The 144,179-nt window shown below is 40.0% G+C and overlaps 1 protein-coding gene and 2 long non-coding RNA genes across 6 annotated transcripts; 2 read left to right on the top strand and 1 right to left on the bottom strand.

Moving 5' to 3' along the window:
- The first annotated feature begins 37,744 nt into the window (after positions 1-37,744).
- Positions 37,745-44,199, top strand: LOC123954918. The gene is made up of 3 exons (XR_006821188.1): positions 37,745-38,153; positions 40,565-40,723; positions 44,085-44,199. It is a non-coding gene; the product is annotated as an uncharacterized LOC123954918 (long non-coding RNA).
- Positions 44,200-45,612: 1,413 nt separating this feature from the next.
- Positions 45,613-55,768, bottom strand: LOC123954917. The gene is made up of 3 exons (XR_006821187.1): positions 55,322-55,768; positions 49,521-49,628; positions 45,613-45,740 (listed from the first exon to the last, which is right to left on the bottom strand). It is a non-coding gene; the product is annotated as an uncharacterized LOC123954917 (long non-coding RNA).
- A 198-nt stretch (positions 55,769-55,966) lies between these two features.
- ZWINT (ZW10 interacting kinetochore protein) lies at positions 55,967-125,015 on the top strand. 4 transcript variants are annotated; one of them, XM_046027840.1, is made up of 9 exons: positions 55,967-56,067; positions 56,605-56,695; positions 56,845-56,968; positions 57,104-57,270; positions 57,414-57,470; positions 57,974-58,116; positions 58,198-58,357; positions 58,451-58,568; positions 124,996-125,015. In XM_046027840.1, the coding sequence occupies exons 1-8, from the start codon at positions 56,027-56,029 to the stop codon at positions 58,526-58,528; spliced, it is 861 nt and encodes a 286-aa protein (XP_045883796.1). In that variant the 5' UTR covers positions 55,967-56,026; the 3' UTR covers positions 58,529-58,568; positions 124,996-125,015. The 4 variants fall into 4 exon arrangements, with proteins under 4 accessions (XP_045883796.1, XP_045883797.1, XP_045883794.1 ...); XM_046027841.1 differs by lacking the exon at positions 124,996-125,015 and adding an exon at positions 86,665-86,683; XM_046027838.1 differs by lacking the exon at positions 124,996-125,015 and adding an exon at positions 70,156-74,120.
- Positions 125,016-144,179: the final 19,164 nt, after the last annotated feature.

Here is a 144,179-nt window from a genome sequence, read left to right as displayed (position 1 = left end):
AAGCAGGCTTCCCGCTAAGCAGGAAGCCCAGTGCGGGGGTCCATCCCAGGACCCTAGGACCATGACGTAGCAGAAAGCAGACGCTTAACCAACTGAGCCAAGATTTTTGTTTGATGAGGTAAATATAAAGATTGATGAAATGTATTTTGTGCTGTCAGGAGTTTGTACTCTATGATCCTGGTTTACAGTTTTGTTATCTTTGGGCTGTTCACTAATATTCGAGACAAACAGTAGGGCATGTGCCTTGCCCTCAGTCACAAAATGTAAGTGGACATGTCTTGTGTTAGTTCCCTGTGATGACTGTTCCTTTACTCTTCGCATGGTAACAGATAAGTACCAAACGTGAATGTTTCATCAGCCTGAATGTATGATTAAAAAAAAAAAAAAAAGTGTCAAGCAGAGCCCTCTGACTCGTCAAATGGCTACAAAGTTTGAACAAAAATCAGTTAATATTTGCTGCTTGAAGCCTGGAGTTTCATTGTTGCTGTTATTATGGCATAAAAGAATATACCATATTCTTTTTCTCTTATAATCCTACTTATCTCCAGGATCCTCATCTCTCCTCTGGATGGTTCTATCCATGAGCTTACTTACTGGGTCCAGGATCCCTAGCTTGCAGGCAGCACACCCAGAACCACAGCCATGCTCCCATGAGTGGGGAGAGAAAGAAGGTGCACAGGCGCTGGGGCTCCATGCATTACTGCTCACCTGGGGAAAAGTCTGGCACCAGAGGGGAGACTGAATGTGATAACAAGGCACAAACCAAACATGTAGTCTGGCTCTACAAAAGAAATGGGGAAAGAAGAAGGGATTGGAAAAGTCTTACAACAGTGGGAGAACTCAGGACTCGTAGAGGATGAAGGTCCAGAGAAAGTAGGGAGCCTGGTGCTCTTCTTGGGTGACAGTGGTACCAGCTGACACTCACGGTGTGCCAGAGGGTTAGCTCAGTACACTCTGCACTTAACCTCATTTATCCCCCGGAACAGCCTTACAAGCCCAGTACCATTATTTCTGCCACTTAAAAAAAAAATGAGCTTACTGAAGATCAGAAAAAGTTGAAGATTTGCCTAAAACCGTCATTATTAAGAGAAACTATGATTCAGGTCCTTTTAGGGTGTGTCCAGAGTCAGTACTCCTAACCCCCAGGGCCGTTTTTCCTCAATTAAAATGGCAAGGAAGAAACCCATGCACTCTTTTACTGGAACTGTGGACAGACATCAGTTTGTGCCTTTGCTCAAACCTGAGATCTCCCTTTTCATGTTTCTCTTTCTAATTTAGTTCCTACCAGCTGCTTATACCAATTCTAGCTTTGCGGGCACAGAATGATTCGTAGAGAATTGTTGGCTCACACTGGCTTGGCCTGAACCCCAGAATCTTGACTATCAAAGAGTGAGATGAGAACCATCACATTTCAGGAGCTTTTACAACTCAGAAAATTAGAAAGAAAAAACATTTTAATTGATTAAAGGCTGAACTTACTCTTTTAAGAAGAAGTACGCATATTATACCTCTTTATTCTTAAATAATGTATTTTTTAATTTACTATTTCTGATATCGGTACCTATACTTATTGCCATTAGGCTTAATTTTCCTCAGCTAGCCTAGTGGGAGTAATAGTTTGAATGCTTGCCTGGTGTATGCTGCTTCAAGGAATTATTGCAGAGCCTTATACTTCGTAAATGTAATTGTTTTTAATATTGATCATTATAAAATTGATTTCTGTGGACAATACTCCTTCCCTAATATCCCCCAGTCCCAGCAGCACAAGCACTGGCAACCTAGTCAGTAAAGCATCTAGTCCGTGCAGTATCCCCGGTTTGCGGATCGTTTGTCATAGCCTGCGAGGACTCTGTGGCTTGTCTCTCTCTGTTCACTCTGTGATTCGACAGTAGGGAGACTTCCTTCATTTGGTATAAAGAAAAGAACTGCTGTGTTGACATAAAAAGTTACCAGTTCTGTGCAGTTCCCAAACTTCACCGATAATCTGATTTTTATCCCATGATTTCATAGCCCAAAGTTTTGCTTTGTAATGATGTCAAGCCAATTACATCTTTGCCAATCAAGTGTTCCTGTGGCCTGGAGCAGGGACAGCAAATGGTGTCCATTTACTAAGCCAAGATTAGACATTTGGGAGCAACTACCTAACCCAGGCTAGAAAGAAAATGAGGTTAAAAAAAAAATCTATTATGTCTGTCCTGTTGTAGGAGGGGCAAGACAACTTTAGTACATTACCATTTATCAAAGACATTTGAAATGTGATAATATTAACTTATAAAGTCCATTTGTCTTCACACTTGTTGTATACATTACTTTTTATATTATTTAACAGTATAATAATATACTTTTTATATTATTTATATTTAAATAATATATTTTATATATTATAAATATGATATATTAAATTTATAATATATAAATTAAATTTATATGTATATTATATAATATGATATATTATTTAATATATATTATTATATATTATATATATTATTATATATTATATATATTATTATATATTATTTAATAATATATATTAAATAATATATCATATTATATAAATGATATAATAAATATTATCTCATTTAAAATGATATAATAAATATTATCCATTTAAAATGATATAATATACATGTTCATCTTGTAATGTGCTTTAACATTTGCATTCAACCAAAAAAAGACAAAGAAAAAAAACCTTACTCTTCTAGAAAAATTGAAATCAAGGGAATGTTAGGTCATGTCTGTATCAGTCTGTGGTCATGGTCACTGCTGTTAGCAGAGCTTCAATGACAATCATCATCCTTGTGAAGGAAGTGATACCTGGCTCAGTCAGCTGTGTGAGCCCTACAGACTTCCCTGGTTCTTCCAAGCCCAGAAAAAGAAATGTCCATTCACTGGATGCAAGGAAAATCCTCACCAACAATGAGTGAGAAGAGAGTGCCATCTGCCTTGATCTACCAACATGGGAGTGGTTTTTTCATTTCCTTATTTTCATTCTCCCTGAACACTCTTGTTAGCACAAATGCTAGGTCTTGCTATGGAATTAGGTATTCACATTATATCAATCCATGTATGATAGGCAGTGTAAACCCATGCAAAGCCAATGTGGTCTTTTGTAGGCCCTTGGATGGAAATCGTTAATGCAATTAATATTTAATCAGTTTGAGAAAGGCGTTATAATTTGCTCTGCATGCTTTTTAATTATTGTCTTTTTTTTTCTTTTGGAATAACAAACAACAAAAGCTGATGAATTCTATAATTTCCCAGATGCTGTTTTTCAGTGAACAATGAACAATGAGAAGTACCTGCAGGCTCTCAAATGGTAAATACAAAATGATCTTAGTGAGAAACAAACAACTGAAGACATTCCAAAAGAATATTTTATGAGGTCTATAATTAGGAATAATCTTTTAGCAAAGCAGGAATTAGACATTTCTTTGGGAAATTATTTGCTTTGAAAGTACTCAATTTTTAATTCATGTTTCGTATGTCTTTACCCATCCTTCTGATCAAATGTGGGTTTGACTATTAGTTATATACCTGCGGTTGTCCCATAGCATTTGTAAGTTTCAGTTTTTACTTTAGTCACTAGTAAAGGCTGTCATGACACTCAGAAGAAAGCATGAATATAAAATAATGGGATGGGCAGAGCTGGGTGGTTGACTGCATGGGACTTACATTCATATAGGCCCAGCGTTAGCCCGGACGTCCTCACTAGCTCTGCAGCTGAGTGTGGTACCTGAAGTCTCTAAAAGTCTGTAAACCTTAGGACCTTCCTTTGCAAAGTAGGTTACCTTTAGTACCACCTCACGGAGTAGGGTAGGATGTTTGGAGATAATGCCTGTAAATGACTTAACCTGGTGCCATGTGCATAGAGACCGTCAGTGGATGCTGGCTGTTAACCCTTCAGTTGTAGAAATCAGAACATGAGAGGTGTTGTACTATTTCTCATTAATCTTTTCCTTCTTCCTTTTTTTTAAAATTTTCTAAAATTTTTAATTTTTTTAATTTTCTAAAAATTTCATTTTATTTTTATTATGTTCAGTTAGCCAACATATAGTACCTCATTACTTTTTATTGTATTAAGGGAGGCACGTGTTGTGATGAGCAGCGGGTGTTCTTTGCAACTAATGAATCATTGAACACTACATCTTCCTTCTTTCATCATTCAGCAGCCTTAGGAAGGGTCAGCTCGGTCCCGAGATTGCTTTCTTTCCATTATTCTTACACATTGGTCTTTCAGAGTCCAGTTACTCTTCAGTGGCCTCTCCACCCCTCACCTCTGTGAGCCTGATGTGGTAGTCTGAGCTCTTGGAGGCAGAGTTGTGTGTTGTTTCAGTGGCCTGGGTATCTTTTGTGTTCAAGTAGTAACTGCAGCAGAACTTAGCTATTACTCCCTCTAAGCCTCAATTCATTCTTATGTAGGAAAAAAAAATAAATATGAATAGGTACCATGTAGGGTTTTATACAGTCAGAAAGAGATAATAAAGCTCTTAACACAATACTTGGCATGCAAGATCTGTTTGGTAAATGCTAGCTAATTGTATTCTTCTTGCTAAAGAGCTCCATTTCAGCAAGTTTCTCCTTATCGGTCTTCAAAGTTTGCCTACCTCCCACATACAGTCTTGGGTTTCTAGTTACCCTTTGGAGTACCATTGGTTTTTTTACATTCATTTATAGTGGACATTTCTTCAAAAGCTGTTGCTTAATAAGAATGTTTGAGCATCACTGTATAGTTTGCTTTAACTATGAACAAAAAACTACTTATATTTATTCAAATAGACATTCCTGTCTAATGATCTATGATGTTTTTAAGGGTCAAGTCAAGAATGAATTCTCCCCACTAACAAAAATCTGCAGAGATATGCTGATGGAAAACTAGAAGAGAGTGGGAGAACTCTGCTTAGAACAGATGAAAAGGAAAATCATATTGGCATCCCTTTCCATTTTTCAGTTGCTTCCACCAGTGTCTGAGACTTTCAGAGCACAGGTGTTTCATTGTCTTTGAGTAATTTTACAACTGTGTAAATCATAAATCATAGGAAACTCTAGTAATACAAATTATTCTTGTCCAGAGAAATGTAAATTGTGTGATGAGGAATGTAATTGATTATTGCCCTGTGGGTATTGACCCACTTTTGATCAATTTATAATTCATTTTGGCATTCCTTATTTGACTCCCTACATGTGGTGCTTTGATGTTCCTTTCAATCTGGTGATAAATCATTGGTTCCTGCTCTAATTAATGAATTAAGTAAAATCTTTTACATTCAAAAAAAAAAATTGTGTCTCTGTCAAGCTTTGATTACATGTATGTTAACCAGAATTCACCCACAAGTTTTATCAAGCTTCACGAACATGTATTGGTTACATGTGTTACCAGAAGAACCAACAGGATTGCCCGAAAAATGCCACCCCCCAACTCTGTGTACCTATCAGGATAGATATGTAACAGTTAACCTATGCTAGTCACTCTTGAGTATGCATATTTTATCTCATTTCATTTTCACAATAACCCTATGAGTTAAGTTCCATTATTATCCCCTTTTCGAGAGGAGGCAAACAGGGCGAGTAACTTCCCAAGGTTACATGTTCCGTAAAGAGTAGGACTATGGTGAAAACCCAGGCAAGAGGCTAGTTGTAGTACCCATGCTATATTTCCTCTTAAAATACAACTTTAAGACAATCTGTTGGGGTTTTACACTAGGTACTAATGTTGAGCTCAGTATTTTTAGTCTCATGTTTATTTGTTAAATTAAGTTCTCTAAATGTTGCTGTTACTTGCTTGCTGCTTCTCCCCCCCCCCCTTCTTCCATTTGAGTGTTTAATCCCACCCTTGCTTGGATCTCACGTGAAAAAAAATTTTTTAACTGTGTCAAAGTGAATCCTATTTCAGGAGTTCAAACTTTCTCCTGGAGTGCTTTTTCTAGGTTTTTTATCACTTGAAACCTCAAAAAAGGTCATAAGCAAGCACTTCCCAGAAATTACTCGTACATTAAAGGCCAGAGAGGGTAGTTTGAAGACAGTTTTTTGAGAAGATTTGCACTGTGAAATCTTTAACTACATCTGAGCCAGTGAAGTATGCCAAACCATGAATTTTCTTGAAAAATCTCTCTTTGATTCCATTTATTGGAGAACTACAAAAAAGTGTTAATAGGATTAATAGGATTAATTCAGAATCTTTCTAAATTTTCCTGAAGGCAAGGGAAACATATTAGTAGGACTTTATAATAACACACGAAATGTATACCCGTGTGCTGATGCAGTCATTCAACCAACACTTACTTACATAAGCAAGTAAGGGTTCGAATTTTGGCTTATAACTTATTAGCTCTGTGATCTGGAACAAGCTGCTTGATGGTTTGAGTTCCTATAAAATAAAAATTCACATTGTACCATCTTCAAGGAATACCTTGAGGTCATTTAATGAGGAAATGTGTGGAAAAGCACATGGAAGGTTTGGTATATATAGTAAGTTACTAAATTTTTCTCATCTCTTATCTTTCTTTTATGATCTACCCAAAATTTCACTGCCAGGTGAATAAGACTGTGTCACAAGGCCCATCTGTAAGTGTCACAGTTAATCTATTACTGCATAACAAATAGTCCCCAGACTTGCTACCTTCTATGCAACAGACTTACTATGCACACAGTTTGAGAGTCAGGGATCTGTGAGGAGTTCGGCTGCAAGGTTCTGCTTGGGGCCTGTCCTGTTGTTGCAGTCACGTGCTGAGTGGGGCTGTCATATGGGACGACCTGCTGCCAGACCACTCCTGTAGTTACTGGTGGGACGTTTCAGCTCTTCACCGTGTGTGTCACTATAGGGCTGCTCATGGCATGGCTTCCCCAGGAATGAGTGACCAGATGGGGAGACAGAGGGACAGAGAGAAGAAGATGGAGTATACTTTACCGCCTACTCTTGGAAGTGGTGTGCATCCATCTGCCATGTCCTGTTGGTCACACAGACAGAGTAGGAGGGTACAGAAGCGTGCCTCAGAAATGTGTGGATCCTGGTGAGCTGGGATCACTGCAGGCTCCCATGGGGACTGGCTGTCACGATCAGGTCCCCTACTAACAGAACTTGAAGAAGATCCCTTGTTTTTCTGAGATGGAATTTTTTGTTCTTGTTTTCCATCGTGCTGACAAAGGTCCTTGACACCATTCCCCTGTGTGGAATGGCTCCTGTCTGGTCATGTTTCCCATGACTCTCACCTGTGGGTGGCACAGTCATCCTCAGAAAACCATCCATACCACACAGATTCAGGATTTTGTTTACTAATTTTTTTTCTGCTAAACATCCCTAGCCCCTCTTTGCCAGGGATTGAAACTCTCCCTGTGGTTCAAAGTCCATCCAAATTCTGTCTTCTCCACAAGAATTATCTCATTCTTACAATAGCTGACTTCTCTCTTTGTGAATCCTGATTGACTGCTCTATAAGTTTCTTGTATGGTAATTTTCTAATGCTAATATTCTGATAATTCTGTTTTTCCCTCATCCTCATAAACTGATGAGGTGAGGTCATGAGGCCCACTCATCTTTGAATCCCCTTCGGTGTCTAACACACTGTGTAGTGGATATAATGCACACATCAAATATTTGGTCAGTTGAACTAAGTGAATTAATGCATGCTGGTGTGGAGAATATAGTAAAAGAAGGGCAGCAGCAGGACCTTCTGTGTGACTGAGTTTTTCGACTGTGGTCATTTCCCTTTACTTTTGCCAACAGATGGGCAGGTAGCAGGCTCATTAGGTTAATTTTAAGGATGTGGATTTGGTTATGATATTGAATGGACATCAGCACATTTTGTTGCGAATAACTGTTGAAATGTCATTTAATGGGATGCACTTAAGCAGAGAAATGTTCATTGAAGGCAATGAAGAGCAGATAATAGCATGGAATCTCTACTTTTTATCCTCCACAGCAGTTTTCTAAGTATGGCTATCTACAGGAAAACTTAGTGTATTGAAAAAGTGGGTCACTAGGAACTTATGTGGCTGCTGTTCCCCAAGACCATCTCTCTAACCCACTTCTTATCCAAGTCCCTCCCTGAGATCCTGAGATCAAATTAAGTCATTACAGCATTTGACCCCATGGCCATCCGTCTGTAGAGGCAATATGAGGAAATCTGTCTTGAGGTGCTCAGTCCTGTTGAAGCTGAGCACCCTTGAAAGGTTTTGGGGGGAAGCATTCATGAGTTCTCACATGTTGTTTTCCACAAGACGTCCCCTAGTAGACACCCCCCCACCCATATTACCTGAGTGATTTGTACACATGGTCAGAAGTTGAGCCACGCTCTCATGAAGAGCATCTCTGGATGGTCGTTAGCTGTTTGTGGGCATGAGAGGAGCAATATGTCTGCATGTGGGAGGGTTACAAGGGCTGCGCGTCCTGGCCAAGCCCCACGGCATTTGTGACACTCAGGAGCGCACTGGGGGGCATTTGACTATGTCAGTAGTAAGAATCAAAAGCAAAGAATTGAGTTTTGGTCTGGTAACACATGACAGTACAGAGCTGAGGTCTAGCAGGAAACTGTGCAGCTGGGTCACTTGAGAAAGAGAATCAGACTCCTGTAACTACATTTGCTAAAAGGAAAGACAAAAAAGTTTGGAATCTGGGGCGCCTGGGTGGCTAGGTGGGTTAAGCCGCTGCCTTCGGCTCAGGTCATGATCTCAGGGTGCTGGGATCGAGTCCCGCGTCGGGCTCTCTGCTCAGCGGGGAGCCTGCTTCCCTCTCTCTCTCTGCCTGCCTCTCTGCCTGCTTGTGATCTCTCTCTGTCAAATAAATAAATAAAATCTTAAAAAAATAAAATAAAATATCTCGGCAAATTTAAATTATATTTGCTAAGAACGTAACAGTAAAATGTATTGTTACCAAGTATTAAATATTTCCTCAGAGCTAAAAATTAAGCATATAACAGTCACTTTTCTCAGTTAAAAAGTACCAAAACATGTTTAGAAGAACATAAATGTGCTTGTCATGTGACAGGCACTCCAGATGCCATATTGATTTTTGGTGCTGTATATTTCTGCATAGTTGACGACTCCTAAAACATTATACTAGTGAATTGAGTACAGCCTTTGTACTACACCTCCACTAGGCATTTCCTTGTCGATAAAATAGACAACGGAGTACAATTAGTTCTTTGGCAGAACTCTACGTATATAGTCTATCTTCACTAATCTTGTCTTAACTCCGCATTGCCTAAGTGCATTTCAGCGACAGGTCAATAGACACTATTCATATGAGCCATTTCTTATTCTTTTTCAGGCTGATATATTTCTTTCTGATAGTTTTTCTTTTAGCATTTACTCTTCAATGCTACAGAATTTGAAATTGAATTTAAATCCTGAAATTTAATATCACTTGTTCCTATTAATGTATCTTATGATCACACTTGGAAAATCACTGTTTCCTCTGCTTCTGAATTTAACATGTATATTTTGGACAATTTTGTTGCAGTTTTAGACAAGAAACTTCCAAAGCAGCAAATGTGGGAAGGTGATTTTTGTGCTTTTGTGCTTTTGGGGAGATATATCACCTTCTTTGAACAGGTGAAACACAAAAGACCTGCTTATGTGTAAATAGGGGTCCGTATCAAATAGTATAATGTATAAATGGGGACCATGGACACCTACTTTTTAATTTCTACCTGTTATCCCAGCATGATTATAAAAAGTATTTCCTTTCAGACCAAAATATGTTTGGTTTGGAGGACAAATTACATAGTCATCCTAGATACATCAGTCTGAAAAGAAAGTGACAATCACCATCTATTTAGGTACTATAAAGGAGAAAGTTGTACTGAAACCAAATACTTCAACATCTATTTGTATATGAAATAATTCATATATTAGTTGAATTGTGAATTTAATTAATATTTCATTAAGTCTCTATAAGCCAAGCAGTGTGCCAGGCATTTGCTAATTATTAGTAATACTAGGGAGAAGATGGTGACAGGATGGTTTTACATCTCGCTGAATACCAGGATAAGACAGAGACATCTGGGCACCGGAAATAAAGCAAATGGAAAACAGTCACAATGGAACAGGCCACAGGCTCCAAACACCAACACAGATGGCTACAGAGGTAGCATGCTATCTGCATCTGCTGGAAAGAAGATGCTTCCATGGAAACATCTGGAGATCCTGGGATGCTGAGAACCCCCAGACTTCCTTCAGCCAGCTCTAGAAGGTTCTGCCAACCAGAACACGGAGGTGGGAGTGCTGCTTCTCCAACCGTGAGCGAGCCAAGGAGGTATACAGCCCCACCTGGCTCCTTCCCAATCCAGGGTCTGGGGGTCTGAGAGACTGAGAAGATGCTGGGGGTTAGAATCAGATCCCAGGGGCGCCTGGGTGGCTCAGTGGGTTAAAGCCTCTGCCTTTCGCTCAGGTCATGATCCCAGGGTCCTGGGATCGAGCCCCGCATCGGGCACTCTGCTTGGCAGGGAGCCTGCTTCCTCCTCTCTCTCTCTGCCTGCCTCTCTCCCTACTTGTGATCTCTATCTGTCAAATAAATTAAAAAAATCTAAAAAAAAAAAAAAAAAAAAGAATCAGATCCCACATGTGGGAAAGCGATGATGGAAACAGAAGCTCAGAGAGAAGCAGAGCAGTCACGGAGTCTTGAAGCCAAGAACCTATCTTTTTACTTTATAAGAAAGTAGAGAGGGAGCTCTGTACTCTGTAGGAGAGTTGCTCCATATCACAACTTTCCTTAAACATTCAGAAAAATGAATTGCAAATGAAAATGGCAACATGAAAATTACATACAATATCCGATTATGACAAGAAAAAAGAAAAGAAGACAGAACCATAAGAGGCACATCCAGGGAACACATCCAAACTTCAATTCTTATCTCCAGATGAATCAAAGACACATTACAAATAATGGAAAACATAAGCAGAGTTCATAATACTTTCAGAAAAATAGACAAGAGGGAGCAAAACTAAAATGAAATCAAAGAAAACATTTTTTTAAAGTGATTTGAGAGTAATTGATAAAAATAAAGTTTGGAAAAATACATCCAAATATGGATACTGAGAGTCCCTGAAGAAGAAAAGCAACATAAAACAGAACAAACTAGAACTAAATGAAAGATTTTAAGGTTTGGTTACAAAAATTGACAGTATGTATAGAATGAGCACATCACATGCTTGACAATAGTAACACAGGAAATCACTACTAACTACATACAAACTGCTGGAATGTCCAATAATTATTTTTAGATCACTAGCTGACATAGTTAGCTACAAGGGAAAACATTAAATTATCACTCTTAGTAGTGATGATTTAGGTCAGAAGAAAATGGAATGAATTTTTAAAGGACCCAAGGGAAGGAAACGTAATAAAGCTGTTCTGAGGTCATGTAGTGAATAATTCTGGAAAGAGTATCTGGAGTTTATCACACAAACATGGGCACACGTATGTATGTGCAGATATGGACACACAAAATGCTTGCATGCGCATTACACACAGTAGAAACGGTTAGCAGGATGTTCTGACGATTAACATGAAGTTTGTTTCTTTCTCAAAAAGAAATTGCAATGCCAGTTTTACTCTGTCTGTGATGTGTGGGTCAATTTGAAATAAATTCTACTTTGAAGAACCTACTGGCAAAGTTGGAACAATTTAATCTTCAAAAAGGATAATAATTAAAATTTATTGAAGCCCATCCAATAGGTTTAAATGCATAAACTCATAATAATATTTTTAAAACTAATTTGAGATATTATTAACCAATTATTTCTCCTGAAAACTGTGGATAAAGAGGAAGAGTCAAGAATTTATTTTCTCTTTCCTATGTGAGCTCACTACTGCCGCGTGATCAAAATAGAGGAGTAGAATTTTCTCTTTACATGTGCTAGTAAGTGAGAGTTAGAATATCACCACTTAGCAAACTCAGATGGAATGACCAATCTACGCATTGCATTTCTACATCAGCTAAGCACAAAAAGGAAAACCAGACATAACAGGCCTCCTGATAAAAGAACACAACAATTTGGCCAAAGGGACCAAACCTGTGGGTCCAGCTTCCAATTTGGAGAAGATACAGAAGTTGTTTCTCTGTCAAATTCTACAGGTCAAGTGCTCTGGATTCTTCAACAGATAAAATTGAAGGAGGAAAAATGGTTGAATGTGTCAAATAAAAGAGATTTAAAAACCATAAAAATAAACTTTGAAAAAAAAAGCACAAGGCAGGGACGCCTGAGAGGCTCAGTGGGTTGGGCCTCTGCCTTCGGCTCAGGTCATGATCTCAGGGTCTTTCTGTTCAGCAGGGAGCCTGCTTACCCCCCTCTCTCTGCTGCTATGCCTCCTTGTGATCTCTCTCTCCGTCAAGTAAATAAAATCTTAAAAAAAAAAAAAAAAAGCACAAGGCAGTAGTGGCTGTAACAGGTAGGTAATGGTTATTCTGGGAGGAGGGAAGGAAAGCAGCCTGGTGAGGGGGCTCGGTGGTGCCTGTTGGAACAAGTCTCCACGGCGAAGAGAGTTAAGAGCATTCATCCACACTGTGCAGTACTCATTAAGCTGTCCATTTGTGTTTTGTGATTTTCTGGGTCTCTGTTTTGTGTGGTGTAAGTTTTTAAAAATAAAAATGGGAGTTCTGTTCAACCCTGTGGTGTTATAAATACTTAATGTGCACATTGTTTCTCTCGGTGTCTATAAGCGCCTGGTTGATACTTTGTAATGGACAAATAGAACCCATAACATCAAATTAATAACAATAATCCCTTCTATTGACTGATTATTATATGTAGCTGGTACAGCTGCTCCCCATCTCCCTGAACCTCGGACCCAAACACCCAACCTCACCTGGGATGTCTCTTCAGGCAAAAAGTCATATAACCACAAATCTTCCCTCTTTCATTAGTTTCCCAAGACCCAAGAAGCCCACCTGTGTTCTCTGATGCCTAGAGCTGAATGACTGTAGCTGTGTGTTGCAGGACTGCTCCCCCCTCCCCACCCCTCACCACACCCCCCCGCACTTGTCTGCAGAGTGTCTTTAGTCTAAGAGTTAAAACCACAAGACAAATGGGTGAAATCCCCCTCCTTCAGGCTCATCGCTGCCCCCCAGTCACTGTCTGCTTTGTCTCCTCCTAGAATTGCTGTGTCCTGAACATTTTGCCCGGATTACATATCTGAGTGATGATTATTTCAATAGGGGCTGTGATTAGGAAAAACTGATTTTGTGGTGGCTGAGTGACTAATTTCTGTTTTCAGACATGTGTTTTTGATATCATATAAATTCCAGGTGGGGTCACCTGGGTGGCTCAGTAGTTAAGAGTCTGCCTTTGACTCCGGTTATGATCCCAGAGTGCTGGGATCGAGTCCCACGTTGGGCTCCCTGCTCAGCCAGGAGCCTGCTTCTGCCACTCTCCCTGCTTATGTGCGTGCGCTCGCTCTCTCTCAAATAAATAAATAATATCTTTAAAAAAAAAATTCCAGGTTACACTATACTCTTGTTAAAAGAACAGTGCTAAGAAGAAGCAATACCCTGACTGGCCAAGAATATTTCTGTAAGGAAGGCAGACATTAATAATTTTGACGAAGGGATGATTACATACATGCAGAATCACCCAGAGTGTTTGCTTGCTCAGTCGTTTCAAACAGACCAATCAATAATTACTTGGATTCACTGGGGAAATAGCACTACTAAGAATAATTAAGCAGTTGGAACCAGAAGATGAATTTGCATTATCACTCCCCATACTGCAAATAAGACGACGTTAAAACATGAGTCATACTGTCTTAGAGCACAGAATTTATATATTATAGGTGACAATAAGCTGCTTTTGTACTAATTGTCTCACTTAGCGTTTGCCAAATCTATCACATTTTTGATACAATAAATTACTCTCCATTTGTTTCCTTCATATCCTTCCTTGGTCAAAAAAAAAAAAATACAAATGGAGTGATTTTTTTTTTTTTTTTAATTTGAACCAAAGCATGTCACTTTAGCATTTGGAAACATACTTATTTCTATACTTATTTCTATTTCTTATTTGGAAACATACATATTTCTGTAATTTCTAATAAATTCTGCTTTTTTCTCTACATTAGGTTGACCCTAATCCTAGCATAACAGCATATTCCTATCATGAAAGGTCTAAAAACAAATACTGTGCTTAAAGTTAGATGTATCAGATACTCAAAGGAGGATAGAAGTAATACAAAAAAATAATAAAGTAGCTAAAGTTGTTAGAATTTAGCCTTCAACAAAGTTTCACAAGACATTATAAATTCCATTACTTTTTTCTTTTTCTGAGAACACAGACTATTACTTCCAGCTTCTTTTGTAGTTAAGATTATATCTGGGTTTAGCAAAAGATACATCCAGAAATGTCCTATCTTCTTTCAAACTCAGCCCTTCAAGCATCCCATATATTCTTAAGTTCTTTCTTCACATTTCTCACTGAAATGTGGAGATTTGTGACCCTAAGGAAGGGGCTCATGTCAGATGGGAGAGTCCTTTCAGTCTGGTTATGGAGTGACAGGGTGGTGTGATTTCCCACTCCTCAAACCACCAGCCACGAACTCCAGATCTCGCATGAACAAGACATAAACCTTTTTATGGGCAGCCACAAAGACTTAATGGCTACTTCATTTTCACACCTGAGCCTCATGAATCCTGAGCAGTACAGAAGAAATATGGTGGCAATATGCCAAATCTTGGGGCTCTGCCCTCTGAAGATTAATTTAACCAACTTTGTAGCTTTCAATTATTACATTATATCTTTTTCTTTTGAACCCTTATCTTTAAAAAGATTACAATCAAGGGCTGTTTCATAGCAAAAGCCAACTTTGTGGATTGGATTGTTAATTCTAGTCCATTCATGAATCTGCATTTCCAGGAATAGACAGAATGTCAAAATGCCCATATTTTCAGTTCCTTGTGACTGAGTTCAGTCAAACACGGTACTTCTGGATTTCTGTTCTCTACAAACTTAAAATTTTTAACTGGGTTGCCATCCTGAATAGCATTTTAATAACAAATACACCCAAATTTAGTTGTATAAAGGAGACAAAAAGGCATTTGTTCATAGGTTCTATGGATGCAAAATTTAGAAAGGGCAGAGAGAAAGTACCTTGTTTCTGCCCAAGATTCACTCATCTGCTCCAAAGATTTAGAACTTGGAGGTGATTTAGTATTTAAGACTGAAGTCCTATAAAGTCATATTTTGTTCTTATATCTGGCGTTAGGACTGTAAGACTCAAAGACTGGGACTCCAACCACAGATCCTATGACACATGGCCCCTCCATGTGGGTTGGCCTTCTTACTGTAGGGTGGCCTTGGGTTAGACAGACTTCTTACAGAACAGCTCAGAGTCTCAGGCAAACAAGGGAGAAGATGTATCGAGACTTTATTTTTTGATTGAAGTATAGCTAACTTGCAATATATTTGTTTCAGGTGTACAACATAGGAACTCAACAATTATATAATTAGGAAGTGCTTACCATGATAACTGTAGTTTCTGTCAGCATACAATGTTCTCACACTATTATTGACTGCATTTCCCATGCTTTAGGTCTCATCTCCATGACTTACTTATTTTATAACTGGAAGTGTTGTACCTTTTAATCCCATCACCTACTTCACTCGGTTCTCCAGTCCCCTCCCCACTGGCAACCACCAGTCTATCCTCCATATCTATAATTCTGTTTCTGTTTGTGTATGTGCCTATTTATTCATATAAGTGAAATCAAATGGTATTTGTCTTCTTCAAGATATATCAGTTTTTGTGACCCAGCCATCATTGTCATTCCTGCACGTTCTGTTGGTTACAAGTGAATCATAGCCCACTCAGCATCAAGGAGAGTGGTTTTGGACCCCTATCTCTGAAAACGAGGATATCAAGAAACTTGTGACTATTTATTTCAAAACTGTCATAGTTGGGAGCCCCGTGAGCTTCTTGAATCATGAATCACCTGAAATATATGCAAATGTGTTACATACATGCATTTTCATTTTTGAGTGGGTCAAAAATACTCACCTTTGAAGCTGACAGCAGAATAACAACATGTTGAGCATTATTCTTGTGGCTAGCTGTGCACTTATAACATCAATAAATTGAGAACTATTGCTCCCACCCACTTAGTACATAAAACATCTAAAGTAGTTCTCTGAAAAGACATGCAATAGTATAGTGGTATGAGTGGCTACAAATTAAAATACACATAAATGTAATGCTAAGGGAAAGTTCCTTGGAGAATGTGTTGATCAGAAACCTAGCCAAAGGTGTTAGTATGTAAGCTGTATATAAAATGCCTGGATTAATTTAGCCTTTCTACTTTTATCTGATGCTTCAATGATGTTAACACAGCTCAAAGAATTTTTCTTCAGAAGTCAGCAGCCCATTCTCAACAAAAATGTTTTCACTAGACGAAAATACTGATGCCTATTACATTTCAACAGATGTCTAACATTTTTGAAGATATAGTAGTAGCTCTCTTTTCATGTGATTCTTTTTAGAGCTACAAACGTAGTGATAGATACCATATATATTTTTAACCATGGTTGATTTGCTTTTTAAAAAATACTTTCTGACTAAGACACAGAGTGTCCTTGATAATAGGTCCCTGAAGCATTCCCTGTAGTTATCCTGTTCATAATCTGGCAGTAATTCCCATTTCCTTTTGCTAAGGATACAAAGGGTGGCTGTTCAGACAGAAACAGGACATTGCAAGTTTAACAAAATGGACTGAGTCTGTGAAGCCATCTACCTGCTGCTCACCTCTCTCTTCAAGAAAACCAACTGAGCTAATTTTGAAGTGCAGGGAGATGCCCAAATCTGGGCTTAATAATCAAAAGAAGAAAATAAACAGTAAAGCAGTGGCAGCAGTCATTTTGTGTGCCCATATCACATCTGTAGCCTGAAATACAGAGATGGACTCACCTCTCATTTCTAGGGTTCTTGTTCTTACAGACTCACTGGTTCTGAGCTTCCAGAGGCCATAGGATTGCACAGCTCAACATGGGATGGGGAAAGGATGTGCCAGGAAGAGAGGAGCATGGCTGAAGGCAAAGAAGGGCAGGTTGTCCTGGTCCTGGGAGCAGACACGCAACGAAGAGATTATAGACACAGCCAATAGGTTGGGGTCGTATTGTTAAAGTCCTTGAATGTGGGACAACTGCCTGCCTTGGCTTTTCAACTACACGACAACCATTGTGCAGAGAAAACCAGCCTGGAAGAGAGTTTGTGTCTGAATGAAGAGCGGGAGCCACATGGAGCCAAGTTAGGACACTCACTGGCTGGAGAGCTGGTGCCCTTCGGGGCATCGTGGTCAGAGGCTCGCTTTCCAACTCACCCAAACATTAATGTAGATTTGAATTATTTGAGGAAATAGGTGCAAATAGTGATTTTCCTTTCCATTCAACAAAGGGAAACCACACATACATCTGGTTCTTTGGTAATATCTTCAGAAACATGGTACCTTTATTATGTATGTACGTATGCATTGCATTTCTGTATAGCTACTCATATTGCCAAAGGGAAGGTTTAGAACTCATCTTTCCAAATAATCAGCTCTTCAGCAGCCCGCAGAGATAGACTGCCAGAGTGCAGTCGATTTTGACAAAATCTGAAGGGAAAAGGCAATAAAATGTTAATAGAAAATACAGTAATAAAATAGGAAACAGTACGGATTAAGAGTGAGCAAGACTTAAGACCTCATGTGTTAGAAAGTGAGGCCTGGATTCCTGTGGAAATACAGTGTTCAGTGGGAAAAATGCTTGAGAAAACTGTGAGGAGGCAAGTAAGATTGGAGGTCAGGTTTGCCCTGAGAAATGTGGCTGTGGGGCTAGAATTGAAGCTAATTTGAACCCCATTGTGCCAACTGCTGCTGGCAAGCAGTCTGAAGACCTTGGCTGCTAATTCATTGTCACATATATAAATACGACGCTCATTTCCATGAGGTGGGGTTTTCCCAGGAGATCAAATCAAACTGTGCATAACTTAAGAGTAGCCTACCTACCATGGCATTTTAAGGCTAAAAGGAAGGAAAGAAGAAAATGTTGATGGAAATCTAATGAGCTAGATATAATCACAAAAAGAGTCATTATGCAGAAATTAAATTGATCTGCTGAGTGCCAATTCTAGTGAGCAAGCCTGCAATCAAATTAGAAATGAATGTGAAAATAGACCTTGCATCTTCTCAAAAGACCCATCAGGCTATAAGGGACCTGAACTGATAAAATGATTCTAGACTGGTAAGCTACCAGTAAATAACAATAATGTGGATTTCTAGCAGTATGTGAAATATAGGACTGAACATTTCAACTTGCTTGAATTCGTTTAGTCCACAACAACCCGATCTATCATTAATTACCCTCAATTTATAGAAAATCGGAGGCACATATTACTTGAGAAATGTGCCTGAGGTCTCACAGCTCATGAGTATTTGTGGAAAAATTGGAATCCAGGCAGCATAACTCCTAACTACTCTGTTGCTACAATTTATTAAAAAGGCACAAATTTGGGATAATGACCCCTCAGTAGTTCATCTTGGGAGTGCATTCAAGTGTTTGAATCTAACAATTTTTAAAAATTATCCAAAAATGCATTTCTTGCAAAGTCCCAAAGCAATATAGAAAAAGAGATGCTAACTTTCAAGAGAGCTAAGAGCTATTGTATGACTGCTTTCATTGAGTTACGCCTGGAGTGGAGCCTGACACCATATTTGAACACTTACATGCTCCATCTACTGCATCAGACCCTCATCCTCAGAGCTAATCATCTCAGTCTGGTGCTCAGAGAGATCAGTCTACCTGCTCAAAGTCACACCACCAATTAATGATAGACCCTGTCAGCCTGCTTCCAAAGATCATGTTCTGTCCTCCTGCATGTTATGGCACTCTTGTTAACCCATTCTAGGGTGACTCATGAAAAACACAATTTTCAGTACACTCGTAGAAAATCTGTAACGCTAGGAAGGTAGACATTTGTATCATTTTAGTTAATTGTATTAAACTTTGCCTCAGATTTTGCTTGTGTTAACCCAGCATCGTGCAGTAGACAAGATAATATTCCGGTGCTACATAACATGTTATGTATTGTGTTAACTGTTAGCTATTACATTGTACTTTTTAATTCTTAGACAGCAATATGCTAAATTCCATAATTATCAAACACTTCCTCAAACCAAGGTCCTATTACAAATATATAGGTCTCCTTTTTGCACATTTTTTCACTTAGAGTTACTGAAGAAAATTTAGAGGATTTTTTTTCTCAATTTATTAAAATAACTACTGATATTTCAGTTAGTTAAGTAAATAAGTACAGGGATTTATATTAAGGTATCAAAGATAGAAGTAATAGAATAATCTAGAAAATTCTGAATAACAAGTTTACAAAACTGCTTCTAGGTTTTTATGCAGATTTTTTTTAATTCTTCTTAGAAGGAGGCTCATGTACCAGGGGCGGCTGGGTGGCTCAGCCTGTTCAGTGACTTGGTTTTGGCTCAGGTCACGATCTTAGGGTCCTGAGATCGAGCCCCATGTCTAGCCCCAACATAGGGCTCTGTACTCAGCATAGTGTCTGCTTGAGATTCTTTCCTCTCCCTCTCCCTCCCCCACCACTCCTTCCCCTGTTCTCTCACTCTTTCTCTCTCAAATAAATGAATAAAATCTCTAAAAAAAAGGAAAGAAACTCATGTACATATATAAACAATTTAATACTTAAATGTGGCTTGCCTTCTCAGCCTTTCCTCAACACAAATGTCTGGGGGAAAAATCAATAATTTTTTAAAAGATTTTTTTATTATTTATTTGACAACAGAGATCACAAATAGGCAGAGAGAGAGAGAGGAGAAGCAGGCTCCCGCTGAGCAGAGAGCCCGATGCGGGACTTGATCCCAGGATCCTGGGATCATAACCTGAGCCAAAGGCAGAGGCTTTAACCACTGAGCCACCCAGGCACCCCAAAAATCAATTTTTATATTTCAGATTCAATAAGCGTTCATTTCTACACATGCCCCAGAGCTCTCTGGATCCAATCCAGATTCTGTCTTCCGGTTTGGGAGGATTAGAGAACAGTCTTTGCCAAAACTACAAACTTTTTTGCACCTTAAAACTTCACATTAACAAGGTCAGAGAGTTTTCCTAGAAAATTAATCAGTCACTTAGAATAGAGTGAGATCATAAACCACCCAGTCCTACCAAACTAAGGGACACAGTTGGCAACAAATGACATCTTTGTGTGGTGATGAGAAAGGACGACGAATTTGCTATACCATTTTGAATTCTCTTTGTCTGCCTCCCAAGGCATCTTTAGGGGGACTGAGCCTCTTCCTGCTACGCCCAGCTACACAGATACCTGTGGCTTCTATTCTGTGGTCCATCAGCACATGTAACATGCACTTGTGGTCTGTAGAGGAAAAGCTAGTGTAATTTTTAATCAAATCTCCCCTGTCCACAAAAAACAGAATCAGTGATAAATTCCACTACTTAAGTATATAGTAATACCCTCTACCTGCAAATTAGACACTTAACATCTCTGAGTAGAGATGATGAGAAAAGACAAAAAGGTAAAATAGTAGTCGGCAGGAAACAAAGGGACAATGCCAAAGAACTAGGAAAATGAAGACAGATATGGAATGATCCCAGAGGAGAACAACTGCACAAATGGAAGGAGGGGGTGGGGAGCAAGAATGTAGGAAAATATGTAAATAAGAGAATAGTGAACAAAAAGAAATCAAATGTAATAAAAGTTGAAATTGTGGTAGAGAAATAACTGACATAAATCAGGCAATGTACAAGCATTGTATGAAGAGCAGAGTCCTTAAAATAACTAAAACAATGAAAGAAAAATTAAACAATTAACACAAAGACCTAAGTCAAGAAATACACTTCTGAATTAAAAGAATACTTGAATGTGCATTTTGCAGGAGCACCGCATACCTCAGGAATCAGGAAAAAACGACACAGGTCACCTGGCTGGCTCCATTGGGAGAGTGTGCGACTTTGGATCTCCGGGTCCTGAGTTCAAGTCCCATGTTGGATGTAGAGATTCCTTAAAACAAACAAGGAAATGAACAAAAAACCAGAAGGCCTTAAGCCAGTGAAGTTATTCAAAAGATAAAGAATTCTTTCTGCATCCTTAAAAACACTGGTAATTTACACAGGATCTCAGACTTAAAACAACATTCAATACCTATCAAAGGCTCAAGGAAAGAAACTGAGGCCAACAATTTTATACACACCAAACTCTTTATCACATAGAAAATCAGTGATGTTTTGTTATGTATGAGAACCCAGAGAATATTACTATCACATGTCCTTCTTAAATTACCTGCTGGCAAAGAGTCACCCAACTAGAGGTTTGTTAGTATAGAACTCCCATGCAAGGACCGGGAATGAGCAGTGAGCATGTTTGATGGTAGAACCAAGACCAAAATAAATGTGAGAGTTATGTTAAGGATATAAACTCTTACTGTCGAAAAGATACTTCCACCTATGCTAAAATATCAAGAGGGAAAGTTGGAAGATTATGTAGCAAGGCTGATTTTCTCAACTTTAGTGGCTATGAATCCAAAGATTTCATTGATAACTTGATGAGTCATAAAGCAATACACATTGAGAGATACTCTCTGAAAAACAAGACTATGAAGAGGATCAAGAATTTAAATTATAGTAATACACTGCCCAGGGTCTTCCCAGGCTGAAATCAAGGTATTGGTTGGGGCTGTAATTTTGTCTGAGGCTCAAGGTCCTCCTTCAAGGTGCTGGTAAGAATTTGCTCCTTTGAGGGGCAAATTTTCTCTGAGGGGCTCCATTTTCTCTCTGGTTGACAGCTCCTGATTTCCAGGGACACCCAAAGTCCCTCGGTGTGAGACTTTCAAAGAATTCACCACAGGGAAGCTGAAGTGTCTGCTGGTGTTTCTTGTCCCTTCTAAGTGGTCACCTACCTGGCCACCAGGATATTGTCCCTTTGAATTAACTCAAAGTCAAACTGATCAGAAATCTTAATTACATCTGCAAATTTTTGCCATATAAGGTAAAACTATCCTAAGAATGATATTCTATTGTATTTGCAGAGTCTGCCCATACTAGAGAGAAAGGGAATATATGAACACCTGAGCCATTGGGGGTCATTTTAGAATTCTGTTTAACACAGACACATTTTAATTAAATATAATCAAATTGATTTTGTATATTCTATGCATATATGTACACAAGACATTTTCACCATTATCCAATAACTTTGAAGGCATTTTTTTTATTATACACCCTTCTACACCAGAATGTATAGCCTATTAAAATTTTATAAATGCAGTTATATAAACTGTTTATTAGGCAGATTCGAAAGAGTGATTTCACTTACTGTTTCAGTGCTCCCAGAGTGGGATAACCTATAATTCAAAATATATTTTAAGCAAATTATGTACTTCAATTTTTGAACTTGTTTAATACTGTTGATAATCATGAAAAAGTTTGTCTCAAGTTAATTCAGATTTCTTGCCCATTCACATTCCTATCCCAAGGCCCAACTTATTGGAATGACAAACCACAGTAGACACAGCTTTAACACAAACCACACGTAAATTAAAGCTGTTCGTGAGGTGGGAGAACCATATTAAATTGCTTTTATATATTAAAATTGGAGTATGCCTCTAGAATAATGGTTGCATACAATTATTAATAAGTAATCATTAGCTCTCCTGCCCGTGTGCACGTTTTCCTGAGGTGATTGTTCGGTGATTCGATTCATCTTCTACATTGGTCTTTTCCTTCCCCCAATTATCTTCACAGTTACAGATACATTATGCACTCTTCAATTCTTTCTACTTAATAGTTCTCGACTGAATCATAACTAAAGGAGAAATCGTTTATTACAAATAATGTTACAAGGTCCCTTGGCAATACACTTCGATAAAGCTAAAGGATTTCATCAGAGAGCATATTTAACTAAATGTCAATTTTTCTATTTATCCACATTGTTCAATATCTAATTATTTGTTGAATTGTTTATTGCTTTTTTTCATAATGATTAGTGTCAAAGAATTTAATGCTGACAGGGGACTTCTACATCATTTGAAATAAGCTTCTCCCTAGGGGAAGGTCACCTGCAAAACATTCTTGACCAAACACCATTCTATTTCATTTAATTCCATCAGTGACGGATAAAACAGAACACTCAATGCAGCCATTTCTATCATTGAACTCCTGCAGTTATTCAAAAATGATTTCCCATTTTAGTAGAAATCTTACGCATTGTGTCTGTTTCAACCTTTTGGAAAAAGAGAAATGTATTTATGGTACACCCATAACCTATATATTCCAAAGGAATTCACCCCAAAGAACCATTCTCTCAGGGTTTCTTCTTCTTGGTCCTTTCGACCACCCAGTTAACCCATTTCACACCCTGTCAGGAGGCCCCAGTTTGCTCGTCCCAGCAAGGGTAGAGAAACTATCCTTTTATAGGCTGCCACATTGGTAGCATGAAAGTCAACTCATAAAAGCCATCAGGAGAATGAGCACTATTTCCAAGTAAGGGGCACTTGGGTGTGGTGATTCCAGTCAGATGTGGATTCATGAGCATGTGATTTATTAACACTGTCCTTATATGAGAGACATCCCTGAGGTACTTAAGAAATTACCCACATGAAGTGTCCTGCACAGGTCCTTTTATAGACATGTCAGTACTCTCCTCTTAAATCCCTCCCTTTCTCCCATGTGCAGGGCCTCATGGTCACCTGGGAGTCCTTTTCCTGAGATGCTGTGAGTTCAGAGTATTGGATCATGCATCTGATGGTGTCAGACAGCCTTGTTCTCTGTATTTTGACAGCTTTCTCAATACATTTTGGGTGGAGACTCAATGCATGTTAGTATCTTAAAATAATTAAGCATACTGCATTAATATACATAAGCATATTTTCTACAGTATTTTCACCAAATATAATTTATACATTTAAAAGGTAACCAAATGATTTGCCTCTTTTATTCTAATAAATTACATCTAAACCAGTATCATCCACTTAGATCCCTCACTACTAATTTTGTATTCAAATACTGATTACACCACTATCAGCAAAATGGCCATGGAGAAATTAATTCTATAAAATGTTGATTAAGAATATGGATCAGTGGTGCCTGGGTGGCTCAGTTAGTTGAGCGTCCCACTCTTGATCTCAGCTTAGATCATGATCTCAGTCGTGGAATCAAGCCCCACATCAGGCTCCACGCTCAGCTGAGTCTGCGTCTCTCTTTCATTCTCTCCCTCTGCTCCTCCCCAGCTTAAATAAATAAATCTTAAAAAGAATATCCATCACTTGGGTTAATACGAAGACTAAAGATAGCATGTGTAAAATCACCTAAAATATTACTTTGATTGAGGTGCTTTGCATGTTCTTCTTTGTCAACCAAAGATCCTCATCTTCCTCTTCTTGTTAAAGCAAATTTTCCATATTGAATTTTAAATTTATTTTCATTTTCTTAAATATGAATGTAGTTCTTTGATTTTTGTCTGTTCCAATTCATTTTGTGATTGTCCATCTATTTTAGGCCAATGATGTCACTTTGAGTTCTAATTATATTTAACAAAATGTATCTGTTTCAGTTTTAAGTTACAGATTTGCTCTGCATGCCTTTTCGTTTCTACCCCACTCAGTTGTAAAAGTGTTGACTATCCCAGTGCTACTCCTGTCACTTCCAGTTCTAGCCTGTCCTGGTGCAGAAATGAGGACACAAACTGTCCATCCATATCATCCCCAAACACCATGTTATTGACAGATTTTATTACTAGTCCTTATTCTGCATTGTACTTGCCGATTTAATTGACTGTTTCCTCCAAGTGAGGGGGCATGTCCCTTAAGGTCAAGAGCACAGCTTGTTCACGATCCTGCCCCCTTTGTCTCCGTAGCCCCAATTATCAGCCTAATTCCTATTCCTATTTTCCTCTTTCCAAACTGATGGTGATCCACTTACCAACTCTTTTCTTTTTTTTTCAACCAGAAAGTAGTTTCACATCAAAGGTATTGAAAACTTGCACACCCAGCTGTCTGCTTTGCTCTATTATGATCAATGTACAAAAGGCAGGAAGATATTATCCACCCCCCATTTTGTTGTTGTTGTTTGTTTGTTTGTTTGTTTTTGGTCATTACTGAACTTCCAGGAGTAATCCTGCAGCTAATAACACTGACAACCATGGCTCCTTGCTTGTCTGGGGTTTCTAAGGCCCCTTGGTTACAATCTGTGTTTGTTGGACCATCTAGGGCTGCAGTCAAAATAAAGACAGAATTCACAATTTAGAAATGATCCAGTATAAGAACCACAAGTAAAATTTTAAAAGTATTTTATTGTGGTTTCAGAATAGGTTGAAGAGAAGAGATGAAAAGGAACTAAGTAAGAGGGGGAAGGAATATAAACCCATTCACATGGCCGGTTTGGGCAACTTCATTAGGGAGGAAAATTGGTAAAGTACAGAAACAAATTTGAAAGAGTCGAGGAAAATCTTAAGAAGCTCTGTAGTGTTTAGCAGGAGATAACGAAGATATAAAAACGAAGAGACTGAAAATCATGGACACAGACTGGAGAAAAGAGAACCAATCTCCAGATAGTCCGCTTTGATGAAAGTGAAACAAGAGCTTTAATTAAAGATGTAAGGGAATAAAATGTGCCAAATGGAAGATAATATATTTCAAATCAAGAAATTTACTCCAAAATTAATTCCACATGTATTTATAAATAGATATTAGAACACCTTAAAATAAAAAAAAATAAGAATAATGGTTTTTAGCTTTTTATAAAAACAAGATAAGAATTTTTTTAATGTAGATAAAATCAGATACATAGATCCCTAGACTTAATGTCAGGATCATAAAGAATTTTCAGGCATATTTTGTAATCACCAGATACGCAATACTGAATTCCCTGGTTATTCAAAGAGTGAAGTGCTTTTTCAGATGTTCACTGCCATATGGATTCTACCTTTTGTGAAATTTCTATTCAAGTTTTACCTATTTTTGTGAATTGTCTGCCATTTTGCTACTGATTTGTTTGGTTTTATGTGAAAATGTAATCTAACTCCTTACCATCCATTTAACTCTTATATATGTATTTTAATCTTTTTATGCTGTCTAGTTATTTTCATGACAAGTTTGGTCCATGTAAATTTAGTCAAGCATTAATCAAAGTAAAAGTTCCTATTGTATTCCTTGAAAACATTTAGAATCTTTTTACACCTAATATTCTGTAATTTCATGAATCTGTGAGTATAACTTTTTGTTACAGGCATTTGATGAACACATTCATTCTGAAGAACTTACGTTTTTATAATTCTCTTATATTTTTGTTTTAATTTTTTCTTCTATGTTCTCCATTTTAATGAAACATTTATTAGCATTCTATTGAACTCCCTGAGCTGAACTTTCACTCATATTTCTTCCTTCTCTCTCTCTTTCTCATGATTTTCAATGGAATGTCAAAATTACTTATAACATCTAATTAAATATTTTTTCAGCCATTTAAAAATTTTTCTAGATAATTTCTTTTATGTTTTCTGTTGGTATTTTTTTTTTCCAAAATACTGAATTCTTGCTTTGTGGATTGAACGCTGTATTCAGATGTTTCCATGCATACAATATAGTTTTTCTACCATATTTTTCTACATTTCACGGGGTTAAAAAAAAAGCAGGGGTGGGGGGGCTTCTCACTGAGTGAGTTTCACTGATGATGAGAGATCCCAAACACCAGAAATTAGAAGTTTTTGTATTTCCTACCCACCCAAGCATGCAGAGATCCCAGAGGTCAAATTTATGAATAAACCCTTCCATATCTTTCATGTATTGTTGAGAAGAAAATCACAATATTTGTAGTCACAAATTTCATTCCTATCTACTTAGTGCCTCACTGTTCTGAGCACCAAGAGCCTCCAAGTTTTTGCCACACTGTCTTGCTCTTTCTAGATTATATTTTATTCTTCACATACTCCAGGCTAAACATTTTTCTGGTCTACTCTATTGATTACCATATTCTTCTCTTTGCCCATTAGAAACATTGACATTTTTGCTGCATTGATGTCTTCCCTCCATTCTCTTCTTAACTGAAGACTTGTACTATTCTATGTCTTTACTCTTGTTTAGTGGAATGTTGGTAGAGAAGCGTAGCTATGTAGTCTTCCCTCTGTGCTGGGAACTGCCCAGTACTTTTTGATTGAGGACCTAAGACCTCTTGGGAAAAACTGAGAAAGGAAGAGCCTCTAGTTGCAGCTTCATACAGTCTGGACAATGAAGGTTAGATAAAGTCCCTGAGTTAAATGATGGAATATAGGGTCAGGATGGAGAAGGCTTTGAGAGCAGTGCAGAGTGGTTTTATTATCATAGCTTCTTGACTCATCCTAGTCATCAAACTGCATCTTTTTATAAAGGCAGCTACGTTATGAAATCACTGACTTAATCCTAATCAGCTTTTATAGTTAATGCAGAATGTAACGTAATAGAAAGGAGCTGAGTTTGTGCCTGTTATAGCTCCTGAGTGCTTGTGGAACTATTCCTCTAGCGGAATTTACGCCTGCAGCAGAGCTGGGCAGCGAATGCCCTCTGAGCTCTTGCGGAGCCTCCACGCCCATGTTTGAGTGACGGCGAAAATGAGGATCTAAAGCCATCATATCCCTACTTCACCACCAGAAATAAAGGGCAGGAATAAAGCCTTGCATTTTGTCAACTTGTCACCAAGGCAATAAAAGAAGGCCCCGAGCCTGAAGACGTGTGATAGGGAAGGGACGGATTGGTTTGAGCAGGTGAGGAGACGTGCTTGTAAGAGAAATGTACTCCCTCGATTAGTATGCAGCAGGCTGTGGGACGCAAAAACGGTTGAGATAAAATTAATGGCTTAAAAAATTCTGAGAGCAGAAAAAGCCATTAACCATTATGCTCACAAACAAAGCACGCACCTGCTGCAAGGTGTCTTGTCAGGGCGTGAGGCGGCCAGCGATGTGCCGGGAATAGCATCACGCCAGAAACCATCTTCCCCACTGAGAGAAGTTCTCCTAGGACTTCCCATAAAGAACACACATATGTTTTCTTCAGTGCCTGGGACCAGACTGATATCGTTTCATATCTTCAAGTAGTTAATCTTGGGGTTTATTCAAATTATGGTGCTAGATGAAGCAGTAAGCACTTGGGATCTAAGTTCTTTAAGTTCTAAGTTCTCTTGGGATCTAAGGACCACTGACATCAGGTTCCTGTAATGACACATGAAATACCCACTAACATCACCATTTGCTCTTTGGAAATGTACCTGACGAGATTCCGCCGGGTGAGAAGGACCAGTATGGACCAGGTCACGGAATCAGTTTATATGTTATGAAATGGTCAGCAGAGACACTCATGAAACACTAACAAAAAAGTTTTAACCTGAAAAACTCATTCTTGCCCACGTTCTGGTAATAATTGTTCATCTGTGATTGAATTGCCAAACAAATAGGAGGAACCACACTGAACTTTGAGTACCAGCTAACTCAAATGGATGGATAATAAGATAAAGCACAAAATAAACGTGAGTGGATTACAGTTATCAACCAGCTTTTACCAAATAAAACTGAATAGGGAAGACCCTTAAATAGCATGTACTCAAACTGACACACACACAATGCACCATTACAGGATGCGTTTCAAAAGCCAGAGGTTACTGTATCAAGCAGCGTTTACCTCGCTAGACTGAAACCAAAGGTCGGCAAACCGTGGCCTGCAAGCCAAATCCAGTCAACAGCCAACTTTATAAATAAAATTTTATTGGCTGTTGACATTTCATTTTGTTTCTCTGTTGTGTAAAGGGGTGTCCTTCACTGAAATAGCAGAGTTGGGTAATTTCAACAGAGACACTCTGGCTCACAAAACCTAGAATACTTATTCTCTGGCCCTTTATAGTAAATGTCTATCATCCCGGCACAGTGATTTTGCTGCAAGGCAAATGATGACTGTTTCTTATAGGTTTGGTGTCTGGAGAAAGTTAGTGAGAGCCCATGATTTTCTCTACTTAGACTGTACTAGAAGACTGTAGACTCATAGACTGTACTAGAAGCATAGTTTCCGTGCACATTTTAACAGGCGGAAACTACATGGTGTCCAAAAACAGGATACCATAGCCGTACAAAGGTTTGAAATAATATTGCCGGGATGCCTGGGTTGTGCTCTGACCCTTGGTTTCTCTCAGGTCATGATTTCAGGGTCGTGAGATCGAGCCCATGTTAGGTTCCTGTGCTGAGCATGGAGTCTGCTTGAGATTCTTTCTCTCCCTCCCTCCCTGCCCCTCCCTATCGTTCGTGGGTGCATGCTCTCTCTTAAATAAGTAATAATAATAATAATAATAATAATATTGTCAATTGTGGATGGAAAAAAAAAACCACGGTGGTGTTTTTATCTTACAAATGGGGGATGGTTAGGGAGGATAATTCTGGCAAGTAAATTCCATCACATTTTAGGAAGTCTATCATGTGGAGGAATTGTTTGGTCTCATCTTGGATCATTTAAAAGGTAAACCCAGAGATTGTTAATTTTACAGAAAGGTTTGTTTTGGCTAAAGTCAGAAAGAACATGCAAATGTTTAGAACCATCTGAAAATGAAAGGGGTTGGGTTTGCATGAGAGCCAGGCAGATAGATCAGCTGGCTAGCTACAGTCAGAAAAGTCACAGATGTGACTGTCGCACAAACCTCCTAGGAACAGAGAGGAAACTTGTCAGAATCCCTAATTAGATTGTATTTATATTCTCTGTCTTTAAATTATATATATTGACATGCATTTCGAAGCTATTTAATTGTAAAACATAGCCAAAACAGTGATGTTTCCTTTTTTTGATTAAGTAACTTTAAAATAACATTTCCCTCATTACTTAAAAGATTTAATTCAGATTTCTTTTTTGACTACTCCTAACATTAGCTCATCATCTCAAATTTGGTTCATTTGATGAACAATCTCCTTTGGTGCATAAAACCTGTAAACATGGGACTTTAAAAAAATATGGTATCTACATTCTTTATATATATATATTTTTTCTCTTTCTTTTTTAATTTTTTATTAACATATAATGTATTATTAGCCCCAGGGGTACAGGTCTGTGAATCGTCAGGCTTACACACTTCACAGCATTCACCATAGCACATACCCTCCCCAATGTCCATAACCAAACCACCCTCTCCCAACCCCCCTCCCCTCAGCAACCCTCAGTTAAACATGGGACTTTTAATGAATACTATTTTTTAAGTAGTTCAGAGGAAAAGGCCACTGAATCCACATACATGTATAAATGAAACATCGACTCAATCAGTAACTTCTGGGGATAAACAGCTTGACTGTTTTAACAAAAGAGTATTTTGAATGTATGCAAGAGCCCAGTCCTTGGGCATCTCCAGGTACCTCCAGCTAGGAACAGTATAGTGTCAAATATAACAAAAAGGCTTCTTTGTTGATCTCCCCCACAGGGGGAAGGCCTCCAATGTGTATGGGGGAACGGTCCATTTGTTTTCCTCTTGTTGGTACAGAAGAAGAAATCCTTTCCCTGCCTGTGTCTCCACGGATGGCACTAAACCTTCAAAGCTAACACAGGGGAGCATCAGGTGAGCTGCATGGGTTTGTTAGTTCATAACAAAAATACTGGTTTTAAACATTTCTAATGCATGAACTGGATGCTTCCTGATCAGCGTATTTTTCATCTCAGGCATTTTTTTTTTAATTCTCCTGTGTATTTTTATTTTCATTTTTACTTTGGTGTTTAATGCCTGCAAAATGCTCAGGTTTCATGATTTCTTTCCCAGAAATGTGTCTCCGATGCTGACAATAGCACAAAGACCTTATGTTCTGTGTTGGGAAATACTTTGTGTCTTAAGAATAAAAATTTTCATTAGAGTTAGTCCATGCATCATGGGTATTATCCTTCTTGGCAAGAGGAACAGAAAGCACAGACATTGTGTTGGTCTATGGTTCTCAAAGGAAAAATAAAGCTTTTCAAAATGTTAGTCATTGCCACGGTAGATGTTTCTGTAAGTCATTTTTACAACCTGTTTTGATGGATTATAAGAATCCATGTGGCATTACTTTTTCCTATAGCTTACTGTTAAAATCAAATTCATAATATTGACTGTTATTCACTGAGTACTATGTACCAACATTATGAGCTGGAAAGTAATTTATACTTAACCCTCATAACACTCCTGCAAAGCAGAAATTATTATTCCACATTGTAGATGAAAAACAGGCTCAGAAAAGAGATAAATTACCCACATCACAAAATTAGTAAGTGGTGGAATCAAAATGCAAATGGGATCTGCCTGGTCACCAAGTCAGTGATTTTTCCCTCTGTAACAGGTGGACGCTATAAACCCTCTCCATTTTAAGTGAAATGCACTCAGTTTCACACCTAGCTAGTAAGTGGACATGACTGTCAATGTGACTGTAATTATAGAAAAGCCCCTCCTCCCCGAAAATGTTGAAAACAAGCCAGTGCAGCAGCCCTCTAGGAATAGACTCATGTACAAACAACACAGGTACCTCTCCACCCCCCGCCTGGGCTGAATGCACACGTCCCGTGTACATGTATCGCATTTCTGTAGGTTTTCCTTGATAACATTCAGATCTGCCTCTGATGAATAAGAGTTTCTTATGAAACCTAACCTTAGGGACAGGGTCAGCTTCAGGCAAAACTGTGAGTCGCTAGCTAACAAAAGTAGGTTAATATTTTGACAGAATGCCCTCCTATTAAACAAAATGTCACCATTCTTTACATGGATTAATAAGTTTAATTGTCAGCATTCTGTTATTACCTACCATTTAAATGATCATTTAATAGAAAAGCTGAATGTCTTACCCAAGGTCATCCTGCAGATGATCAGATTTTCTATCTCAGTTGTATGGACTACACGCTATGTGTTAGTCATTAAATGGTCACGTGTGGATGCTCAGTGTCTCCTGGCCCTTCTGTTGCTTGGTGGTATCACCTGTCTCCTTCCTTTGCAAGACGACTCCCCTGGACTCTGCTCCATACCCCAGAACTCCTCATCCTGCTCACTCTCTCCTCCCCATCACACACATCTGCGTGGTAGCTGACATGAAGGAACTCATACCAAGGCGATGACATGCTCAATTTGTAAAATGTTCTAGAGTTAAGTAGCTAGGGTGAGGGGTTCCATTGTCCCTCTATAAACAATGCTGAATTTTACTTTATTGCATAATAAATACAATTTTGACATCTAATTCACCGTCTTCATGGAGTGATATCCCATCATCGTCTGTATTCTCACGTGCATACATTAATGGTTTCTACACCCACCCTTAGTCAGCCGTCTCCTCTGCCCCGCATGCATTAGATTGGGTCTGAAAACTAAATTTTGAAAAGGAGTTCATACATTTTGAATGTTTCTTTATTTTTACCTGAAGGAAATGATGACTAATAACCTGATTGTCTGAAAATAGTCTAGGTATAAAGGAGAACGATCCTTCTGATAAGTTGGTATAAATTGGCACAGGCAGGGTCCGACTCTGTTATAAACAATTACTCATGTTCTCTGATTTCCATAGTTTATTTCCATTCTGTAGCTGTTGATCTTCGGGGATAATTTCAATAGTCCAATCTGTTTAATTCGTCTAATTCTGGAAACGTGAGCTATAGCACAAATCCTTCAATTTAATCCATCAGGTCCTGGGGAACAGATCCTGAACATGCCAGTTTCCTGACTCCAGATCTCCAGAACTTAGAAATTAAAAAACAGTTACCTCTAGGGGAAAACACACGTCTTGACAGCTTCCAGGTTAATGGGGTAGAGAGAGAATATAGGGTCCTGGAGCTGACAGGCCAACATTGCAGCACACTTAGAGACAAAGGGCAGGAACAGGCTACTCTGAGCCCTGTGGAGAGGCTGGAAATGTCTCTTCCTGAGAATGAGTGAGGGAACAGGTGAGATCTACCTGTGGACAGCCCAAGAGGAGACTCACGATTTGTAAGCTCCTCGAGGACAACCCCAGAGTCTCTGGGATGAACGTACCCCCTTTCTACTTGTCTGTTGTTGGAAGGTACCTAGTACCTGTCAGAGGTGAGTTCTTAAATAACAAAACACTGAGGAGACAAGAGGAAGTCCCTCCCTGATCCATATGCTAATTTTAAGGATTTAATTAGGGACTTGTGATGTTATTTTTCTACAAAAGCAACTTTTTCTGTCACAAAACATGATGTTCTAACACAGAATGAGTTTTTGTTTTTTTTTTTCTCCTTCACAAAGGCAGAGGTTCTCATGTGACAATAATCTCTAGAAAGAGGTTCCTGTGAAAACAGTGCATGGCTCTTTCTGGCTGTTTATACAGGCATGAATAGCATTTTGCTTTTTAGCCTTGGAGATGCATCATATATGGTACTCTGATCCTGTTGGTATAGCTTCCTCAAAAATTACTTGAATATAAGCAATCGTGCACTTAACGTCTAAAATATCTAAAGCATCGTATTACTGCTTTGAGAAATATGGGAATTCAACGATGAAATATTGTAGCAGTCATTTATGTTCACAGGAAAATTGGTCAAAGGTTTTGAGGTTTTGACAAGTTTGAGGCAGGAAAGGAAACAGAGGTCATGCTTTGTAATGCAAGTCACCTGTTTCTAAATGATATTTCTTACAAATCGGCTGCCAATCAGCCACAGTCTTAGCAGACCTCTACATGAGCCTTGGGTTTTCTATGTGTTTTGTTGTTGTTCTTTTTAATCAGAGAGACAGAGCGCACAGGCAGGGGGAGCAGAGGCAGAGGGAGAAGCAGACTCCTGGCTGAGCAGGAAGACTGATGTGGGGCTTGATCCCAGGACTCTGAGATCATGACCTGAGCTAAAGGCAGATGCTTAGTGACTGAGCTCCCAGGCATCCCAGGTTTTCTGTTCTTTCAGTGACATACATCAGTGGCATGTGTACCACTCCTTCCCCCATGCTGTTGAACTTGAGCCTCTTTGTGTCTCCTGGAAGATGGGACACAGCCCCCGTGGATGGCAGGATGCCTGTCCTTCAAGCTCTCAAGGCAGTCAGAGCTCCCCTTGAGTTCATACAGCATCTGTTGTAAGGAGGTTAAAACTACCGCAAGAACTCTGTTCCTTTTAGCAGAAGGACAACAGAGATGAATTTGAATGTTTCCTTGAAGAGTGCTGCTTCAGAGAAAGCATGTTTTTGTAGCCACTAATCCCTAGTAAAGGGACTTGGCTCCCAGGGTTGATTTTGCCTTTAGGCAAGTGGCTTTGTTATTTACTTAAATAAGCCCTTATACCCTTCTGTTGGTCTCCATTCTACCCAGGCCCCCTGCTACCTGTAATGGTGCAGGGATAATAGGAACAAGCAAGCACTCCAGTTGTTTTAAGTAAGTGAAGGTAAAAAATGCTTGGCATCCAAACTGGGTCTGGATGATATCCACCAAGTGGCAAGTAGTCATCCTCAGATTACAAATCAGGATAAGGAATAAGAGCCTTGCACCCTCCCCCAAAATTCTCTGTGATTATTTAAAAAGTGGTGAGGAGGAAAAGGGTACTGGCAAGTTCTTGCAATCTCAATGCACATCCTAACTTAATGGCCTTGACAGTGGTAATCATGGCCTTTAGGCTGAAGGATTATCTTCCTTCCCTGGGACTGTGAATGCTGGAGGAAACTGGGATACAAATCCTACAGCTACAGTGGGTTTCCAGTGCTCACTTTGACTTTTTCTTTGAGGATGTTCTTCTTAAATGTGTTATTATTCCAGGGAGAGGTAAGAAGCAAGCTACAGAATTCGGGGAAGCTATGGAGAGTGGTATTGCTAATAAGGATGCTATTTAGGGAGAAGGGCTTATGACCATCCTCAGCATTTATGCATATGATAGATCACATCAAGTGCTTCTGTCTTCTTCCTTTATTACCTAAGAGAAAGCAAGTATAATGGTATTGAAACAAGAAAAAAAAAGTCTTAATTGGATTAATTAGGCCTTCTGAGGATATACAACAGGTCCATTAAATTAAAGGGCAGCCCTGCCAATGTTTTTGTGAAATGGAAACTGTAGAAGAAACAAGGTTTTAAGGGACATTCATGTATCCTTCTGGCATTTCCTGTGACTTTCCTTCCTCCAGCCCCTTCCCTATCCTCAGGTCCTGATGTCACAAACACAAGGTTGGACGACATGGTGGCTGTGAGAATTCTGACAGGGTTGTATCAGAGAGCATGAGTCTGATACCGAGTATGAGAAATCACTTCTTGCTCGCTTCTTACCTTTTCATATTTCAGACTTCCCTGCTTTTCTAGAAGGATTGAGAAGACACAGAAAGCTGCTTCTTTTATGACTATAGGTGGATTTAACAATTCATTAAATACGTATTGGATGTGCAAAACCGCAGAGGATAAAGAAAATTGATATAAGAAGAGTCCTGTCTTCAAGGACTCTAATCTACTCCCAAGAGGAACTCTAAGACACCACAATCAAACAATTATCTTCTCTCTCTCTAGCACAGATTATGATGGTCTCTGCTCCTAAATCCAACATAATAATCGTACATTTAGGATCTGATATAAAAATGCAAAATAAAATTTAGACCTTTATTTGATGTAAGACTTCTCTGGGTAAATGTATTGGTAGCAGACACTGCAGAGAATATAAATGCACCTAATTCCTTTGGAAGGCAGGAAGAACTCATTATTGTCACATATATGCTCATGCCAACCAGTGGATTTATATGGAAATTCTAGAGGAGGTCACAACTAAGTGGAGTAACTTAATAGTCAAGTAATCTAAAAACACAAAACCAGGGGGCGCCTGGGTGGCTCAGTGGGTTAAAGCCTCTGCCTTCGGCTCAGGTCATGATCCCAGGGTCCTGGGATCGAGCCCCGCATCAGGCTCTCTGCTCTGCGGACAGCCTGCTTCCCTCTCTCTCTCTCTGCGCCTCTCTGCCTACTTGTGATCTCTATCTGTTAAATAAATAAATAAAATCTTAAAAAAAAAAACAAAAACACAAAACCAGGAGGACAATACAACAAATTTATACAAATCAAGGATTATTAAAAATAGTGTGTGTGAGCCTAGATTAATATGGAAATTAACATGGACCATTGGGTCTTTTCACAGGAAAAGAGGGATTAAAATAGTCCAAAAAATGAATTATTTACCTTTTGAATATAGTTATATCTATATATATTTTCTAGTTTTATATTTTATTACCCTCCTGTCTCCATTAGACACACAACATGATGCTCATCAAACATAGATTCAAACCATAAAAAATATTGCTTGCTATTTGAAAGAGCACCCAGAGAAACTGGAGAGCTGCTATGGGAAGATTTTCACGGGAGTCCAAGAGGAAATAATAGAATAAATGCACCACTTTCTCATTACTTTCTTCTAAATACTTGCTTCACTTTGGTCAGCACCGACTTTCTCTAATTTCTGCATAAACAAATGCAAACACGTACCCATGAATATTTTAAAAAGTCACATTAAATGTGTGGGTAATTAAGGGTAAGCAGTTGGGTTATTCATGGTTTTTATTTTAAATTGTATTTTGATTCATTCATGTAACTAATAAATTTCCATATGAGAGTGTGGACCAAAAAAAAAGCCATTAGCTGCATTTATTGAGCCCATAAAAATTAACATGTAAATATAGGAAACATAATTGCCAAATTATTTATGGACCTCTTGTTGGCATAAATATTTTTAAGGCTGTGTATTTCCAGGTAAATATGACAGCAGACAAACTGAACAAATCCAATTAGGAGATACAAAACCATGTACCCAACTCCGCATCCCTCAGTAATATCCTGGGACGAGTGCAGGCAACAGCGCCTAGGGCAGATTTGCACTTGCTGGCACTGAGGCAGCTGGATACTGGAATTTAGAACAAGCAAAGACTTAGATATACTCGTATATGATCACAGCTGAGGTTTGTGTAGTTATCACGTCCTGGAATAAAGACTCGAACATCCAGAAGATCAAGAAAAAAGCCAGCACAAGGTATTAGGTTTTAAAAAACATGTATTTTAACATCCTGGGGGTAGAATGACATTCTTGCCCACTGTAGAAGTAGAATCAAAAAGTCAGGGAAAATTAAAAAAAAAAAATAAAAAGAAAGCAAGAAATCATGTGTAAAGTCTTTCCTTCTAATAAAGATGGCCCTGAAAAAAAGAAAAAAAAAAATCAGGGAAAGAGGACATTTTGACTCGTGGATTCCTTTTTGACACGTTCAACGAGGATTATAGGTGCAGTCTGAGCACATGACCTGGAAGTGTGGCCCAAGGGTGAGAGCTGCCTGGGAGGCTGGAGCACGTGACCGGAGAGGATTCCAGGTGAGAAGAGGACTGCTGACAGGTGCATGAGCCCTTGGTTGCAACAGACAGCATCTGTGTCCTGTTTGCTTTTGTTCAGCGCCAGAGGAGAAACCCACAACTTTTCTATTTCGAATCGACCAAGGACAAGATCTTTGAAATGCATTTTGGTTATCTTTCATTCTGTGTCACACCGTGTGTGGCTTGGAAGACTTTTGTCATGGGAAAGAAGGACTAAACGGGTCTCATCTTTAGAGGTATCCAAAGCCAGGGCATGAATCAGAGGTTGAAAGAGCCAAATACTTTAAAAAAAAAATGACCTTTCACCCTAGCTATCACATTTTAGGATGAAAAAAAATCTGTTACTGGTATCATACTAAAGGTATTTTTTAATATTTTTTATACTTTTTATATTTTTTAATATTTTTTATACTTTTATCCATAATTAGGGTGATGACATATATTCTTGTCAAAACTGGGACTCTTTAAAAGTGGGAGGAGGGGAGGAATAGGTGCTTAGCCAGTCTGGTCATCAAGACAGCCCAGGTACAAGCAAGAACCTGCCCGTGGGGACACAGGGGGCCCGACTCGACTCCTCCTCTGTGTTTCAGATTTTGCGGTCCTCATTTCAGTGGCATCTCAACATCTTAATCTGAAATCTATTTGTAACTCTGTAGCTTCTCTCCTTATTATTATCTGTGTTTTTCCCCTCAGGTAAGCATGTGATAGAATCATAATAAGCATTCACGGTGACATTGTCGGTACCATCAACTTCCTCTGTTTGATGAGAAAACAGGTGCATTTTCTATCACACGAAGCTTGTTTGTTTTCATTCGCTGGAAAAAAAAATACGCTGGAATCAGAAGTATGAGAAGTACTTGACTACATATTTTCTTTATTTACAAAGGGCTTCTGGAATTTCTGTAAGAAGATGAAAGCAAATATTTGTATTTCACCTAACTGAAATTCTGTCACCATCCTCCTAGAGGGAAATCTCAAATTGAATGTCCTTTCTTGCTTTTTAAAAGTTAATAATATGAAAATTTTGGTCTCAGCTTCTCCGGAGACAATGAGAAATGACTCATTCAAAAATTTACATTGATCTCTCATCTAACTATATTCCAACTGATAAAATTGATTTCCTTTTCCTCTGTAAATGTATTATTCAGTCAAAAGAGATTTCTTGACATGTTAATAGTGATTTCCTGCTGTCTGCTTGAATAGTACTGTTGAATCAGTTTGTTAATCATAACCGTGCTTATTTGTGTATTTCCTTTTGACGAATACTCTGCTCTGTTTGCCGCAATTTTAAAGAGGAAAAAAAAATGAGCTTTCTCAGCATCTCTACGGTGAGAGGAGAGAAATTACACCCAGAAAAGGAGGCTATAGGCCAGAGCTCAGCCTGTTGGAGCTGTCAGAGGCTAGTAAAATGCATACACGTAAGGGGTATGCATTACCAGGCATGGGGAGAAGCTCCGCAACCACTTCCTAACCCTCACAAAGTCCAGTTGTCAACAGCTCTACACAGAACAACTCTGTGAAACAGGAATTCACATTGGAGTCATTAATACTAGACATATCCATCTCATCAGAATTACCAGTTCTTGGTGGTTAGAAGGATTTTATTAAGGGTATGAATCGAGTGACACTCCCCATAGAAATCGGCTGAGGAAGTAAGTGGGTAAGATCAAACAGAGAGAAATGGGAAAGGCTTGGGAGGAGAGACCCAGGGACGTGGGTGGGGAGTTACACATGGTTCCCTCTGGGAAACAGAAGAAAGAGAAATCTTTGATTTTACGGAGCTGAAAGTGGGAAGGAACAGCTCAGGGGGAGAGCGCCCTAAAACAGCTGCTGTTCCTTGTGCATGAACTGGAAAGGAAACGCATAGAGCCTGGACAACTTGTTAGGGATGAAGAGACAATCTCCATATTCGAGAGAGTATGCCAAACCCCCTCTGGTTCAGGAGAAGTTATTCAGAGGGACAACAAACCTGGAAGTTCCTTTCCCAGAGACTAGTTCACTGACTCCCTCCGGGTGGGGGTGGTCCTTGTTTCCACTTAGCCCAGAACATCCGGCCACCATGTCCTCTGCTCACATCCCCTAAGTGTCTTCACACCCTCCCCCACACCTGTTCTCCACCAACCACATCCGTGTTTCCCATGGCAGGTCAGAATAGATCTGTTTGAAAAAACATGAGCTGGGTGAATGTGGACCCAAGATTGGGTACCAGTCTCTTATTATAGATCCAGTTCTCTTTCCATAGCATGGTCCCATGTTAAGGAAAAAATTATTTAATTTAATAAAGTACCCAGAAGATGACCAGACATGGGGAGAAGCTCTGCACCCACTTCCTAACCCTCACAAACAAAGTCCAGAAGCAGGAGACCACCTCCTCCCTTACTGAATTCCAAGACATTTTGCCCTGTTTTTCTTCACTCTGCTTATTTTTTTATTGTGTTTTTGTTAACATAAGAACCCAATACAATTATGATACATTAGAATGTGACTCACTCTCAAAAAATATAGGACGGACATAGTAGGGATATAATTTCACTAGTGGAAAGTGAATAATTACAATAGAACTTAAGTTTGAAAACTTTTCAGGGAGAGAAACACTCTTCTCATTCTATTTCTTCATTCATTTTGTGATAATTACATTTATTTTGCAGATCTAGATGTATTTTTTCATGAGAAAATAGTAAGCTTCACAAATATAAAATGTGCTATTACATATATTTTTACATTTTCAGTTAATTATATCCTGCATTTAATTTTTTTTTCTATTTAAATAAATTCACTGCATGTAGGAACACACATCCAGTTTCCCTTCCTGCTCCCCTGTGGAGTAATTGAGTGTCTGTGTGTGTGAGTGTGTGTGTTAATAAAAGGAAATAGTGATTAAGTACAAAGAACTTCTTAATTCAAGCTAAAACCCTCGTTCTTGAAACACAACTATTATTTGTCTATACCATTAATAGTAATAGTAATATACTATTACTTTTAATGTCCTTCCGTGATCCATGGTTCTGGACAGAGCAATGAGATAAAAAAGCATTGTAATTATCTATAATAGGAAATGCAATTTCATTTCCAAAGAACAAATACATCATGATACTTAAACATTGTAGGAAGAATACGACTGATCTAATCAATAATTAAATAGTCAAAGGAATGTGACCTTCAAGGCTGTGGCTAGATGATTATGAATGGTTCAGAGTAATGGAATCACATTCTTTTTCAAATTGAAAAAGTGTACGTATTGGTCAGCTCAGGCTAGTGTACTAACATACCACATACTGGGTGGTTTAAACAACAGAAATTCATTTTCTTGCAGGTCAGGAGCCTGGAAATCCAAGATCGAGCTACCAGGGGAAGAGGACCTCGTATCTCCCCGGCGAGCAAAAGAAGCCTGAGCCCAGGTCAGTGTCCCAGGTCTGCGGTGTTGCCAAAAGGGCTGGATTCTGTGTCATCTGCTGTAGACTATGACATACAGGTATGCCCGGGACACCTGGGGGACACGGAGAGCTCAGTGGTTGAGTCAGAGTCTGAAAAACACAGTAAACGTTCTAACTGGGAAATTACATGCACAAGCCCAGAGAAAATGCATTCTCAGAAAAGGTTTGCAAGGCCTCCCAAAATCTCTAGCTGGACTGACTGGTGAAGGTCTTTCCCTGCATGAAGCCACCGCATAAGAATGAGAGAGGGACTGCTTTCAAATGTGCGATCCCAATACAAAATTATAGGGCACATGGAGAGAAAGGAAAACGCCTCCCAATCAGAGGAACCAAAGGCATCTTAATGATATTAGCATAATAGTATTTTAATGATGTGTTTATATATTTCTCCTCTGTTGACAATTTTATTCTCACTTCCACAATTTGTATAGCACTCTTTATATCAGACCATTAGTGAACTGGGGCCAGGAGAGTAAACACAGGTAGCTCAACAGTGACTTCTCACGTAAAAAGTTTAGGTGCTTATGGTGTATCAACAAGTTATCCATTAAATGAAATATCCACAAGCTGGGCACAGGAGCTCCAACAAAGGCACAGCCTGCATTAGCAGTTGAATGGGCATTAGCTCTGACATGTTAGTCCTTGACGTTCAAAGGCATTAGCCAATGCGTGGTTTTTGTCTCTATATGTAAATATATTTGCAAAACCAAAGGATGTGACCAGATGCTCACAGGTGAAAGCTCTCCTGTACCTTTCATTCTTGGCAGCTCAGCCGCTTTGACTCATGCCCCACATATGTCATCAATCTGGAAAATGTGCAGAATCTCTGTGGTTTCACACCAGCTGGGTGGCCTTGTTGCTGTTCCCACCGTGGCACAGCTGTGGCAGCAGATCCGAAGGCTGCCCCCATGGTGACAACAATAAGCTTAGGAGCAGACCCTTTTAAGTAGGGAATCCGTTGTGACTTCCAGAATCACTGTTTGAAAGCCACAACATGCAAGACTGGAAAGAATCACAAATTTTATGCAAAGCCTTTTATTTTATTTTTTAAAAACCCATAAGTTTAAAGAATATAAATTGATAGTCAATGAGTCTTCATTGGTTATTAACACAGGTGAAGCAGGTATTCTTTCCAAAGTGTCATGTTGTCATTAGAATAGTCCATTGACAGCAATGTTTTTTCTTTCTTTTCCTTCCCCTCTTCTTCCTCCTTCTCTTCCTTTTATTTTGGCAACCATTCATTTGTTAATTCATCTATTCACAGGTTTTTGTTTGTTTTTTTGTTTGTTTGTTTGCTTGTTTTTTGCCAGGCACCTAAAATGTTCCCGGATCATTGTGAAATGCTAAGTATGTAAAAATGTAAGTTATAACCACAGCTTTAAAATTAACAGCTAAGGTGCACCTGGCTGGCTCCATCAGTGAATGGTCTGCCTTCAGCTCAGGCTCAGGTCATGATCCTGGGGTCCTGGGATCCAGACCCACACTGGGCTCCCTCCTCAGCTGAAAGTCTGCTTCTTCCTCTCCCTCTGCCCCTCCCCCAGCTTGTGCTTGCTCTCTCTTTGTCTCTCTCAAATAAATAAACAAAATCTTGAAGAAAAAAAAAAAAGAAGAAAGAAATACCCTTCCTGAGACTTAACTTTTAGCTTATGAAGTTATTACTACTTTCCCAGGAACTATGATTCTGAGAGTCAGTGAGTCTGACGTTAGCTACAGCTAAGCTTTGTTGGAAATTTTCAGATCAATACACAACTTGTCATTTGAGGGCGAATCTCCATGTTTAGCATCTAAATTGCGGATCATAAAGCAATTCTTCCCTTGATTAGCTAGTTCCAGATGGATAGATTCTGACTTAGACTCCGTTCGGTTCCCTATTTCAGTCCGTTGTGCCTCTAACAATGCTCAGCATCCTCGCAATTTGGACACGGACCATCAGAACTAAATTGCAAGACCCCCTTGAGAAAGGACGTCTCGCTAGGAGCAAATGCCCATGAAAGCCTTTTGAATCTTTTCTAATCACCGTCTCACCCTCCAGCTTCTTCCTCTTTGTTTTCTGACAGTAATGAACCAGAACACAGTGATGAAAGTATGAAAGCTAAAGGGATTATTTTTAATTCTGAAACTCATTTTTATGGATCGGTTGCAAGTATAATCATGTTTAGATTGTTCCTGTTGCTTTCCCTCTAATTTTCAAGGGAGATAATTTCACTTTCTGTAAATCTTTTTCTTTCAATTTGAGAAGAGTTATCTGTTTCCCTTCGTAGACGAAACTGAGGGCTAAGTTGATTTGGTTTTTATCACTGAACAATTATGGAGACTCATCCAGGAAAGGTTGTGCCCCTAAGGTGCACAGAGTGGCCTGGTGAAGAAAGGGGGACAGACACAATTCAGGGATTCCCCCCACTTCATTCATATCCATCCACTCTACAATACTGCAATGTTGCCACAGAGATTACTAATCCCTTTGAAATTATTTTTGTGTTTATACATGACAATGGGAGAAAAAGTCTAAGTCTTCAGGTAACTTTACATTTCCATTAAGTAAAGTGCATTAAAAACTAAAATAATAGTCCACCCCTTTATATCTCACAGATACACTACGTCCAAAAACAACATGAGTGGGACAGTTATTTTAGTTTCCAGTGAAGTAAAAATTGTTTAAATTCCTGGTGATTGCAATGCAGGCGCTCACTATTTCAGGGTCCCAATGTACTGTGCCTTTTTAAAAGTAGCTATTAAGACTATACTTGCAGGGATCATTTCTATAGTTTGTAAAAAGTAGCTATTTACTGGTATTTTTTTCACTTATTTTGGCAGTTTTAAATATATGGATATCAATATTTTTAAATTAAGGTGTACAAAGATTTTTTTTATGTGTTAAAAATTTCAGTTGAATAAAAGTACATCAAAAACTCCTCTACCAATTAAAATTTTTCAAATTATTGTATTACTTTAATTATATTTCCCTGGATATCTAGTAAGATCCAATTTTTTTTCTTAATTCTATTAATTATTTTTGTTTTCCAAAGAGCCAGTTAGACTCTATTAAGTTATAGGCCTCCCTGAAGGAACAGTCTTAGCATGAGAATTTGGGGAATATGAAAGATATCTGAGGGACCTAAGTAGAATCTCCTTCATGAAGTGTCTGATAAAATATTTTGCCCATTTTTAAATGTTGGGTTTGACTTCCTCTTACTGAGTTATAGGTGTTCTTTTTATGTTCTGGACACAAGAACTTTGTCAGATGTATGTTTTATAAAAAATTTCTCTTCAACTGTTGCTAATTTTCGCAGTTTCTTAATGGCGCTCACAAAGAATATACTCTAAAAAATCCAACTTGGTCTTAGTTTAATTTATCAATGTTTTATTTTGTGATCTGTGCTCTCATATGTCTCACTCCAGAAATATTTTCCTAAGCCAGGGATACAAGGATTTTCCTCAAACGTTCTGCCAGAAAACTTGGTTGACATCCTCATTTATATCTAAGATCCATTTCAAGTTTTTGTGTGTACATGAGGTAAGGGCTGAGGTTCATTGGTTCATGTTAATGTCCAAGCAAGTTGGCACATTTTGTTGAAAAGATTATCTTTCCCCTTTAAATTATTTTGGCACTTCTGTAAAAAATAAATGGATCATATCTATGTGGTCTGATTCTGGATTTTAGATTCCACTTCGTTCATCTATCGGTCTCTTCTGATGCCAATCCTAGAGTCTTGACTACTGCAGTTTTCTATTAATGCTGGTAATGAGTTAGTGTGTACCCACTAGACTTTTTCATGTTCAAAATGGTTTTGGCTATTTCAGGTACTGTAAATTTCCATTTCCATGGTATAATTGAAATCACTGTCTTTAAAGGATTTCCTTAGATTTGGATTGTGTTTGCATGGCAATGTCTAGATGAAGTTGGTGAGGATCCCACATTAACAGCATTGTCTCGTCAAATCCAGGAACATAGGCAACTGCCCGGTTATCGATGTGCTCTGCAGTTACTCCAGCAACACTTGGCAGGAACGCTTCCTGCACTTCCAAAAGTTTTCCCCATTTCTTCCAGGTTATGTACATTATTGGCATAATAGGGTTAACGGTTTTTCACTATCTGTTAGTGTCTTGGACATCTGTAATGATGTTTTCTCTCCACGCCCCTCGATTCCTTTAGTAGAAATTTTAATGGTTTGTAGACTGTTTCTCATAAATGGCTTTGGGTTTATTGACTTTTCTCTATAGATTTCATTGTCAGGATGATCGAGGTAGGGTTGTACATCCGTTACTCCCTGGAGGATCCCGCACGTGTGAAATAGAGCTTGTGGTTGGTGGCGGGGTTCAGATGTCCCAGTTCTGGATCCTTCCCTGCTGTGTGGCCCAGGACTGGCTGCAGGTAGACCGCTGAAACCCGCCTGTCCCACGGGCTCGTCTCCTTTCAGCTTAGGCCTTTCTTCTCGTGGCGATGACTCTCTGCTGGTTGGTGTACACGCGTCTGGGACCATTGCTGCTGGTTGAGGGATTGATGTTCTCATCATTATGTGATGTCCATCTTTGTTCCTAGTAATTTTATTTGCTCTTAGAGCTGTTTCTTCCAGTATTCATATAGGCACTGTTGTGATTTGTATGTGTGTTATTTTTTCCCATTCTTCTACTTTCAATCTATTTTGTTATGTGTGATTTTCTTGTGTACAGAGTATAGTTGGGTCATGAGTTTTTTCTGTATTCTGCTAATCACTGCCTTTCAATTTGTAAATTTAGACATTTTAATATATAAGCTAAGTTTGTATATGCTGAGGCTTAATTTTGTCTTATTAGTTTGTATTTTTCCTTGTGTTTCTTGTTCCTTCCTTTTTTTTCTTCATGTCCATCTTTAGGTTACTTAAAAATCTTTTAGAGTTACATTTTGATTTATTTATGATGATTTCGAGTCTATTGATTTGTACAGTTTCTCTGAGTGGTTGTTATAGGTCTTGCTATGATGTGTATACTTTATTGCAAGCTATTGGTGTCAGTGTTTCACAACTTAGAGTGGGGTGCAGAATGTTTGTTTCTCTTCAGGTCCCTTTCCCTTCCACCCTAAAAATATAATTGTCTTAATTGTAATATTATTAAAATTTAAATATTATTAAATAATATTTAATATCAGTAATATTAATAAAACAATGTTTAATATTATTATATTATATTAAAATATAACTAGCACCACATCAGTTGTAACTTTTGTTCCAGTCAAAATATTTGAAAGAAGCTCTCATGCAGTGAAGAACAGCCTATTATATTAACAATTTTTATATAAATTATAATAAATATATATTATATATAAATATAATAAAATTTATATACATTATAATACATTATTATATTAATAAATTACATTATATTAATAACAGATAGTTGGAAGAAAGGCAGGCAGGTACAGGGGGCCCCGCCCTAAGAGGAACCACCCTTAAAAGGATTTTATACCACCCTGCAAGGAGCCCTCCACCCTCTCCCATGTGACAGAAACCTGACTGGGTGACAGGTACCTGAGGGTTAATCAGATTAAAGCCGCCCACCAACAAGCCCATAAAACACCCTGGACTTAGAAACTCTGGTGGCAACCCTCTGGGGTCCTTTCCCTCTTCAGAGCTTTGTATTGTCACTTTGCTATCACTTTGTTGACCACCCCTCTGTCTGGTCTCCCTCTTCATTCTTCACAGAGGTGTGACCAAGAACCCGGGGCACCGGCGGAGAAAAATTCCTATAACAATACTTCCTCCCTTGTTTCCCCATCCATCATTCTTTCTCCTTTTCTGAAGATCCCTTCTGCCTCTGTCACCATTTCCTCTGAGTTTAGAGAGCTTCCTTTAGGTGTCATTTAAGGGTAGACTTGCTAGCAAATTTTCGTGCTCCTTTGACTGAGAATGTCTTCATTTCCCCCTTATTTCTGATGGACAGTTTCATTACTGGATGTAGAATTTCCAGTTGTTTTTGGTTTGAATCTCTATGTTTATGACTTTTTGCCAAATTTGGGAAGTGTTCATTGTTCCTTCAAATACTTTTTGAGTACCACACTCTCTTCTTCTGTGTTCTGAACTTTTGCTTTTTTAAATCTTTTCTACAGAAACTTGAGACAGTATTTTCTTTGCGTTGGTCAAATTGAATCAATTCTGTTGACCCCCTTCCCATTCAGTGAGTCCGGCCTTTGCATCAGCTCTCTGTTGAGAACAGCGAGTGAGCATTCTCCAAAAACCTCAGTTATTGCAGTTTTCAGCTCTCTAGCTTCCTTCCTGTTCTTTTATAGATCTTTTATTTCTCTGCTGAGGTTTTCTATTTTCATGTGTTTCAAGACATTCTGGAATTGACTTATAAAGCCTTTATAAGAAAGTTGTTTTTAAATATTTCCAATATTGGATTAAACTCCACATCAGAATTTGTTGGTTGTCTTTTCTCATGAAATAGTGGTTGTCCTGCTTGCTGGTATAAGGAGTGATTTTCTGTTCTACATCAGGCACTCGTTTATCTCGGTCGGGACTCGTGTTCTTATCTGACTGCCGTATCCCTCTGTATCCCTCAAAGGCAGCCACCGTGTTATGTTTAGGCTGTGAGTTCTACTTACTTCCCTGAACTTTAATTCCCATCAGAGTTTCGTTTTTGAGCCTTTGCCATGTCATGCTTGTCGGCTTGGTTTTCAGGTACTGCTGGGACCCCTGCTCAAGCCCCCACCAGTGTCATGTGGGGGGTCCCCAGGCAGTCTTCTGGGGTGGAGAGAAGCCACGGATGGTCCTGGTCCCCTCATCCCACCTGGGGGAGGTCAGGGACCCTCAGGCTTTTGGTCCCGGGCCTGGCTCTGGACCAGGGGTGATGTAGCCACGAGTCTCTGTCGCTTGGTCTGGGGCATGAAGCAGGGGCTGCAGACTAGGCCTTCGCTGCGGTGACTGCTCTTGGTGGTTTGGGTCACCAGCAGAGGCCCTGCTGGAGAGAAGCTTGTGAGGTCCCCTCAGTCTCTGCTGGGTGTCTACTGTCCCAGTCCCTCGGTCAGAGAGAGCAGAGGTTTCCTTGCCTTTCTCTCCTTTTCTCCTTCTGTTGTCTACCCCTTCTATCCCTGGTTGCCTCTCCATTCATTACACAGCCCCGGATGTGCGGAGATGGAACAAGGGGTGTTGTTCCTCCTGACCCTGCCCTTCCCAGAACTCCCCAGTCCAACAAAAGATAGTTGAGATAGAAACAATTGAACAAGCTGGTTATTGGAGTGCTGTGACTAAGAGTGATTAAATATCTGTATGTATTGAGGTATGCACCCTCTCGACTGTCTCAGTGTCTGAAACTACCAATGAGTGACGTTTTTAAAGTTTCAGAAACCATGCATATAAGGCATACACATTTTGGAGGTCGGTAGAACAAGACAGGAACAAAATAGCAAAACCACCACAATTCAGCTTTAAATACCTTGGGAACCAGGGAGAAAGGGAGATGCTAATGCCACGAGGGGACACAGGCCTTTCACAAAGTTTCACTGCCCAGACCTCTCAGGTCCAACTGCACTCGGTGCAGGTTAAGAGAGAAAGCGGCTTTGGTGTCCCACAGATTAGTTTCAGATGTTGCTTTGCAGTTTACTACTCTGTGGCCTTGGCTAAGTTACTTTGACTAGTTATGCTTCCCTGTGCTTCTGTTTCCTTTCTTTTAGTTTGGAAATGATAAAAGTTAGTTCAAAAAAAGAAAATAAAGAAAAATAACTTATTTTTTAAAAAGTTAGTTCAGACAGCATCTGTGTGGCAACTAATGAGAATGTGTTTATTATTTTTAAAACCTAGTAGAGTGCTTTGGGATTAATAAATGTGAATTTCATCCATCAGGCACAAAGTTTCCATAGATGCCAGGTTTGGTCATTTTCTTTTCCAAATCTCAGAATGAGCATCTCTGTTGAGAATTTGCTGTTGCTCTTTTCAGAACACTAAGATGATTGGCTCCTGAAATTTTCAGAGAGGGTGTGTTTTCTTATATTTTTATGAGGGAAAAAAAGTACCAAATGGGTCGGAGCAAATTATCTCACTTTATCAATATATTACCGTGTTCTGTTAATGAAATATTTAATATCTGTGCCTACTTTCTTTTAAATAAGGTGAGTTATTGTGTCAAGTTCTTTTATTTGAATATAATATTCTTTCCAAAAGTCCAACTGACCATCCCTCTGTTTAAGATATTTATCTAGAGAAAGAAGAATTTACTGGCCTGGAATTTGGTCTCACCAGCTCCAGAATATTCTGGAGATACCTGGTAGTGGTTGGTCCAGTGTCCAAGTCTGGTACTTAGTCTAGTACTTGGTCTTCTCTAAAAATTATTGGCAGCCAATCTTTGAAATGCCATATGGTAGTAAAAATAAAGGTAATTAAAAAAAAAGAAAAACACAAAGGCAAATAGAAACCGTACCACATACCTTGAGATATAGAAAAAAATATCCATCAGCCAATGGTCTAAAATGATATAAACATAGAAAAGTATTCCTATGTTGAGAAACTTAGGAAAGAAGAAATGCTTTTGACAGTTTTATCTCAATAATGAATACAATTTAATACATTTTAAACATTTTTTGAAAATGTCCTGGCACAAATCACTATTGCTTTAGCCTCTTAATTAGTAAAAAATCACAGTGGAATTACATGCTAGTAATCTGTGCATGATTGTGACATGGATGGAAAAAAAACAACAGTGATTCTATAGAGAAAAAAGACTAGCATTAAAGTGCTAGGAAAAAATAGAAAGGAATTTAAAATATGACTTTTTCAGTTGATGTTTATGGTGTAAGATACACAAACACATGTATAAAGATGTGTGTGAAGACAGAGAGAGATAGACAAATAGTTAAAATATACTTACCTATTTATATGCGTTATTTTATTCATTGGATTTCCCTTAATCCATTTAGAGGAACTTGTCCCAGGGCGCAGAAGGTCTGGAAATGCAACTTCAAATCCTAAAACAATGCTGGGAGAGGTGTACATACCAAACAGAAGTTTCTGTGCAGTTGGAAATCAGTGCTCAAAACATGATATATTGTCTTTAATGTTTTATAAAGTACTGGAGGAGTCCTTCTGTGGTTGGTTGCAAAGACACATCTTATTGCATTACTTATATTTGCTTAATGCTCTATGAATTTCGGATGAATCTTCCCCACAATCACTTCATGCATCCCGAAACAACAGTTGATGTTCCATTTGAATGCTAGCCTAAGTACTACTTTCAAAACCATTTCACATGTGCTACACAATAAAAGCTTCAAAATGAGTGAGGAAATTTTCTATTTCCAGGGGCGTATGCTTTATTTTTTTTATTTGCCACTTGTTCAGTGATTGAATAGACGTCACCATCTTAATAAGGAAAATATAATTTCCATGTCAGTTATATGCTTAAGGGAATTCACTTCCTCTCTGGTCATACTCTTACTTCTGCAACAGATGAAAATTGGTTGAGGAACACAAAATTTCTATGTATAATTTATGGAGGGATTTAGGTTGGATTAGCTGCAAACAAGTCCTCCTTAAAATTATAAACACATACAGTCTGTGTACTGGGAACTTCTTTACTACAAATGGAATTCTTTTTAACCTCCTGGTTATGTTGAAACTAATGTACATATAAACTTTTGTACCCGAAGTATAGGATATACATGTCTAACATAGTTATAATTTATTTTTGAAACATTGCTTCCATCAGTGGAAATATTCTAAGATTTTTTTACTTATTTGAGAGAGAGAGAGAGAGAATACAGGAGCAGGGAGAGGGGCGGAGGGAGCAGAAGCAGATTCCCCACTAAGCTCTAACCCAGATATGGGGCTCCCAGGGCAGGATCTCGGAACCCTTAGATCATATCTGGAGGAAACCAAGATTCCACACTCACCGACTGAACCACCTCAACTCCCCCATCTGTGGAAATATTCTAAAATTTTCATTGTCTTGCATGACAGATGTTATACATTGCTACCACTCATTGAAATGTTGCTAATGTGATTTAGAAACTAATTTTTAAATTTTAGCTAGTTTACCCTATTAAATTTAGATGTAAGATGAGGTCATTTAATGTATTTGGGAAAAAAATGATTCAAAAGTCAGTATTTCCATGGAAGTTTGTAATAAATAGATAAAAGGGACCCAAACCCTCAAACACAAACAGATTTACAAAATCAATATTCATCTAATCAAATGTGCATTTTTAAGCTTCTGCACAGCAAAGGAAACAGTCAACAAAACAAAAAGACAACCTATGGAATGGGAGAAGATATTTGCAAATGCCAGTACAGACAAAAGGTTGATATCCAGGATCTATAAAGAACTCCTCAAACTTAACACACACAAAACAGATCATCATGTCAAAAAATGGGCAGAAGATCTGAATAGACACTTCTCCAATGAAGACATACAAATGGCTATCAAACACATGAAAAACTGTTCATCATCACTAGCCATCAGGGAAATTCAAATTAAAACCACATCGAGATACCACCTTACACCAGTTAGAATGGCCAAAATTAGCAAGACAGGAAACAAGATGTGTTGGAGAGGATGTGGAGAAAGGGGAACCCTCTTACACTGTTGGTGAGAATGCAAGTTGGTGTAGCCGCTTTGGAGAACGGTGTGGAGATTCCTCAAGAAATTAAAAATAGAGCTTCTCTATGACCCTGCAATTGCACTACTGGGTATTTACCCCAACGATACAGATGTAGTGAAAAGAAGGGCCATCTGTACCCCAATGTTTATAGCAACAATGGCCATGGTCGCCAAACTGTGGAAAGAACCAAGATGCCCTTCAACGGACGAATGGATAAGGAAGATGTGGTCCATATACACGATGGAGTATTATGCCTCTATCAGAAAGGATGAATACCCAGCTTTTGTTGCAACATGGACGGGACTGGAAGAGATTATGCTGAGTGAAATAAGTCAAGCAGAGAGAGTCAATTATCATATGGTTTCACTTATTTGTGGAGCATAACAAATAACATGGAGGACATGGGGAGATGGAAAGGAGAAGGGAGTTGAGGGAAATTGGAAGGGGAGGTGAACCATGAGAGACTATGGACTCTGAAAAACAACCTGAGGGTCTTGAAGGGGCGGGGGGTGGGAGGTTGGGGGAACAAGGTGGTGGGTATTAGTGAGGGCACGTGTTGCATGGAGCACTGGGTGTGGTGCCAAAACAATGAATACTGTTATGCTGAAAAGAAATTAAAAAAAAACAAAAAAAAATATGCATTTTTAGAGAGCATCGTTTATTTGTTTATTTATTTAAAAATTTTATTTATCTGTTTGTCAGAGAGAGAGAGCGTGCACAAGCAGGCAGAGTGGCAGGCAGAGGCAGAGAGAGAAGCAGGCTTCCCACCGAAGCAAGGAGCCCAATGCGGGACTCAATCCGAGGATCCTAGGATCACGACCCAAGCCGAAGGCAGTGGCCCAACCCACTGAGCCACTCAGGCGTCCCTAGAAAGCATCATTTAAAGAAAAAAGAATCATTTATTTTATATATGTAGAATATTTAGGGTGTTAAAAAACAGATTCATCAAGCAGGAAGGACTCTTAGGAATCAGTCAGGAAGATTTTTTTTTTTTTTTAGTCAGGAAGATTCTTTACTGAAAGCAGAGGCATATCTCATTACAAGTATGTACATAATACAAATTAGAGTGGAGTTTATTAAAACTTCATTGAAGAACTGATTTGAGAGTTGGCATGACCACATTCTAATGTATTCTGCCAAAATTCTCCTAAGAACTTTTTGTATAACATACTTGCATTTCTTGGCTTTAATACTTCTATGTAATCTGCTTCATTTAAATTCTGTATAGCCTGGTTTCTGTGTTCTTATTACTCTATCAAACATCTCTCACAGTGGGTACTAATAATCACCCCGTCGCTAACTCCAGTCAATAATTTCCATCCTGTCTTACTTCACTGCTCAGTATCTCTCTCTTTTTGGAAACCTTCTTTTCCCTCGCCTGCAGCATATCACACTTGATTGCAATTTTTTTTAAATCACTGCGGACTTTTCTCTCTTCTTAAAAGCCATCCTTTCTCCATAAATCCATAAAACATCAGAGTTACTCAGCTGTATTGGTTCCAGCCATCTCTCCTTTTTCACTACATACCATCAAAGATGGCTTCAGTTCCCCATACAATTGTAACTAGGAAATATATATTTCCTGTTCTACCCTTCTTCTACATTCTAAACCTACTTATCTATGAATCTTAAAAACGTCCACCTCCTCAGTCAAAACACTGAGAAATTCAACAGGGACAAGTCAAGGATCTTTCCCTGTTATGCCCCAAACAGGATTCTCTTCCAGAAATGGTTATTTCAAGAAATGGCCACATAATTCACCCGGTTGCATAGTCAGAAATCTAAGCTCATGTTTGATACACAGTTTAGCAACCTCAGTATATCCAGATGCACTCAATCGTAACATCTATGGATGATTCCACCCGGATACATCAAGTTATTTCTATTTCCACTGCCACTTCACCAAACAGAATCCTACACTCCAGAAATGTTCTTGTCTCTTCCTAAGACTGCTGGAACACTATCACTTCCCAGTCTTTTTTTCCACCCAGAATTCAGGTTTAATTTTACTATACTGAAATCTTACTTGCCATTTAATGACCAAGAAACCTTCAATAGCTTGTAATTACTATGATAAAACCAGCATCCTTAAAATGGCCTATTAATACCTTGCATAAAACAGTCTCTCTTACAATATGTATATAACAAATTATTAATTGCTTACCATTGGTTATGAGCAAAAACATATCCAACTCATGCCCTCAATGAGTTTACTGATTAGAAAAGGAGAAATATATCATTCAAATAATTGTATAATCAAATGTAAAAATGTGACCACCATCAGTATTAAAAAGTCCACAGTTTTGTGAATCTATGATAAAGAGGCTTGATTTAGGCTTATAGGTAAAGGATTTTGAGCAGAAATCTAAGGACGGTTTAACAGGTAACTTGATTTTTTTTTTTTTTAAATAAAAAAAGACTGCTCCATGAGAGCACATCATCATTTTTAAAACATGTAGAGGAAATTATTTGGATCCTTTACAGACATAAAACACACTTTGTATGCTTCTGTTCATTTGTATTTATTAAGATGCATTTTATGACCCATAATAAGGGCTTGTTGGATCATTTGGTGTACACTGGGGAAGCATGAATATTCTGCTGTTTTGTGTAGTATTCTATCAAATATTGTAAATTGCTTACTGCAATCCCAACTGTAACTATAAATTTATTTCTCCTTTCAAATCAACCAGTTTTTGATTCACATATTTTGATGGTCTCTGATTTGATGTGAATAAACATTTATGAGTATTAAGTTCACATGATGAACTGACCACTTGATCATTATGAGATCACCTTCTTTATTTCTGGTAGTATTTTTTTGCTCTGAATATACACATATATACCAAAATAACCACCCTACCTTCTTTTAATTAGCGTCAGCATGACAAAATTTTCCCCACCCTTTTACTTGATCAATTTGTCTTTATATTTAGTGCATTTCTTTCTTTTTTTTTTTTTTTTAAGATTATTTGTTTTAGAGAGAGAGAGCATGTGGAAGTGGAGAGGGGGCCAGAGTTTGAGAGAGAGAGAAAGAGAGGGAGAATCCTCAAGCAGACCCGGGCCAGTTGCATCCCTCCCAGGACCCCGGGATCATAACCTGAGTGAAAATCAAGAGTCGGATGCCTAACCATCTGCAGCACCCAGGTACCCCTGGTGCTTCTCTTAATGTAGTTGTTTTGCTTTTAGATTCAATCTGATAATCTCTGCCTTTTGTGTACTTAAGGCACCATTTAATGTACCTATTCATATAATTAGGCTTAAAGTCTATCATTTTGGTATTTGTTTCCTATTTCCCTCATCTCGTCTTCCTTCTTCCCTTTTTCTGCTTCGTTTGGATTTGTTACTATTACTCAGATTTTATTTTATCTATTTTATTGGCTTATTAGCTTAACTCTTTACTTCCTAATTTTAGAAGTTGCTTGTACTAGTTTTCTGTTGCTGCATAGGAATCACCACAATTCAGCGTCTTTTTTTTTTTTTTTTTTTAAGATTTTATTTATTCATTTGACAGAGATAACAAGTAGGCAGAGAGGCAAGGGGAAGCAGGTTCCCCGCTAAGCAGAGAGCCGGACTGGGGGCTTCTACTTTTTGGCCCTTGTAAGTAACACTGCTGTGGACACTCGTGTACAAGTTTTCTGCGAACACGCTTTCATTTCTCTTGGATATATACCTACAAGCGGAACTGGGGTCCATATAGTCACCCGGTGTTTAATATTTTGAAGAACTGCTATTTCCCGAGCAGATGCATCATTTTTATATTCCCAACAGCCGCATCAACATTCCGCTCTCTGCACATCCTCACCTTTAATACTTTTCATAACTCTGCTTATTTTTTTGAACATAACTGTTTTCCTTGCCTGTTTGATTCTAACATTTATTTCTGTTCTGATCAGTGATTTTTTTTTTTCCTTCTCATTATGGGTTTTTTTTTTTCCCTCCTTTTTTGCAAACTTGGTGGTTTTTAACTGGATGCCAGACATTGTAAATTGTACGTTGAAGGCTGCTGTTCAGGCATGCCTGTCTGAGCGCTCTACCCAGGGCCCCCAGCTCGTGCAGCTTTCGGCCTTACCGGGAGGAGCCAATCATGGTTCCTGCATCTCAGCGTCTTCCAGTTCCTGACGTCCTTTCCCCGCAGTCCCCCTGGGGCCTACGGTGCCAGGCACTCAGCTAACCCAGCGCAGCGCGCGGAACAGCTTCTCCGCCGCGGTCCGCGCAGACCGGGGCTTGGCCGGCGGGCGGATCCCGGCCGGCGGGCAGAGCCCCGGAGTGGCGAGCAGGCACTGGTGGGGCGGGAAGACGGACCCTCGGACACGTCCGTAAGAAAGCAACGCGTTCCCGCGCTCCTTGCGCCTCCAGGATCCCTGTTCTTTCCTAAGAATGCCAAGCGTCTGGGAAAGCACACCCAGTGTTCTCCCTCTACCGCAACATAATTTTTAAAGTGAACTCAGGGCTTAAAGACTCCCCTAAACCGCGAACTCCGAGATTTATTCACCAGGTCCGCTTCAAGCGGGAAGGGGCCGCGCCCACAGAACACCAGCAGTCTAGTTACGAGCTACGGGCTGCGCGCAAGCGCAGCCGGCCACCAGGGCGCCGGCGCAAACATCCGGCTTCCCAACGGCTCCCTCGTCAGCGCTTACCAATCAGAGTGCACGCTGGTCCCTGGTTCCCGCCCCCTGGCCCCGCAGCCAATCGCTTGCCCAGGCGCGCAGCCGCGGCGAATCCAAAGGGCACTGCGGCCTGGGGTCGGAAGAGCAGAAGCCCACCGGCCGCAGACATGGAGGGGCCGGAAGCTGGGGTGCGAGCCCCAGCGCTAGAGTAAGTTAGGTGACAGCCGGGGGTGGGAGGGGAGGACCCTGCCGCACCACGCTGACCCCCGGTGGTCCCGGCACCCAGCTGTGCGGGTCGCGGCGATTGCGGGAGGAACTTCCCTCTCCCCGCGCGCGCACACCCCGGCATGTCCCCGCGCACCTCCACGTCCCCTCGCGGTTAGCTGCGTCCACGCAGGACGCGTGTGGGAGGGTCACTTAGCTTCTGTGTCCCCTCCGTCCACGCACACTTCCCCAAACCCTGCCCCAGGTTGCTACCTGCCTGGGACTCCCTCTGCGCGTCGGAGCGGGGGCCTCTTGTCTTCCTGTCCCTGTGCTGCCCTGACTCCCCTTGCTCTGCTTAACTTATTCAGGGTGTCTATTTATTGCCTTTATACACACGCCGTTCCTGCTCCCAGACAGCTCTGCAGGCCTACCGGTCAGGCAAGACTCAGCATTGGTAGCGGTCTGTGTATGTGTCTGCACTCCATTTGGCCGGGCCTAGCACCCAAGGAGTCTCCCGTTTCCCTTGTCTTCTTTCCTTCAGGGCCCTAGTCAAACTGGCAGACATCATGGAGCCGATAGGCCGGCAAGAAGAGGCAGAGCTGCCGGCCCAGATCCTGGCGGAGTTTGTGATGGTATGTGCAGGATTGGCAGCCGGGGGCTCTCCTGGGTCCTCTCCGGGGGGTAGTGGGTAGTGCGGATGGTGAACACCCAGGAAGGCAGTCTCAGCCTGCCAGGGCACACAGGTAATGATGTTCCCTGACTTTGCCTGCTCTCCAAACAGGACTCCCGGAAGAAGGACAAGCTGCTCTGCAGCCAGCTTCAGGTAGTAGACTTCCTGCAGAACTTCTTGACTCAGGAGGACGTTGTCCAGGGACTAGACCCCTTGGCTTCTGAAGATACCAGCCGTGAGTAAGCAGGGGGATGGGATGGGAAAGGAAGGAGCTGTCAGTAGGGTCAGCTGATGGGAAAGCAGAGACCCTAGTGTTGTAGGAAAACAGGCTAGTCTCCTTTTCGTTCTTATCTTTGGTGGCTCCTTTCAGGGCAGAAGGCACTTGTAGCCAAGGAGCAGTGGAAAGAGTTGAAGGCCTCCTACCAGGAGCATGTGGAAGCCATCACAGGTGCCCTGACCCAAGCCTTGCCCACGATGGTGGAGGCCCAGAGGAAGCGGGCGCAGCTCCTCGGAGCCCTGGAAGAGCTCCAGGCGAAGGTGAGCCAGGCTGAGGGGAGAGAAGGTCAGGCAGAGAGGAGGGAAAGGGCACACATGCTGAGCTGGGCCTACTGGCCATCTCCCAGAATCCAACCAGAAAAACACTCCTTCTCTCCTTGTTCTTCTCCTTTGTTTCCCTGCAGAAGCAAGTGGCCGCAGAGAGACTGAGAATAGCCCAGAAGCGGTGGCAGATGCAACAGGTGGGTCCACATCCCTAGGAAAATCTCCCTTCTCCACGGCCATGTCATTGCATGAGCTAAATCCTCTGTCTGGAGGACCTCCTTTCCCCTCCTCTCTTGTGAGGCATTATAGCACAGGGACCAGCATCACCACGTCCCGTGTTAGGACTTTGGGCAGTTCCCTCACTTCCTGTGCATCTGCGTCTTGTCTGGAGTGGAGGTGAGGTTAGCACCTACGGTATGGATCTCAGTTGATGAAGTCGTTAGCAGAGCAAGGGCTTACATGGCCGCATGGCACCTAGCAGGCTAGATAACCTATCCTATCTGTGCCCTTTTCTTTCAGAATTCTTCCCACTGGAATAGCTCATTCCTTTTTCTCTAGGGCCCCTGTTTTGCCTAAAGTGGCTAGGGTCCCCCTTTCCTTCTGTGGGTTTGAGCCCCAAGTTGGAGCCTGGAGGGGTTAAGAAAATGGTTGTAAGACCTGCACATCTAAGGAGCCATGTTTGCTTTCTCATTCCTGGTAGGAGAAGCATCTGCAGCATCTGGCAGAAGCCTCTGCAGAGGTGAGACAGCGGCAGAGAGGAGCTCAGCAGGAGCTTGTGCAACTGTCTCAGGAGCTTGGAAGTCTGCAACAGCAGGCGGGGCAGAAGCGGGACACGCTTCACAGGTGAGGCTGGGAGTGTGAGCTACAGACTCAGCCCGGTCCAGTTTCCCTTCTTTACAACTCTCTTTATCCCTCTCCTTCCAGGCACCAGACCTTCCTCCAGCTGCTGTACACTCTGCAGGGGCAGCTGCCTTTTCCCGAGGCAGAGACAGAGCTGCCACAGATGCTGGTTCTTTCTAAGGATAAGCCCCAGAAACAGAACCCTGGGGATACCATAGGGGAAGACAGGAGTATGCCGTCCAAGGTGAATGAGAGATGGGTTGGGAACCGGGGAGGTTCAGAAAGAAGCTGGGAGATAGGCTTCATCCACCATCCATACCCTGTCTCTGTCCCCAAGGCTGATGGCCCACAGCCTGCTGGAGATCCGAGTGCACCTGGGCTTCCTGAGGGACAACAACATGGGAAAGGAACCTAGAGCAGGTCAGACTCTGGACTCTGGTGTCCCTGAACTGCAGGTATGGAAGGAAGGAGGACCTCTGGTCTCTGTCTCTGGGCTCTGTTTTCACAGAGGGGCAGAAGATGGGAAGGAACAAGGATTTATCTATGGCTGAAGCTTATCGCTACATCCTGTACCCAGCTGCCCTGGGCTGACCCCTCTCTGTCTTCCTGAACTCCCTAGTCCCACCTTATTGCAGGCTGGTCTAGGAATTCCTGACCAGTCTGGTTTCTGACCATGACCTAGATGGGGGTGGGCTCTGGATTCTGTTGATTAAGAGCCCTAGAGGTCTGTTAGTTATCTTTTTCCTGTTCCTCTGTTGGTGGGAAGAGCCACACTTGGAGCCAGCAATATGACAGGTGCTGGTACTGGTGGGAATAGAGAGGGCGCAGATGGGAAAGGGGCCCTGGCCTAGAGCCTCATGGGTTGCTCGTCCAAATTCATATGAATCAAACATGCTGAGCTGATTAATTCAGGGAACAGGAGAATGCTTTGTGCAGGTGGTTAGATACAGGAAGATAATTTTAATTGCTGACCCAAATATTGATTGAATCCATGCTTTGTGCCAAGGCCCTTGCTATGAACTGGAGCTTAGCAGTGGGCTTGTCTGACTAGTCCTTGGTTGTGGGGAACATAATGAGCATGAACAAGTAAACAGGTCAATACCTGATTGCAGAGTGTGGTAAACATGGGAAAACAAACTGAAAACAATAGTATGGTAAATTTAGAGCGGTGGAAACAGAGAGACCCTCGTCTGCGGGGGTGTGTGTGTTCTCTGTTTGCCCCTTCTCCTCCAAGTGTCTCTTGCTGGGTGCGGGAACGGTGGGGACATGGCTGCTTGAGAGAGATTACCTCTCTGATTGGGATCGAAGGGCTGCTTGCGAAGCGAGGGAGGGATACCAGTGACAGCTGCCGTGGGAAACCCATTCTCCCATTGAGAACAGGACCCTCCTCTGTGAGCAGGTCCCAAGCATCTCTGAGAAAGAGACAGTGGGGCTTTGTTTGTGGTGAGAGAGTTTGAAGAGATGCTGCTCTCTGCTGTGTCACTGACCAGGGTGCCTCCTAGCAGGTAGAGATTGAGATCCTTGGGCACACTGGTCATTTGCCCTGCCTTTTGGAGGTCCCAAGTGTTCTAATTGTTCTTTTGAATGTGTTGGCCCCATTGTGTATGTATGAAGTGGGACAGATACCAGAGGTCTTTGAAGACTCCATCGCAACAGAGTGAGGGGGGCAATGAGGATTTGAGGATTTTTCTCTAGGGAGTACACAGATACCTGAAGGGGTGCTCTCCATTTGCTTATCCAGCCACTCACACGTGGTCCTGAATGTAGCCTTCTAGCAACCCACATAGCAGTCTAGTCCTTCCTCTGCTTCCCACTGGGTGGGCTCCCCTCTCCTGCATTCTGGATTATTTTTGTAGTCTTGTAGACCCCGAAATTTTTTTTTTTATATTTTATTTATTTATTTGACAGAAATCACAAGTAGGCAGAGAGGCAGGCAGAGAGAGAGGAGGAAGCAGGCTCCCTGCTGAGCAGAGAGCCCAATGTGGGGCTCGATCCCAGGATCCTGGGATCATGACCTGAGCCGAAGGCAGAGGCATTAACCCACTGAGCCACCTAGGCGCCCCTAGACCCCGAAATTTTTACGGTATGTAGGGGAGAGCAGAAATACCCACAGTGAGGAAGGAGGGCCTCCTAGGGGGCGCTTGGGGTATGGGTTGGGCTGGTGTGGACTCTCCATGTCTTTGCACACATGGTGGCTGCCAAAGAGTCAGCAGGGACAGGAGGAGACTCTGTGGAGCCTGCACGTACAGGTCAAGGAATGTTCTGAGATGCTCCATGTCAAGGGACAGGGGAAGAGATTGGGTAGATAACCAGTAATCCCACTTAGACCTCTGAGGAACTTCTGGGAACCAGCTTTCTCTCAGGGAGTAGGAACGAGTCAGTGCACTCATGAGGCCAAAGGGGAGGGGAGGCTCGAGTGTTCTTTTGGCCAGTGTGGTCCGTGGTGTTGGTGCTCTTCACTGACAAGCTCAGGATTGGGATTTGTTTTCAGATAGGATAGCTACTCTGTCCTCACTTAGGTTCCCCTAAACACTGTCCTGTTCACTGTTTTTGCACCAGGCACCCCTGTGCAAGGTGGGAGCCTCCCCCTAGGAAATTGTGGTCTCTGCTGCCTGCTGAGTATTTCCTCTTCCTCTTTTCCATCTGGTGGAGGGACACGGAGTTCATTAAGGCGCAGGGAGGGATGGACACTAGTCAGGACCAGGAGTGTCCTTGATAAACAAAAGGGACGGTAGGCTTAGTCTGGTTATAGAAACACTCTCTCTGATATCCATAAAAACAATGTTTTCCTTTTACACAAAATTTTCTTTTGTGGTGAAATACATTTTGCTTTTTTCCCGAGTTATAATTTCATATTTCCTAGCTACTGTCACATTTTTCTAAGAATTTTCCATTTCTAATTTTTTAAGGTTATTGGTATAAAGTTATGATGATTTTTTTTTACCCTTTTAATGTCTGCAGCCTAATGGATGCAGCCTAATTAGGATGGCCTAATGTTGGACTCCTGATATTTTTGTGCCTTACCTGATTTTCTCTGTGACCTATTTCAGATGTTCATTCAGTTGCAAATATCGAAAGAGTCAGAGATTGGCTTTTGTGATCCACTGTCCTATGTCTGTTCTGACTCATGGATTTGTAGTCCTTTCTTGGCCATTTCCTACCTTCTGTATTTCAGTGAAGAAGATGTACTTTCTTTGTAAACTTCTAATGTGTATCGGTTGATAAGCTTGTGCATTTGATTCTTCATTTTCTCAGATAAACATGTAAGGGTATACATTTTTTTCTGGTTTTCTCTAAGTATTTTCATGGTCATTCAATTCACAGAGTTTTCTGTTTCCCATTATTTGATTCATGAGTTTCTTAGAAGAATAATTTTGAAATTTTCTACTTTATGTGGGAAGATAATCCTTCTAAGTTTATTCGAATTTGGTCAGAAAATGTCATCTATATAATAAAAACTTTGAAATTTGATGAAGAGAGCAGTTACAGCCATGAATGTAGTCTCTTTTTTTTTGTTTGTTTTGTTTTATGTTTCATGTGGATTTGAATAGAATGTTTGTTTTAGAATTGTCGCGTGTGGGGTTTTCTATATATCTTTTAGGTGATGCTTGTTATGTGTTTGGTTAATCTTCTGTATACTTAATTTTTTTTTATTTTATTTTTATTTTTATTTTTTTTTCATTTTATTTATTTTTTCAGTGTAACATTATTCATTCTTTTTGCACAACACCCAGTGCTCCATGAAAAACGTGCCCTCCCCATTACCCACCACCTGTTCCCCCAACCTCCCACCCCTGACCCTTCAAAACCCTCAGGTTGCCCCAACCTCCCACCCCTGAACCTTTAAAACCCTCAGGTTGTTTTTCAGAGTCCATAGTCTCTTATGGTTCGCCTCCCCTCCCCAATGTCCATAGCCCGCTCCCCCTCTCCCAATCCCACCTCCCCCCAGCAACCCCCAGTTTATTTGTGAGATTAAGAGTCATTTATGGTTTGTCTCCCTCCCAATCCCATCTTGTTTCATTTATTCTTCTCCTATCCCCCTAACCCCCCATGTTGCTTCTCCATGTCCTCACATCAGGGAGATCATATGATAGTTGTCTTTCTCTGATTGACTTATTTCACTAAGCATGATACGCTCTAGTTCCATTCACGTCGTCGCAAATGGCATGATTTCATTTCTTTTGATGGCTGCATAGTATTCCATTGTGTATATATACCACATCTTCTTTATCCATTCATCTGTTGATGGACATCTAGGTTCTTTCCATAGTCTGGCTATTGTAGACATTGCTGCTATAAACATTCGGGTACACGTGCCCCTTCGGATCACTATGTTTGTATCTTTAGGGTAAATACCCAGTAGTGCAATTGCTGGGTCATAGGGTAGTTCTATTTTCAACATTTTGAGGAACCTCCATGCTGTTTTCCAGAGTGGTTGCACCAGCTTGCATTCCCACCAACAGTGGAGGAGGGTTCCCCTTTCTCCACATCCTCGCCAGCATCTGTCATTTCCTGACTTGTTAATTTTAGCCATTCTGACTGGTGTGAGGTGATATCTCATTGTGGTTTTGATTTGTATTTCCCTGATGCCGAGTGACGTGGAGCACTTTTTCATGTGTCTGTTGGCCATCTGGATGTCTTCTTTGCAGAAATGTCTGTTCATGTCCTCTGCCCATTTCTTGATTGGATTGTTTGTTCTTTGGGTGTTGAGTTTGCTAAGTTCCTTATAGATTTTGGATACTAGCCCTTTATCTGATATGTCGTTTGCAAATATCTTCTCCCATTCTGTCAGTTGTCTTTTGGTTTTGTGAACTGTTTCCTTTGCTGTGCAAAAGCTTTTGATCTTGATGAAATCCCAATAGTTCATTTTTGCCCTTGCTTCCCTTGCCTTTGCCGTTGTTCCTAGGAAGATGTTGCTACGGCTGAGGTCGAAGAGGTTGCTGCCTGCATTCTCCTCAAGGATTTTGATGGATTCCTTTCTCACATTGAGGTCCTTCATCCATTTGGAGTCTATTTTCGTGTGTGGTGTAAGGAAGTGGTCCAATTTCATTTTTCTGCATGTGGCTGTCCAATTCTCCCAGCACCATTTATTGAAGAGGCTGTCTTTTTTCCATTGGACATTCTTTCCTGCTTTGTCGAAGATTAGTTGACCATAGAGTTGAGGGTCGATTTCTGGGCTCTCTATTCTGTTCCACTGATCTATGTGTCTGTTTTTGTGCCAGTACCATGCTGTCTTGATGATGACAGCTTTGTAATAGAGCTTGAAGTCCGGAATTGTGATGCCACCAACTTTGGCTTTGTTCTTCAATATTCCTTTGGCTATTCGAGGTCTTTTCTGGTTCCATATAAATTTGAGGATTATTTGTTCCATTTCTTTGAAAAAAATGGATGGTATTTTGATAGGGATTGCATTAAATGTGTAGATTGCTTTAGGTAGCATAGACATTTTCACAATATTTATTCTTCCAATCCAGGAGCATGGAACATTTTTCCATTTTTTTGTGTCTTCCTCAATTTCTTTCATGAGTACTTTATAATTTTCTGTGTATAGATTCTTAGTCTCTTTGGTTAGGTTTATTCCTAGGTATCTTATAGTTTTGGGTACAATTGTAAATGGGATTGACTCCTTAATTTCTCTTTCTTTAGTCTTGTTGTTGGTGTACAGAAATGCAACTGATTTCTGTGCATTGATTTTATATCCTGACACTTTACTGAATTCCTGTACAAGTTCTAGCAGTTTTGGAGTGGAGTCTTTTGGGTTTTCCACATATAGTATCATATCATCTGCGAAGAGTGATAGTTTGACTTCTTCTTTACAGATTTGGATGCCTTTAATTTCTTTTTGTTGTCTGATTGCTGAGGCTAGGACTTCTAGTACTATGTTGAATAGCAGTGGTGATAATGGACATCCCTGCCGTGTTCCTGACCTTAACGGAAAAGCTTTCAGTTTTTCTCCATTGAGAATGATATTTGCGGTGGGTTTTTCATAGATGGCTTTGATAATATTGAGGTATGTGCCCTCTATCCCCACACTTTGAAGAGTTTTGATCAGGAAGGGATGCTGTACTTTGTCAAATGCTTTTTCAGCATCTATTGAGAGTATCGTATGGTTCTTGTTCTTTCTTTTATTAATGTGTTCTATCACATTGATTGATTTGCGGATGTTGAACCAACCCTGCAGCCCTGGAATAAATCCCACTTGATCGTGGTGAATAATCCTTTTAATCTACTGTTGAATCCTATTGGCTAGTATTTTGGCGAGAATTTTTGCGTCTGTGTTCATCAAGGATATTGGTCTGTAGTTCTCTTTTTTGGTGGGATCCTTGTCTGGTTTTGGGATCAAGGTGATGCTGGCCTCATAAAATGAGTTTGGAAGTTTTCCTTCCATTTCTATTTTTTGGAACAGTTTCAAGAGAATAGGAATGAGTTCTTCTTTAAATGTTTGGTAGAATTCCCCTGGGAAGCCGTCTGGCCCTGGGCTTTTGTTTGTTTGGAGATTTTGGATGACTGTTTCAATCTCCTTACTGGTTATGGGCCTGTTCAGGTTTTCTATTTCTTCCTGGTTCAGTTGTGGTAGTTTATATGTCTCTAGGAATGCATCCATTTCTTCCAGATTGTCCAATTTGTTGGCGTAGAGTTGCTCATAGTATGTTCTTATAATTGTCTGTATTTCTTTGGTGTTAGTTGTGATCTCTCCTCTTTCATTCATGATTTTATTGATTTGGGTCCTTTCTCTTTTCTTTTTGATGAGTCTGGCCAGGGGTTTATCAATCTTATTGATTCTTTCAAAGAACCAGCTCCTAGTTTCATTGATTTTTTCTATTGTTTTTTTGGTTTCTATTTCATTGATTTCTGCTCTGATCTTTATGATTTCTCTTCTTCTGCTGGGTTTAGGGTTTCTTTCTTGTTCTTTCTCCAGCTCCTTTACATGTAGGGTTAGGTTGTGTACTTGAGACCTTTCTTGTTTCTTGAGAAAGCCTTGTACCGCTATATATTTTCCTCTCAGGACTGCCTTTGCTGTGTCCCACAGATTTTGAACTGTTGTGTTTTCATTATCATTTGTTTCCATGAATTTTTTCAATTCTTCTTTAATTTCCTGGTTAACCCATTCATTCTTTAGAAGGATGCTGTTTAGTCTCCATGTATTTGGGTTCTTTCCAGCTTTCCTCTTGGGATTGAGTTCTAGCTTCAGAGCATTGTGGTCTGAAAATATGCAGGGAATAATCCTAATCTTTTGATACCGGTTGAGACCTGATTTGTGACCCAGGATGTGATCTATTCTGGAGAAGGTTCCATGTGCCCTAGAGAAGAATGTGTATTCTGTTGCTTTGGGATGAAATGTTCTGAATAGATCTGTGATGTCCATCTGGTCCAGTGTGTCATTTAAGGCCTTTATTTCCTTGTTGATCTTTTGCTTGGATGATCTGTCCATTTCAGTGAGGGGAGTGTTAAAGTCCCCTACTATTATTGTATAATTATTGATGTGTTTCTTTGATTTTGTTATTAATTGGTTGATATAGTTGGCTGCTCCCACGTTAGGGGCATAGATCTTTAAAATTGTTAGATCTTCTTGTTGGACAGACCCTTTGAGTGTGATATAGTGTCCTTCCTCATCTCTTATTATAGTCTTTGGCTTAAAATCTAATTGATCTGATATAAGGATTGCCACCCCAGCTTTCTTCTGATGCCCATTAGCATGGTAAATTGTTTTCCACCCCCTCACTTTAAATCTGGAGGTGTCTTCGCGTCTAAAATGAGTTTCTTGTAGGCAACATACTGATGGGTTTTGTTTTTTTATCCATTCTGATACCCTGTGTCTTTTGATTGGGGCATTTAGCCCATTAACATTTAGGGTAACTATTGAGAGATATGAATTTAGTGCCATTATTAGCCTGTAAGGTGACTGTTACTGTATATTGTCTCTGTACCTTTCTGATGTACTACTTTTAGGCTCTCTCTTTGCTTAGAGGACCCCTTTCAATATTTCCTGTAGAGCTGGTTTGGTGCTTGCAAATTCTTTCAGTTTTTGTTTTTCCTGGAAGCTTTTTATCTCTCCTTCTATTTTCAATGATAGCCTAGCTGGATAGAGTATTCTTGGCTGCATGTTTTTCTCGTTGAGTGCTCTGAATATATCATGCCAGCTCTTTCTGGCCTGCCAGGTCTCTGTGGATAAGTCTGCCGCCAATCTAATATTTTTACCATTGTATGTTACAGACTTCTTTTCTCGGGCTGCTTTCAGGATTTTCTCTTTGTCACTAAGACTTGTAAATTTTACTATTAGGTGACGGGGTGTGGACCTATTCTTGTTGACTTTGAGGGGGGTTCTCTGCATCTCCTGGACTTTGATGTTTGTTCCCTTTTCCATATTAGGGAAATTCTCTCCAATGATTCTCTCCAATAGACCTTCTGCTCCCCTCTCTGTTTCTTCTTCTTCTGGAATCCCAATTATTCTAATGTTGTTTCGTCTTATGGTGTCACTTATCTCTCGAATTCTCCCCTCATGGTCCAGTAGCTGTTTGTCCCTCTTTTGCTCGGCTTCCTTATTCTCTGTCATTTGGTCTTCTATATCACTAATTCTTTCTTCTGCCTCATTGATCCTAGCAGTGAGAGCCTCCATTTTTGATTGCACCTCATTAATAGCTTTTTTGATTTCAACTTGGTTAGATTTTAGTTCTTTAATTTCTCCAGAAAGGGCTTTAATATCTCCAGAGAGGGTTTCTCTAATATCTTCCATGCCTTTTTCGAGCCCGGCTAGAATGTTCAGAATCGTCATTCTGAACTCTTGATCTGACATATTACTCATGTCTGTGTTGATTAGGTCCCTAGCCTTCGGTACTGTCTCTTGTTCTTTTGTTTGTGGTGATTTTTTCCGCCTTGTCATTTTGTCCAGATAAGAGGATATGAAGGAGCAAATAAACTACTAAAAGGGTGGCAAAGACCCCGGAAAAATGCGCTGTAACCAAATCAGAAGAGACCCCAAATTGTGGGGTGGAGAAAGGGGATAAAAACAGCTTCTGAAAAAAAAAGAAAAAAAAAAGAAAGAAAAAAATTTAAAAAATAAAACAAATAAAAAATATAAAAAAGAAAGAAAAAATATATATATTTAGATGAACTAGTCAAAAAATGTTAAAAAAGAAAAAGGTAAAAGTTTAAAAAAAATTTAGCAGAAGAAGAAAAAAGAAAAAAGAAAAAAAAATTGAAAAAAGAAAAAAAAATTGAAGTAGCCGCAAGACTAAAGAATCATGGGGAGAAAGCCATGAGTTCCGTGCTTTGCTTTCTCCTCCTCTGGAATTGCTCTGCTGTCTTAGGAATTGAATTTGCTTTCTCCTTGATAGATGAACTTCGTCCTGGCTGGATATTTTGTTGATCTTCTGGGGGAGGGGCCTGTTGCAGTGACTCTCAAGCGTCTTTGCCCGAGGCGGGATTGCACCGCCCTTACCGGTGGCCGGACTAAGTAATCGGCTCGGGTTCGCTTTTGGGAGCTTCTGTTCCCTGAACGCTTTCCGTAGAGTTCCGGAGGACGGGAATGAAAATGGCGGCCTCCCAGTCTCTGGCCCGGAGGAGCCGAGAGCCTGGGGCCCCACTCCTCAGTGTGCCCCCAGAGGACAGCACCCAATCACTCCCGTATCCCCAGCCTCTAGCCGCGCTCCGAGCTCACCCAGCCCGCGACCAGTTCAAGGTAACCCCGAGCTGAGAGTTCAGTCCTCGGCTCTGTCTCTGCAGCCGGCTTCTCCGTTCTAATACCTGCGAGCTCTCCGACACTCCGACACCCCCGATCCTTCTGTGACCCTGCGGGGCCTGGGGCCACGCTGGCCCCGCGTGGGCTTCACCCCGGTTTAGCCCCTGGAGCAATGTCCCTCAGTGGAACAGACTTTTAAAAGTCCTGATTTTGTGCTCCGTTCCTCCGCCGCTTGCCGGGAGCCAGCCCCCCCCCCCCCCTCGGTCTATCTTCCCGTCGTTTTAGATTCACTTCTCCGCCAGTCCTACCTTTCAGAAAGTGGTTGATTTTCTGTTTCTAGAGTTGCTGTTCTTCTTCTCTTCGCTCTCCCGTTGGATTTGTAGGTGTTTGCAATGTTTAGATAAGCTATCGAGCTGATCTCCTGCTACCTGATGTAGTCTCAGGCTGCTACTTCTCCGCCATCTTGACTCCTCCCCCCCTCCCCTTTATGTTTTTAATGCTACAGTTCACTGATTTTATGCTCTGAATTTGTTAACAAATTATAGTAGGTTTTAATACTCTTTTCTTTTAACCTTTATACCTTAGTTAAGTGGCAACAGTGCTAATACAGAGTTACTGTTTTCTAGTTCTATAGCAGAGTGGAGTGTGTTTTTGAGTTGCTGATTAGCATCTTTTCTTTACAGCTTGAAGAACTCCTTTTAGCATTTCTTGCAAGTCAAGCCTCATGGTAGTAACCTTGCTTTAGCTTTTCTCTGGGAAATCCTTCATTTCTCCTTCATATCTGAAGGGTAGTTTTGCCAAACAAATATTTGGCTGGCAGTCTCTATCTTTCAACACTTTGAGTGTCATTCTGCTCTTTCCAGGCCTGCAGAGTTTCTGCTGAGAAATCTGCTGAAAGCCTACTAGGGTTCCTTTTTGCAACATTACTTTCCTTGGCTGCCTGGAAGGTTCTTGATCATTGGTTTTCGACAGTTTCATTATAATGTGAACTAGAAAAGATTTTTTTGCTTCGAGATAATAGACTGTTTTAGTTGTTTTGTGGAATCATACCAATTTCTTCCCAGGTTTGGGAAGTTCCCAGCTATTATTTCTTTTGTCTGCTTCTCCCCCTTTTCTCCTTCTGGTATACCAGTTACTCTTTTATTTGCCTTTTTGACCTTTCTGATTGAAACTGATAGTTCTTGCTGGGTTTCTTCACTATTTTAAAATCTTAGTTTTCCCTCCTCATCAAACTGAACTATTTCTCTATTCCTATCCTCCAAGTCACTTATTCTCTCTCCCATCTGGTCTGCCTGGTTACTCATGGTTCATTCTCCCATCTCATTTATCAAATTCTTCAGTTCTAGAATTTGTTTGGTTCTTCCATATAATTTTAATCTGTGGTAAAGAACTGCTGTGTTCATTAATTTTGTTCTGAGTTCCCTGAATGACCTTTCTGAGTTTTCTTATAGCTTGTTGAATTCTTCATGATAGCTATTTCAAATTATTTATCAGAGTGTGGTATTCTGTGCCTCTGAGTTCGGTTGCTGGAGAATTAGTTTCTTTTTTGTGATATCGTATTTCCTTGATTGTTTGTGGTATTTGAAAACATGCACATCTGCTTTAGCCTTTGAGGTAGCGTTTTGTGTTTACTTTGGATCTTACTGTTCAAGAGACTGGCCATTAGAAGCCTTTCTTTTATATTTTGGAAGGTGGCGCTGTAGCTCGTTCGTGGTTTCTCCTCTAACAACTGGCTCTTGTGGATGCATTTGGTTGGTGGCAGAGTAGGGGTGTTGTGGCCTTGGCAGCTGGGGCTTTGGGGTGTCACTGTGCCTGGAGTGAGATCAAGTGTGGCATATCCAGAGGCCCATGGGCAGTCCTGCTGATGTCCTGAAGCAGACAATAGGAAGCCCATTTGGTATTCTTGACTGCCTCCTTCTCTTTCCTCTCCAACCCCTCAGTCACAACTTCCTCCTCAGAAATCCAGGTGCTGCTGGGGAGAAAGGAGTCCTTCCTGCTGCAGCCTGGACAGCTGCCTCAAATGTCATTCCCCTGACCAGTAACAGGGTGTTGGCCTTAGCCTTGTGGTCTGTGTATCTCTAGAAATTAGTGACTGGGCAGTCACTAGGGGGTCACTTAGAGGAAATACATTGTTAAATGACTCTTCCGCAAAATGTGTTTTCTATTAGACATGTTATAATATTTAATTTTTGTTTGAAAACCTAAGTTATAAAGCTGCTTAATGTTGTGTTTTGTTTTTTTCTAGCTAGGTATCCTGAGTGTCATATTTTAAAAATATATATGCATTTACATATATTCTAAACTGTGAAAACAGGTATTATTCTCTCTTTATAATTTAATTTTCTTTTCTGTTATTTTTTAAGGAGTCATTTATTCGAGTCATGAAGACACCTGGACGCTATGGGAAATCTTTCTCACTTTATTGCAGTACTGACCGCTATCTGTGGTCTGCTGTTTTTTTATGAGTGTTCAGTTTATTTGTAAAGAAGTTGAATGGATATCTTGGCTCATTTTAAATTTTGTATTAGGATTGGAGTTCACATTTAGCGCTGTCACAGAACTCAAGAGATGTTTGCTTCTTGGATGTTGTTAGTAGGACAGTGTTAAAATTCTGCGACAAGAACAGTGCACTTATTTTATTTAGTGTCAGTTGAAGCCTAGCTAATATTTCCTAGGTGGTTAAGTATATGAAATGATATATAATACAAATTATAGAAAAATTAAAAATCTAATGTCTTCCTCCAGGCATTATTGTCTTCAATAATGAAGTATATATGCCTGGCAGAAGTATATATGCCTGGCAGAAATGTGGATGAGGAATCTCCTTTCTTGTAACAAATCCTCCAGAGAATTCAAAAAAGTTTCATACTTTAAGTCCTCAGTCCCTTGAATTGCAATGTCTCTAACCCCTTGTGGCGTTTGTATTAACATTGAACTTCACATGTTTCTTTGACCAACTGTCTCATTGGTTTTATTCTTCTTATGAACTGTTACTGCTCAGACTTCATTAACAGTGGTTGCTTGCTTCTTTAATGATAGTTTTTGCTGAACAACTGAGATCTGGAAAACAGAGAAACCTGAACTTGCTAAATCTCTATTTATTTAACCTCTGCTATCCTAAGTATGTCTGGCATGCTAACAGCCCTATGAAGGCACCCAGAGGCGCTTTGAACATTGCATTTGCCTTCATGAAGTGATCTTTCAAAAATCCACTTGAAATTCATGGACCAAGAGAATGAAGGACTGAGAAAAGCAAATGAAACTCCTGTGGTTTAATCATAACAAACAATTCAAGTATCCTTTGAGCACAGACATCACTGACAATCTATGACAGTGGGTTTTATGATGTGAATTTAAATGAAAGCTTGCTTCACTGTTCGGTGTCCCTGATTCTTACTGGTTACGAGCCCTGTGGGTCTGAATTGTTCTGTGTGAAGTTACACAGAACGGACATCCAGTCAACCTCGGCTCTTCCCAGACGCACGCAATACGGTAGATCACCCCCCACCCCACCCCAGCACCCTGTTCAGCTACTCCTGATTGATAGACCTTGACATGTAAGAAAACTATTTTTGCTCTGCCTACTAAAATAGGTTAAAATCAGCATGCTCCAGAAATATATGAGGTAGGGAGCTAATTCCCTAGAATAAACCCAGGGGATGTGTGGAAATAGTTTCTTGTTCCTGGTACAAAGGAACCAGACCTTTTTAAAAGGTACATTTTGTCAGGGAATTTTAGAGTAAAGTAAGACTAAGCAAAATTCCACATACAGAGTAAGTAGGGTAACATGAGACCGAGTGGAGGAGCTGTGACTGCCAGATGTGGGGCCGCAGGAAGACTGTTGTATATGTGGTGTCACCAGGAGATGTTAGAGGCCATGGTTGGACAGAGGGCACTGAGTGACATCCTCAGATGCTCAAAGGTTAGAGACACAAATAGATGTTGAAACTGTGAACTTTTATCTGCTTGTCTTCCTATTGATTTTTGTCACCTTCCAGGTTATCTTCTTAGTGAAAAAAGCAGATTTTTGTCAGTTTGCAACTTTTAAACAGATTGTCAATCTATAGGTCAACATTCAATGCTTTCGGGTAGTAACCGGTTAAATAGTGTTGTTACCGTTTGTAGACTGAGTAACTGAGGATCAGGTGCTTTCCCTAAAGAAAAACAATTCCAGCCACAGCCGTGGTGTTGGGGGCTAGTATGCTCCATTTCTTCCCCCGTGTCATTGACACACACACAGTGACTCACTGTAATCAGACCCAGATATGTTATCAGGGAAGATGTAAGGGTAACCCTTTAGTTCTTATAATTGATGTATAGTAGAGTCACCTTGAGGTGTTTCTTAAAATGTTGATTTCAGTTGTTTCTGAAGATTCTAATTCCCAGTTCCTGGTTTAGATGTTGCAAATTTAATAAACACCTCCAGTGATTATGATCCAATGGATTTAGGGTCCGTTTTATGAGAAACACTTTGCTCTTTCCCACCAAGACTTTAGCATTCATCGTATTATCAGCTCGTAGGTCATCCTGGACACCGTGAAACAGTGAACACTCACCCATTTTGGACTGGGCTGGGTACCCGGATGAACTGGAAGTGATGTGGGGATGGGAGGACTGTGTCGCGGCAGAGTCTGTAGTGGGAGGTGTGGGTGGCGGAGGGGATAGCAATGAGGGCTGAAGGCAAACTTATGCTGCCGAGGGTTCCAGCCCACCCGTGTGGTCCGGCACACGAGCCTGGAGGGCAGATATCCCTTCTTGTCCTGTTTCCAAGGAAAGTAAACTCTGGAACTGAAAATGTTGATCTATGAAGAGATAAATTGCCTAAGTTGATTACAAATAGACATTTATGAATTGAACCTCAGGCCCACAGCTGAGCTCATTTTACTGTTCTGTCACATCTGGTGAGGCCCTTGTGTCTGGACTTCAGCTAAGATGGGGACAGCAGTGTGATATTAGGCCTGGCTGGGGAAGAACCTGCACTGGCTGAAGAGGACACAGGTGGCGGGGAAGGTGCAGATGACTGTGGAGGGGCCTGGCTCCTGGGGACAGCTGTGAGTCAGGAACAGACTTTTATATTCGAAGAAGCCACTAAGGCTTGGAGGTGGTTCTATTAGAATCTGATACCTTAGGGATCAGCAGCCAAACTTGCCAGGAAAACCCCTTAACTTTCGGTGGTGATAATTAAACATTCGCTAGACTAGAAAAGGGGCTTTTTGGAAGATCTTCATGTCAAGTAAATAGAAGTGTGTAGGTAGCAAATGGATGCTGGTCAGGGACAGGGTAGTAGCTTGATGAAGTTGCCCACCGTTCACAGTAAAGGTGCAGGTGTGTCACCACAAGCTTCACTCACCGCCCTAGAGTCACTCACTGCCCTGCCAGTCTCTTGCTGGTGCTGAAACCTCAAGACCTGCCTGACCGGAGACACGACTGCTGAACTGTTCGGAGCGGAAAACCTATAAGTCCTACATTTCCCTGTGTTTTCGGAAAGCTGAACAGTTTTAATCATTTTGCCTCCCACTTGGAAAGGAGTCCAAAGATGATAAATCCTCCTGACGTGAGTTTTAAAGTAACTGATGTGTCCTCCCTGAGCTGGCATGGCTCTGAACACCAGGCAGGAAGTTTGCAATATGCCAGCGGCAGCCTGTAAGCGGCAGACTGCAGGACGTTGTTCGGAGCTGGGGGCACTGTCCGCTTCTGGCCTCATGTCTCCTATTGGCTCGGTTGCTGCATGTCCTCACCTGCGAGATGGTCGCACGTGCTTTTGTGAGCTTTGTGCCCCTTTGCTTCTGCTGTCAGCTGCGGGGCTTTCTGTCTCGTTCCCAGCCCCGAGAAGCAAAGAAAGGCCGGGGGACCGTTGTCACTAAGGGTTCTCGGAAGGTGTTCTTATGGTACCCGCAGCAGCCTGATTCCGTGTGGCTCTTCTGGATTCAAGAGCTCCTGGGCTTCAATGGGAAGTTTTTTTTTAAAGTTGCGATGATTTCCTCTTACCTGCTTTCTAATTTTCAGAAGCCATATGTCACATCTCACATTGTAATATTTAGTTTGTAATCACTTTCCTAACCCCAGTCAAACACACACAAACACATGCACACACACACAAGCACACACACACAGACACACACATGGGGGTGAGAGCTGTTTAGGGTGATAAGAGTTTGGGGGAGGCTGTTTTTCCTCATTTCTTTTCCTGAACTTATTGATCTTGAAGACTGTTCATCTATGAACATGTTCTAATATTGTCTTTTTATAAAAAAAAAATTTAATCTCCAACAATTGTCATCTTTTTGTTAAAAGTATAATTAGTAAAAGTGAAAATGTGGATTTTCAACAGTATGGTGTTTTAATCTAATCTCTGAGTATATCAAGATAACTGAGTTGTCATAGTAACCTGTTAGATGTGCAAATGCAAGAAAACTTTAAAAAAGAAATGTTTTAATCGTGTCTGTTTCTAATTGGTATTCATCTCCACTATTCCCATTTGATGTTTTTGTAACACTTTAATGGAGTAGATATTTATTAGCAGTTAGAAGTTGCTTTAGAGAGAGTTAAACTATTACAACTTTATAATTTTTACTTAAAAATATGAAATATATCTGCAGTACTTTGAACAGTTGTACTTACCTGCTATCTTTGGAATTTTCAGAGCATAAAACCAAGATTTGCTCCTCTCTTTCCACACGCTGAACAGGGGGTCCCACCTGGCACGCACCTTATTTTATGGGAAGTAGTGCTAACATTGCTCATTTTGTGCTAACACTTTGTCTTTATGTATTATTACTACAAAATACAGTGCCTACTGCATGGTAGGTATCCGCGACTTGTTTCTTTGCTTGTTCTTTTTATAACTTTTGAACCTTATGTCTCAGGAGCTTGGACTCGGTTCAAGCCAGACACTATGTCAAGATATACAAATGACCTGGGGCACATGGAGACTTCAAGGAAATCTCCAAATGCATGAAGGAGGCTCCTTCACACTACAGTGTAACACTTTACACTGTTAGTGTTACAGTTAGTGTTACAGTGTAACACTAGATATTGCAGTTTTTTGTTGCTGGTGGAAAAACCTACATAAAAAAATTACCATTTTATCTGTTTAAAGGTTTACAATTAAGTGGCATTAAGTACATTCATGATTTTGTGCAACCGTCACCGCCATCCACCTCCAGAATGTTTCCATGTTCCCAGGCTGCAACTCCTTCCCCATGAACCAGTGACCAACTCTAGGCACCTCATACAAATAGAAGCATGTGATACCTGTTACTTAGGGAATGGCTTACTCTTAGCACAGTATTTTCAATGTCAAATCTTTTTACTAAGGCTGAATAACCATTCTGGATGAATACACCACATTTTGTCTATCTGTTCATCTGTCAACAGATGCTCAGGTTGCTTTACCTTTTGGCTCTTGTGAACGATGTTACTATGAACATGTGAATACAGATATCCAGAGGACTCCCTGCTTTCACTTATTTTGATATTCCAGAAGTGGAATTGTTGGATAGTGTTAGGTAAGCCTGTGTTTCATTTTTGGAGAAACCACTGTACTGTTTTCTACAATGGCTGCCCCATTTTACATCCCACCAGCTGTGCACAAAGGTTCCATTATTCCATGTCATGACCAAAACTTGTTATTTTCTGTTTTTTTTTTTTTTGGTGTTTGTTTGTTTGTTTGTTTGTTTGTTTTGGTAATAGCCACCCTAGTGGGTATGAAGTGGTATCTCATTGTGGTTTTGATTTACATTTCCCTATCAGTTTTCATACACTAGTATTATTATTATTTCATACACTAGCCTCTTTTCATACACTAGTTGGTCATTTCTTTAGTGAAATGTCTATTTGGTCCCTTGTTTCTTAACCAGGTTGTTTTTGTTGTTGTTGTTGAATTGTAGGAGCTCTTTCTATATTCTTGGTAGTAATCCCTTATTAGATATATGTAGGGATTTTCTCCCATTCTATGGGTTACCTTTTTACTCTTTTTTTTTTTTAAGATTTTATTTATTTATTTGACAGAGATTACAAGTAGGCAGAGAGGCAGGCAGAGAGAGAGGAGGAATCAGGCTCCTCACTGAGCAGAGAGCCTGATGCGGGGCTCAATCCGAGGAAACTTGTATCATGACCTGAGCCGAAGGCAGAGACTTTAACCTACTGAGCCACCCAACTGCCCCGTACCTTTTTACTCTTGATTATGTCCTTGATACACAAATATTTTTAATTTTGTTAAATCCAATTTATCTGTTTTTTCTTTTGTTGCCCTGCTTTTAGTGTCTTATCCAGGAAATCAAATGTAGTAGAGCTTTTCTCCTATGTATCCTTCTAAAAGTTTTATATTTTTAGTTCTTTAGGTAAAGCCTTTGATCCATCTGAGTCATCTTGTATGTGGTACATGCTAAGAGTCCAATTTCATTCTTTTTTTTTAATTTATTTTTTTATTTATTTCTTTTCAATGTAACAGAATTCATTGTTTATGCACCACACCCAGTGCTCTATGCAATACGTGCCTTCCGTCATACCCACCACCTGGCTCTCCCAACCTCCCACCCCCCACCCCTTCAAAACCCTCAGATTGTTTTCAGAGTCCATAGTCTCTCATGGTTCATCTCCCCTTCCAATTTCCCTCAACTCCCTTCTCTCCATCTCCCCATGTCCTCCATGTTATTTGTTATGCACCGCAAATAAGTGAAACCATATGATAATTAACTCTCTCTGCTTGACTTATTTCACTCAGCATAATCTCTTCCAGTCCCGTCCATGTTGCAACAAAAGTTGGGTATTCATCCTTTCTGATGGAGACATAATACTCCATAGTGTATACGGACCACATCTTCCTTATCCATTCGTCTGTTGAAGGGCATCTTGGTTCTTTCCACAGTTTGGCGACCGTGGCCATTGCTGCTATAAACATTGGGGTACAGATGGCCCTTTTTTTCCACTATACCTGTATCTTTGGGGTAAATACCGAGTAGTGCAATTGCAGGGTTATAGGGAAGCTCTATTTTTAATTTCAGGATTCTCCACACTGTTCTCCAAAGCGGCTGCACCAACTTGCATTCCCACTAACAGTGTAAGAGGGCTTCCCTTTCTCCACATCCTCTCCAACACACGTTGTTCCCTGTCTTGCTAATTTTGGCCATTCTAAGTGGTGTAAGGTGGTATCTCAATGTGGTTTTAATTTGAATCTCCCTGATGGCTAGTGATGATGAGCATTTTTTCATGTGTCTCATAGCCATTTGTATGTCTTCATTGGAGAAGTGTCTGTTCATCTCTTCTGCCCATTTTTTGACATGATTATCTGTTTTATGTGTGTTGAGTTTGAGAAGATCTTTATAGATCCTGGATATCAACCTTTTGTCTGTACTGTCATTTGTAAATATCTTCTCCCATTCTGTGGGTTGCCTCTTTGTTTTGTTGACTGTTTCCTTTGCTGTGCAGAAGCTTTTGATCTTGATGAAGTCCCCAAAGTTCATTTTCGCTTTTGTTTCCTTTGCCTTTGGAGACATATCTTGAAAGAAGTTGCTGTGGTTGATATCGAAGAGTTTACTGCCTATGTTCTCCTCTAGGATTCCGATGGATTGTTAAAATGTCTATACTACCTAGAGCAATCTATACTTTTAATGCCATTCCGATCAAAATTCCACCGGTATTTTTCAAAGCTGTAGCAAATAATCCTAAAATTTGTATGGAATCAGAAGAGACCCCGAATTGCTTAGGAAATATTGAAAAAGAAAAACAAAACTGGGGGCATCATGTTACCTGATTTCAAGCTTTACTACAAAGCTATGATCACCAAGACAGTGTGGTACTGGCATAAAAACAGACACATAGACCAGTGGAACAGAGTAGAGAGCCCAGATATGGACCCTCAACTCTATGGTCAAATAGTCTTCGACAAAGCAGGAAAAAAGACAGTCTTTTCAATAAATGGTGCTGGGAAAATTGGACAGCTATATGTAGAAGAATGAAACTCGACCATTCTCTTACACTGTACACAAAGATAAACTCGAAATGGATAAAAGACCTCAACGTGAGACAGGAATCCATCAGAATCCTAGAGGAGAACATAGGCAGTAACTTCAGTCTTTTTCACATGAGGGTATCCAGTTAGCCAACACCAATTATTGAAAAGAGGCCTTTCCCTTTGAGTGGTCATGGCACCATTGTCAAATATTTTACCATACATGTGAGGGTTTTTTGTTTGTTTTGTTTTTGTAACAGTGCTAAATTTGTTTACTAGTTCCAGCAGATATTTTGTGTGTAGAATCTTTAGGGTTTTCTTTATATAAGGATATGTCATTTGTGAACGAAGATAGCTTTACTTCTTCCTCTTTTATTTGGATGCCTTTTATTTCTTTTTCTTGTCTAATTGCTCTGGCTAGGACTTACATTATTATGTTCAGTAAGAGTAGAACGAGTAGAACTAGTGGGGATCCTTGCCTTATTCCTGATCTTAGAGGAAAAGCTTTCAGGTTTTTACCTTTGAATGTGATGGTTGCATGTGTTTTTCATATATGGCCTTTCTTATGTTAGAAGGTTCTCTTCCTAGTTTGTTGAGTGCTTTTATCGTGAAGGATTGTTTTATTCTGGCAAAGGTTTGTTGGTTTGTTTTTTTTTGTTTTGTTTTGTTTTCTTGCATCAATTGAGATAATCATGGGTTTTTTGCTTTCATTCTGTTAATGTGATGTATGTCATTGTTTGATTTTCGTATGCTAAACCATTTTGGCGTTGCAGGACTAAATCCTACTTGGTTTTGTGCATAGTTCTCTTGATATACTCTGGAATTTTGGTTTGATGGTATTTTGTTGAAGATTCTTATATCACGTGTTCATGAGAAGTAATTGGTCTGTAGTTTTGTTGCTGTTTTTTCATTATCTAGCTTTGATAGCAGGGTAATGCTAGCTGTATAGAATTAGTCAGTTCAGACTGCTATAACAAAAATACCATAAACTGATGTCTTGTAAACAACAGAAATTTATTTCATAAAGTTCCTGAGGCTGGAAAATCCAAGATCATGGTGCCAGAAGATTCAGTGTCTGGCAAGAACCCTCTTTCTGGTTTATAACCAGCACCTTCTCAGTATGTCCTCATGTGATGGAAGGATGAGGGAGCTCTGTGGTCTGCCTTTATAAAGGAACTGATCCCATTCACAGGGTCTCCACCATCATGATCTAATTACCTTTCAAGAACCCCAGCTTTTGATACCATCATCTTGGATGTTAGGATTTCTGCATGTGAATTTTGGGGGGATACAAACAATCTATAGCAGTGTTTCCTCTTCAATTTTTGGAAGAAATTAAAAAAGATTGGCTTAATCCTATTTTAAATGTTTGGTAGAATTCATTGAAGACACCATTTGGTCCTGGGGGGTTCTTTGTTGGGAGGCTTTGATTACTGATTGAATCAAACTTAATTATAGATTTATTTCTTCATGATTCAGTCTTGGTTTTGTGTGTGTGTTAATGTTTAAATAAGGAATTAGGACCTGGAACTTCTTGGTCTACTGTCTTGCTGGCATCACTCTGTTGAATTATTTTTACATTGTGTTACTCTCCTATAAATTGTTAGTGGCAGTACAAAATGGTTCATGTAATAAAAGCTTTTCTTTTCTTGTTTTCCAGCAAGTGTTCTCTCTCACTTTTGCACTGATACATGTGTATGATTACATCACTATAATCAGGGCTTAGTGGATATCACTGATCTTGCCATGCATGATTAAAGCACATGAAAGCATATGTCTTAGTCCAGAGAGTGATGACCCTGCTTTTGAGAAGCGTGGATTCATGTTCCAAACCTGGTAATAAACAACACTTGTATTTTCTGCTTTTGAGAAGCATGGATTCATGTTCCAAACCTGGTAATAAACAACACTTGTATTTTTGTGACTCAGTTGTCTTATCTAAAATGAGAATGTTAAAATAAGTGCTGTTTAAAGGCTCTTTTATATCTACTTCTCTCTTTCTGTAATATAGATAGTAATTTAAATTTTGATACAATGTAAGTGAGTGCAAGAATATTTTTATGTGTACCTACTCAGGAGTATACCTTCCTGAAACACTTTGGATTAGGTCAACAGGTAGCCCTTACAAAAATAGTGAAGAGGGCACTGGGATAAATTATTGGGACCTAAAAAAACAGAATCAGACTCTAAAATCAACATGTGCCTGCCCCAGCCTTTCAGAGAATGTTGTAGGTTGTCTGTGAACCTTACCCTAGAGGTAAAATAGAACACATTGCTGGATATTTTCCTGGAGGAAAGATCTTTGTGAGAATAATGGTGTGTGATACACCCCCCAATACCCTTTGATTTTGTCCTAGGAGAATATGGTTCAAGTTTTTTAATAAAAGGGGTTATAAGAATATGACAGAAAAAGCCCACCCTTGCTGAAATATAAAAAAATGTGGAAGAAAAAGAAAATGGTAACGACTTCAGTTTCAATAGAAAAAGAAACTGGGGGACCCCTGGGTGGTTCAGTTGGTTAAGTGTCTGCCTTCTGCTGAGGTCATGATCTCAGGGTCCTGTCCTGCATCAGGCTCTTTGCTTAGTGTGGGGTCTGCTTCTCCCTCTCTCTCTGTCCCTTCTCCTGCTCATGCTCTCTCTTTCTCTCTAGCTTGCTGTCTCTCAAATAAATAATGAAAATCTTTTAAAAAAGGAAAAGGAAACTTTGGTTCCTAAAGATGGAAGAAACTGTATGGTATTTGGATGCAAGATCCACCCAGAAAACTTGCACAACTGGCCATTCAAATATGAGAGAAAATAAGATTGCTGTAATATTGCTTATTGCCTAAAAATTATTACTGGCTATTTTAGGACTTGAGGCCTGTTTAATACTACTATGAAGAAAATTTGTGTGCACAGAAGGAGATTTTTCTTTATTTTCAGAAATCATAGCATGGAAAATACAACAAAATATACTTGAGGAGGCTTCTAAAAGCAAACAAAATTCTATAAATACTCAGTTTACTTTAGATGGTAAAATGTAATGTTTGTGAATAATAACTACAAATATTTCTTTTGGGTAGTCTGCTTTTCTGTTTGCTTATAAATTATACATAACTGAAGATGGCTACACTTTATAAATGTCTAATGTGCGTTGCTATTTATATGATGTTCTTTATGCTATTAATAACATGTGCAGTGTCACTATCTTTCATTATCTTCAGATTTTTTTTTTAGTTCACATTTTCACACTTATGATACTGTTAATTTATGTTATTTTTTTTCTGCTCATGACTGTCAATAATGATAGAGAAAAGAGACCTGAAGAATAAGTGACATGAAATGATGAAGAGCCCATCAAAGTGTGAATAAAATGGTTCAGAAGTAGGTGAAAGTTCATGAATTTACAAACGTTTTCAGAAAAGTGAAGTTCACTAATGTGAGTTAAAAACTAGTAAATTTGGTCAAGATACTTGGTCCTAACATCAATATAAGGGGGATTCAGGCAAAATATAAAAGAGCCAAGTATGGAAAAATGTGGTGGTGGTGGTGTTCTGGCTCTCTCCTTCAGTCAGGCATGACTCCTTCAAGCCCTTGTGAGATGTCACTGATGAAGACACTTCAAAGAGAGGATTCTGGGAAGAAGGCAGAAAAGGAAGTGCCAGGACACAGTCTCCCCACCCAGGCAACCAGTCACGCTGCTAGAATCTCTCTAATGTAACTATTTTGGAACTTTGGAGACCTTATAGCTTTTGGGCAATGCCTTTGATGGTAACTTGTGATTAATTGCAGTCAGTTTCATCTCTGAGCCCATTGCATACAGCTTGTAGGCCCGGGTGAGCAATAAGGACCCGTCCTCCCAATACCGGTCATCTGTGTTCTGATCACTGATTGCTGACTTAAGCTATATCCTGGGATGTCTGAAATATGATCAACTCGCCCTGTTGGAGGCTTATTGACAAGTGACAAAGTTTGGGGCCCTGGGCAACATGGTTGAAGCCAATACTATGCATTGGCCTCATATTGCTACTTGAAGTTCTGTTGAGAGTAGCCTTAATCATATTCTGTACAGGACAAATTAAACATAGCTTCAGTCTCTGTTGGTCAGATTTATCAGAATGGCGGATGGAGTGGTGTACTCATGTGGATATTCAAGTTCAACAAGAAAATGTAGGGTCAGATATTGGGGAAGGCAAACTGCTGTAGGCCCTGAGTATTCCTGCACATTATTGCTGGTCGTGCCGAGAATACAAAGACCCAACCGCTCTTTGTTGGGGTTATGTCTTAATGTTATATGTGCAGCAGGCAACCCTGTGAAATGAATTAGTAGCTCCCCTCCAGGAGAGAGGGCAGGCTTGCTTACTGCCTTCTATAAAAGAGGTGGGTTCCCCATGGTTGGTGCTCCTCAGATGTGGCACAAGCCCACTGCATGTGTAGCATAGAGACGATGCCTCCCTACTGGCCCTTGGGACTCAGCAGGGCCTGGGAAACCAACAGAAGCACGATGCTTTTGCTATGCAGCATGCTATGAATACTAAAGTTCTTCGTCTCTGGGGAAAAAAAACCAATAGAAGCCTGAAAAGAAAAATAAATATGTAGTAAAAGAGTGTATAGAATAAGGTAGAAATAGTCTGGATAATTGCTAATAAAAGCTTATTAAATTTACTTGATAAAATGCAGAGGTTCTGAGAGGGAATTTTAAAATGACCTATGACATATACAAGAGACACTTAGATTACATAAAAAGACAAATGGTGAAAGTCATGGAGTGGTCCAACATCAGATCAAATAGAAAGGCTTCTGCTAATAAGTATTTAATATACACCAAATATCTTGTTATATTATTTAATATTTGTATGCTACCATAAAACTTGAAATGATTGCTCTTGTTAGAATGCCGCCAGATGATAGCTATGTTGAACTTATTTAAGGTTTATAACAAACTTGAAAAACCTATTTTTAAGAAGCAGAGAATGAAGTTATGAATCTTCAAGTAATTTCTCAAGAATTTATATAGAACATATGACAGTCCAGGTGTTTCCTTCCTCTTTCTCTCTCCCTCCCTTTTCCTTCTCCCTCCCTTCCCTCCTTTCCTTCCATTCTTCCTATCTTATTCCTAACTCCAAAGCTGTTAAACTTTCTGTCACTAAGTCTCTTATTCATGCACTGGTTATGAGGACCTTATAAATAGGAGACCATTTGGAACCGTCTAAGATGATATGGCAAATGGAAAAGGCTGTGTTATACTGTTAGCTCTGGAGACATGACCAAATGATTCCAACCTATTTTGCATTCTATGTGTCACATTTTTTAAAATAATGAAGTTATGTAATGTAATGAGTGCAAATCATTTGCTGTGGTCTTGGAAAGTATGTGTGTGGGGGGGGGAGGGGAGGTGCAGGCAGGTGTCCGGGGAGGTTAAAAGGCATAAGAGTGTGCTGGTATCTTTCCTTGTGGAGGAGAGACTTTTTTGTTTTTTGGGTCTCCTAGAGTTTGAGGTGAACCCTTTCCCTTTCCCACCCTTAGATCAGTGATTCTACTGACAGCCTGGTTTCCACTATGTAATATCCTTTGCATATCTTAGGTGGGAAATAAGGCATGAAGTTACTTTTGATACTTGCAAGATATTGAATACATTGTATTCAGTAAGTCATCATGAATGAATGGAAGTATTGGGAGTTACTTCTAGAAATGTGGCAAAAGTACCATAGCATCTTTCCTTTCTGCATTGCTCATTTGCTATGTTGACGTTCCAGAGTTGTTCCTCTCCATGGTCCTGCTGCACTTTCCAGGCTCAAATTTGGTTGCACTTTTTATCAGTTTATACCCCATTCCACTCAGGCTACCACTCACACTGCCAAAACCATTGCCCGTAGCACAACTTTTATTACTATGGCAGGAAAACAGAGATTGATACGTCCTCAAACTCTGTGTAAATTACAGAACATGCGGTTAGATGACTTAGTCATACAATATGACTTTTTAACTCTTAAAATACCAATATGAAAAAATATATATAAAAAAGGGTAGTGAAGCCAGTCGTCATTAGCATTGTCTGAAGATCAGCAGCATCCCCAAGGTGGTTCTTACAAAGAATATTCTGGGTCCCAACCCCAGATTTACTGAATCGATTATTTTTAAAGATTTTATTTATTTATTTGTCAGAGAGAGAGAGAGAGAGAGAGCGAGCAAGTGCATAAGTAGGCAGATTGGCAGGCAGAGGCACAGAGAGAAGCAGGCTCCCTGCCAAGCAAGGAGCCCGATGCAGAACTCGATCCCAGGACCCTGGATCATGACCTAAGCCGAAGGCAGTGGCTTAACTGACTGAGCCACCCAGGCATCCCCTGAATCAAATATCTTGAGTGAAGGCCCTGAATCTGTGTTTTAATAAATACCACAGGTAATGTTCATGCAAAATTAATGTGTGAACCAGTAGTTTAGTTTTTGTTTCTGTGTTTTTTTTTTTTTTTTCTCCCTGTAGCAAAATAAGAGGTAAGACTTTTCTGGACTCTTTAAAAAGAGTAAAGAGACGATTCCCAAGTAGTTTAGTATTGAGTTACTGGTATGGATGAGGAATTCATGTCATAATAGAGCAGAGTGACAGGAGTTGTGAGGGTTCAGTAATCTATGTGTGTCACTCGGACGTGACATCCTATAAGTGTCATTGTCATCATCATGGTATTAGTTCTAACATGCTCCATTTTACAGCTTAATGTCTTTATAATCAGTATGAGTCTTACAACCAGTGCAATTAGAAATGTTACATCTTGACTAATTAATAGCTGTTTTCTTTCTTGATTGCCTTAGAGTAAAAAAAAAAAATTTTTTTTTACACACATTTTTGCATGTGTGTGCCATGTCATTCACTCCTTTGTTTTTGTATTCCTGTTTCTTGTCCATGAAACACAGCAAAACCAAGTGTCCAGGTCTTTGTTCTGTCATTAACTTCCTGTCCTACCTTACCAAGATCCCTGAAGTTCTGTGAGCGTCAGACTCTTCATTCATAAACCAGGTGGTCAGAACTGCACTATTCCTCTTCTGTATGCTGGGGAGATCAGTTGTCTCTCCAACCCTATAATTCTATGGATTTGATGAAATATTCTTTGAAATTGGACCAATTCATGGTGATGGATGCAGATATTTAGGGTTGCAGGACTTAGTGGAACAAGAATCTCATGAAGGAATCATTTTGCACGAGAAGGAGCTTTTTGGCCTGGACAGAAAGAATGAAAGAAGGAGGAGATAATATAATGATGCTGGCGAAAATAATGAGAATCTATTCCCTTTATCAACAGTGGAGATACCTTTGGGATCATGTTTCCAGTAGAGGGTGGGCCACAGGGAAAGTGATTCCTGGGCGGCATGTGGGTTTCTCAAGAGAGAATAGAGATCACTGTCGTGGTGACTGAAGATTTCGGGGACTGAGAATAAAGGGTGGCTCAGCTGGGGGGCATGGCAGAGGGTTTGGGCCCCTTGCAGATTTCAGAGTGGCCCAAGTCTCCACAAAACCGGGACCTTTCACAGAGGACGGGTGTACTCATGACTCCCATGCACCTGCTTGGAAGTAGGAATAAAGGCACAGTGCTGTTTTCTTCATTGTGTTTCCTAATGTGCTTTGCAGTAAAACATGCTTGTCTCATACGGCAAATGTTCCCCGAAGTTCTAGAGGTAAAACCAGGTCCCCTCAGAGTATTTCATTACATTCTTGTCTTTGCTTCAGTCCCTGAAAGAGACTTGTGATAAAGGTCTGAGCACAGGTAGTTTGTTCAAGTGGTTCTAGGAAGTTTCAGCTTTGAATGTGAAATGCATAGAGATGGAAAGGAAGGAAGTCAATACCCAGTGTTTAATGAGCACATTACTGTTGTAGGTGATCCGGTCACCACCGCTGTGATCCCTGGACGATGGTTGAGGACCTGTTTAGAGTTGTCCTAGGCAGCAGGAGAGCCAGGGTAGATGGGCATTTTTCAGTTGCGCTGTGTTAGGTTGTTAAGAGGATGAACTTCCTGGTGCTTCCCCTCTGCCCTATGCATGGACAGAGTATGTGCTTCTAGCTGGAGGCAGCTGACAGAGTCCAGCATGAGACAAATCAGTGCGAGGACATGAATGAGAACATGATTTCTTCTACGGCCTCTGCTTGTGCTCCTCGACCCATCTGTGCCTTACATTTCTTCCTCACATCTCATCTTTGCTTTAACAACATCATTGCCCATCAAGATTTGACATATACACTTAAAATTTTTTTTAGTTTGAAATAGTGATTGTAAAATTACGTGGACTTTTAAGAAAAAACACAGATCCCACATTTCACTCATTTTTCCCCAACTGCAGTTAGCTTAGATTATACCATTAATAATCATTTTCCCCTTTATACCAGATTCCAGATTTACCTCAACCAGCATCAACACATCTGATCATCTTGGTTGCTTGCTCAGCAAAGTAATCAAGATATGCCTCCTAAAGTATATGAACGTCTGGGGTCTTTGCTCCTCCAGACCATGATTTCTGCAGTTGCCCACTAAAGGTCATCACCAAGGATGGATGTCCCGAGGGGTGCTCCCCTCAGTCTCCTGAGTTCAAGATAGACACATCTTTGCCCTTGGTTGCCACAGTCCCGTCTCCTGACCTGAAGGGTTCATTGCTTCCAGTAGTATAGTGTATAGTATAGTAGTATAGTAGTATAGCCCCCTACGGTTCTATACTGGCAAGAGAAGCTCAGATAACTCAGTGGTTGTCACAGCTTTGTGTTTATCAGAACTCAAGTTTCTTCTGGGAGGAATGTCCCCCACCCAGCCTTCCTCTAAGACAGACCCTGACTGCATAGACTCTAAAGTTAGAGGGACAGGAAGTATGGGTTATGTGCTGGGTCACTGAGAATGATCATGAGATGAGCCACTCTTAACCACCACCCTTTGTTTTTTTGACCCTTGTATTTCTGTTCCAGATGCACAGGACTCCAACCTCACAGGTGTCTTTTCTAAGCCGGCCATCTCATCTTAGCTGTACCTTAATGAAGCTCTTCCAAACTTCCAATATTCCATTGGGAAGGAAGTTTCCAGGTGATAAAGTACATGCTAGAACCAGGTCATCCTATTTTCATGAGCTGTCTGGGGTTCTCAGAAGCAGACATCTAGATGTGCCCTGCCAGATGTCGCCATCTCAGTCTTCTTTCGCACGGGTGACTTCCTGCAGCTAGTTCAGCCTTGTTGCGTCTCACTCTGGCGATCAAGTCTTCGTCTTCATGCGTAACATGTTCTACTTTTTGGTTATAGGTAGAGGTGAAGTTCTTTCAAGGCTGCCACGGAGGCCTTCTGCACTACACAGCATGCACTGAGTTCGAAGTCCAGCCTCAGGCTATATTTTTGTTTCATCTATTTTGCTTTGTTGGTTTAAGAGCTCTGGGTTACAGTTACTTTTGGCTTAAAATATGATAGGCCTGAGGATACTGTGAGGGCAAACGTGGCTCCTTCTACCAGCCCTCATCCCAGTTCATTAGAGCTGAGTCTTAGAACTTTGTTGCTCCAGTAAATCGTAGTTTAACGCCATATAGCTTTCCATCAGCAGTGGCAACCTTGTTAGCATTTTCTGAGAGATCTCATAACTCCATCCTAAAAATCTGATTTCTAATGCCACATGTACTACCAGTGGTCTTTGGGTCTCACCCAAAAAGACCCTGACACAAATTTGAGTGCGAGTTGTTTATTTTGGCAATGATCCAGGCAGCACTGTGCGGGTGAGTTGTTTGGGTAAGGAAAGGAAAGAGTCAGGTACAGGTAAGCGAGTGACTGCTCCTTCCATGGTGACTGATTCACACACCTTCTCAGGACCTCGGTGAGCTGGTAAATCTGTAGAATGAGGAACAGGATCATCCTTGTTGAGAACTGTGCTCATCAGTGTCATCATCTTAGCAGTTTGCATATGTGCCCAGAAAACTTCCTTGCCGAGGAGAGTTCTCATTCAGCACAGAAGGAACTGCAGTTTCTTGCAGTAAGAAATCATGGATATGTATAGAAAAGTTATGAGTACAGGGGCGCCTGGGTGGTGCAGTTGATTAAGTGTCTGATCTTGGTTCCGGTTCGTGTTGTGATCTCAGGGTTGTGAGATCGAGCCCTGTGTTGGGGCTCTGCACTCAGCGGGGAATTTGTTTGAGTTTCTCTCTCCCCCGCTCCTGCTTATGCTCTCTCAAGTACATAAATAAATAAATCTAAAAAAAGAAAAGTTAAGAATACATATGGAGATAAGGTCCTTAGTACCTGTTATAATGCCCTTCAAACAAATTCATACAAACTTCCCTGAAAAGTTACTTATTTTAAATACAGCAAAGAGAAGGAAGTTACATGCTTTATTTTACTTCTTATGCACTTAGGTGTATTACCCATCACTATACTTATGAGGTGAGCTAAAATTTCTAGCATCACAAGAGAAAGCAATAATCCTACTATCACTGAGAACATGTTACTAAATAGAGATTTTCACCAAAATTTGTCTATGCCCATTCACCAGACAGTCCCAGGTGGGAGCCAGGTTGGACCATTTTCATGATGTGATATTATATTATGCAACTAATTATCAGTCTCTTGTTTGATGACCCCAAATACCATATATAACTAAGGAAAAATAATTGTTTTCTGTTCAGTTTTATAAATGGGAAATCTGAATTCCGGACATTTAGTCTCAGCTAGTGACTAGTCATACCAGGAAGATTCAGAGTTCCTTGCAATTACCCACTGAAGTCACAGATTTACCCAGGGTTAAATGACCTCAGAAATTGCTCAATGTGTGTGTACTATAAGCTTTTAGAGAGTATTAAAGTATTGCTGTACATGGTTTCTAATTTTGAAAGCAAAGCCTCACTATTACCATTAGTCACCACCACCTCCACTGCCGACTCCACTGCCGCCATCACCATCACCACCTGCACCATCACCAGCACCACAACCACCAGCATCACCTCCATGGCCATCACCACCACCACTGCCACCACCTCCGCCGCCACCCCCCCCCCTCCCCCCCTCCCCCCACCGCCCCTACCGCACTCCCAGCGCCATCACCACCAGCACTGTTTTGGAAGAGTGTGCACATGGTGGTGAGAATGGTGAAGACACTGCATCTTAGGACTCAGGATTGGGGCTCTTCCTACCTGGGTTTCTTGTGTCTATATCTCACCTTTCCAAATGTGGCTGCATTTCTGTTGACTCCAGCTCTGCTGGAAAAAAAAATATGCATGTTTATAGTTTGGACCAGTGATTCATTTCACGGAGTTCCTTTTGTGATTTGCTGAAATACATTTACGTAACAACAATAAGAATATTCATTCTCATAGCACATTCAGTACTTACTAAGTGTGATGCTGTTTCTCATCACATGGGATACAGTGGGGAAACCAAAGTTCCTGACTTTATGAATTATAATTCAATGGAGGAGACTGAGCAAACAATCGGGAAATAGGGATTATAACATCCTATCATACTCTAAAGAAAAAACATGAAGCGAAAGTTAAAGGGACATGATGAAAACTTCTATGTTAGATAGGTAGCCTGCCCTGATAGGGTGACATCTGAGCAGAGACAGGAACAAAATGTGGCAGAAATTTGAATCAGTGAATGAGGGAAGCAGGGTCCTGGCAGGAGGAAGTAGTCAAGCAGAGGCCCTAAGACAGGACAGTGTGCCATGTCTCTGTGAGAGAGTTTGACACCTGCGATGGTTAGAGCAGAGAGGAGGGACAGAAGTAAAGAACATCTGAAGAGAAGTTCAGGGCCAGACAGTAGGGGGCTTTGTAGCCCATGGTGAAGAGTTGCATGTGTTTTTAGTGAGTTAAGAAGCTGCTAAGAATTTCGAGCGAGGGAATGTTATGGTCTGTCTCATATCTTCAAAGAACACATGGCTATAATATGAAGAGTCAAATACAGATAAAATGTAGGAAGGCAAAAGCTGACAGTGTTTGGATTGTGTAGTACCATTGGAGGTGGTGATAAATTGTCAGATTATGGATGGATTTTTTGAGATTATGGCTGGCGGGATACATTTTGGGATGGGTTCCTGATCTGTACATGATCATATTAATGTTGTCTAGTCAACTGAGGGCCTGCTGTGGCCCTGCTTTATCTGGTAGAATTTATCTAGCCAGTGTCTCGATATTACTTGAATACTTCGAATGACACCACATGCATATCCAAAGGGATAGCTATGATGAGATAAAAGAGCTGTTTGAAACCACATAGAGACTTACTCAAAACTGAAAATGCTGTGGCTGGAGAGGAGAGGATGGAGTCACTCTGGCCCAGGACAACATCAGACTGCCTGCCACGCCTGCCTTCCAGTATTTGCTAGTGATTCCCGTGTCCTGCTTGCTGGCCATGGAATTTAATGGTCTGTGATCAAGTGTATCTGTGGTACCTTCATGTTCAAGACTTGATAGGCAGAGGGGTGCAGCCACCCAGGGATGGAGGTGTGGCTCTGTTGGGGAGGTTGTTAGCTTCCCCAACGTGGACATAGCTGCTCTCACTGACACATCACATGCCTCAGGAAATCTCTCCTTGATACTGAGCTTTCCACTGTTCGGGATCGGAGAATCCTGGAATTGAAGTGCTGGGGGCTGTTTTAGAGAAGAAAACTAAGGTGTAAATGTCAAAGATAATTTGCTGTCGCCACACAGTGGATAGAGACAAAGCTGGAACCGGCTTACACCTTCAGTGCTTTTCCTTTAAACGTCTGTCTGATTATGTGAAGATTTAATCCTGCAGGAGTTTTAACTGGAGCACCTTTTGGACTGAATTCCATCTTTAACTCCAGGACATGTAATTATTCACATGAGTTTGTTGTTCTTAGCTTTGACAAAAAAGCATTCCATTCATCTATTTTGGACGCTTATCTGAAAATTAGTCCCAGATGTTTCCCTTTGTCTCATTTTATTATAAGAATAGTTCAAGATGGGATTGGGAGGGAGACAAACCATAAATGACTCTTAATCTCACAAAACAAACTGGGGGTTGCTGGGGGGAGGTGGGATTGGGAGAGGGGGAGCGGGCTATGGACATTGGGGAGGGGAGGCGAACCATAAGAGACTATGGACTCTGAAAAACAACCTGAGGGTTTTGAAGGGTCAGGGGTGGGAGGTTGGGGGAACAGGTGGTGGGTAATGGGGAGGGCACATTTTGCATGGAGCACTGGGTGTTGTGCAAAAAGAATGAATACTGTTACACTGAAAAAATAAATAAAATGGAAAAAAAAAAAAAAGATTTTAAGAATAGTTTAAGTTGTGATAGAGCCCAGATGAAGATGGCAACATAGGAGGCTCCTGAGCTTTTATCCTCCCACACATGTACCAAATATATAGCTCCACACAGAGCATTTCCCTCTGAGAGAAATCTTGAAACTGGCTGGGCAGCATAGGAACACCGAAACATATACAGCAAATACTAGAGATCTCAAGGAAGGGATGAATGACAAGACATTAACCATAGGGTTACTCTACACTCAAAATGGATCGATTATCAAGTCAAAACCAGTAAGGACAAATGAGACTTAATTAGCTCAGTTGTACCTAACACACATAGAGAACTTTCCATCCAACAGCAACAGGACACACATTCTTCTCAAGCACATGGGGATTTTTCAGGGTAGATCATAATTAAGCCAAAAAACAAGTCTTAAAAATGTAAAAAAAAATTGAAATTATGTTACTTATCTTTTCTAACCACAATGGTTTGAAACTGAAAATCAGTTACAAGAGAAAAACTGGAAAATCCACACACATATGGAGATTAATTAACATGCTAGTGAACAACCAGTGGGTCAAAGTTGAAATCAAAAGGGAAATCAAAAAAATATATTGAGACAGGAAAATGGAAACACAAAATATCAAAACATATGGGATGCAGCAAGAGCAGTTCCCAGACGTTTATAGGGACAAATGCTTACAACTAGAAAAGATATCCCCAAAAAATGTAAATTTAGATTTCAAGGAACTAGAAAAAGAAGGACAAATTAAGGAAGGAAATAACTCAGATGATGGGATTCAATATGAAATAGAGACTAGGAAGATACAGGAAAGATCAATGAAACTAAGAAACAAAATTGACAAATCTTTAGACCAAAAAAAAAAAAGGAATATTCAGATCCAAAATGAAAGAAGACATTATAACTGATACCTAGAAATACTAAGGTTCATAAGAGACTGCTATGGACAATTTTGCCAACAAATCGGATTACTTAAAAGGAATGGACAAGTACCTAGAAACCTACAACCTTATCAAGACTGAACCATGAGGAAATAGAAAACTTTAATGGATCAATAATGAATAAGGAGATTGAAGTGTAATCATAAACTGGGGATAGAAGGGGCTCCTGGGTTGTTCAGTGGGTTAAGCCTCTGCCTTCGGCTCAGGTCATGATCTCAGGGTCCTGGGATCGAGCCTTGCATCGGGCTCTCTGCTCAGTGTGGAGCCTGCTTCCCCCTCTCTCTCTGCCTGCCTCTCTGTCTGCCTGTGATATCTGTCTGTCAAATAAATAAATAAAATCTTAAAAAAAATAAATTGGGGATAGAAGGAATGGACCTCAACATAAAGTAGGTTTCCTCCAGTTTCTAAAAGTAGAGCATTGCTGGGAGACCTTTCATAAGTTGAAGTGATCATAAAGCAAAGAAGCAATTATTATTTCATAAAAGCAGAAACCCTCTTTGGATTTCTTTTGGTTAGCAAAACAGATACTAAAGTAGGTCTTTTGCAAAACCAAAATGGCATAAACGGAACTTTTGGATAGCAGAGGAAACCTGTTTGACAAATCCATGAATAAATCCTGCACAAGTGAAAAGCGGAAAGCTTTCTAAGATCAGGAACAAAAAACAAGGAAGCCCACGTAGTGGGCTTATTCAACGTAGTACTCGAAACCCTAGCCAGAGCAATTATGCAAGAAGAGCAATGAAAGACATCCAAATAAGAAAGGAAGAAGTAAAATTGCCTTTTCTGCAGATGACATGATACTGTACACAAAAACTACAAAGACCACCAAGAATCTGTTGGAACTAACACATTCGGTAAAGTTGTAGAATACAAAATCAATTACAATAATCAGTTGCATTTTTATACACTAACAATGAACTGTCAGAATTAAAAAAACAAAACATGTATTTGCCAGAGAGAGCAAGCACAGGCAGAGGGAGAAGCAGACTTCCTGATGAGCAAGGAGCCTGATGTGGGGCTTGATCCCAGGATCCCAGGATCGTGAACCAAGCTGAAGGGAGAGATGCCTAACTGAGCCACCCAGGTTGCCCCAGAATTTTGTTTTTAAAGTCCCATTTACAGTAACATAAAAAACAGTAAAACACTTAGGAATAAGTTTAGCCAAACAGTGAGGCAATCTGTATACTGAAAACTATAAAACATCAATGAAAGAAGTGTGAAAAGATACTAATAAATGGAAAGCTACTTGTTGTTCATAGGTTGGAATAAATGGAAGAATAAATATTGTAAGATGTCCATACAACACAACCAATCTACAAATTGCATACAGTCCTTATCAAAATTCCAATAGTGATTCTCCCAGAAATGTGAAAAAATCATGCTTCTTGACATCAGGTATGATTTGAAGGTGTAATAATCAACATGGTATGATAATGGCATTAGAACAGACACATAGATCAATGGAATAGAATAGGGAGCCCAGAAATAAACCCATTACTTCTATGGTCAATTAATTTTCAACAAAGGAGCCAAGAGTATACAATGGGTAAAGGATAGTCTCTTAAGTAGATCATGTTGGAAAAACTGGATGTCTACATATAAAGAGATTAGCCTAGACTCCTATATTGTCACATACATGAAAATTGACTCAATATGGATTAAAGACTTGAACACAAGACTTGAAACCGTAAAAGTCCTAGAAAAAAACATAAGGAAAATCTCCTTGGTGTTGGTCTTGCTAGTGAGTTTTTGTTTTTGACACCAAAAATAAAAGAACTCCTAAAAAAAACAAATAGGATCTCATCAAACCAAAATGCTTCTGCACAGCAAAGGAAACTATCAATAAAATGAAAAACAACCTGTGGAAAGGGAGAGAATGTTTGCAGACCACAAATCTGACAGCAGGTCAATATTCAGACATAAAATGAACTCATATGGCACAATAGGAAAGAAACAAATTACCCACCCCTCCCACCCCCCCAGTCCCTGAAATGGGCAAAGGACATTTTCTTAGAAGAAACCTAGAAATGGCCAACAGGTACAAGTCATCAGGCAAATTCAAATTCAAACCACAGTGAGATACCATCTCATACTTATTGAGATGTCTGTTATCATAAAAACAAGAGGTAAATGCTGGTGAGGATGTGTAGAAAAGTGATTCCTTTTTTAAAAAAATATTTATTTATTTGACAGAGAGAGAGAGATCACAAGTAGGCAGCAAGGCAGGCAGAGAGAGTGGGAGAAGCAGGCTACCCACTGAGCAGAGAGCCTGATGCGGGCCTCAATCCCAGGACCCTGGGATCATGACCTGAGCTGAAGGCATGAGCCACCCAGGTGCCTCAAAAAGTGACTCTTTATACTCTGTTGGTGGGAATGCAAACTGGTGCAGCCATTGTGGAAAACACTATGGAGGTTCTTCAAGAAATTAACAACAGAACATTGTGTGCTGAAGCAATCTTATTTCTAAATACATATCCAAAGGAAATAAAATCACTATTGTAAGGATTTATCCATAATCCTGTGTTCACTGCATCATTATTCACAATAGCCAAGGTACGGAAACAACCTAATTGTCAGTCCATGGATGAGTGGATAAAGAAAATGTGATACACACACACTTGCGCTAAAATATTTTTCAGCTTTAAAAAAGAAGGAAGTCTTGCCATTTGCAACAACATGGATGAAACTGTATGGCATTATGCCAAGTGGAATAGACAGGCAGAGGAAGACAGATATTCTATGGTCTATTTTTTATGAGGAATGTAACAAAAAAAAAAAAGTCGGAATTCATAGAAATAGATTGGCGTGGTGGTTGCCATGGCTAGGGGGTGAGGGAAATAGGGTTGGCAAAAGGGTACAGACTCTCAGTAGTTACAGGATGAGTAAGGTCTGATCACCTAATGTATACAACGATGATTGTGGTTGATACTGCTGTTTTGCATAATTGAATTTGTTAACAGAGTACAATGTAAGTGTTCTCCCTTCCACTCCCCATCGAAAGTTTAACATGTAGGATCATGGATGTGCTGTTGGCTCCAGTGAAGTTGAGATGGAGAAGAAGTTGTTCTTCGAAAAGCCAAATAGTCAGTAATTGTCAGATAACTTAATAGAGCTGCTAATAGTAAAACTTGTTGTCTAAGCATCTGCTTGGAAACTCATTTTTGTGAGGAGAAGTGCATTTTTTTTTTCTTTTTTTTTAATGCTCTTGTGTTAAACTCGGTTTCCATCCCAGGTCTTGGGAGAAACAGGAGCAGTCACTCTCAAATTATGTTTTTTGAGTTTTCCTCCTGAAGATGTAGCCATTTATTTCACTTACAGATTTCTGACAAACCCGCGATAAAGGTCTTTACCTCATGGAGTCTGACACCAGTACAAGGAATCAGACGTTTGGTAGAATTTCCCTCAAAGTCCTTCGAACATATGAGGTGTGATATTTGAGGGCAAGAGATGCTATCCCTCTCAGCCCATGTGATCCACAGATTATACACTGATGCTTAAGATTTTATCATCAGAATTTAAAATTTTTCTCAAAACCTTTTTTTCTTTTTCATAGCCTTTTTATCTTTCTATTCTTGTTACAGTCTGAACTTTTGACTATATGAGCATGTATAGCTTGTGTATTTTAAAAATTTATATTAGTTTTTATAAAAACTCATGCAGAGTTTGAAAGTTTGAGTTTTAGACCATGGTAAAATTTTCACAAGTCAAACATTTGTATTCAAATATCATATAGTACACAAAAATATGTACTATATACCAGATACACTATAAAAAGAGCATTTAGCTGTGTATTTCTAAACCCGCTTTCTTTTCCACTTTAAGCCTTTCACCCTTCAATGTGTGGGGTTACCAGCACTCTTCTTCATGTTTAAGCTGTTGTGATTGGTATTTAGCATGTAATCTCAAGGTGTTTATATGTTTAAAAGTCAAAGAATGCACCTTATTTAGTAAAGAGTATGATTCTATGCCGAGGGCAATTGGGAGGATGTAACGGAAAGGTTTTCTGTTGCCAACTTTAGAAATTATGTCCTGTTAGACTGATAGTTGATTTAAATGTAACTTCTTGTCGAGCATCTGTTTTCAGAATCAGATTATTATGACTCTAGTTTTCCTGACGCCTTAGGCTCACATTTCTGTTTGCTTTGCATGGTTTTAAGAAAATGAAAAGGGGCACTTGGGTGGCTCAGTTGAGTGGCAATTCTTGATTTTGGTTCAGGTCATGATCTCAGAGTCCTGGGATCAAGCCCTGTGTCGGGCTCCACACTCAGGGGGAATCTGCTTGAGATTCTTTCCCCCTGGAGCACCTGGGTGGCTCAATTGCTTAAGTGTCTGCCTTGGCTCAGGTGGTTACCCCAGGGTCCTGGGATGGAGTCCCACATTGGGCTCCTTGCTCAGTGGGGAGTCTGCTTCTCCCTCTCACTCTCCGTCTGTGCTCTAACTCTATCTCAAATAAATAAATAAATAATCTTTTAAAAAAAGATTCTTTCCCCCTCCTTCTCTCTCTGCCCCACCCTCTGCTTGCATGTTCAATCTCTCTCTCCCTCCCTCCCTCTAAAATAAATAATTTTAAAAGAAGGAAATGAAGAGTGTGAAAGTAAATTGTTTTTTTATTTTATATTTACTTATATTTATATTTTTGTGATGATAAGTGTACTCTCTAATTTCCATCACCTATTTCACCCATACCCCCGTCTACCTCTCCTCTGGCAACCAGTTTGTTCTCTGTAAGAGTGTTTCTTGGTTTCTGTCTCTCACTCGCTCACTAACCTGTTTTGTTTCTTAAATTCCACATGAGTGAAATCATATGTTAATTGTCTTTCTGTGATTGAATTATTTTCCTTGGCATAATACTCTCTAGTTCCATCCATGCCATTGCAAATGGCAAGATTTCATTCCTTCTTATGGCTGAGTAATATTCCATTGTGTGTACAGACCACATGTTCTTTATCCACTCATCTGTTGATGGACATCTGGGCTTTTTCCAAAGTTTGGCTGTTGTGGACATTGCTGCTATTAAACATTGGGGTGCATATATCCTTTGAATTAAGTGTTTTTCTGTTTTTGGGATAAATACCTAGTAATATAATTCCTGAATTGTAGGGTAGATTGAGTTTTTTGAGGATCCTCCATACTGTTTTCCACAGTGCTTCACCAGCTTGCATTTCTACCAACAGTGCATGAGGGTCCCCCTTTCTCCACATCCTTGCCAACACTTGTTGTTTCTTGTCTTTTTGATACAGACGTTCTGACAGGTGTGAGGTGATATGTCATTGTAGCTTTGGATTTGCATCTCCCTGATGGGAGTGATGTTGAGTATCTTTTCTTCAGAACTTTTAAGAAGAAAAGCACTAACTTTAGCAAAGGTTACCCTTTTGTGTCTCATAAATATGGACAGCCTAGGAGCTGGATGCCAAGTAGTGATGAGGGCATATAAAGCACACTGAGGCACTTTGAGAAACTGAGAGATAAATGGACCCATAGTACAATTCCATTTCTAGCTGCTCAACAAGCTGCCATCCCGCTGAGGAGAATCTGGCATATTATCATAAGTGAAAGCCAGGTGTGGAGGAATGTGAGGTCTCCCGCCAAGCAACGGGCTGGCGTGGGCTGCACAGATGGGAGCCGCACCGCTGAGCATGACCGTTGGCACATCTGAGGCCCAGTGTCTCCATTTTACCTTTGACTCTGCTCATTCATATGGATACACTTACTTGCCAATCACACACACAATAGCAAATACTTTTCCCAGTAGTAATTTATAAAAATAATTCAGAAGAGAGATTACTTTCAGAATTGTTAATGAAGTCAGATACAGAAAATGTCAGCTTTTCTTTTCCCCAAACCCACATTCTTTTTACAGTGCAAGAAAGCTTTTCCCAGAATTGTCTTGTGCCTAAATGAATACTGTAAAATGGAGGTAATTCTGTAAAATAAACTCTAAGGATTAGCATAATATGGTATTGGCTTTTAGACTCCCATTTTTTTCTGATATTTTCTAGATGACCTATAACTTTATGAAATGAACTCCAGACAACATGTATTGACCCAAAATAGCATTGCAGAAATGTGATTCTTTTTGTTTTATTTTTCATGTTTTTGTTTTTTTAAATTTCAGCTTTATTTCCTTTCTCATGTCATTTTCTAATTCTAGGACATCATTGAACCAAACTCCCTACGTGGTAGTTGTGTGTGAAGAATTTCTTACCACCTTTCCCAGTTTTCTGCTCTTACATTTCACTGCAGATGTTAAAACAGACCGATAAGTAAAACATAGCAGCAAAAGTGCTGTGAATAAAAATACAGCCAAAGGGGAGGAGAATTGCCAGGGGAGGAAGAGGGGTTAGTGTGGGATAGGCTATTGGTTAAAGACAACGGTAAATCGGGGCTCTGAACGTTGTGTTCGGAGGAGCAAGAAAGATGGAGTGACCTCACACAGAGGTGGAGGGACAGTGTGGAGTGAAGATGCGGTCCCCTGTGAGAAGCTCGGCTTCAGGGATATGGGGTTTGGGGTGCCTGTTAGAAGTCCAAGGGGTGGACAAACCAGCAGCTGCATTTGCAAGTGTGCAGATTGGGGGTGAGGTCCACAGTGGAAATCAAATCTTGAATGCTTCTGCAGTAGATCTCATATTTGGTTGTCAAGGTGGATGTGTTCAGCAAGCATAGGAAGAAAAGAGCAAACATCCAGGAGGATGCCAATATCTGATGATGGGGCAGATGAGAACTCTGTGCAGAGGATCTGGTTGGCAGCTAGTTCAAGGACACGGGGGAGATGGGTGGCGATGGAGGGAGGGTCTCTTCCAAAGCCTCCTGTTTGTCCAGCACAGCAGTAGCATCAAGATCTTACATGATGATTTATGTATCTTACATTTTGTAAAAAAGCAAAAACATATGTTGTCCTGGGGGATAGACATTATCAGCTGAGAATGAGAATTTCAAGGATGTGCTGGAGATTTGAGAAGAGAGAATGGTCTGTAGACATTGTCTAGGGCAGTTAAGAATTGCTCAATCATGGAAACGTGGTTAGATGGGTTCTCCAGGTTCATGGTGACTGATTCAGCATTACTGCCCTCGGCCACACATGCAGACAGAGAGTAGGCTAAGGATTGAATTCAACCAGAAGAAGCTTTGAACAAGAAAACACTACAATTTAAAAAAAAAAAAAAGTATCCTTTGTGGATTGGTATGACCATGTGATTTGCTGTAGCTGAAGAGTCAAGAGTTGTTTTCTGACTTCTGGGCTGAAACATTTATAAAGGAATGCACATAATTCTCTGTGCTTTTTCCTTGATGCTGCGGTAGTTACCATGTCCTGTTGAGAAGGACTTGGTTCACACGGGAGTGGCCTCAAATGCTGAGCTACTGCAAGGGGAGACCCTCCCTGGAGAACTCACACTGATGGGGAATTCTAGAAGAAAAGGAGGGAACCTTCATTGTTTCCAACCACTGAGCTTGTGGTGGTGATCTTGTTACCACGGTGATCCAGTGTGTCCTCCCTAATGACAAGGCAGTCCTGCGGGGGCAGACGGCTGAGGTCAGATGAAGGACAAGGTTAGAAGGGCCCAGGCATAGAAGCATCATCTGTGTGAAGATTTAAGTCACCAAGAACCATGAGGAAAGAAGTGATGGAGGAAGTGAAGTTGAGTCAGAAGATAATCTGACCAAAGAGCAGGGAAGGAGAGGATCTGAAAGCACGTGGATGGCTGCAGAAAGCAGGGATAATGAGGGTGCATGACCCCAGAGCATGCAAGATGAGGGGACTGAGGAAGGCTCTGGAAGGATCTGTAAAAAGCACACAGAGGTAATCATTAACCAACATGAACTATAGAGGATGTGGCCGTTAAAGAATTGGGTGACTTTTCAAAGGGAATGCATCTGAAGCAAATAACCTTTACCAGCATTTCAGGGTCCATAGCAAATGGAAACTTTAAATATGGGTCATTCTCTTGGATTTCAGGCCTCAGAATCAACATCAGAATATCCTCCCAAAGTAAGCAGTTTTCCATGGTGGAATCTCCAAACAATAAAAGACTATTTGGACTGAAATTATGTGTTCATACAATTTACAAACCTTGACCTCCACTACTGTTGCTCGAAGGTTGGTTTTTTTTTAGATTAATTCACAGTTGTGCTATTTGTCTTTTTTACAAGTATGTCAGTTTCTTATGTTATTTGGAGAGAAAAAACACAATCTCTGTACCTTCCACTCAATTTTACTGTGAAGTTAAAATGGCTAAGAAATGAAATCTCCCTTAAAAATACAGTCTGCCTGATTCCATTTCAATGAATATATATATATATTCATTACATTTTTTTATTTCAAAAACTTGGAGTCATATATTTGACAGCGTGAATCTTTTGTAACTATTACATAATGAGCAGTAGTGCTGCTTCTTCTTCTTCTTTTTTTTTTCCTTAAGATTTCATTTATTTGAGGGCTCCTGGATGGCTCAGTCGGTTAAGCATCTGCCCTCCGCTCAGGTCATGATCTCCTGGGATTGAGTCCCATGTCGGGCTCTTTGCTCATTGAGGAGTCTGCTTCTCCCCTACCCCACCACCCCGGCATGTGCTCTCTCTCTGTCTCTGTCAAATGAAGAAAAAAAATCTTCAAAAAATTTTTTAAAAATTAACAAAAATATTTTATCTATTTGAGAGAAAGAGTAAATAAGGGAGTGAGCCTGAGCCGAAGGCCACCCAGGCGCCCCTAAACAGAGCTTTAAAAAAAAAAAATCCCTAAAAAACTACTATTCTTTTGCTTTGAAAATAGATAAGAAGCAGCTGAAAGGTACCTTTTTGAAAAAAATTACGTACATTTGACTTCATCAATGACCATGACATGTGACCGACATAATTGAAAATATTCATAAAACACAATGGAAGATACTTGATGTATTAAAGTTTTTGTAAATAGACGCCATATAATAATAATTCTATTTTTTTTTAAAGATTTCATTTATTTGACAGACAAAGATCACAAGTAGACAGAGAGGTAGGCAGGGGTGGGGGGGAGCAGGCTTCCTGCTGAGCAGAGGGCCCGATGCGGGGCTCGATCCCAGGACCCTGGGATCATGACCCAAGCCCAAGGCAGAGTCTTCCCTCCATTTTTATTTTTAAGAAATGTTTTTTTATTTTCTATAGTCCTACAACTATTTCTTTTGCCTTTGCTGTTAGTATTAGTATAAATGGAAGTGTACTAGCTGAAGTTTCATCTTCATTCTTTCAGAAATACCTAAAAAAGACGTAATTATAAAATATAACTTTATATAAAACATCTAGAACTTATCTCTTTCCTTCCTGATGTAAATTTTTAAATCTGTACAGATTGCTTTTTTCCTTTCCTTTAGAATTCAGTTTCTCAATCACTGCTTACTACAGTCAAGTTTTCCTAGAATAATCTTTTTTTTTTTTTTTTTTTAAGATTTTATTTATTTACTTGGCAGAGAGAGAGATCACAAGTAGGCAGAGAGGCAGGCAGAGAGAGAGGAGGAAGCAGGCTCCCTGCGGAGCAGAGAGCCCGATGCGGGGCTCGATCCCAGGACCCTGAGATCATGACCTGAGCCGAAGGCAGCGGCTTAATCCACTGAGCCACCCAGGCGCCCCAATCTTTTTTTTTTTTAAAGATTTTACTTATTTATTTATTGGACAGAGAGAGAGAGAGAGAGATCACAAGTAGGCAGAGAGGCAGGCAGAGAGAGAGAGGGAGAAGCAGGCTCCTCGCTGAACAGAGATCCTGATGCAGGGCCCGACCTCAGGACCCCGAGATCATGACCTGAGCCGAAGGCAGAGGGATAAGCCACTGAGGCACCCACGTGTCCCAGAATAATCTTTTTTTTTAAAAAAGACTGTATTTATTTATTTATTTGACAAAGACAGAGCAAGAGAGGGAATGCAAGCAGGAGAAGGAGAAGCAGACCCTCTGCAGAGCAGGGAGCCCGACGTGAGGCTCCATCCCAGGATCCTGGGATCATGACCTGAGTTGAAGACAGACCCTTAACCACTGAGCCATCCAGTTGTGCCTCCTAGAATAATCTTGGTTATGGCTGTGACTGTCAACCCAGTGCCCTCTGTGCCATCCTGGGGAAATGGGAGCCGTGGACCCCTCATCCCAGAGTACCAATCCTCCATCCATTGTTTATAGTGTGCTCTGCAACGTGTGTCCGTGGTTTTAAACAGAATGATAACGTTTGCCCCATCAGAAGGAGAGTACAGAATTTCATAATGATTCTACTACCAAACAGTTACCATGTTTTGCCTGGTCCTCCCTCCATAATGATAAAAAGGAAGTTCGTTTGTTATAAGTAATTTCTGAGTGTTTTCTCTGTGCCATGCCCAGTTCTTAATGTTTTCTTAATGTTTCTCACAAAGTAATTTTTTGAGATAGGTTCACTTCCTGTTTTTCCTGAAACCGCGGAGTGTAACTGTGCTCTGTTTTTCCTCCCACAGTTAGGATGCGGTCCACGCAGTCCATCTTCTTAGCCACTCTACTTCTGCCAGAGTGTGGTCTTCAGACCTCATGACATACATCTTCTCTCAGTATGATGCCTGGGCCCCAGCCCAGATCTGATGAATCAGACTTCAGTGGGTGAGGATGAGTTAGTGATAGGAATCTGAGTTTTCACCAATTCCCTCAAGGAATTCTTCTATACTTGAGATTTGAGTGATCACATAACTCTTGCCTTAATTCCCCTGACAGTGGGTGGTATGGTCCCATGTTCTATCTCCGTCCTGCCTCACTGCTGGGAGCTATTCTTATCTGACCTAAGAGAAATGGAAAGCTCTGACATTAAAAGGATGTGTGTCCCATGCTGTGTGTCTTCTGCAGATGAACCCTTGCCTCGAGAGTTCCAGCCATGGGGCCGCTATAAGATCCTTATAGGCTCAGCTGTTTGGGTTAGAGTGGAGCTCTTCCATGTACTCTCAGAAAGTTTTGATGACAGTGAATTTGGGCTTTTGACTTCCAGATGTCTGTCTCCATGCTTGGCCCATCTTTGGGTGCGTTCTGCCACCTGCTGTTGGTAACTGAGGGAGCTGAGCGCCAGTTACGTTGCTGGACTCTGACTTCACTGGACACCCCTCACTTCAGGAGAACCTGGTTTTCCAGGTACCTCCAGTGAACTGGACCCCGATGGTCTGTGTTCTTTGGTGTGTCAGGCATCATATGTTAAAACAGACCACAGCACAACTCTCCAGTAGTATGAAGGGGCGATTACAACAACACAGAACAACACAGAACTTCAGTCTTAGTCTGACAGATGAGTCATGGAAACAATATAGTTTCTGGATCCAGGATCAGGATAATATGAAGATTTTTAACCTATGCATTTATTATATGTGCAAGAGAGCTTCTCCAGTGCAACTTCACATGGGACAAAATTGGACATTCTGACCACCTGTTTTAACTGCAGTACTTTGCTTGGAAAATCCCACGATTGTGTCTGTGTATATTACATCTTTTTCCTAAAATTACCATGGTGATCCCATTAAAAATACTTCTGGCAGGAAAACAATTATTTTTTCCCTCCGGATTTGGTTTAAAATAAATAAATAAATAAATAAATATATTTATTTTATACACACACACACACACACACACACATATATATATAAATAATCTAAACAACTCATTTAAAGGGGACATTTTAGTTTTAAACTTTACAAAATGAACAGTTTTCACTGTTTACATTTTCTGTTTCTTATTCATCAATACTATTTGTATGATTTTGGTCAAGATTTTTTAGAACTTGATTTAAATACAATTAACTACACACCTTCAGAATGTACAGTTGGACTGGTTTCCACAGGTTCACAAATGGAGCAATGGTGATGGTCCAGATGATGAACATATCACCATGAGACCCTCTGTCACACTCCTTTGGAAACCCTTCCCCTCCCAAGCTCCTGACCCTGTCCCCGGGCACCCACTGATGTGCTGTCTGTCACCTTGAGTTTGCTTTCATTTTCTAGGATTTTATATCATCAGAATCATGTAATATGGAGTCTTTTTTGTTTTTTTTAGCTTCTTTTACTTAGCTTAGTTTGAGATACACCATGTGGTTATGTGGATCCTTTTTTCATTGTATTTTATTTTATTTTACTTTTAGTTTATTGTGTAGACATACTGCAGTTCTTTTATTCAGTCACTTGTTAATGGGCCTTTGGGTTGTTCCTAGTTTTAGCTATTTTTTCCCTAATTTTAGCTATCATGAATAAAGTTGCTGTGACCTTTCCTGTGCAGTCTTTGTATGAAATTGTGCTTTTATTCTCAAGGGTAAATCCCTGTAGCTGGTACAGGGTGAATTCTATGGAATGTCAGGGACTTTTCAAGAAATTGACAGACTGCTTTTCAGAGTGTTTCTAACAAGAATTCTGATGTTCCTTGTCCTTAACACTGGTACAGTCAGCTTTGTTAATTTTAGACATTTTTATAGCAGTGGTGTTATTCCTCTAGGTCTATCTGTTTTAATTTTTAATGAGTTTGCAGCTAAGAAGGTGGAGCGTATTTTCACGTGCATGATTACCATCGTGTATCTTATTTGCTAAAGTGCCAACTCGAGTAATTTGCCTATTTATGAGAAATTAATTGTCTTCATTTTGTGAGTCTTTGAATATTGTGGATACAAGTTCTTTATTAAATATATTATCTGAAAATAATTAGTGGTTTTATTTTTCATCCTCTTGTCTTTTGAGGAGCAGAAATTCTTGACTTTAGTGCATTATAACTGATCAGTTATTTCTTTTTATGGTCCATGCATTTGGTGCTGTAAGAAATCTTCACCTGACTCAAATATTTGCTCTAGTCCAGCAGGTTGAAAGATTTGCTATATTCTCAGTCCTGTGTGGCTCTGTTGCTGTGCCCTGTGCTCTTTTCAGGTGCTCCTTTCTCTGGAGGACAGCAGTCTTTTCACAAACACGCAGTTCAGTACTCATCTAAAGACACAAGATGGACTCACATCCCCAAAGCTGTGTCTCTCTCTATACACTCCTCCCTTTCCAGTGCTCTGCCCCATGCACCCAAGCTCTTGTAACCTCCCTGGACTTCTAGCTCCATTTCCTCACTTAAGGAGGACTCTGGACTGGGTGTTCCTTGGCCCTGAACCTCAGCCAGGAAGCTTTCTCGAGGCAGCAAGCTGAGGCAATGAGGAAGATACCTTCATTATTTTTCCCTTCCTCAGGGATCTTGATCCTGCATCGTGTGTTGTACGTGGTTGTGATAACAGTTGTTTTGTGTCTTTGTCTAGTTGTCCATCTGTTGTGGGTGAAAGTGTGACTCCTGTCCCTGTCTGCCTCAGCCAGACATGGAAGAACCAGTGGTGTTAATCTGATGTTCATTGACTTCACTCTCTTCTTCTCATCTGCTGTGTGTTACTAGTTGTTTTGCCTTCCAGATGTTACTCCTGTGATGCGTGTTTCTTCGTCAGTGTCACTGTGTCTAGAGTTGTTAATGGTATTGATCAAATATATTACTAAGTCTCGGGGCACCTGGGTGGCTCAGTGGGTTAAAGCCTCTGCCTTCAGCTCAGGTCATGTTCCCAGGGTCCTGGGATCGAGCCCCACATCGGGCTCTCTGTTCAGCGGGGAGCCTGCTTCCTCCTCTCTCTGCCTACCTCTCTGCCCACTTGTGATCTCTGTCAAATAAATAAATAAAATCTATATTACTAAGTCTCCATAAATTGACTAATTTATTTCTAGTGCTCACTCAGGATGAATTAATTGCATGCTTTTTAGGGGAAACAACTCTATGGGTTCTTGTGTTTCTGCATGTCATGTGAGCCGAGGAACTAACTACTTTTCTTCTTGATTATCTTTTCAAAGATGTTTATATAGAGACTGTCCTTGGAAGACAGAGATGATGTTGTTATTTGAAGCAAAGGGCTTGTTTGCTTACTGTCTTGGGAGATAGAGAAAACATCTCTCTCCAAAGCAAAGGACAGGCATGCTTACTGCCCATTATAAAACATTCAGCTTCTCTGACTTAAGGTTTTCTGTCTTGTAATGAAAGCTACTCTATACTCACCTGTAATCTGGCTCTTCCAGTGTAGCCCTTTGGGAATTAAGACCCAAGGAACCGGCACAAGAAAATGTTAGTATTCTGACTACTGCTATTTCGGGGAGTAGCTAATCCTTTGTCTCTGACCAAGGAGTCTTCTGACAATGTTCATGACATTTAAATTCTTATTTAAAAGTAGGGCAAAATTTTAGACTTTTTACCGTTTTGATATATATTTGCAAACACATCAACTTCACATGGGACAGAATTGGACATTCTGATTACCTGCTTTAACTATAGTACTTTGGTAGGTTGAATAGAATAATTAATTGGAATAAGTTTCTTGTATAGGTTTTAAGTCATAGTTAATGTGTGACAGCTGCTTTAAAAGAGTGTTTTAGACTACATTGGTGTACTATAACCATACTATCATCTCTTAAAATGAGTAAATGGAATGAAGGAAACATTTTGGCATGCTAACTTAAATGGATTGTCAAATTTAACATCAATGCATAGAAAGAGATTCTCTTGAGGAATATTTTTTTTGCTGTTCGCCTCACCATTCTATCTAGGACATATCAAAACATAAGAGGTGTCAGGAGGAAAGAGCCTCTTGGATGAAGAGAAATGACTTTTCCTTTTCTTCTTTGGTTCTTTCCAGTAGTCCCTTTTTCTGAGCATGTGGCAAGTGTGAACTATAACAAGATGTTTAGATACTCATGCTTGAGAGGTTGTAACTACTAAGATTAAGCAACCTGACTCCCAAGTAATACACATTTATTTTGAGTGGTTTGTAACATATCAAGCAAAGTGAAGTTAGTATGAAACACAGATACCCATCAATATGAAAGACAAATAAAAGTATCTTACCCAATGGGGCGCCTGGGTGGCTCAGTGGGTTAAAGCCTCTGCCTTCAGCTCAGGTCATGATCTCAGGGTCCTGGGATTGAGCCTCGCATCGGGCTCTCTGCTCCACGGGGAGCCTGCTTCCTCCCCTCTCTCTGCCTGTCTCTCTGCCTAGTTGTGATTTCTCTCTGTCAAATAAATAAAATATTTAAAAAAAAAAAGTATCTTACCCAAGAAAGTTTAGTGTTTCTTGGGCCACATCGATTAACTTTTGTGTGATTCTGCATCTTCTTTTATAAAAAGAAACATAATGGTATTTACTTCAAAAGATTGTTGTAGGAATTAAATGAGCTCGTATATGCAAAACAGAACATAAGCTTGCACTTAGAGCTATTATTCTATAATACATCAGTGAATCTAGTTGTAAAGGAATCAACATATTACCCAAGTGTTACACAGTAAAGTAAGTGAAGTAAGAAAGGTGTATTATTTTCCTGGGGCAGCAGTAACAAAGTATCACAAATTGGGTAGCTTAGAACAACAGAAATTTATTGTCTCACAATTTGCGAGGCTGGAATATGAAATCAAGGTGTTGGGAGAGCCATACTCCCTCCAAAACCCACAGGGTTGCCTCTTCCACCTTCTGGCAGTTCCGGACAGTCGTTGGTGTGGGCACCATAATCCTGGTCCTTGTGTTCACCTTTAGATGGCATTCTTCATCTCATTTCCTCTTTATCACCCTCCCTTTGTCCAGGTTTGTGTCTGAATTTTTCCTTTTCATAAGGACACCTTCATTTTGAATTAGGGCCCACTCTCATGACCTCATTTTAACATTTGATTCCCTCTATAAGGACCCTATTTCCAAATAAAGTGACATTCTGAGGTAGTGGGACTTCAATACCTCTCTTTTGCAAGAAAGAATTCAATCCCTAGCAAAAGGAATTATTCTACCTATGTAATTAAGTAATAAGGAGATTTTATTTTAAAAATGTATCTAAAAATATGAGTATATTCTAAAAAACTTACCCTTACTTAAAATATTTAGGATAATCTTGACAATGTACAGAGAATACTTTGTTAGTTAAAGTGATACCGCCCATGTGGCAACAAAGTAAATGCAATTTACAGTTCAATTCACTTGGCCACCTTCCTTTGAAATTGCATGGTTGGTGATCAGGGGATGAGAGCACAGATTAAAAGATATTACAGTTTTTGTATTAGGTCAGTTTTTCTTAATAAGCAATATTATGTTATATAAAGTTAAAATAATTTGAATGAGATCAAATGCAACAACACTAAGCTGCTGGGTTACTCAGTACATTTCCTCATTGTAGGTGATGACTGATGAATTCCAAGACTTTGAAGTCTGTGTATCTTGACATTAAATCCCACTAAGTAGTAGGGTTTCTAATACTTAACGGGGTCCTGATTAATTGGTGATAGTTAAGAAAAATTGCTTAGGTCTTCAAATCACATTAATTTGGTACAATAAGTCTTCATTCACTCAGCTATGAAAACAAGACATGCAGACATACATTAAACAATTACTTTTATCACTTTTGGAATCAGATTTTATCATTTTTTACTTGCAACTTCAGGATTAGGTAAGCTAATGAGAGTGCTAAAACGTAGAGTCATAAAACATGCCCTCAGGAGGGAGCAGAGCTTCTCAGCGTTTCGTTCTAGATTCTTCATTGTTGGTCTAGCACGAATTGGGGAAATACCAGACAGCAGATTATCAATGCTTTTGATCAAGTGTTCTGATAAAGAGAAGCATAAGAAGGATGGAAGAGTATAACCTTTGCCTCAGAACCTAGGCCTTTGTGGATCAAACGTTAAAATAACCCAGGTGTTTTACCATACACCCAAGCAGAAAACTGCATGTGCAGATGGGTACTGCTTCTCCCCTACATTTTCTCAGAAAAAGGCTTTCTCAGAACTCCAGGGATTGAATTCAGTCAGCTACAAAAGAACAGAAAATTTAAGAATACATGAAGGTGAAATATTAGAATTTCATGAGTAGAATATTCTGAGCCTTTCATATCATTTAAATTTAAAAGGGGGTTGATTTGCATTGGAAGATCCAAGGTATCACTTAGACTTAATTATTTTTAACAAATTCCGATTGGTCTAGGGTGGGGCAAAGTCACACTTTCCTAGGAATCATATTGTAATTCTCTTCTGGACTGTCCAAATTCTAGAGCAATCCCAAATGTGCAAGGTGCATTGCTTTATTTAAATAAAAGACAGTATAAGATGGTCTAACAGTTCTACAAATACCTATCAATAAAGACAAAGAAGCAAAACCAAGGGGAGTAAGGGCCCAGGGAAAATTGCTGAAATGTGGGGTTTGCCTCTATTATGGTACCTAAATCATCTAAGGCTTGAGGAAAAAGGGGCCATGAGGGGCCCGAACTTGGTTTAGGAATTTTACAATATTCATTCATGTATCATGCTAAAGACAAGTATAATTATAGTTGTCAAAATAGAATAGTCTGTATGTGTCAGACATTGTGATAAATGTTTGGTGATAGATATTTAATTAACCCATTGTGTTCATAGTCTTGTTTCCAGTGTAGAGATGAGGGAAGTAAGACTTCTGTAAGTCAAGCAACATGCCATGTCCACATGCTCCAGGTTAACATCATGGTAGAAATTGTTCAGGCAGCCAACAGCCATCAAAGTCATCTGGGGCTCTTGGTGAGAAGTCCACATAGAGCATGAGATGGCAAGATGGTGGGGCCTATGGAGGCTGCCATCCCGCCTCCCACAGAATCAGTCTGAAAAGATATAGAAAAACATAAGGATTCCAGCTAATTGCCCTGAGGCTACAGTGAGGAATTTTCATGTTTTCCTGGGAGTCAGAGTGTTTGACACGAAACCTGTCTGTTTAGCAGTAAAAACCCACCGGACATGTGCTGTGAATGACTGCTGTACGCTTCGCATTCACGCTGCCTGATCCAGAAAAATGTCTTACTCTAAGTCATACACGTAGGGACCATCTCAGGTAGGATTCAGGCCCAGGCCCACCAAACTCCCCAAATCATGGAATTTCCATTGTATGTTTTTGTTTTTTTTTTCCCCATTTTATTTTTTCAGCGTAACAGTATTCATTCTTTTTGCACAACACCCAGTGCTCCATGCAAAACATGCCCTCCCCATTACCCACCACCTGTTCCCCCAACCTCCCACCCCTGACCCTTCAAAACCCTCAGGTTGCCCCAACCTCCCACCCCTGACCCTTCAAAGCCCTCAGGTTGTTTTTCAGAGTCCATAGTCTCTTATGGTTCGCCTCCCCTCCCCAATGTCCATAGCCCCCTCCCCCTCTCCCAATCCCATTGTATGTTAATAATTTACCTGTAGGGACCAGAGTAACACTGAGGTGTAAAGACAGCCATGGCCCCCAGATGTTCAGGCACTTAGGAGCTGCTTGAAAGTGATGTCAGCTGGCCAAACAACTTCTCTTCTGGAAGATCAGGACTACTCAGGTACACCTAAAAGTGTGAGAAAAACGTCATCTCTTGAAGTAAATAATTTAAGTAAAGAAATGACCTCTTAGTCAGCCAGCAAATAAGCTCATTAATTAAGTAATTATGATATCAGTTTCTCCTTTCTTTTGACTTTTTATTTTTTCATTTTCTTCTTTTACAATTGAAATGTAATGAACATACAGTGTTATATTATTTTCGAGTGTACAGTGTAGTGATTCAGCAATTCTGTGCTTTAACCAGAGCTCATCCTGGCAGGTGTGCTCCTGGATCCCTGTCTGTTATGTCACCTACCTCCCACCCTCCTCCCCTCCGGCAACCACCGGTTTTCTGTATGTAAGAGTTTGTTTTTGTTTGTCTCTTTTTTCCTTTGTTTGTTCACTCGTTTTTTTTCCCCCTTAGGTTCTACATGGTGAAATTATATGGTATTTGTATTCCTCTAACTTATTTCATGTAACATTTTATGCTCTAGATACAACCATGTCATTGCAAATGGCAAGATTCCATTCTTTTTTCATGGCTGAATAATATTCGTGTGTGTGTGTGTGTGTGTGTGTGTGTGTGAGTGTGTTACACATCTTCTTTAAACCATTCATCTGTAGATAGAGACTTGGGCGGCTTCCATATCTTGGCTGTTGTAAATAATGCTGCAATAAACATAGGAGTGTTTATATCTTTTTGCATTAGTATTTTCATATTATCTGGAAATATCCAGTACTGGAATTACTGGATCATAGTGTCGTTCTATTTTTAATTTTTTAAGGACCCTCCATCCTGTTTTCCAGTTGGCTTCACCAGTGTGCCTTCCCACCAACAGTGCATGGAGGGTTCTCTCTTCTCCACTTCCTTGTCAACAACTTATTATTTCTTGTGTTTTTGATTCTAGCCATTCTGGCAGGTGTGAGGTGATATCTTGTTGTTTTAGTTTGCATTTCCCTGATGAGTGATATTGAACACCTTTTCATGTATTTGTTGACCATCTACATGTCTTCTTTGGAAAATACTTTTTCAGGTCCTTTGTCCACTTTTTAATTGTATTATTTGGGTTTTTGGGTGTTGAGTTGTATAATTTTTTTTTTTACATATTTTGGATATTAACCTCTTATCAGATATATCATTTGTAAATTTCCCAAGGAAGATATAAAAATGGCCAAGAGTACATAAAAAGGTACTCAACATCTTCATCATTAGGGAAATGCAAAGCAAAACCACAATAAGCTATCACCTCACATCTGTCAGAATAATTACTATCAAAGATACAAAAAAATAGTAAGTGTTGGTGAGAATGTGGAGTAAAGGGAACCTTCATGCACTATTGGTGGGAATGTTAATTGGTTCAGCCACTGTGGGGGACAATATGGAGGTCGCTCAAGAAATTTTAAAAATAGAACTACCATATGATCCAACAATTCCATTTCCATGTATTTATCTGAAGAAAATGAAAACAACACATTCAAAAAATTATGTGCCTCACCCATGTTCATTGCAGCAGTATTTGCAGTAACCAAGATATGGAAAGTTTTAAATGTTCTGTGTATATCTATGAGGTCCATCTAAGTGCCCATAGATGGATAAATGGATAAAGATATGGGGTGTGTGTGTGTGTGTGTGTGTGTGTGTGTGTGTGTGAAATGATACATAATAAAATACTATGCAGCTATGCAAAGGAAATAAATCTTGCTATTTGTGACAATGTGGATTGAACTTGAGCTCATTATGCCAAGTGAAGTAAGTCACATAGAGAAAGACAAATACTATATGATCTCACTTCTATGTGCAGTTTTATTTTATTTATTTATTTTTCCACTTTTTTAAAAAATTTCTTTTCAGCGTAACAGTATTCATTGTTTTTGCACCACACCCAGTGCTCCATGCAATAAGTGCCCTCCCTATTACCCACCACCTGGTTCCCTAACCTCTCACCCCCCCACCCCTTCAAAACCCTCAGGTTGTTTTTCAGAGTCCATAGTCTCTCATGGTTCATCCCCCCTTCCAATTTCCCTCAACTCCCTTCTCCTCTCCATCTCCTCATGTCCTCCATGTTCTTTGTTTGCTCCACAAATAAGAGAAACCATGATACTTGACTCTCTCTGCTTGACTTATTTCGCTCAGCATAATCTCTTCCAGTCCCATCCATGTTGCTACAAAAGTTGGGTATTCATCCTTTCTGATGGAGACATAATACTCCATTGTGTATATGGACCACCTCTTCCTTATCCATTTGTCCGTTGAAGGGCATCTTGGTTCTTTCCACAGTTTGGCAACCGTAGCCATTGCTGCAATAAACATTGGGGTACAAATGGCCCTTCTTTTCACTACATCTGTATGTTTGGGGTAAATACCCAGTAGTGTAATTGCAGGGCCATAGGGAAGCTCTATTTTTAATTTCTTGAGGAATCTCCATACTGTTCTCCAAAGTGGCTGCACCAACTTGCATTCCCACCAACAGTGTAAGAGGGTTCCCCTTTCTCCACATCCTCTCCAACACACATTGTTTCCTGTCTTGCTAATTTTGGCCATTCTAACTGGTGTAATGTGTTATCTCAATGTGGTTTTAATTTGAATCTCCCTGATGGCTAGTGATGATGAGCATTTTTTCATGTGTCTGATAGCCATTTGTATGTCTTCATTGGAGAAGTGTCTGTTCATCTCTTCTGCCCATTTTTTGACGTGATTATCTGTTTTGTGTGTGTTGAGTTTGAGGAGTTCTTGATAGATCCTGGATATCAACCTTTTGTCTGTACTGTCATTTGCGAATATCTTCTCCCATTCCATGGGTTGCCTTTTTCTTTTGTTGACTGTTTCCTTTGCTGTGCAGAAGCTTTTGATCTTGATGAAGTCCCAAAAGTTCATTTTCGCTTTTGTTTCCTTGGCCTTTGGAGACATATCTTGAAAGAAGTTGCTGTGGCTGATATCGAAGAGGTTACTGCCTATGTTCTCCTCTAGGATTCTGAAGGATTCCTGTCTCACATTGAGGTCTTTTATCCATTTCAAGTTTATCTTTGTGTATGGTGTAAGAGAATGGTCGAGGTTCATTCTTCTACATATCGCTGTCCAGTTTTCCCAGCACCATTTATTGAAGAGACTGTCTTTTTTCCGCTGTATATTTTTTCCTGCCTTGTTGAAGATTATTAGACCATAGAGTTGAGGGTCCATATCTGGGTTCTCTACTCTGTTCCACTGGTCTATGTGTCTGTTTTTATGCCAGTACCACGCTGTGTTGGTGATCACAGCTTTGTAGTAAAGCTTGAAATCAGGTAACATGATGCTGCCAGTTTTGTTTTTGTTTTCAACATTTCCTTAGCAATTCGGTATGTCTTCTGATTCCATACAAATTTTAGGATTATTTGCTCCAGCTCTTTGAAAAATACCGGTGGAATTTTGATCGGAATGGCATTAAAAGTATAGATTGCTCAATGCAGTATAGACATTTTAACAATGTTTATCCTTCCGATCCAAGAGCAAGGAATGGTTTTCCATCTTTTTGTGTCTTTTCAATTTCTTTCATCAGTGTTCTGTGGTTCCTCGAGTATAGATCCTTTACCTCTTTGGTTAGGTTTTTCCCAGTTATCTTATGGTTCTTGGTGCTATAGTAAATGGAATCGATTCTCTAATTTCCCTTTCTGTATTTTCATTGTTAAGTGTATAAGAAAGCCGCTGATTTCTGTACATTGACTTTGTATCCTGCCACGTTACTGAATTGCTGTATGAGTTCTAGTAGTTTGCGGGTGGAGTCTTTGGGGTTTTCCATATAAAGAATCATGTCATCTGCAAAGAGAGAGAGTTTGACTTCTTCATTGCCAATTTGGATACCTCTTATTTCTCTTTGTTGTCTGATTGCCGTTTCTAGGACTTCTAATACTATGTTGAACAAGAGTGGTGAGAGTGGGCATCCTTGTCGTGTTCCTGATCTCAACGGGAAGGCTGCAAGCTTTTTCCCATTGAGGATGATATTTGCTGTGGGTCTTTCATAGATAGATTTTATGAAGTTCAGGAATGTTCCCTCTATCCCTATACTTTGAAGCGTTTTCATCAGGAATGGATGCTGGATTTTGTCAAATGCTTTTTCTGCATCAATTGAGAGGACCATGTGTTTCTTCTCTCTTCTCTTATTGATTTGTTCTATCACATTGATTGATTTGCGAATGTTGAACCAACCTTGCAACCCAGGGATGAATCCCACCTGGTCATGGTGGATAATCTTTTTAATGTGCTGCTGGATCCTGTTTGCTAGGATGTTGTTGAGAATCTTAGCATCCATATTCATCAGTGATATTGGTCTGAAATTCTCCTTTTTGGTAGGGTCTTTGCCTGGATTGGGGATCAGGGTAATGCTGGCTTCATAAAAAGAGTCTGGAAGTTTTCCTTCTGCTTCAATTTTTTGGAACAGCTTCAGGAGAATTGGTGTTATTTCTTCTTTGAAAGTTTGGTAGGATTCCCCAGGGAATTCATCAGGTCCTGGGCTCTTGTTTTTTGGGAGGTTTTTGATCACTGCTTCAATCCGTTTCTAGATATCGGTCTATTCAGGTTGTCAATTTCTTCCTGGTTCAATTTTGGGAGTTTGTAGTTTTCCAGGAATGCATCCATTTCATCTGGGTTGCTTAGCTTATTGGCATATAACTGTTGGTAATAATTTCTGATGATTGTTTCTGTTTCCTTGGTGTTAGTGTGATCTCTCCCTTTTCATTCATAATTTTATTAATTTGGGCTTTCTGTCCTTTCTTTTGGATTAGTGTGGCCAATGGTTTATCGATCTTATTGATTCTTTCAAAAAACCAGCTTCTAGTTTCATTGATACGTTGTACTGTATCTCTGGTTTCTACCTCATTGATCTCTGCTCTAATCTTGATTATTTCCCTTCTTGCATGTGGAGTTGGTTTGATTTGTTGTTGATTCTCCAGTTCTTTAAGGTGTAGAGACAGCTGGTGTATTCTGGATTTTTCAATGTTTTTGAGGGAGGCTTGGATGGCTATGTATTTCCCCCTTAGAACTGCCTTTGCTGTATCCCATAGGTTTTGGACCGAAGTGTCTTCATTCTCATTGGTTTCCATGAATTGTTTACGTTCATCTTTGATCTCCTGGTTGATCCAAGCATTCTTAAGCAAGGTGGTCTTTAGCTTCCAGGTGTTTGAGTTCCTTCTGAACTTTTCCTTGTGATTGAGCTCCAGTTTCAAAGCATTGTGATCGGAGAATATGCAGGGAATAATGTCAGTCTTTTGGTATCAGTTGAGTCCTGCTTTGTGACTGACTATGTGGTCTATTCTGGAGACGGTTCCATATGCACTTGAGAAGAATGGGTATTCTGTTGTTTTAGGCTGGAATGTTCTGTATATGTCTATAAGGTCCATCTGGTCCAATGTTTCATTCAATGCTCTTATTTCTTTATTGATTTTCTACTTGGATGATCTATTTATTACTGAGAGAGGCATGTTAAGATCTCCTACTATTAATGTATTCATATCAATATGACTCTTTATCTTGATTAATAGTTTTCTTATGTAATTGGCTGCTCCCATATTGGGGGCATAGATATTTATAATTGTTAGATCATCTTGGTGGATAGTCCCTTTAAGAATTATGTAGTGTCCGGGGCGCCTGGGTGGCTCAGTGGGTTAAAGCCTCTGCCTTCGGCTCAGGTCATGATCCCAGGGTCCTGGGATCGAGCCCCGCATCGGGCTCTCTGCTCCGTGGGGAGCCTGCTTCCTCCTCTCTCTCTCTGCCTGCCTCTCTGCCTAGTTGTGATTTCTCTCCGTCAAATAAAAAAAAAAAAAAAAAAAAAGAATTATGTAGTGTCCTTCTGTATCTCTGACTACAGTCTTTAGTTTAAAATCTAATTTATCTGATATGAGAATCGCTACCCTGGCCTTCTTTTGAGGCCCATTGACATGCAAGATTCTTCTCTATCCCTTCACTTTCAGTCTGGGTGTATCTTTAGGTTCAAAATGGGTCTCTCGTAGACAACATATGGATGGGTCCTGTCGTTTTATCCAATCTGCAACCCTGTGTCGTTTTATGGGCGCATTTAAGCCATTCACATTGATAGTGATTATTGATAGATACATTTTTATTGATATCGTGTTACCTTTGAAGTCTTTCTGTCTGTAGATTGTCTCTATATTTCTGTTCAATGATATTCTTAGGATTTTTTTCTCTTTTATAGGACCCCCCTTAATATTTCCTGCAGTGTCGGCTTGGTTATTGCATAGTCTTTTAAGCCTTGCCGGTCTAGGAAACTCTTTATCTCTCCATCCATTTTGAATGTCAGTCTTGCTGGATAGGGTATTCTTGGCTGCATGTTCTTCTTATTTAGTACTCTGAATATATTTTGCCAGCCTTTCCTGGCTTGCCAGGTCTCTGTGGACAGGTCTGATGTTATTCTAATGGGTTTTCCTCTGTATGTAAGGAGCTTCTTGTCCTAGCTGCTTTCAAGAGAGTCTGCCTACAATTGTAATTCTTCATTCTAACTATCAGGTGTTGCGAGGATTTTTGAGAATCTAAAATCGTGGGGGGGAACCGTTCTGCCTCTAGTACATGAACGCCGTTTCCATTCGTGAGATTGGGAAAATTTTCATAGAAAACTTGTTCCACTATATCTTCTAGACTTCTTTCTTTCTTCTCCCCTTCAGGGATTCCAATAATTCTGACATTAGAACGTTTCATGGCATCATTTATTTCCCTGATTCTGTTTTCGTGGCTTCTGAGCTGTTTGTTCCAGGCTTCCTCCTGATTATTTCTATCTGTTTGTCCTCCAGATCACTAATTCTATCTTCTGTCTCAGTTATCCTAGCTTTTAGAGAATTTAGATTCGATTGGAACTCATTGAGAGCATTTTGAACATCATCCCTGGTGGCTTTCAGTTCTGCCCTAACATTGTGAACATCATCCCTGGTGGCTTTCAGTTCTGCCCTAATAAATTCTGTTTGGTCATCCATGGCTTTTGCCAACCTAGCTATTGCCTGGATAATTGTTAGCCTGAATTCCTTTTCTGCCTATTGTCTATGCCAATAGCCATTAGCTCTGTTGCAGAAGGTCCATCCTCTGTATTTTTCTTCTGTTGGGCATTCCTCCTCCTAGTCATTTTGGTAAGAGATGACTGAGTGGATGCAGCTGGATGTGTCGACTGTGGTGCAGTCAAGGTTCACCCTGGAATGCTTCTGTGCAATCAGGATTCTCCACCCAAATGAGAGAAAAAAGAAAAGAAAAAGAAAAGGAGAGAGAGAGAGAGAGGGAAAAAAGGGAAGATAAAAGAGAAGGCTCACCCCAATTGGGCCCCAAGGTAAGATATATGAAGTATACAAACAAAAACAGACAAACAAAAAGACTGATAAAAGTATATGACAAGAGAAAAAAAAATATATATATATATATATAAAAGCAAAAAAAGGAAGAACCTCATCAAAAAGAACCCCAAGTATAAGATTTATATACTATGAGGACAAACACAAATACACAGAAACACTGGCAGAAGGAAAAGATGGGAGAGTGGTTATAAGTTCTTAGTATGGGCGAGGAAGGTTATTTTGGTTCTTCCTGACTGTATCTTGATGTCTTTGTTAAAGGACTCAACTTTCCTAAGATAAAGGGGGATTAAAAATTGGTTTACCTATAGGGGTAGCATTGATTGGGGAAAGGGGATTATCTTGAGGTTTAACTCTATGTGTATATTAGAAAATAAAAATAAAAAAATAATAAAATAGACTAAACTAAACTAAAATTTAAAAAAATTCAAAAAGTAGAAAAGCAAAAGAATAACAAGGGCGTATGTATCAAAAAGTTCAGGTTAGAAGGTTATTAAGGAATTTGATGTACTGGACATCTCACTGTGATGGTAAATATGTTAAAAAATTATCTATATGTGTAAAAAAAATGAACCAGAATAGTGGTAACGAGTTAAAAATAAAAGTTGTATTTATGAAGTAGTGGTGGTTGTTCTCTTGTTGTCTTTTTTTTTTTTTTCCTTCTTTCCCCGTTGGTTTTACTGGGGGAGGGGCCTGCCACGTGGGTTTTCAGTCAATGATGTTCCCTGAGGTAAGTCCTCCCGACCCCTCAAGGGGTGGGCTCTGAGGAAACCGTTTTTTTCAGGCTTTTGTTCTCTGGAGGTTTTTATGTTTGTTCATCTGTTTTCTCTTGCCTTGACAGCTTTTGATGGTTTTTGGAGGTTTAGAGGAGAGCAAACTGCACCCTGACCTCCCTCTCAGAGAGAAGCCTCAGAATGCTCTGCAGAGTTGCTGGCAGAGTAGGTTCTCAGTCAGGGTCCCTGGGGATGCAGGATCTCCTCCTTGTACCCAAAACCACGGCAGTGGCAGCTGTCTGGGAAGCTCCAGACCGCCATAGAGGTTCCAAGCCATGATCGCACACTGAGATTTTCCCGCTGGCCCAGGCTGGGAGTGCCTGGTTTTTCTGGGTCCCAGAGCTCCCAGCTAGCGCCTGTGAGCACCTCTCCCAGGGGAGGGTGTGGGGCGTGTGCATCTCAGGCTCTGATCCCTCGGCGCGGGTCTAAGAGCGCCAGGCTAATGCCTGCCTGCACCTCTCTCAGGGAGTGTGTGGGGTGTGTTCCTCTCAGGAACGCCATCTGGCGAGGCTCCCAGCCCCTCCCGGGAGCTGGACCCCACGCGTTCTCGGGCGCGCTGGCGGCTCAGGGACCAAGACCTGGTTTCTCTGCCACACTCTCTCTGAGTCAGCGCCAGGGGAGGCTGTCCTGGGTCCAGGGACTTAAGCCCCTGTCCCTAACCACCCCGGTTCCCACAATGTTCCCCCGCGATCCTTTGCTCTTTTTTTGAGTGCTTTCAACCAGACTCCAAGTTAATGCTGGTCCCCAGATGTAGAGGACTCTTGTATTGGGGTATTACTTTCCAATCAGTCGCCTCTGTTGGCTCCCTCCCCCTTTTGTTTATCTTCTGATATCAGTCCGATATTCCCATTCCGCTTTACCTGCCCACTGGCATCTTCTTCTCCTGTAGAGATCCAGACGTGTATAATTCTGATCTCAGGCTGATTTCATGGATGATCGGAGTTCTTTGGTAGGTAATAAGCTCACTTTAGGGTACAGGTTGAAACGGCGCCTCCTCCTACTTCCCTGCCATCTTGACTCCCACCTATATTATTTATTTACTTATTTGAGAGTGAGACAGTGAGAGAGATGATGACAGAGGAGAAGTTCAGAAAGAGAAGCAGACTCTCCATGGAACAGGGAGCCCAGTGCAGGACTTGATCCCGGGACTCCAGGATCATGACCGAGCCAAAGGCAGTTGCTTCACCAACTGAGCCACCCAGGTGCCCTTATTTTATTTTATTTCAAATTTATTTATTTGAGAGATAGGAGGCGACAGGCAGAGGGAGAGAGAAAATCTCAAGCAGACTCTCTGCTGAGCACAGAGCCTGATGTGAGGCTTGATCTCAGGACCCTGAGATCATGACCTGAGCTGAAACTAAGAGACTGATGCTTACTTAACAAACTGAGCCCCCCAGGACCCCAGAAATCCTGCTTTAACATCATAATTAAGTAAAACACATGCCTACCAGATTATCTTGTACTGAATTTCTTTATTGCACGTTGTATTTTTAGGGATATATTTAGAATACTGTACTCCTTGCCCTTCTTTTCCACAAATGGCCCATTTGACAGTTTTTAGTCTGTGATGTATTTAGAGCAACAGCACTTCATTTACTGAAAGGTTGTGTCATCGTAACTTGAAACTTGTAGATCATGGTTCAAAAATTAGAACTGATTAAAAGAGGCTAAAAACAGCCAGAGTAATCCTTTTAGTTTTAATGTTTGTGTAATTTCATATTCAAGACTGAATTTGAAGTTCATTTCATCTAGGTTGCTTAACTTATTGGCATATAACCTTTGCTAATAATTTCTGATGATTGTTTCTATTTCCTTGGTGTTAGTCGTGATCTCTCCCTTTTCATTCATAATTTTATTAATTTGGGCCCTCTTTTCTTTTGAATTAGTTTGGCCCATGGTTTATCAATCTTATTGATTCTTTCAAAAAAAACAGCTTCTAGTTTTGTTGATGTGTTCTACTGTATCTCTAGTTTCTATCTCATTGATCTCTGCTCTAATCTTGATTATTTCCTTTCTTGTGTGTGGGGTTGACTTAATTTGTTGTTAATTCTCCAGTTCTTTAAGGTGCAAAGAGAGCTGGTATGTTCTTGATTTTTCCTTTTCCTTTTTTTTTTTTTTTTTTTTTTTTTTTTTTTTTTTTTGAGGGAAGCTTGGATGGCTATGTATTTCCCCCTTAGGACCGCCTTTGCGTCCTAGGTTTTGGACCAAAGCGTCTTCATTCTCATTGGTTTCCATGAATCGTTTAAGTTCTTCTTTGATTTCCTGGATGATCCAAACATTCTTAAGCAAGGTGGCCTTTAGCTTTTGGGTGTTTGAATTCCTTCCAAGTTTTTCCTTGTGGTTGAGTTCCAGTTTCAAAGCATTGTTGTCTGAGAATATGCAGGGAATAATCTCAGTCTTTTGGTATCGGTTGAGCCCTGATTTGTGACCCAGTATGTGGTCTATTTTGGAGAAAGTTCCATGTGCACTTGAGAAAAATGAGCTTTCTGTTGTTTTAGGGTGTAATGTTCTGTGTATATCTATGAGGTCCATCTAGTCCAATATGTCATTCAGTGCTCTTGTTTCTTTACTGATTTTCTGCTTGGATGATCTGTCTATTACTGAGTGGGTTGTTAAGATCTCCTACTATTAATGTATTCATATCAATATGATTCTTTATCTTGATTAACAGTTGCCCTATATAGTTGACTGCTCCCGTATTGGGGGCATAAATATTTATAATCGTTAGATCTTCTTGGTGGATAGACCCTTTAAGAATGATGTAGTGTCCTTCTTTATCTATGACTACAGTCTTTAGTTTAAAATCTAATTTATCTGATATGAGACTCTCTACCCCAGCTTTCTTTTGAGGCCCATTGGCATGAAAGATGCTTTTCCATCCCTTCACTTTCAGTCTGGATGTATCCTGAGGTCCAAAATGGGTCTCTTGTAGACAACATATGGACGGGTTTTGTTGTTTTATCCAATCTGCAGTCCTATGCCATTTTATCGGAGCATTTAGGCCATTCACATTGAGCGTGATTATTGAGAGATACGTTTTTATTGACATCGTGTTGCCTGTGAAGTCCTTGTTTCTATAGATTGTCTCCATAAACTTCTGTTCTATGACACTCTTGGGTTCTTTCTTCTTTTATAGAACCCCCACCCCCTTAATATTTCTTGTAGTGCCGTCTTGGTGGTCACATACTCTTTTAAACCTTGCCAGTCTTGGAAGCTCTTTATCTCACCATCCATTTTGAATGTCAATGTTGCTAGATAAAGTATTCTTGGCTGCATGTTCTTCCCATTTAGTCCCCTGGATACATCTTCATAGCCCTTTCTGGCTTGTTGGTTTTCTGTAGAAAGGTTTGATATTCTTCTGATGGACCTTCCTCTGTATGTAAAGAATCTCTTCCCCCAGCTGCCCTCAAGAGGTTCTTCTTCTTCTCCTTCTCCTTCTCCTTCTCCTTCTCCTTCTCCTTCTCCTTCTCCTTCTCCTTCTCCTTCTCCTTCTTCTTCTTCTTCTTCTTCTTCTTCTTCTTCTTCTTCTTCTTCTTCTTCTTCTTCTTTCTTCAAGATTTTATTTATTTATTTGACACAGAGAGAGAGAGATCACAAGTAGGCAGAGAGGCAGGCAGAGAGAGTGAGAGGGAAGCAGGCTTCCTGCTGAGCAGAGAGCCCGATGCGGGACTCGATCCCAGGCCCTGAGATCATGACCTGAGCCGAAGGCGGCGGCTTAAACCACTGAGTCACCCAGGTGCCCCCCACCAAGAGCTTCTATCTAAAATTATGACTCATCAGTTTCACAATCAGGTTTATTGAGGTCTTTGTAGATTCTATGATCTTGGGGGGAGACCTTTCTGCCTCTAGAACATGAACGCAGGTTCCATTCCCCAGATTGGGAAAATTTTCATGGAGAATTTGTTCAACTATATCTTCTAGTCTTCTTTCTTTCTCCTCCCCCTCAGGAATTCCAATAATTCTGACGTTGCAACGTTTCATGGCATCATTTAAATCCCTAATTCTGTTTTCATGGCTTCTAACTTGTTTGTTCCAGGCCTTCTCCTGTCCTTTAGATCACTAATTCTGTCTTCTGCCTCAATTACCCTAGCTGTTAGAGAATTTAGATTAGATTGGAACTCATTGGTAGCATTTTTAATTTCTTCCCTGGTGGCTTTCACTTCTGCCCTAGTCAATTCCATGTTATCATTAATGGTTTTCTCCAGCCTAGCCATTGCCTGGATAATTGTTACCCTGAATTCCCTTTCCAACATACTGTTTATGTCCATATCCAATAGCTCTGATGGAGAGGGCCCAGTCTCTGAATTTTTCTCTATTGAGCATTCCCCTCCTAGTCATTTTGGTGAGAGGTGGTTGAGGGGATGTGTAGCTGAATGTATCAACCGTGATCCAGGCAAGGTGCACCCTGGAAGGCTTCTGAGCAATCAGGAGTCCCCACCAAAAAGAAAGAAAAAAGAAAAAAAAGAGAAAGAAAGAGAGATACAGAAAAAATAAATATATAAAAGGGAAGACCCACCCAGAATGGGCCCCAAAGTAAGATTTATAAGGTATACAAACAAAAATGGACAAACAAAAAGACCGACAAAAGTAAATGACAAGAAAAAAGAACCCAGCCAAAATGAACCCCAAGTATAAGATTTATATAATACCAGAACAAAAACAAATACACAGAAACAGTGACAGAAGCAAAAGATGGGAGGGTGGTTATAAATCCTCAGTGTGGGTGAGGAAGGGTATTTTGAAGTTCAGTACTATATAACTATTTGGCACTTCCCTGAAACACAAAATCTAAACCAGATTAATATTTGGGGGGAGGGCAGAGCAAGAGGATAAGCCCAGGCATGGTCCAGTCCACAACTTGTTGTTTATAACTATTGTTTTTCTTTAATTGATATGTATAGAAAAATTTATAATATATTTTACCCCATTAGATAAGGTAGATCCTTAGCAAAGAGGTAACAAAATATAGAATTAAAATGGCATTAGCATCTATTCCTAAGAACATCAAGAATCTATTTTAATGTATTTGCCATTGAAACAATAAATTATTATGGTGGACATTAAAGATTTTGCTCTCAGTTATATAGAAAATTCACACATGCTGTTGAACTCATTATCTGAGAATGAAATACTATCTATAAATAAACTGTACTATAGTCATTTTTGGCAATCTCTCTCTATATTTTTTTAACTTCATGGAGTATATTTCCGGACCGATGAAAAGTTAGAATTATGGGCTAGAGGGGTCATCTGACCCTAAAATTACAGGTACATACACATATACAGACATACACAAACATACACATGTAAAGAAAAGAAATCCATGGTAAATACTCTGGAGCAATTTTACAACTAAAGCTGAATGGATTCTCTCCTTCCTAATAGTATAGTATGGATGTTTATACAAACTACAGGAAATCTGCTGTCCAGATGTGTGTTTCCTATCATTAGATAGAAAACCTTCCCTTAACAGCTGGTGACTGCAAATGAGTTGAGGAAGCAGATGTTGGCTTGAAGTTAACTCAATTCAGCAATCTTCAAAACAGCGAGGTACTCTGTTCGTATCAGGCCCCACCATCCACTGGACTTCTAAACATGACAGAAAAATATCTCCTAAGAAGTTTCATTTTTACTGAGTTCCAGCTCAAAGCCCTGCGAGCATCTGTCATCCTCATAGGGACATCGTAGCTGCCAGATACCTCAGTTGGAATTTAGGTTAGAAAGGAGACATACCCTCTTCCCCAAAACTTCCAGGCTCTTCTTTGACAATAGCACTTGCTTATAGCACACACAGTATACTTTGATTCAATTTTCCCTCAGCTGCTTCAGTTTTGATAAGGAGTAGACTGTCTGTGTGAGTGCGTGCCTCTCCTTGTGGGCTGGGAGGGGGGATCTGGGCACTGCGGGCCTGCCCGCTCACTGTCTTCTGGAACCAGACTCAGAAGGAAGTGTTGTAGGAAGCTGAGGACAGAGCTGGGCTCTAGGCCGGGAGCTTGATGTCCAGCTGACTGCCCTTGAGATATTTGCTTCTGCATGCGCTACCACCTATAAAGGAGAGAGGGTTCATCATCTAGACAGTGAGGATATTGGACCTGGAGCACCTCATTCAGACAAGCAATGTGTTACTCCCCACTAAGTGCTCCATTCTCATAACAAGTAATGAGTCCCACTGAGTGCAGATACCTTGATGTACTTTCTGTGAAGGGCCCCAGCCTGGGCTACCTGCTCCACGAATTTCATTCAGCTTGTTGGCCTCTGAACTTGGTGCTGGAGACACAGTGGATGAACAGGGCAAGAAAAAGGCCACCTGTTGCTTTCTTTGTCGTGCTATGTTCTCAACAGGGTAAACTGAACTGTCTCAGAAACCCAAGTTTTCACCACAGAAAAACGTGAACATCTATAAAGAGACGTCAAGACATCATAGTGATCATTTGAAAATAGTTATAAAACAGAGGAGAGTGTATTCAGCTACTTACTTGTAAACCTGGCTTACTCCAGGTACCTAGGAAAGTAGTTTGCACAGTAGAAGGTGCTCAGTGAATGTTTGTTGGCTTGGTTTTGTTATTAGTTGATGATGGCACCTACGTAATGAAGGCAGTTAAGGAAGTGACACTACCCGCAGGAATATTATATGATCCTCATGTGGAGAACTCTTTCACTGTTCTGGACCGCATCAACTGATCATACTGCATCTTGTCTTTTGTAGACTGTGTCCCCTTGTCTTGTATCGTCCTGTACACAGCACGGCCCAGAGGACAGAAGATTTGAAAATACAAGAAGTACGTTAACTGTGAAATAACTACCAAGTTCCTTGTGTAGCTTTGATGCAAAAAAAAAAAAAAAAAAAAAAAAAAAAAATCGTTCTTCCAGCCTACTAAGAGACAGAAACCACAATGCACAGAAGTGGAACAAGTACAGAAATGCCTACAGGGATGACAGGATGCAGCTATGTGGGAAGTATTTCCTGAACAAGGCGTAAGCTGCTACTTGCAGCAGAGAACTCTTGGCATGGTCCAGTACAATGATAAACACACAAAGCTTCTTAAACAGATTAAATAGATAGCACAGTAAGGTAAATCTGAATGGAGATGTTCAGTGAGTACAGGCCTGGCTCTTGAGCTGAAACCTGAACAAAGATTTCTTGCTGAGCCCTGAATGTATTAAGAATTGAAAACAGGGGAAAAAAAAAACAAAAAACAAAAACAAACAAAAAACCCCCTCACATATGCGTTTTTTTTAACTCTAAAGAAGGAGAATTGATCCTTACAATGATTATACAGATGAATGAAAAATCCCAAAGTGCCTAGAGAAATTTAAAAAGAGGAGTAAAACTTGATTTAGGTTCATTTCTGAGCTAAATATATTTTGTTGAAAGTCAGTATTTTGATGACTGTCAAGCCGTGGGGAAGGCTTACTGGCGCAAGCACATACTACTAGCTACCTTTTTCACACAACACAACATACTTTGTGATTTGGGGGAAAAGGTAAGATGCTTTTCCAACTCGCTTATAATTTACTAGAGGGGCTAGGTAAATACACAACTGTTTTATATAATTGTGTGGTAGTAATAATTTGAAATATTCTGACTTTTAAATAAGATTGAAAATTTGAATATTGATAAATCTCATGTTTGAGTCATAAAAGAACTTTCCATAATATGTTGAAACAGAGATTTAATTAGGTCTCAAAGAAATCAGAGGTAATCTTTACTAACTCCCTACTGCTTTCAGAATTAATTATAGATTTTTCTACTTGTTTCTAAAAGTGTTTTTTGTCATGACCTATGCTTTCTACTATTGTTGCCCAAGACTCCTGTGTAAATGCCCACTAAAATAGAATTTAGATTTGTATGCCCTGACTAGTCTATGCTTTCCTGACAAGCCTTTGCCTATGTCCTAGGATATCACTCACACTACTAAAAATTCTCTTTTTAGGTGTAAGTCAATGTCTACCACTCTCATGAATGTTATTCCACTGCCTTTGTTTCTATTTCAGAATTGTAATGATGCTTTGCTCAATCTCTCTTTCAAAGTGCCTGTTATGCAGGTTGAAAACACTTGGTCTAGTGGAAAGCTCTCTGTAAATAGTGTTTTTTCTTCTCTCTCCTTTTCTTGACTCTTCAAATATCTGAGGAGTAACCCCATGCATCCAACAGCTTGGGGCAAGTTGAACCTCAAGAGACTCAGGATCTCATGGCAGGGAGAAATGACTAAGCTGAGGACATGTGGAGTATAGCAGAGGACAGACTGAAGCAGAGTGTAGAGGACACAAGGAGGGGGAGCAAATGAATCCAAATTTACAAAGTCATGAAACACATTCCCAAAGCCCAGGAACTGGGGGACACCTGGAGAAAGGAGTGAGTATACAGGCTGATGGGAGAGGAGTCTGCAGAGAATGGAAGATGGTCATGAACCATCTTGTGTGTGAAGCAAGCTGAGTCTTGTATGAGCTGTGATTGACACGCAGAGGCTGGGTGTGCCTGACAGGAGGGCTGGCATGGCATCAGTGTGATCATAATTACAGGGGCTGGAAAAAGAGAGTGCAGCTACATGGCTCTGGGGGGAGGTTAGGGGAGAAAGGATGAGAACCAGGCTGGACGGTGGCTGGGAAGGATGGGGCAGTGATGAAGAAGCCCGTATAGTAAACCACTGGCCTGGGAAACGGCTTTCCTCTGTTCCCAAAGAGAGAGGGCTTACATTTGGGAACACAAGAGAAAGGGAAAGATGATACTTTCTGCTCAGACCTTGTAAATTTAGGGGGAGACCTTTAGCAAGGAGTCAAATGTGCAAGTCTGAAACAGGTTGTCCTACAAAGACTCCCCGAAGGGAAGGAAGGCTCACGTGAAGTCTGTGATTCCAGCTCCACACCACTCATTCCAGTGTGATACCCTTCTGCTCAGATTTCCATTTCTGTTTCCAGAGCTGGAGACCTTTCACGTCCTCACAAAGTTGACTTTGACAGTCTGGGTGGATCTGCTTCGACAAGGGATTTTTGAGGAGGGTAATTCATGATTATTGTTTTTCTTTGAAGACCTTTTGAAACTAGCTAAGGGCATAGATGTCAGCATGGTCCTCAGTTCAAATACTTGTTGAAATGCTTTCCTCAAAAGCAGGACAAATCATTTGAACTCTTTAACAGTTTGCTGCTCATTTATGAAACAGGAACATTTCTAAAATAGGATTAACTGATTCTTAACTTACTGTTATGTAGTGAGAAATAAACACAAAATGTACATAGCGTTCTTATCAGAGATATTGGCACGTAAGAACAACCTCTAAAAAATGATAAATAGTGTTGTTTGCGTGGTCTTCCTCCTCTTCTCCACCCTCTTATCATCGCTCGGGCTTTGTTCTTACTAGTTCTGTCAGTGAGGTAGACTGGCAGCTACACTGCGTCAGTGAGAACTTGTTGATACCTTCCAGAAAATGGTTTTATGTTTCTTAGAATCTTGTTCTACCCTCAGAATAGATTTCCATTATCATATCACAATATCCCCTATTTGTTCTTCTCTTCTCTAAGAAACTAGGAATAGAGGGAGGAGTCAAGATGGCGGAGAAGTAGCAGCCTGAGACTACATCAGGTAGCAGGAGATCAGCTCGATAGCTTATCTAAACATTGCAAACACCTACAAATCCAACGGGAGAGCGAAGAGAAGAAGAACAGCAACTCTAAAAACAGAAAATCAACCACTTTCTGAAAGGTAGGACTGGCGGAGAAGTGAATCTAAAACGACGGGAAGATAGACCGCAGGGGGAGGGGCCGGCTCCCGGCAAGCGGCGGAGGAACGGAGCACAAAATCAGGACTTTTAAAAGTCTGTTCCACTGAGGGACATTGCTCCAGGGGCTAAACCGGGGTGAAACCCACGCGGGGCCAGCGTGGCCCCAGGCCCCGCAGGGTCACAGAAGGATCGGGGGAGTCGGAGTGTCGGAGAGCTCGCAGGTATTAGAATGGAGAAGCCGGCTGGAGAGACAGAGCCGAGGACTAAACTCTCAGCTCGGGGTTACCTTGAACTGGTCGCGGGCTGGGTGAGCTCGGAGCGCGGCTAGAGGCTGGGGATACGGGAGTGATTGGGTGCTGTCCTCTGGGGGCACACTGAGGAGTGGGGCCCCAGGCTCTCGGCTCCTCCGGGCTGGAGACTGGGAGGCCGCCATTTTCATTCCCGTCCTCCGGAACTCTACGGAAAGCATTCAGGGAACAGAAGCTCCCAAAAGCGAACCCGAGCCGATTACTTAGTCCGGCCGCCGGTAAGGGCGGTGCAACCCCGCCTCAGGCAAAGACACTTGAGAGTCACTACAACAGGCCCCTCCCCCAGAAGATCAACAAAATATCCAGCCAGGACGAAGTTCATCTATCAAGGAAAGTAGGTTCAATTCCTAAGACAGCAGAGCAATTCCAGAGGAGGAGAAAGCAAAGCACGGAACTCATGGCTTTCTCCCCATGATTCTTTAGTCTTGCGGCTACTTCAATTTTTTTTTCTTTTTTCAATTTTTTTTTCTTTTTTCTTTTTTCTTCTTCTGCTAAATTTTTTTTTAAACTTTTACCTTTTTCTTTTTTAACATTTTTTGACTAGTTCATCTAAATATATATATTTTTTCTTTCTTTTTTATATTTTTTATTTGTTTTATTTTTTAAATTTTTTTCTTTCTTTTTTTTTTCTTTTTTTTTCAGAAGCTGTTTTTATCCCCTTTCTCCCCCCCACAATTTGGGGTCTCTTCTGATTTGGTTACAGCGCATTTTTCCGGGGTCTTTGCCACCCTTTTAGTAGTTTATTTGCTCCTTCATATTCTCTTATGACAAGATGACAAGGCGGAAAAAATCACCACAAACAAAAGAACAAGAGACAGTACCGAAGGCTAGGGACCTAATCAACACAGACATGGGTAATATGTCAGATCAAGAGTTCAGAATGACGATTCTGAACATTCTAGCCGGGCTCGAAAAAGGCATGGAAGATATTAGAGAAACCCTCTCTGGAGATATTAAAGCCCTTTCTGGAGAAATTAAAGAACTAAAATCTAACCAAGTTGAAATCAAAAAAGCTATTAATGAGGTGCAATCAAAAATGGAGGCTCTCACTGCTAGGATCAATGAGGCAGAAGAAAGAATTAGTGATATAGAAGACCAAATGACAGAGAATAAGGAAGCCGAGCAAAAGAGGGACAAACAGCTACTGGACCATGAGGGGAGAATTCGAGAGATAAGTGACACCATAAGATGAAACAACATTAGAATAATTGGGATTCCAGAAGAAGAAGAAACAGAGAGGGGAGCAGAAGGTCTATTGGAGAGAATCATTGGAGAGAATTTCCCTAATATGGCAAAGGGAACAAGCATCAAAATCCAGGAGATGCAGAGAACCCCCCTCAAAGTCAACAAGAATAGGTCCACAACCCGTCACCTAATAGTAAAATTTACAAGTCTTAGTGACAAAGAGAAAATCCTGAAAGCAGCCCGAGAAAAGAAGTCTGTAACATACAATGGTAAAAATATTAGATTGGCGGCAGACTTATCCACAGAGACCTGGCAGGCCAGAAAGAGCTGGCATGATATATTCAGAGCACTCAACGAGAAAAACATGCAGCCAAGAATACTCTATCCAGCTAGGCTATCATTGAAAATAGAAGGAGAGATCAAAAGCTTCCAGGACAAACAAAAACTGAAAGAATTTGCAAACACCAAACCAGCTCTCCAGAAAATATTGAAAGGGGTCCTCTAAGCAAAGAGAGAGCCTAAAAGTAGTAGATCAGAAAGGTACAGAGACAATATACAGTAACAGTCACCTTACAGGCTAATAATGGCACTAAATTCATATCTCTCAATAGTTACCCTGAATGTTAATGGGCTAAATGCCCCAATCAAAAGACACAGGGTATCAGAATGGATAAAAAAACAAAACCCATCAGTATGTTGCCTACAAGAAACTCATTTTAGACGCGAAGACACCTCCAGATTGAAAGTGAGGGGGTGGAAAACAATTTACCATGCTAATGGGCATCAGAAGAAAGCTGGGGTGGCAATCCTTATATCAGATCAATTAGATTTTAAGCCAAAGACTATAATAAGAGATGAGGAAGGACACTATATCCTACTCAAAGGGTCTGTCCAACAAGAAGATCTAACAATTTTAAATATCTATGCCCCTAACGTGGGAGCAGCCAACTATATCAACCAATTAATAACAAAATCAAAGAAACACATCAATAATTATACAATAATAGTAGGGGACTTTAACACTCCCCTCACTGAAATGGACAGATCATCCAAGCAAAAGATCAACAAGGAAATAAAGGCCTTAAATGACACAGTGGACCAGATGGACATCACAGATCTATTCAGAACATTTCATCCCAAAGCAACAGAATACACATTCTTCTCTAGTGCACATGGAACCTTCTCCAGAATAGATCACATCCTGGGTCACAAATCAGGTCTCAACCGGTATCAAAAGATTGGGATTATTCCCTGCATATTTTCAGACCACAATGCTCTGAAGCTAGAACTCAATCCTAAGAGGAAAGCTGGAAAGAACCCAAATACATGGAGACTAAACAGCATCCTTCTAAAGAATGAATGGGTCAACCAGGAAATTAAAGAAGAATTGAAAAAATTCATGGAAACAAATGATAATGAAAACACAACAGTTCAAAATCTGTGGGACACAGCAAAGGCAGTCCTGAGAGGAAAATATACAGCGGTACAAGCCTTTCTCAAGAAACAAGAAAGGTCTCAAGTACACAACCTAACCCTACATGTAAAGGAGCTGGAGAAAGAACAAGAAAGAAACCCTAAACCCAGCAGGAGAAGAGAAATCATAAAGATCAGAGCAGAAATCAATGAAATAGGAACCAAAAAAAACAATAGAAAAAATCAATGAAACTAGGAGCTGGTTCTTTGAAAGAATCAATAAGATTGATAAACCCCTGGCCAGACTCATCAAAAAGAAAAGAGAAAGGACCCAAATCAATAAAATCATGAATGAAAGAGGAGAGATCACAACTAACACCAAAGAAATACAGACAATTATAAGAACATACTATGAGCAACTCTATGCCAACAAATTGGACAATCTGGAAGAAATGGATGCATTCCTAGAGACATATAAACTACCACAACTGAACCAGGAAGAAATAGAAAACCTGAACAGGCCCATAACCAGTAAGGAGATTGAAACAGTCATCCAAAATCTCCAAACAAACAAAAGCCCAGGGCCAGACGGCTTCCCAGGGGAATTCTACCAAACATTTAAAGAAGAACTAATTCCTATTCTCTTGAAACTGTTCCAAAAAATAGAAACGGAAGGAAAACTTCCAAACTCATTTTATGAGGCCAGCATCACCTTGATCCCAAAACCAGACAAGGATCCCACCAAAAAAGAGAACTGCAGACCAATATCCTTGATGAACACAGACGCAAAAATTCTCGCCAAAATACTAGCCAATAGGATTCAACAGTACATTAAAAGGATTATTCACCACGATCAAGTGGGATTTATTCCAGGGCTGCAGGGTTGGTTCAACATCCGCAAATCAATCAATGTGATAGAACACATTAATAAAAGAAAGAACAAGAACCATATGATACTCTCAATAGATGCTGAAAAAGCATTTGACAAAGTACAGCATCCCTTCCTGATCAAAACTCTTCAAAGTGTGGGGATAGAGGGCACATACCTCAATATTATCAAAGCCATCTATGAAAAACCCACCGCAAATATCATTCTCAATGGAGAAAAACTGAAAGCTTTTCCGTTAAGGTCAGGAACACGGCAGGGATGTCCATTATCACCACTGCTATTCAACATAGTACTAGAAGTCCTAGCCTCAGCAATCAGACAACAAAAAGAAATTAAAGGCATCCAAATCGGTAAAGAAGAAGTCAAACTATCACTCTTCGCAGATGATATGATACTATATGTGGAAAACCCAAAAGACTCCACTCCAAAACTGCTAGAACTTGTACAGGAATTCAGTAAAGTGTCAGGATATAAAATCAATGCACAGAAATCAGTTGCATTTCTGTACACCAACAACAAGACTGAAGAAAGAGAAATTAAGGAGTCAATCCCATTTACAATTGTACCCAAAACTATAAGATACCTAGGAATAAACCTAACCAAAGAGACTAAGAATCTATACACAGAAAATTATAAAGTACTCATGAAAGAAATTGAGGAAGACACAAAAAAATGGAAAAATGTTCCATGCTCCTGGATTAGAAGAATAAATATTGTGAAAATGTCTATGCTACCTAAAGCAATCTACACATTTAATGCAATCCCTATCAAAATACCATCCATTTTTTTCAAAGAAATGGAACAAATAATCCTCAAATTTATATGGAACCAGAAAAGACCTCGAATAGCCAAGGGAATATTGAAGAACAAAGCCAAAGTTGGTGGCATCACAATTCTGGACTTCAAGCTCTATTACAAAGCTGTCATCATCAAGACAGCATGGTACTGGCACAAAAACAGACACATAGATCAGTGGAACAGAATAGAGAGCCCAGAAATCGACCCTCAACTCTATGGTCAACTAATCTTCGACAAAGCAGGAAAGAATGTGCAATGGAAAAAAGACAGCCTCTTCAATAAATGGTGCTGGGAAAATTGGACAGCCACATGCAGAAAAATGAAATTGGACCACTTCCTTACACCACACACGAAAATAGACTCCAAATGGATGAAGGACCTCAATGTGAGAAAGGAATCCATCAAAATCCTTGAGGAGAATGCAGGCAGCAACCTCTTCGACCTCAGCCGTAGCAACATCTTCCTAGGAACAACGGCAAAGGCAAGGGAAGCAAGGGCAAAAATGAACTATTGGGATTTCATCAAGATCAAAAGCTTTTGCACAGCAAAGGAAACAGTTAACAAAACCAAAAGACAACTGACAGAATGGGAGAAGATATTTGCAAATGACATATCAGATAAAAGGCTAGTATCCAAAATCTATAAGGAACTTAGCAAACTCAACACCCAAAGAACAAACAATCCAATCAAGAAATGGGCAGAGGACATGAACAGACATTTCTGCAAAGAAGACATCCAGATGGCCAACAGACACATGAAAAAGTGCTCCACGTCACTCGGCATCAGGGAAATACAAATCAAAACCACAATGAGATATCACCTCACACCAGTCAGAATGGCTAAAATTAACAAGTCAGGAAATGACAGATGCTGGCGAGGATGTGGAGAAAGGGGAACCCTCCTCCACTGTTGGTGGGAATGCAAGCTGGTCCAACCACTCTGGAAAACAGCATGGAGGTTCCTCAAAATGTTGAAAATAGAACTACCCTATGACCCAGCAATTGCACTACTGGGTATTTACCCTAAAGATACAAACGTAGTGATCCGAAGGGGCACGTGTACCCGAATGTTTATCGCAGCAATGTCTACAATAGCCAGACTATGGAAAGAACCTAGATGTCCATCAACAGATGAATGGATAAAGAAGAAGTGGTATATATACACAATGGAATACTATGCAGCCATCAAAAGAAATGAAATCTTGCCATTTGTGACGACGTGGATGGAACTAGAGCGTATCATGCTTAGTGAAATAAGTCAATCGGAGAAAGACAACTATCATATGATCTCCCTGATATGAGGACATGGAGAAGCAACATGGGGGGGTAGGGGGATAGGAGAAGAGTAAATGAAACAAGATGGGATTGGGAGGGAGACAAACCATAAATGACTCTTAATCTCACAAAACAAACTGGGGGTTGCTGGGGGGAGGTGGGATTGGGAGAGGGGGAGCGGGCTATGGACATTGGGGAGGGGAGGCGAACCATAAGAGACTATGGACTCTGAAAAACAACCTGAGGGTTTTGAAGGGTCAGGGGTGGGAGGTTGGGGCAACCTGAGGGTTTTGAAGGGTCAGGGGTGGGAGGTTGGGGGAACAGGTGGTGGGTAATGGGGAGGGCACGTTTTGCATGGAGCACTGGGTGTTGTGCAAAAAGAATGAATACTGTTACACTGAAAAAATAAATAAAATGGAAAAAAAAATTTAAATTAAAAAAAAAAGAAACTAGGAATAATATGTCAAATTCTGAAAAATGTTTTGAAGATTGCACTCTAATGTTCTTAATTTTCTGTTAGTACAGAGAGATACTAGACTATTAAAATGTTCTTAATTCATATATTTTGAAGAAGCCCTTTTAGAGACTTATAAGTTCCACTATTGCCCAAATAATGTGTCTGAAAGGCCAAACTCACCTTACATGTATGCCTACCCCACCTCATAACTTTTTTTGCATTTCTAATAATATAAATTGGTATTGTAGAATCACTAATGACAAACACATAAATTAGAATTTATGAATACTCATGTTTCTACAATATATATGTTCAAAATTAAATTCAAAGTACGGAAATGTCATGCAATTTATAATACTAAAAATACAATTATCACATTTGGCTCAGATTTAAGTGAGCAAAGAAGAAATCACTTTTATAGAGGTGGTTATAAGATCAATAAGGGCAGGATAGGTCTCTATGACGTTGTTCGGCTTGAATTTGTAGAGACAATTATAATCCCATATAATTTTTTGAGAGAACAGTTGGATGAATGAATGGGTGGATGAACAAAAAATGTGTAAGGATCTTGGAATTGCAAGAGTCAAGTTTCCAAAACAAGTATGTTCTCTGACTTTTTGATTTGTTTGTGTGTCCATAGATTTTTCAGATAATCAGGTCTAAGATACACATTCTATTACAATTAATTGAGAGTCAATCAATATGGGTCACCGAGTAGATTTTCTCTTGCTGCCTAACAAGTTATCGCAACACTGGTGGTTGAATACAGCCCCTATTTATTATTCACAGTTCTGTAGGTCAGCGAGCCAGCATGGCATGGCTGTGCTTTCTTTTCAGGATGTCACATGCCTAAATCAAGATTTTGGCTAGGCTGGGTTCCTATTTGGAGGCTCTAGGGGAGGACCCTCTTTTGGTCTCATTTAAGTTGTTGGCAGAATTCAGCTCCTTGAAGTTCCAGGACTGAAGTCCCATGTTTTTTGCTGGTTATCCACTGAGGACCCCTTTTAGCTCCTAGAGGCTCCTTGTAGGGCCCTGCGCTGACACCCCTCCATCTCAGCAGCAAAGACAAAACATCAGATCCCTCTCTAGTTTAGAATCTCAAACTTCCGCACCTGCTACCAGCCAGACAGAAGCTCTGGGATGAAAGCAATCATATGATTAGGTTAGCAGTACCCAGATCCTCTCTCTTGCTTAAGAGTAACTGATAAATGACCTTAGTTACGTATGGAGCATGCTTTCTATCCTGTGGTATAATGATAACCAAAGAAAAACACTGAGGGGTAGAGTCACTTTAGATTTCTGCCTACCAAAATCAAGATTGTCAATATGCCAAACACTGTTGCATAGGTAGTTAATTCAGAGGTAAAGATAACTAAAATTAACCAGTTGGTGATTTTCCAAGAATGTTTTTTGATTGTGTAAGTATGCTGCCTTAGTAATTATAACAGGTTGTTTCAGTATTTGCTACGGATCCGCATTTAGGTAGACTGTATACTGGCTCAGCACAAAATTGCTTTTTTGTATTATAGAGGCTTTTATGAGTTTATTTTTGATGGCTGCTATCTTTTCAGAGGAAAATAGCTGTTTTTATTTTTTTACCAGTAAAATTATGGACGTTTTATTCAACCGTGAGATAAGCTCTAACCAAATGTATTTGATAGCTAAAAGCCCATACATAAATTTCCATTTGCATAACACAACCTACTAGATTGACTCTTCTAAATATGGGTGTTACTATTGACAATCTCAAATGTAAACCATGGATTAATCAGTTTTTAAGATTTTTATATGTTTTCAAATGGGATGTACAGCATATTTTATTCTCTGAAGTACCCTGCCCTTTAGGTATACCTTACGAAGACCAGAAACATGCTTAGAATGTACATTATGGGTCAGACAAGGGTGCAGCTTGGGTCTCAGGAACAAACCCAATGTCCACACGTATTCTGACTCTATAGCCATACATCATTCCATTCGTTTTCCTTATCACTTAGCCTTAGTTTTGTTTCAGACATTGCAGATCAGAGCTATGCAGGGATGCCATGTCATGTGGTTTAATCAGTAAGTTTTCATGGTAGTGTCATGTTATTTTAGTTGGAATCACATGAGAGTTTTTATAGTGGCTTCCTCTCTCCTCAGTCAAGTGAATGGTCAAGTTAGCAACTTGAGCTCATTCTAAATTACAAAGTGGAAGACGGGGGTTAGAAAGTTATGTGTTTAAAACACAGTCATTGTTTACAAAGCTAACCAGCCTTTGATAGAGAAACAACCAATTAAAATCAGTCAACAATGACAATTTGAAAATGAATATGGTTGCCTAACGTGGACATAGTTCCTCTTCTTTGACTAAAACAATTTTAATTCTATTTTCCTTTTACTTTTTTTACCCTATTTTATACACACATACACAAACACACACATAACACACAGGATATTGCATGTAACATTTAATTTTAGGAAAGAATCAAAGACCTTGAAGAACAGCCCATGAGGCATGTTGTATTGGGTATGGGACTTTGTTTTGTTTATTTGAGCAAATTTTGGCTATAGAATTTCTATAAACCATTACAATCAATCCCTGGGATTAGATTGCAGACTCTGGATTGACGTAGGCCAAGGAATTAATTCAGATTTTGTGACCTACAAGGTAGGAGAACAAAATGCATCATGTTGTGCCGTCTATTTAGAGAAAGAACATAATAGAAATAAACATAAATTCATTAAATTCGACAATAGAACTAAATAGTTACTCTTTGACTTAAATCATCATCTTGCAAGCATAATTTAAAGAAACATATTACCCACTGTAGAACCGGAGAGTGTCTAAAGGACTTCAAAGTGTCTCTGAATTCATCTCTTTCAAAAAATGGAACCCTATTCATTCAGGAGATTTGAGGATTTTTTTCAAAATCCTTAAATTTTAATATAAGAATATATATGCTTGAGAGATATTTTCAAACAACCAAAATTAGTTGCAGGAGGAGTTTATTGAAAGCTAGGCTTTTTGATTTTTCTTATGAACCTTGCAGGAGAACAATATCCATATAATATTCATCAGAGTATATTATAGTCTACAGGGCGGTAGTTTGGTTATAGTGAAAGAAACAAGGCACAGGTAGTACAAGCTCAATACCAGTAATTAAAAGCTGTGTGACTTTTGGCAAGTTATCTAGCCTCTCTGAACTCAACTTTATTATCCATGAAAAGTATGAAAAAATATATTTACGGAACTGGTTGAGTATTAAACATCATAATTTATATAAAGGAGCTGTTTAATGGGGCGCCGGAGTGGCTCTGCCAGTTGAGACCGCTCTCAGATCTTGGCTCAGATCATCATCTCAGGATCCTGGGATCAAGCAGGCTCTGCGCTTAGCAGGGCGACTGCTTGTCCCTCTGCCCTTCCCCAGCTTGTGCTTGTGTGTGTGCACACTCTCTCTCAAATAAATAAAATCTTAAAAAGTAATAAAGGAGGTAGTTAAGTGCTTATAGGGAAGGAAAGTAAAAATCAGAGTTGTTTTTTTTTTTTTTTTTAATGTGATCTCAGGAATTGGGTCCATACAACCTCATATAAGGAGTGAAGTCTAGCTCTGCCCTCAAAAGGCACAAAGAAGAAAATTGCTCCATAATTTGAAGATACTCATGTTCTAGCTTTGTGTCTAGCTTCCTGGCTATGTGTGCTATGTTTCTTTAAACCTAGAGTTGTTTTAAGACATTAAGACCTTTCACTCTTTTAGTTCATTTCCTCAGCTCAGGTGTAAGGATGGAAACTAGAAATGAGCGTAACATTCAAGCAATAGATTTGATAGTGTGAACTGAGAAAGTCCCCTTTCCTTGTTTATGACACAGTACTTCCATCAAAGATGGCCAGAGTGGCAGACAGGTTTTCTGTTTCAGTTGACGCATACTGAGCTTGTCCACACTGAATCTTTATTTTCCTTTCACAAGAGCTACTCTACGTGAAATGGTAAATCTAGTCACATTATATATATTGTGTTTATACTTGCGTACTTCATCTTGTCTTCAATAGCCATTTCCACAGGGTAACTTCTCCTAATGATGTTTCTTAAAGTTCAGATAAAAACAATGTCAAGGGGGAAAAAAAGAATTAACTGTCTGTGATTCTACATAATAATTGTATTTGAGAAGAGAATGAGAGAAATGATGAACTATGCGGTGCTTTGATCTTTACTCCAAAGCTCAACAACTTCAGATGTGTGATATGTTTAAAAGACAACAGTGCTGTCCTCTCCAACAAAAAATACAGAGCTATTGGGTATTTATAGCATTATCTTTTTTTTTTAAATTTTTTTAAAGATTTTATTTATTTATTTGACAGACAGAGATCACAAGTAGGCAGAGAGAGAGGAGGAAGCAGGCTCCCTACCTAGCAGAGAGCCCAATGCGGGGCTCGATCCCAGGACCCTGGGATCATGACCCGAGCCGAAGACAGAGGCTTTAACCCACTGAGCCACCCAGGCGCCCCTTTATAGCATTATCTTATGTGCAAGATGATTACTGTGGAAACAGCACTAACATTATTCCAATGATGTAATGTTGACTTTTAGTCAACTCAAGGAAGCTCTTGTGGCCAGTTGACTCAGAAACAAACTGCCAGAGAGTCTTCCAGCCCAGAATCATCTATCAGACTTCATAATAAGATAAATGTAGCTTTCATTTGTGATAGCACTGGACATCCAAGATTTAAATTTTACTTAAAATTTCTGATTATTTCAAAAAAATTGTTTCAAAAAGTGATTTTGATCTACCATTGCTATTAAAACACATGACATTGCCCCCAGCAGAGATTAGTATGAACTACTGAGGAACTGATTTTTTACAGAAGGGAAAATGGAGGCCCAAAATCTGAGAAATGAGGTAAGATTGCTGAGCTGATGATGTCTTTTTAAAATTGATCTATAATTGACACATAACACTGTGTATGTTTCAGATGCACTGTTTTGATTTGATGCATGTCTCTGCTGCAGTAGGATTACCGGTGCAGGCTTAGCCAACACCTCCATCATGTCTTTCTGGGGTGAGAACTTTTGAAATCTAGTCTCTATTTTACATTACTCACAAAAATTGACTTACAAGGGATTAGAAGACTTAAACACAAGACCTGAAACCATAAAAACTTCTAGAAGAAAACACAGGGGAGAAGCTTCTGGACATCGGTCTTGACTGTGGTTTCCTGGCTGCGACACCAAATGTACAAGGAACAGAGCAGAAATCAACAAGTGGACTTCACACTGCAAAGCTTCTGCCCAGTGAAGGAAACCACTGACTACATGAAAAAGCAACCTACAGAATGAGAGACAATATCTACCAATGATATATCTGACAAGAGGTTAATATCCAAAATATATAAGGAACTCCAACAATTCAAGAACAAAAAATAAAAAATCTGATAAAGAAATTGGCAGAGAAACTGAATAGACATTTTTGCAAAGAAGACATCCAGATGGCCAACAGACGCATGAAAAGATGCTCGACATCACTTATCACCAGGGAAATGCAAACAATCAAAGCTACAAGGAGATATTGCCTTAAACCTGTTAGAATGGCCATTATCAAAAACAGAAGAGATAATGTGTTGGTGTGGATGTAAAGGGAAAGGACAATTGTGTCTTGTTGGTGGGAACATCAGTTGGTTCTATTACTATGGAAAACAATATGAAGATTCCTCGAAAAATTGAAAATAGAACTACCCTTTATTCCAGAAATCCAATGCCTAGGTATATATCCAAAGGAAATGAAAATAGGGTTTTGAAAAGATATCTGTATTCCCATGTTTATTGACACATTAATCACAGTAGCCAAGACATAGAAACAACCTAAGTGACAATGGATGAATGGATAAAGATGTGGCATCTAGACAATGCAGTATAATCCGGCCATGGGAAGGAAGGAAGTCCTGCCGTCCACAACAACTTGAGTGGACCTTGAGGACATTATACAAATAAGTCAGAGAAAGACAAGGTCTGTATGATATCACTTATCTGTGGAATCTGAAAATGCCACACTCACAGAAACAGAGAGGAGAATGCAGTCCCCTGGGACTGGGGTTTGGAGGAGTCCTGGGGAAGGTGGTCAAAGAGGACAAACCTGCAGTTAGAAAATGAAGAAGTTCTGATGAGGTAATGCATGTCCTTGAGATGAGAGTCCACAATATGGTCTGCGTACAGCAAAGTTGAAGATGCCTTTTAGGATAATGTTTTTATTGAACTTCTCATGCCTGGTAATCATAGACACATAATTTGGGACTGTACTTAAGTAAATATCAGTGAGTATCTGGGGAAACATGAAAGAATATGTCCATTTTCAGAGCTTACAGTTGGGAGCCCGAGTTTTGCTCCAGCATTTTCAGCTGTGGGACCTGATGTGAGTGATTGGATCCATCCATCCTGTTTTCCCATTCATAAAATCTAACTGTAGCAATCCTTATAATATATGAACAAAGAAATTAGGGATACATCAGATTATGTATTCAAGCTGGTTAGTAGAGTACTTGGCACCTTAATAATAATGACTGGCAGAAAATAAAATCTATGGTGAGACAAAAGGATTCTTAAGTCCTTCCCCATCCACTCAGTAGCAGGTAGCACTGGTATAGGGGTGCCAGGGGCCGAGTTAAGGAAACAGATGGCAGAACAGATCCCACAGTAGCTGCTGTGACCCTAGTGAAGCTCTGGGAGTTAGGGAGCCTTGATTGTGCCATAGAGTCTGAGGCTAGCCAAAGTGGAGGTCTTTGCTGGTAGCTGCTTGAAACCACAATGATGGTGATTTATGTTGGAACCTGAAGATATATTGCATTTGGGAAGACAGCCTTGGAAGGATAGAGTGAGAAGTTCTTGCCTATCTCCTGACTTCTCAAATAAAAATTACTTCCCCAGAAGCCCTGTTTACTTGACATTTCCCTATTAGAGCTGTCTGTCAGTGTTTCATTTCATATTTATGAAACATAATTGTAAGAACAGCAGCAAGTTTTCATCTAACTACTTTGTCATCTAACAAGTTGTCATCTAACTACCTCATCTTTTCATGGTCTGTGTGCATTAATAAGGCAGCTTGATTACTAAATACAGCTGTTCCTAGAATGGGATAATCTCCACTAAGCTGTTTCTTGAGTAATGATGACAAGGAAAGGGCCCGAAGATTACGTAGACATATTTTGAAAATTTTGCTGTGATCATTCCTGGGTGTGACGTATCATTCTTTATCCTCAGCGTCACTAGGCCAGTCTGGTTGGCAAACCCCAAGGCTAGCAGCCTGGTTGCAAGATCGTCTAAGGGGTTTGGAACTAAATCAGCTTAACTTCTATGAAAATATTTTGTTCCTCTTGCATTCAACCCTTTTGGACCAGGGTCTATTTGCACGTGGGGGAAGACTGGGGGTGGGGAATGAAATTATAACTACTAAAGTGAGACATACCAATTTTGTGATGTTGGAGTGAGAGCAAAAATCCCCAAATCAAGGAAAAGAACACCTTAGACCCCAAGAGGTGCTGGAGAGAATTGTGTTAATGATCTTTGTGCTTCAGAATGCCTGTCGAGTCTTTCCCAGGAGGGGACTGCTGGGCGGCTGTTCTCCCAAACAGTTGCAAGAGTCTGAATTTTAACTGACTATTGATTCTGACTACAGTAGCAAGCATATTTGTTCATTTACAAGTAGCATAACATATCAGACCCTTCACAGTTTCGGACGCAACACTGTATTGTAGACATTCCATTTTCTAATTAGTGCAGAGATACTGGAGAAGTGTTAAGACTGAAGTAAGCAAGCAAAAGTTTTGTTTTCAAATGTGTGATACATTTTGGGAAGCAGTTGTATTTTCTTTGAAGTTGACTTTATACTATTGAACATTTTGAAGTTTTAGATGAATATCTAAATATTTAAAGTGAATATCTTTGTCTGTACTACCCTCCCCAAAAATGACAACACAAAGGCAATATTGGCCATTATATAGCTTTAATAAGACATGCATTTCCAAATTGTTAAGACAATAAGGGGATGCTAATTTTCTGTGAGGTTATAATATCACAGAGGGCAACAAGGACAACCATCCAGAATTTGGTTATAGACAAGTTTGGGTCAAGTTTAATGGAACAAGAAAACAGTCGTGAATATTCGGTACTTCCTTTTTTTAAAGATTTAATTATTTCTAAGATTTAATTATTATCTTAGAGAGAGTGCATGAGTTGGGAGGAGGAGCAGAAGGAGGGGGAAAGGGACAAGCAGCTCCCCGCTAATCACAGAGCCCAATGAGCTGGATCTCAGAACCCTGAGATCATGACCTGAGCTGAAATCAAGAGTCACATGACTAACGAACTGAGCCATCCAGGCATCCTTCATTAGGGAGCACTTTCTTTGATTTGGCCCAGAAATACATAGCATTTTCTATGTAGTATATAAGAAATACATAGTACTTTCTTTGATTTGGCCAAGAAAACTTTAGGATTAGACAGAAATGAATTGGGATATAATCTGGACCAGCTATCTAGTGGAGACAGTCTTATTCTCTTTCCTCTTCTGTGGGGTGTTTAGTTGTAAAGATGAATTGAGGTAAAGATAAAATCTTCTGACATATATTAGGCACTTAGTAGATGTTAGGTATTTTTACTGAAGATAATAAAAAGTGTATATGAAGAGAGGTGAAAATAGTTCTATATAGTAGTTTTGGGATACTTCTAAATAAACATCTTGGGTGGCATGTTAAACTATTCATAAGAAATAGTGGAATTATTTAAAATGTAATATGTGACATATAAAGCTTCAAAAAACAGTTTTTGACTATAGTGTTCTTGTGATTCAAAATTATTTTCTGGGGCGCCTGGGTGGCTCAGTGGGTTAAAAAGCCTCTGCCTTTGGCTCAGGTCATGATCCCAGGGTCCTGGGATCAAGCTCCGCATAGGGCTCTCTGCTCAGCAAGCAGCCTGCTTTCCTTTCTCTCTGCCTGCCTCTCTGCCTACTTGTAATCTCTCTCTGTCGAATAAACATTTTAAAAAAATTATTTTCTTTTCAGGAAAGGGTTTTTAAACAATCTTATATATTTTTTGACTTAATATTAGCATAAAACTCAAAAGCATCAACATGATCTACATGTAAGAAAGGAACAAATACAGCGAAGGTCTGACCTCTAAGAATTGACAGTACATACAAAAATTCATATTTCTGTTTAATTTTTTAATGCCAAAGTTTTTTTTTGTTTTTGTTTTGTTTCTGTTTCTGGTTTTTTTTTTTAATTTTTTTTTTAAGAGTCTTATTACCTTGATATTCAAGAACTAAAGAGTTGTAAATGCTTGGGGTGCCTAGATGCCTCAGTCAGTTGGCATCTTCCTTTAGCTCAGGTCAGGATCTCAGGGTCCTGAGATCAAGCCCCACCTCAGACTCTCTGATCTGCCAGGAACCTGCTTCTCCCTCTGCCTCTGCCCCTCCCTCTGCTTATGCTCTCTCTAAAACAAACAAACAAGCGAACACATAATTAAACTTTTAAAAAATAAAAGAGTTTTAGATGCTTTAAATTCAAGTTATGAGTATTCAGTAGGCAAATACTATTCCAAGTTATCACCTAACACCAGGCTTCAATATTTACTTAAGTTGTTAGTCAAGGCAATAGAAGTCTACATTGAGATGCAAGGAGCTTAATATAATTTTTCATCTTTCATTTTATCTCCACAATCAGATAATATAGAACTTTGTTTATGTGATGTTCCCCTCCATTAAGGCTCATTAATAGTCCCGATGGTTCTTTGTAGCTCTTAGAGATGACCTACTCACTTCTCAGGTAGGGGAAAGGAAGAGGGTCAAGTGCACAGTGGGATCCCGGTTTTCTTACTGAAGTTCAAGG

Source organism: Meles meles, chromosome 13, assembly GCF_922984935.1.
Source record: "Meles meles chromosome 13, mMelMel3.1 paternal haplotype, whole genome shotgun sequence".
NCBI lineage: Eukaryota > Metazoa > Chordata > Mammalia > Carnivora > Mustelidae > Meles > Meles meles.
This window is presented reverse-complemented; position numbering and strand designations above follow the sequence as displayed.

Excerpts from the sequence above, each read along its gene's own strand:
- ZWINT (XM_046027840.1), top strand. The coding sequence starts at position 56,027 with ATGGAGGGGCCGGAAGCTGGGGTGCGAGCCCCAGCGCTAGA. Across the intron at positions 57,471-57,973 it reads AGCGGTGGCAGATGCAACAG|GAGAAGCATCTGCAGCATCT; the intron begins GTGGGTCCACAT and ends CATTCCTGGTAG. Across the intron at positions 58,117-58,197 it reads AAGCGGGACACGCTTCACAG|GCACCAGACCTTCCTCCAGC; the intron begins GTGAGGCTGGGA and ends CTCTCCTTCCAG.